This window comes from Amia ocellicauda, unplaced genomic scaffold (assembly GCF_036373705.1).
Source record: "Amia ocellicauda isolate fAmiCal2 unplaced genomic scaffold, fAmiCal2.hap1 HAP1_SCAFFOLD_129, whole genome shotgun sequence".
NCBI classification, from domain to species: Eukaryota; Metazoa; Chordata; class Actinopteri; order Amiiformes; family Amiidae; genus Amia; species Amia ocellicauda.
Window position 1 is genome coordinate 1 of NW_027102693.1, and position 122,500 is coordinate 122,500.

The window sequence follows — 122,500 nt, forward strand, 5'->3', positions numbered from 1 at the left end:
CCCCACCGTCAAACATGGAGGTGGAAACATTAGGCTTTGGTGGTGTTTTTCTGCTAAGGGGACAGGACAACAGCACCGCATCAAAGGGATGATGGACAGGGCCATGTACCATCAAATCTTAGGTGAGAACCTCCTTCCCTCAGCCAGGGCATTGAAAATGGGTCGTGGATGGGTATTCCAGCATGACAATAACCCAAAACACACAGCCAAGACAACAAAGGAGTGGCTCAAGAAGAAGCACATTAAGGTCCTGGAGTGGCCTAGCCAGTCTCCAGACCTTAATCCCATAGAAAATCTGTGGAGGGAGCTGAAGGTTCGAGTTGCCAAACAGCCTCGAAACCTTAATGACTTGGAGAGGATCTGCAAAGAGGAGTGGGACAAAATCCCTCCTGAGATGTGTGCAAACCTGGTGGCCAACTACAAGAAATGTCTGACCTCTGTGATTGCCAACAAGGGTTTTGCCACCAAGTACTAAGTCGAAGGGGTCAAATACTTATTTCCCTCATTAATATGCAAATCAATGTATAACTTTTTTGAAATGCGTTTTTCTGGATTTTTTTGTTGTTATTCTGTCTCTCACTGTTAAAATACACCTACCATTAAAATCATAGACTGATCATTTCTTTGTCAGTGGGCAAACGTACAAAATCAGCAGGGGATCAAATACTTTTTTCCCCCACTGTATATATTCTAGAAAAATATGGAATAATCTGAACAATCAATTATCTAGTAGCAGGTGGCCAACGTTATGCCTTTATCCTAGACACAGCAGCCTATATAACACGGAGATGATATGCAACAACATAATGAAACCAGTGTCAATCATTCATTACTAATCACATATCACACACGCATGACGCAATTGGATTGAATGAGCACCATATCGCCATCTATACAAGAGAAAGTGGACTATTATGACAATTAAAACGGCAGACATCGATGCCCGAAGGCGTGGAAGACGATGCCAGCCCTACACTTTCAGATCCATCGGAACTTTCTAGACCTTCCGATCACCTTTTAATAAGACATTATCGGTTTGATAGACACGGCATATCGTTATTGTGTCACCTGCTGAAGGATAAATTGAACAATAGATTTGCACGCAACCATCCTCTTACCGTGGAGACAATTATGTGCCGCGTTAGCCTATATGCTACAGGCTCCTTTCAAACTACAGTAGGGGACGTTGTGGGAGCGCCAAGCCACTATCAGCACCGCTATCACAGCTGGCACTGTGGAAAATCAATGATGTAGATTGACATATATACAACTGACATATACACAATTATATTACACTGTCATATTACAATGTGTACTATAAAGAGTATCTATGTATGGATCAGTGGCGTAGCCAGGAAAATGAGGGCGAGGCATAATGAGGGATTCACGGTGGGGGTCTGGGGGTCCTCCACCAGAAAATGTAGAAAATTAAACACCTGAAATGAGCGATTCTGAGTCATATCGGAGTCGAACAACTTATATCAATATCTCCATGAAATATATATTTGCTTCACAACCACATATCACAATGGGACACATCCAGTGAACAATCACACATCAACCGACATTATACCGGCAAACTAGGGGCCAGATTGAATCAAATCTTTGACCGCTGCTAATACAAAACTACAGAACTGGACTCAGTTGCGGCTTCATTCTTCAGTTGATCATTTATTCTAATAATTAATGTAACCACTATGATGTTCATTTAGTAGTTTTGTATTAGCCAGTGGGTCAGTTTTTATTGAATACACCGCGCTACACATATTATTCTTATTCTTATTCTTATTATTCTTATTATTATTATATGTGTTTATATGTTTATTGGCAATCTTACAAAACAGAGCAATACAAAGTGCACATGACACGTAAACGCTGATTTAAAGCGTCCCTGAATAAGAGACTTGCATTTTTCTGGTATTCATATATAACCGAAGATACCAGCATTGATCCACGGCTATAGATAACGCCTGGATAAGATTGTCTGCGAAGACATACAAAATTTAAAATACACAGCTGTCATCAAGAGCGGCTTTGTTTTTATTATTGTATTATTTTCTCCTACTCTTTTTTAGCCGCTACACAGTACAGGTTTGTAATTGTGTTTCAGCGGGTAGACTCATGCTTTCAATTTACAGCGTGGAGCTGTACCTTCAGGCGCTATCGTGGGGCTGGATAAAATTAAAACTTTGACCCACCCGCTAATAGCAAACTACACACCTGTACATCACAGCGGTTACATTTATGGTTAGAAGAAAGTGTCATCTTACTGAAAATGAAGCCGCAACTGAGTACAGTTGTGTAGTTTGCTATTAGCGGGCGGGTCACAGTTTTGATTTCTCTGCTTTATCGACGCATCGCTCTCCTCGCAGCACGTCCTGCTCTCGCGCCCTCGCTGTCACTCAGATTTCAGACACTGTGATTGGCTCGCGATTTCTCTCACGCGCCCGCCCACCCCAGAAACCCCGCCAGAAAATCCGGCTCCTCCCGCTCGCAGCTCCGCACATTTCAGATTTAATTCAGCGAGGAGCTGAGCTGCGAGATCCCCTCCTGTGACTCTTCTGGGACTTTTCGCGCTCGCAAACATTTTTGATTTAATCCTGCCCTTAGTCTTTTGCTGTTACAATGTACAAAGACAGAGTAGGTCCGTATTTTCGGGTGTAGCTCGCACAGTACACGTCTTATGTTTACCCTTTCAACTCTACTTTGTAGAGCCAGCGATTCTGCATTGTTCAGTATATAATATGTCACCATAATATACGATCTCACTGAGATAGAAGAGGACAAAATCGTGCCCCCGTGTTGCATCGTTAACATTAAACAGTAGTAATGCACTCGCGGTGGCACTCGATCTCAGATTGAAATGATTTTCAAATTAAAGCAATAACCCACCACTACAGATTCAGCAACGTCATTGCTGTTGTACCATTGTTCATATTCTTGTATTTATTTTAATAACTTGTATTTTCGTGTTTTGTGAATCACTTTTAATTCTATGTTTTAGTTTCACTTTCGGTTTGTCTAGCTTTTCTCAACGGCTTTCTTTCTGAAACGATCCCTCACTATAACAAATCTCAGTTTATACTATTTGTATTTGCTTGCAGAAGTGTCTGTGTGTTTAAACAGATACTTTCCATTGTAGTACTGTTGCAAGTGACTGATAGTTCTTAGTTTTTACGATGTGCATGCCAAAGATGGCGCCTGAATCTTGTTTTCTCAGTGAAAAATATGATATATGCTGCCACAAGTGGAGACAGTGCATCATTACAGTAAAAAAATTGACTTTTTGTCTAAAACATTTGTTCATTGCGCCCATATTTCTTCACGTAGGAACTTTTCTTATAGAATATTTGTAGAGAACAGTCCACAGATGCTGTATACCAAAGCACACATCAGCCAGTCAAATGGTCTATGAGGAGCTGAGGCTCAAGTGTTTTCAGCTTAATTGAAAATTGTGAGCACACCATGTGACTTATCATTTTTTTGATATATCCAAATCAAGTATTTACATAAGCACACTATGTAGAAAAAGTTTCATAACTCAACTCTTTACCATTCCTGATAAAACACTGTTTGAAAACGGTCCAATTTTTTGGACTACATTCAAGATGGCTGCCAAACCATGTGACGTTAGGCCACCATATTGTATTTAAGTGACCATACCATAGCCCCTACACTCATACCATAGTTTGGTGAGTTTTCACCAAGCAGTTCAAAAGTTATAGGCATTTGAAAATATTCTGGCGGAAGAAAAGAAAAATAAATAAATAAATAAATAATAATAATAATAATAATAATAATAATAATAATAATAAAAATCCTTACAACAACAATAGGCTTCCAGGCATCCTGGACCTGGAAGCGTAATAATAAATATATCTGCAAGCAGCAATGCAGGGGGCCAAATACACATCTACACAGTACTAACACAGTCTAATACATTCTAATGTACTTCAAACCTGCTATTTATGACACGTTATGCAATTTAAGCATTGCTTTAAGCATCTCGTTTCATGAATCGTATTGCCTTTAACAAATCTGATGGAGGATCTAGCCAAGGGCATGTGTACAGAATTCCACATCAATCGTACCTGCGGTTTCACAGAAGAAGACGTTTGAAAATTGTCCAAAATCTGTCACTTAAACCAATCTGGCAACCAGCCAGTGACAAATGACTTCCATATTACATATGGCAATGCTCTACACAGCTGTGTATCACTGTATGAAGTGTATTGTTTGTATAAGCTTTTGAAAATAACTGCAGAAACATTTTCATAATAATACTAATGAAATATATTCGTTGCAGACAACTATTGAGGCTTCCAGGTGATTCCAGTCAATAAATGTATGGTTTCACACCCCTAATAATATAAATCAGATGAAAGCAAATTTTGACAAAATTGGAAGAGTTTTCATGTTGAAGTTCCCCCTCTTGTGGTCAAATATGTTGAAGTACAAGCCAGTATTAATCTCAAAAAGTCAACTACCCTGATTTGATTTCAATATATCATTTTTAATTAAATTAGTTTAATAATATAAATAGCTCTGGTATCATAATAAATGAGTAAACACTTTATTCTACAAGTCTCATTTGTGTACTTGTATAGCATAGAACTGCTGCAGCTTTTCAATTCGCAGTAATCATCCGAACCTCATTTAGTAGCTTAATTTCTGTTTCATTTGGTTGTCACATTGATTACCGATGTGCACGTTATATATAATTATGGCTTGTAAATGCAATGTTTTATACACTGTAAAAAATTTATCATGGGTCTTGTAATTTTCACTAAATGTTTTTACGTAATAATTAAAAATAATGTGTACATTTTATTAATGAAATTGTGGTTTAGTGTTTGATACAAAATATTGAGAAGATTTCACTAATAGAACCAAGAGATACATTTTCCTCTTTTATTTAAGGACATTTCTGCAATTTTAAGGCTTAAGAGAATTAGTTCAATTTTAGTTGTCTCATGTCGATGCCTATTCTGACGAGCTGATGAGTTGAAACAGGTGTCTTAAATTAACAAAATCCAATATTCCACAAAAAGTGTGACAGGTAAAATGTCTTTCTCTCTAGAGATCAGTATGGATTGAAAGGTTTGTTTGATGTTGGCTTGAGAAAGAATAGCCAAAAGAGAGATAGATAGATAGATAGATAGATAGATAGATAGATAGATAGATAGATAGATAGATAGATAGAATTAGATAAGTGCTGATTGGCTCGCAAATAGAACCTTATAGTACGAAGTTTGAGTTCAACTTTGTAGACAGAACCTTTTTGTTTTCTAAATAAAAAGTCCAAAAATGTACACAACTTAAAAAAAAGTCACATAATGTAAATAAGTTGTCACAGAATAAGAATATGTGAATAACTCAATTTTGTCAAAAATGACAGATAGAACCTTATAATTCCAAGGGGATGAACCTGAACAATACTTTTTTACAATTAAATTGTCTAAAACTACTGTGAAAATATTTAACACAAATAAGACTTTTGTCAGCCACTATATTAAGAAAGGTAACACTTTATTTTGGTGGTCCACTTTAGAAATTCTACTGAGTATAAGTAACTTTGCAACTACGTGTTAACGTAATCTATTAACCCTAACCTAACAGTTTACTTGCAGTCTACTAATACTCTAATGAGAGTAGTTACTTACAGTTAGTAGAATGTCTAAAGTGGACCATCGAAATAGTGTAACCAAAAAAAAAAATGTAGGTTATATCTTTCAGTCCTCAAACCCAAAAGGCGTGATGTAAGGCAGAGTGTAATTTAATTTATATGTAACAGAGAGCAGCTAGTAAGAGCTGTGTGAGTAAACCTCACTCCACTTGGCCTCAAGAGGTGCCCCAGTGACTGATGCTAGAGGCTATGATCTTTAGCGTCCTTGTTAGTGCACCCACCTCCAATGCCGGTGAAGCTGGTTCGAATTCTGCTTGGAGCGGTGCAAGTAGGACCAGTTACATTTACAGATTGGGATCAACATCAGTGTTAAGGTGCAAAGCTTCAGTTGAAGCAACCCTTCGGATCCCAGTGAATCAGGCACCCCAGTGAGCGCTTCCAGTAACAGTTTAGACTCTCAGCAGGAGACAGGCCCGGGAAATAAAGTCACTGACACAATGTCAGTTTGTTTATCTTCGTTTATTGAAAGTTTCACACAGCCTTTTATACATCTACAAGCAATATTTCATAGGTGGTTCGGGGCAGTCCCGAACCTGAATTAAATTTTCTTTGCATATGTCCCAGGGCAGTTCCGAGACACAGGAAGAAATAATTGATAAGGTATTCTTTATAATTGGGAAAACAACTTTACCCCAACAATCAGAATAAGTAAACTGAAAATTAGAATTAATGTGGGGGCTGTTTTACATTCTGAATGCACTATATTCCTCATGTAAACATGGTTAATTTGCAGTTTTCCCCCCTACACTGGTGTCACCAAATGTATTTTTTTTCTTTACCCTGAATACACCCTCTGTCATTGGTGAAACTATATTTGAGCTTGTTATTTTGACAGTGTGTGCCGTCCACTGAAACATATTTTTTTGTTTTAGTGTTTACAAAGAAATTTAGAATTTTAAGCTGTTATAAGAAAAATGTTTCAAAATGTTTGTTTACAACCGTACACAAATAAACTTTATAATTATGGACAGATATATAATGATAGAGAGACAGACAAGATAAAAATACTTATTTAATGGTTGTTTTACAGTGCGACAATACAGATGTACAGCAAGATCTCCTGCCGCAAATAATGAAAATTGCCATCTGCAAGAGGGATGATCAGGAGGACGTCAGCATCATCTTGGAGGGGGTGCAAGTCATGGCTGGCTTGGAAAATCTGTCTAGAGCCTGTGCTGTTTTTCTTGGACTGACGTATGCACTAAACCTCACCTACTCGAAAGAACTGAGGCACACATTTGAGGCCTTTCAGAAGCTCTTCTTAGAACTGGATGTGTGCAAGTTTTCCCCCAAATTACTAACACTTAAAAACAAACTCATGTCTTAGATTGAGAGACAAAGCATTATTACCAAGTTCTGGTGGAAAAAAAACTGCACTGATTGAGCATTTGATACTGTTCTACATGATTGTTGTTCATACAATCTTTTAGCTAGTATAAATGGTTTTATACATTTTGCTACAAGTTGTTATTTGTATGCACATGTTTTTGTGTAACAAAATGATGTTTCTCAATGACATGGGAAATGTAAACTTTTTTTTTTCATGTCTTAAAACTGCTGCTTACATTTTATATATATTTGTTATTTATGGTTACAGTCCAAAAAGACAATAAAAGCATGTTTGTCAACAAAAACTGCATTTTGTATTCATTATTATCTTAACCTGAAAAAGGCAGTACATTTTATAATTAAGTCATTTTAATTAATACAAATGAGTAAATTTTACTTGATTAATTTGTGAGAAAACATACAATAAAAAAGATTAAATTAAATTCATTGTGTGCCATAGACTAAATAATTTAGGAAATTTTACTTAATTTATTCGGGTAGATTTCGCAAAAAAACTAAACCTTAAAAAATATGTGTAATAATGTTACCATAATTTTTTAAAGTAGATTGCATGTAACATTTTTTACAGTGTACAATTCCAGCTTGTAAAAGCAATGTTTTTCATAAAGCGGGAAATATGTCCAATTACTAATATCAAGCGCCTCAATGAGCAGGTCCGTTTATTCGATTGTAGCTCGCACAGTAAACGTCTTATGTTCGCCCTTTCAATTATATTGAATAGAGCCAGCGATTCTGCACAGTTCAGTATACAACATGTCACCATAAGTTACGATTTCACTGAGAGAGAAGAGCACAAAATCGCCCCCGTGTTGCATCGTTAACTATTTAACCAGGAACTGATGCATGGATCCAGCCAATCTCAGTTTGAAATGATGTTCAGTTGAAAGCAATAATCCACCACTACAGATTCAGCAACATCACCGCTCTTGTACCACTGTTGATTTTCATGTATTTATTTTACATAATGTGTATTTATGTTTCATGTGAATCACATTTAATCCAATTTTTTAGTTTCACATTTGTTTTCTCTTGCTTCTCTTCAAGGTTTCTCTACATCTGAAATAATCCCTAATTTAAACACATCTCAATTTACACTATTTGTATTTGCAGACAGAAGTGTCTGTGTGTTTAAAATAATAGTTTCCACTCTAATACTGTTGCAAGTGACTGATAGTGTTTTGTTGTTACGATGTACATGCCCAAGATGGCCGCTTCATTTTTTTTTTATCTCAGTGCTGTTTGTGGTATATGCTGCTACCAGTGGTGACAGTGTGTTATTGCAGGCTTAAAATTGAACAAAATGTACAGTAAGTCAAAATATTTTGTTCATTACTGCTATGTTTCTTCATGTAGGAATTGTCTTTTAGGATATGTGTAGAACACAGTCCAAAGATACTGTATACCAAAGCACACATCAGCCAGTATAAGGGTTTATGAGAAATCGAGGCATAATCCAAGATTGTTGCCACACTGTGTGACTTATCAATGTTTGGTAATACACATTTCAAGTACTAACATCAGAGTAGTAATGATGGTACTTTATGTCAAAGTGACAGGTGGCCCCGCCCCTACCCAGAAGCCCCATGGGCTGGGAAACCCGCCTTACCCAGAAGCCTCACGGGCCATGAAGCCCCTCCTTACCCAGAAGCCCAATGGGCCAGGAAGCTCCTCCTTACCCTGTACCCTTTGATCCTCTCCAGTCAGCCATCTTGTAAGAATACAGGTTTTACCCTTTGACCCTCTCCTGTCAGCCATCTTGTTTGGATGACCGTGATCTTGTTAGGATGGCAGCCATCTTGTTTGGATGACCTCCATCTTGTTAGGATGACAGGCATTTTGGAAAGGGCACAGGTCATCTTGACAAGTGTTCGCCGCCATCTCACCCTGATGGTGTATGTGTGTGTGTGTGTGTGTGTGTGTGTGTGTGTGTGTGTGTGTGTGTGTGTGTGTGTGTGTGTGTGTGTGTAATGTTTAAGAGTTTAAACTTATTATTATTTGTGTTAGGTTATGTTTTATGATTAGGTTTGGTACGATAAGTTGTTACCAAAATAAAATACATTAAAATAAGAAGAGAACAACAACATAAAGTTTTAATAAAAAAGTATTTTAAACTGTGTTTAGTGATGTGCATGTGATGATTTTAGGTTATATATTTTATGATTGTTTTTGGGGTGGTATAAAATAAAATAAATTAAATTAGAAAAAGAGAACAAAATAAAGTTTTGATCAAAAAAGTACTTACCCAGAGTGGAATTCCAACCCACACAGACATACATCTATTAGATCTTAAGTCCAATGCCTTAACCACTCAGCCACCTGGGTGTTACTATTTGGTATAAGTTGAAGGGTGTATTCATTAATCACGAGAAAATGAACCATGAAGAGAGATTAAAAGAGATCTATTATACGCCTAAAGAAGCCGGTCGTTTTGGAGGACTCGATACACTGCTGAGAAGTGCCCGAGCAAAGGGTGACCGTATAAAAAGAGAACATGTTTCACAATGGTTATCGGATCAATATACATACACAGTGCACAGACCAGCGCGGGTGAGGTTTAAGAGGAACTTGACACTGGTACAAGACATTGACTGGCAATGGCAGGCAGACCTGGTGGAAATGGGTCAGTTCTCAAAGTTCAACAACGGTATGAAATACATTCTAACCTGTATAGATGTGTTGTCCAAATACGCCTGGGCAGTACCATTAAAAAACAAAACGGGTCAGCAAGTGTGTGCCGCCTTTAAAAGAATATTCACCCAAGGGCGCGTTCCAAAGAAACTGCAGACAGATCAGGGGAAAGAATTCCTCAACCATGGTTTTCAAAGTCTTCTCAAGCAATACCAAATTGTACATTTTGTGACAAATAGTAAAGTGAAAGCCAGTGTGGTAGAGAGATTCAATAGGACTATAAAATCGAAAATGTGGAAGTACTTTAGAGCTGTTTCACAGTTACAATCACACATTCCATAGAACTGTCAAGGAACGACCAGTAGATGTCACCCATGACAATGCCCTGAGGGTGTGGAGGACTGTGTATGGGTCATTTGTAAAAAGCAAACCTTCAAAATTTAAGTTTAAAGAAGGTGATCATGTGAGGGTGTCGAGAATAAAAGGGAAATTTGAAAAGGGGTATGAGCAAACATTCACAGATGAAATATTCATAGTTAAAAAATGTGTGCCTGGATTAAGGCCTATTTACAAACTAAAAGATTATGCTGGTGACGACATAAAAGGTCAGTTTTACACCGAAGAGTTACAAAAGATAAACCCAAATGGTGACAGAGTCTATCGAATACAGAAAATTTTAGACTCCAGAGGCCGTGGCCGGGGTAAACAAGTTTTAGTCAAATGGCTGAGTTGGGGAGTTAAATTTAATAGTTGGATCAAAGCTTCAGAGGTGAAAGACATAGCCCCGGGAGTTGTGAGAGGATAAAAAATGAGTGAAAATGGATTTTACCTGACTTTTACCAGTAATGCCTCGGAGACACTATTTCCTAACAACAAGAGCTCCAACTTCACTGACCATCTAGCCAAATCCATCGATCTACCAGGTAAATGGGAGGTAGGGATGGTGGAGATGCACTACCCCATGACCATCAATACGTTTGACAGGAAACAGAGCTTTGAATTGCATTCTGAGACAACCGATACAAACTGGTATTATGAAATATCACAAGGCTACTATAAAAACATTGATGTATTGTTAACAGCCATGAATAATGCTGTCAAGGCCGTCCCCACATTGCCCAAGGTATACTTTCAATACAACTATATTAGAAGCGTGAGGCTTTTCAGGGATTCGACTTTATTGTTTTTTACCACGGGCCAGCTAGCACATGTCTTGGGGTTCATTCCCGAGAAGGGGGGGGGGGGGGGGGAATCGCCCCAGCCTGCAGATATTACAGCGGGTTTTAACCACATGTATGTTTATACCGATATAATTGAACACCAACTAGTGGGTGACATGTATGCCCCGCTTCTGCGCTGTATACCTAAATAAGGGGAAGAAGGCAAGTTTGTTACGCTGTTATATGATAAGCCCCACTATGTCCCCCTGAGCATGGATGAATTCGACACCATCAGCACTGAAATAAAGACTGACCAGAACGGACATGTGACATTCGCATACGGCAAGGTGATAGTGAAGTTGCATTTCCAACCTGTTAGATACAACCACTTTTAAATCATGGTGATTGTTAAAAACTATGGAGACCCGCACATGTATAGGAACTACTACAAGTATCAGGCGGGTAACGGCCTCCCCGGTTTCGCCGGGATGCCAGTACAATACGGTGCGGGGGTAGCTGGTAGCTATGCCTTTTCTGAGACGCGGATTAGAAATTGTCAAACCACACGTCAAATTGGCTGCCAGAAACATAGCTAAAGATGTGGTCGGGCAGGTTACAAGTGCGGTGGCCAGTAGAATTCATGCTCCGAAAGGTCAGGAGAGGCATTAAAAGGAAAAGAACGACACCACTGGGGCTCACAGGACCGCCGGCCCCTGTTAAAAGGACTATACAGAAGAAACACAATCATAAGAGAAACGGGGCTGGTAAGAAGAGGAGCTCCAGGCAACAACATCGCGGGGATATATTTTAAACATGGCTTTCGTTCACTGCAGTTCTGAGGAGTGCACCAAATCTGAACTGGACCTTTTTCAGCTGGTGCCCACACAGACCAGCATTGAGAAGAGTTTCTATGTGTAGGTGCCCCCCCTCACAGCGCTCTCTGACAATGCCCCACTGGAATTCTACATCACTGGAAACGGAGAAGACTATCTAGATCTGAACAACACGATCATCTACCTGACTTGTAAAATTACTAAGCATGATGGCACTGATCTGGCCCAGGATGATCGGGTGGGCCTGGTAAATTACCCCGTGGCCTCCCTTTTCAGCCAGGTCGACATCACAATCGGTGACAGACTTATTAGCCAGAGCAACAACTGTTATCCATACAGGGCTATAATAGAATCCATTCTCAACTACAGTGAAAGCACTTTGAACACACAGTACTCAGCAGGCCTTTTTGTCAAGGACACAGCCGGCCAGCATGAAGTAACCGCACTGAACGGGACAAACCTGGGGTTCAGAAATAGAGCGGCCTATACAGCAGGAAGCCGAAAACTAGAATTGTTGGGTTGTATTCATGCAGACATGTTTTTTCAAGACAAATTAGTGCTGAACGGCGTTGATATAAAAATTCAACTCACCCGTAACAGAGAAGCGTTCTGTCTCATGAGCAACGCTGAGGATTTCAAACTGTCGGTTCTCTCAGCAGCTGTGTTTGTGAAGAGGGTCCGGGTGGCCCCCGCTGTCAGGCTGGGTCATGCCGATGTGCTGCAGGTGGCTAATGCAAAATACCCTGTAGATCGGGTTCATATGAAAGTGTTCAGTCTGGCCAGAGGAAGCAGGGTCTGCAACCAGGAAAATGTGTTTCTGGGACAATTGGCTAAAATAATAGCAATTGGTTTTGTGGATAAACCCCTTCTACTTTAAACATTGTGATATTAATTTCCTGGCCCTGTAAGTAGATGGGGAGCAGATCCCTACTAAACCGCTACAACCGGATTTCGCAAATGATAACTTTAACCTGGTGGAAACAGCCGGAAAGCACCTCAAAGACAAGCCTCTGGTAGTGGACTGTAAGGAGTTTGCCAGAGGTTACACACTGTTTGCATTTAACCTCAGCCCGGATCAAGAGTGCACTGGGCACTATTCGCTCATAAAAACAGGGAACCTGAGAGCAGAAATTAGTTTTGCCCAGCCATTACCAACCACCGTGAACATGATAGTGTATGCTGTTTTTGACAACATTGTTGAAATTAACATTAATCATTATTAAGATAAGTCCTTTACGACTACAGTTGAAAAACGATTGCCTTGTGGCTTTCAATACTCTGGTCATGAATACGCAACAGATTGGGGCCATCATGACTAAGGACAGTTACACAACAGACTATTTTCTGGGTGTGTTTCCATCTGACAAGCTCCCCAAACGGTCAGGAGTCCACAGGCCGGCCTGTTTCGTCATCAACACACATCCGCATGACCGACCCGGGGAGCACTGGCTTGCTATCTATCTAGGAGGAGATGGGAAGGCCGAATTCTTTGATTCTTACGGATTCCCCCCCAATGCTCCTTTTTTCCCTAAATCAATCATGCGTTTTTTAAACACAAACTCAGTGTTAACAGTGTTAACTCCAGACAGTTGCAGGATGCTTTATCCACAACATGTGGAAACCACTGTGTGTATTTTTTACAACAGCGTTGTAAGGGGCTAGCTTAAAATCAGATATTGGATTTGTATTCTGAAGATTTAATTAGTAATGCAGTTTGTGAAAATTTATAACAGGAGAACGAGACCTATGTATCTGTTTAAGCTTCATGTAAATGAGAATTGTCAGATGTGTAACCGAATGCATGATTTTAGGATCTGTCATAATTGCTAAATCAGTCATGAACAGAAATAAACAATGTTAGAACAGTGTATGAATAACACTATAGACACTATAGAATGATAGAATAATGCTTGTGTGTATGTTTGTGTGTGTGCGTTTAAGCTTAATGACGTGGCATTCTCATATATGTAACGCCTGCTAACCTGATAATAAAATATTATATACACATGAATTATGTTTATATGTAGTTAATAAATCCATACATACAAACACCATAGTTTATCACGCGTTACATTTTTTATTCAGCACACACAAAAACCAAATAAACTAAAACAGTGAAACACCACTGATAATGTTCTTTGACATACAAACACAATAATAATAATAATAATAAAAATAATACATTTTTTATTATCAGAATCACACAAGGATTTAACATTTTACAGATAACATCAATGTATGTATTTCTATAGCCTATATATAAACAAACAACAACCAAAATAATAATACAAAAAATAAAACCATGAGGACCCGCTTTACAGAGACAGCCATGGTAATTTCCCAAACAGCCGATGCTTTTTAGCTGGCTGGTCTCTTTGTGGTGTTTCGGGTGGGGCAGCCGCCCCCTCCATCGAAATATCAAAGTCTGGTTCAGGAGAAATAGGATTTCTCTGTATAGACATAGAACTGTTTCTAGTAGGTGTTGTTTTCAGTTTCTCCAACACCTCCCTGTTTATTCTGTTAGACAGTACTGAACCGGGGATGTTAATCTCCGCCATCGCCATCATAAAACTGCCCCAGCCTTTGGGGGCTCTTCCTGTGGCCAGCGTGTGCGGCTATGTGACAGCCCTAACCAGATCAATCACATGAGACCCACGAACAGGGCCCCCCTTGTACACAAATTCCCCATTCTCATTCCAGCTAGCTATAGAATTGTTGGACACCATTTCGGCATTTTTATTTTGCCTTTGTGGGATAGCGTCTAAAATATAATCGAAAACAGGCTCTGTGTGCGGTTTTTCGGCCGGGGTATCGGTGTCAGGCATCTGCAAAGTCAAAGTGGCTTTTTCAGATTCTGCCTGCCACATCAGGGCCAAGTACCTCTGCAGCGCTTTGTCATATTCACCCAATTGAGAGCTTTGCAGAATATCTTTCATTTCACCATCCAATTTATATGTGGCTATTTTTCTGATGTCGTGTTCAACTGGAAAGTCCTCTTTAATTTGGCCCATCTGTTTCTGAGGTACTAGATACATTTTCTCAGTGAATTGCATTTTCATCTGGTCAGTAAGCCGGTAATGAGGGGAATGGCAATACTTAGCAAATTACTGATAAACCCCCCAGACTGATTCAATAGATTTCTCTTTCTCTTAACAGACACTGTCTTTTTACTAAGTGTTTTTATAATGTGGCCACTTTTCTTGAGTTTCTGAAATTGTTTAGCGCTCAAGCGGATGTTTCCTTTCAGTGTATTTAGAGCGATTTCTGACACGGCCTGTACCAGGTCGCTTCCAGCGGCGCACAGAATGGCCTTGTTGCGGCTTGGCTTTAACCAGCAGCTGCAGGAGAGCCAGTTTTCTCTTCATACGCAGTGACATACTGACAGCCAGAGTCACAGACAGCAAATGTGCTCAACGCTGGAAAACCAGCGGCTTTTACTTTCTTTGTTTTTTAAACACATAAACCACCGGGATGTCAGGGGGGAAAAGACCCGTCCTTAAACGGTATTCATCAGGGGTCTTTGACATGACATCGACAAATAAGTATCCGAAATACTTCTTGGTGGCATCTTCAAAAGCTTCCAAAAAATATTGAGATTTGCCTGGATACATCTGTCGAGCTAACGTTGTAATCTGTAATTTATCTCTCGGTCTTTTGCAGGGTTCTCATCTCAAAGTGCCAGTCACGTTTAACATGTACTATCCCCGGTTGCCGCAGTGCAATGTCTTTTATTTCACCATTTGCACCAGCCTACTTATCCGCATAGTCAAGTATCAAATCTTTTAGGCTATCGAAATTAATTTTCTCACTATTAGCCACGTTTAATGTGATACCCTTTACCTTGATACAGGCTTTCCCTCCTGAGAGCTTATATCCATAGGATTTAGGTGCTGTTGCAACAAACTCTGTAATGTGCTGATCCGGAGGCAGCTCACTTGTCAATTGACCCAGATAATCTCCTAACTTGGGGTCCCACTGTCCTGGCCTGCTTACATAAATGATTGAATCAGTGTCATAATACAAACAACGACCTTGTAATGAATCCAGAAGAGAGTACAGTTCTAACCTAGCATAGGCGGTGGTGAAACTGGCAATACAAATATTTACATTTGAAAGCTGTGTGTAGTGCTCTTTTCCCCGTTTCCAGGTGACACAGGCACATAAAATCATCGTCATCATCAATAAAATCACAAGACGGGACCTCGTGGTATGGGGCAAACACGTATTTAAATAATTCGTTGGGGTCTCTCACAATACTGGTGTTTTGTAAATCTGGTCGTTGTCCAAATTTTCCCCATAAAGAATTCAAAAACAGTTTTGAAATCTGTCTTTTGGCCGGATTCTTAGTAATGTTGTAATGGTCCAAGTGTACCCCCTCTCTGTCATGATACTCTCTGATGTAGTGTTCACGGTCTGTGTCATTTTTGCACCACTGGGGGTAGCCTGAAGCTTCTTGTTTGCCTTTTAAATGCGTTTTAATATATTCACTAAACAACGTGTTGGTCGAGTGCTTAAAGTGCCAGATCTCGTATATTTCTGCTATTCTGTAACCCTTATCTACAGCAGACAGCAGCTCTGGCATGCACCAGACACCGGTAAGCGCTCTCTGCTCGTCGCTGTGTGTGCAGGGGGGCCCTGCTGGGTGTCAGCGCACGTCCGACAGAGTGTAAAGAACAGTTTTTTACCAACTCTGGTCGGTAGCACAGGGAAAAACAACCTTCTAGGAGGGTAAACTTTGACTTTTGCGAGCCCAAAGTAATTTTGTAAATCTTCAAAGCCCTCGCATATTATATCCGGGTGACCAACGGGGTACAATTTGGTTTTATTTACAAACGGGTACAGACTGGTGAAATCATAGTAACGGAGTTCCTAGCCAGGTTTTGGTTGATAATACAGGGTCACTGCATTCGTCCACCCACCGAATAGAGACTCCCTGGGGTCTAAAGGCGCTGGTAACTGTGATTCGGAAATAAATGCCCTAACATCCTGGTCTTCATTCAGCATTGTCTTCCATTTGTGTTCCCACATCACTTTAACATCAAACCCTTGTAATTTTAAGAATTCGGTTTTATACATTGTCTTTTGATATAGCCAGCCGAATGTTGTTTTTGTCACACTGTTAACGTCATTTTCGCTATAACAGGTATCGCAACCATGAAAAAAACATCCATGGTACTCAAAAGCAGTGTACACACCGTTTATTACTGCAAAACCATCTAGATAGTACGGGCCAAATTTATGCTCACCACCCAGCTTTAGTGCGTGTTGTATACTGATGTTGTCTGTGTGTTCAGTATACATGAGCCACTGAATAGCGGGGGTCGAGAACCGCTTTTTCTGGTTGTGATAATTGTCATGGACTAATGCTATGGTCTGCGGTCTGAGAAACATGTACCGGTACATGGTCATACACACAGAGGCTAATGTGATGTACTGAAACGGGTCAAGACTGACTTTAATCAGGTCTGAATCAGGGTCAGACGGACACTTCAGACGTATCTGCTCTGTCATACTTAATATCTCGTTTCTAAATGTAGTACAAGCTTGTCTCAGTATGTCCACGTCCTGTCTACAATACCGCTTCAATTCATCGAGTTTGTGCTCATCGTACCATTCCTGAAACTGTGTTTTATCTGCACCCATCATGTAGTCTACCCCGTAAAATTGTTCAGCGGGTAAGGGTCCTACATAATTTTGGTTTGCGACCGTGTTAAAGAAGTGTGGGAAATGGCCTTTCTCACCCTCAAACCCCATTGCTTTTGGCATATTGCTCAGTTTCAGAGGCAAGAAATGTAATGAATCAATGAACCTGATGTTCAGAGCGGTCACTGTCATGCACATAATTTTACCTCCTTGTGTGATGAAGTGTGTAGCAACCTTTTCACGTATGAGCTCTCTAATGACCAAGTAGTTATCATAGCCTTTACCATTGTGTGAAATAAAAGTGTAGTTTTTAAAACACGTGTCAATGAAACATTTCACAAAGTCAGATAAGCAAGAATCCCCATAAAACTCCCATGTGCATTTGTTGTTTATGTGTGAGGCATAAACATAATTTGGGATGTGTGTCCTGTTTCTTGCATGCATTCAAAATCAAAGAAAATGTATTTTTCCGATTGTTTGGGGATGTTTATTACGCTCATGTAGCATACATGATTGTCAGGTGTCTGGATAACACTTTTACAGCACGGAAAGAGCTTTTCTTCGCAAGTGTGCATTATTGGGAGAAAAGTCCAGCACTCTGTACAGTAAAAGTGTTGAACACACTGAATCTCTTTGGTGGCAGCTTTAGCCTTGTGTCTCCTGAGACAGACACCACCTCTACAGAATATTTTACATACATCGCATCTGGTGATGGTCTCTTTAACCTCAAAACAGTGGGGGTCTAAACACGCTCTGCACAAATTCCGACACGTGTGACAATTTTTATGCCCATATACTGCGTGGCAATAATCACAGAAATAGTTAACACCTATAAATGTTCTGATGTTTAAAACCCCGTAGTAATGCTGTTTGTGAAGTAAAACAAACATCTGTGCATTCTTTCCCTTTCCACAGGCGGTACACACTGGCGGCAAAACATAAATTGTTACCTTGGTTTTTGAAATCAGTGAGGCATGCCCTTTTCTTGTCTATTATCTTGCAAAACAAAATACCTTTTATACGTCTCCGTACCCCACCTTGCATATTAGGATTTCGGTGTGACTTTGCAGTAAATTAGCTATGCTCTCTAGGAAATCTGTTTCATCCAGCTCCCCCAAATGTTGCCTCCTCTAACAGAAAGCATTATTTAATGACCCCGAGCTCAGTCTAAGCTGTACAAAATCATTAGGACCCACATTGTGTGATATTTCATTTAACAGCCCTTGCGCAGCACCAGTACGATTCTACCAGATCCAGATTCACAAACCTGAATTCTTCATAAAACTCCATTCCCCGGAACCTGTTAAGTTCCCGGTCATAGTGACGAATACGCTCCAAAAACACCCGAGGCGGGTCCCCGCCATCACCACCCTCAACCATTTGTTCAGCATTTTCATTATTCACCTCTAACATTGCTACATCACCACCCCCAATCTGATTATCATTATTATTCGCTTCTAATGCTTACCCATCAGACACGTGCAAATCTATATATTCCTGAATTTCCAAGTCTGGTTGGTTATTATTATCAGCTTCTAATGCTAATTCATCAGACACAATCAAATCAATATATTCCTGAATTTCCAAGTTTGCTGGGTGGTCATCAACCGCCACTGTGCTGTAATGGTGTCTGTGATCCTGCTAATTGTGACACATCCATTCTAGATTTAAGCCTACGCAGCATTCTTTTGGCTACATTAATATTCTTTATCAGTACTGCCGTGATACGTGCAGACCGAGTGTCTTTGTGTCTTACTTGTTTCATTATTTGTTAATTGCGGTTTTCACTCACAGTGTGACGATTCAGCAAACTCGATGTTATACCCTTTTTGTTTTAACACATTTGTCAAAACATGTATTTTTCTATGAGCTGTGTGTAAATCTTCTACCAGTTGCCAACAAATGTGACATATTTTACTAAACAACAGGGCCCTAGAATCATCAGAGGTCTGAATGCCTGTACAGGGTATTTGTTCACCTGACCTGTCTATCTCTTTATGCACACTCGGAGTGGGGTTAACTGTGCTATTTGTCTGCTTACCTCTTTTTACAGTAGCGGGCTGTCTTACTGCGTGCTTTTCTCTGAAACATGCACTCTACCTTCAAGATGGTTTAGTGACTTGTTAGAAAGTGTGGATGAGAAAGTAATGCAAATAGTTGAGAAGGTTATAAAAAACAAGGCTTATCAAGTGTTTTACAAACATAAATAAAATACTGTTTGTGTCTGCTCTGCTTTTCTGTGCAATAAGACATTATATTAATTCCTATATTTTTTCAGAGAAAGAAACCCCCGGGGCCCCTGGAATTACGTTTACGTATGTTTGAGGAATCTATGTTTGAAGATGTCATCCTCACTCTAATAGCTCACAAGTTTGGTGATTTGTATGATACTGGTAATTCTGATGTGAAATCGCTAGTTGCTGATGTTGAAAAAACAGTGGCGTCCCTCCCCAATGTGCTCAAGAGAATGCTGTATAAAGAGACACATCCTGGTGAATCTGCTTTTACATCTGTCCAAAAAGTTCTGCACAGTTCTTTTGGAAATACTATCCCTATCATGACCAAACCCAATTTCTACACTGTGCTAGACAGAATAGTGTCACTGCCCTGGCCAATAAACAAGTAGAGGGAGTAGCTAGTGCAGTACAGTTCAGTTGTTTCTTCCTGGCTGCTGTAGGTGTTGGGGAAGCGGGATCATTGGTCACCCGAGTCAGTATCTAATCTCACTGTCTACATCTGACTTGATGCCTTGTTGTCATTTTTAGAGCTGTCACAATAAAATATTGACATTGAAATATATTTTACTGAGTCTCATATTTTGAATGTCTATACCTTTTCTTTCTCTTTTATTTTTCCAAAACTGTACCACCCCAAAAATAATCATAAAATATATAACCTAAAATCATCACACGCACATCACTAAACACAGTTTAAAATACTTTTTTATTAAAACTTTATGTTGTTGTTCTCTTTTTATTTTAATGTATTTTATTTTGCTAACAACTTATCATAACAAACCTAATCATAAAACATAACCTAACACAAATAATAATAAGTTTAAACTCTTAAACATTACACACACACACACATACACCATCAGGGTGAGATGGCAGTAAACACTTGTCAAGATGACCTGTGCCCTTTCCAAAATGCCTGTCATCCTAACAAGATGGAGGTCATCCAAACAAGATGGCTGTCATCCTAACAAGATTACGGTCATCCAAACAAGATGGCTGACAGGAGAGGGTCAAAGGGTAAAACCTGTATCCTAACAAGTTGACTGACTGGAGAGGATCAAAGGGTACAGGGTAAGGAGGGGCTTCCTGGCCTGTGGGGCTTCTGGGTAAGGAGGGGCTTCCTGGCCCGTGGGGCTTCTGGGTAAGGCGGGGCTTCCCAGCCCATGGGGCTTCTGGGTAGGGGTGGGGCCACCTGACACTTTGACATAAAGTGCCATCATTACTACTCATAAGCGCAATATGTACAATATCTTTCCCGTTCCTGAGAAAACTATGTTTGAAAACTGTAATTTTTTGCCTGGACTACAATCAAGATGGCTACCAAACCATGTGACATTTTGCGATCTAGTGACCATGCCATAGACCCCTACATCCATTCAAAGTCTGGTGACTTTTTAGACTGCGGTTCAAAAGTTATAGGCATTTGAACATATTCTGGTGGAAGAGAAGAAAAAATAAGTATAATAATAATAATAATGACCAGTGACCACCACATTGCTTATGGGATCAATTCTGTCAAGTAACAATCAGTCCAATACATTCTAACATAGTTCCATACTGCACCATATGCATTTATTTGCAACTTGACCATCTCTGAAATTTGATTGGCTCATGGCGGCCATTTTGTTTTCTCAATCAACTTGCCTTGAACAAATCTGATAGAGGAGCTAGCCAAGGTCACGTGTACACAATTTCATATCAATCAGACCAACCATTTCGGAGATGAAGATCTTTGAAGATTCTTGGCCAATCCAATATGGCTGCCAAACCATATGACTTATTGACTTGTTTTGAACAAATCTGAATTTAGGCCATAACATAACATCACACACCAAGTTTCACATCTGTCCCGTCTGCGGTTTCGGAGAAGATTTTTGTATATTTTCCAAAATGTGTCACTTAAGCCACTATGGCCACCAGACAATGTGACATATGGCCTCCATATTGAATATGGCATAGTACTACATAGCCATCTATCACTGTATGAAGTTTCATGAGTTTTCATCAAGCGTTGGTTTTTATAGGCTTTTGAAAAGATACTGCGGAAAAATAATAATCCTAACAATAACAATAGGGTTCCAGCAACTTCGTTGCTTGGCCCCCAACTTTTGAGGCTTCCAGGTGCTTGGAGTCGAGAAATGTATGGCTTCAGACTCATAAAAATATGTATCAGATGAAGACACATGTTGACAACAATTGTTGCTTAAAGGTTTTGGTAAGTAGAGTATTCAAGGTCAAGTTCCCCCTCTTGTGGTCTAATATTTTAAGGAACAAGCCATTTCAATCTCAATAAACCAACTACACTTATTTGATTGAAATGTATCAATTTAATTACATTAGTAGTACCATCAATACTTCTAATATCATAATATAGTAGTAAACAGTTTATTCTCTAAGTTTCATTTTGTGTACTTTAAAACACAATCTAACCATTTAAGTAGCTTTAGATTGCTGCTGCTCTCCATTTTTCCATTTGCCTTCTCAAGCTTATTTAGTTGCATACCTGGTGTTTCATATAGTTATCACGTTGATTTCTGATGTATGCGTTATATATATTTACAGCTGGAAAAGCAAAGTATATCACTAAGGAGCAAATAGCTCCAATTAGTTTTTACTATTGCGCCTGACCGAGTATGTCCGTATGTCCGTATGTTGTCTTATGTTCAACTCTATAGAGCCAGCGATTAAATTATCCATTACAGAAATGATCCATTAGGACAAGGCACATCAGGAGGTCTGTGCAATAGGAACAGTCTGGACACCATTTTAAGTTCCGAACGGAATTAACGTCTTTACTATCTACATATTTATTTATTTATTTATACATTGTTGTTTTTTTTTTTTACATTTTGGCACAAATTATCCTCCATACTATCCATGACAAAATTAAAAATAAATACATGGAGAAAATAATAAATACATGAATTAATGTGGAAATAAATAGATGGATAAATAAACAGATTTTGAATTAAATACAATAATAAATAAATCTCCATGTATTTATTAGAACATGTATTTATTTATTTCAACATTTATTTATTATTTTCACTGCAAATTTGTTTTAAATTTTAATTACAGTGAAAATAATCAATACATTAATACATAAATACATGTTCAAATGGACATTTTTTTATGTCAACACTACTACATTTATTCATTTATTTATGTAATGTGAAGCGATTCAAGTAATGAATAAACAATGTATTTGCTAAAATAAATTTTGCTTAAACTTTAAGGGGAACTGCACCACAATTTTATCTTAATTCTGTTATTTGTATAAATTGTTTTAAATATAGCAATGTCACAAATGTCTGAAGTGAAGATATATTTATTAATATGATTTTCTTAAGGAATAGGTGGCCATTTTCTCTCCACCAGACCCTCGGTAACAGTCTGTACTAGTATGTGTAAGACCTGTAGGCAATACAAAGTAAAAGCATAATAATAATGATGATATTATTTATAACTAGAATGCTAAAGTTCCATGAGAAACATTGTGGAAGTACAGTAAGCAGTATGTTTCAGTGTACATGTAATATATTAAGTACTATAGTACATCACAAGGTACTACAGTAAACTATAGTATACAACAGGGTAGTTCAATATTTGTCTAAGTACCGTAGGAGGCACTATAGTACATTACAAGATATTATAGTATATCACGTAACAAGAGTATACTATAGTATAACAGTGTACTATCGTATGTCACACATTATTCAGTATACCATAGTATAAAAGTTTAGTGTGGTATACAACAGTGTCCTACAGTATTTGTTGTACTACTGTAGTAAGTACTATAGTATAATTGTATTGTTTTATTGTCTATCTTAATTGTAGTTTTAATATTTAATTAACTATATTTTCTTGTAAAGAGCTTTGTGATACACTATGAAATTTCTATGGAATCCGAATGTGTTCAATTTCGTTGGATTTCATGAAATCCGAATGCATGAAATTTCATGATTTAATCAGGTGAATACAGATTAAATCGTGATGCAATTGCATGCTATATAAAGGGTGTTTAGGAGCGAGACTACATGGTGAAGTTTTGAGTTTTGAAAGAGAAAAGCAAGATCAAGAGTGTAAATATGTATAGGAATATTTAGTTATGGCAGCTTCTGCCATGCTGTACATTGGCAAAAAGAAGATGGCTTCACTCACATCTATGCAAGTGTACACTCAGCATTTGTTGCAGAAATTAATGAAAGCAATACTAGTTTCAGTACTGTACTTCGCAAAAACATATTTGCATATTTGTTCAAAACTTGTACTTTAATATTTTTGCGATATCTAACACTGATAGTCCTACATTGTTTCATGTGTGCATGTATTTAAACAAAACAAAAACAAACAAAAAACATCATTGTTCTCTTTTCTTTGCTAAAACTATTTTTGTTACATTGAATCAGGGGTATGCATACATCTGGAAGGCACACTATATGTAATGGTAAGTTACAACAACATAAATGACACAGTATAATTATATATATATATATATATATATATATATATATATATATATATATAATCATCACAGTATAGTTCTTAAAAGATCATATATCAAGCAGATTTAAACAAATTAAAAATGTCTATTATAATGACTGGCTATTATACAGTACACACTAGAAGCACCGACATTTCAAACTACCTACAAGAGCCAAAACTATAGTATAATAATGATCAAATAAAAAACTTTATTTGCGTTTATGCAGCTAAAATGCTGTAGGCATATTTAATACATATATTTAGGAAAAGTCAGGAATTGGTATCCATAGTGTATTCAGGAACACATAGTAATTCAAATTAAATCAGTCAAACTGACCAGCCGTGCACTTCTAGAGTTAAATTATAAAGGCATATCATGCAAAAGATCACATCACGTGTACAGTATCAGCACACAAACTACAGGGTCACAAGCCGCTAATGGGAAACTAAACTTTGGATTCAAACTCGATTTGTAAGGAAATATTGAAGACAAGGAAAGGTTTTCTGTTTCATTTGCATGCAATGCTTTTCTTACAAGAGCAGTGTAGTTTACAGTATAATTTGTGAGCACCCATTTGCTGTAGCAATTATAATTTAGTTTGCTTATTATAATGATTTGGTGTTTTTTAAATATATATTCCTATATATATATATTTTACCATTAATGTTACAGTGTTGTTTTTATTTTAATAAGTGCCCGATTAATCAGCAATTGCCCATTGATTAACCGATCAAATATTTGAATGGACTGACAGCCTTAATATATATGTGTGTGTGTTATTGTAATGAAATGTATGGTTTGTATTATTATTAGCAACTGTACGCTATCCAAAACAGAGGTATGGAATATTTTGCTTTTGACAGCTTAAAAAGAAAAATATGTGAACAAAGACCAATCAAGGCTAACTTACCAGTATACAAAATAACATTTATAAATATAAATGTAAAACTTTTTGAAGAGCCGGTATTAATGTTTTGTATAAACTGTATAATGTTTTATATTAATGATTGAAAAACATGTCAACAGAGCCAATTGTATTAATTGTCAAGCAAGCAAATTTTAGCAAGGCTGTTCTGACACTCCCAGCATCTCCTTCAAGATTTCTGTGGCTAATCTGTGGCTGGAGAGGTCACCTCATCATTATTGATCAACAGTTGCTTTGAGAACTATGAGACCAGACCTCTGCCAGTAGATCAAAGGAAGCCATCTTGATATGTTTATTCATTTATTTACAGTAGTTTACAATTAAGATTAAACATAAATTAGTACATTTTGTGCACCCCCAATTCCTAATATGAGGGGCAAAGCTAACGAACTGAGCTTCCGTCCCTCAGTCCCAACAGCTTTCATATGATATTATTTTAATATAGTGATACAACATTTTGTGACATTCCTGTTTTGGATGCCCTATTTTTCAAGTTTGATTGTAATACATGAGTGTTATTAAAGTTTTAACTTAGAGTTACAGACTACATTTGCTGGGCACATCTAAAGACTAGCAAAAATTTATATTTGGATTTCGTTTTGTGAAAATTACTTCACGCTGGGGAATGATTTATTGCAGGATTTACATATGGTAAGAACAGTATAATTATTAATACTATGTATGTGTAACAACGGAGATAAAGTGCTCAGTTTAATTTATTTAAAAATGTGTTATGCTAATTTAGGTAAGGTAGCTGGGGTTTATTAGGGTGTGTGCAGGGGTTTTAGAGTTGGTGACCACGTGTGCGGAGCAACACCTGGAACTGTGTGAACTTCTTCTGGGCAAGAGGCGCTTAGTTTTTTCTTAGTTTTTTTAGTTTTTTTCTTCAATAAATCTAGCAGCAAGTAAGCAAACGATTTGTGGGCTACTTGTTTTCCCCCGCTGAAAATACTACATTGGCATCAGAAATGAGGATGGACACTTACGGCTCCTGGCCAGCAGACAGGGGAGGAGGGGGCGCAGGCCAGAGACTCCAGCTCTTCAGGCAGCCAAGCGTGAGCGGCAGAAAAACCGGCAGTGTGTACAGTGTCGGTCTGCTGTGTATCGCTGTTTCAATAATTAAATTATTATTATTATTTATCTCTTGGCAGACACCCTTATCCTTACAAAACAAAATAATAAATAATAATTCATAATAACCAATAAAATGCCCCCCCAATGCTACAGTATGTAAGTTACTATAAGTACATGTAAGTTATTGTTAACAGTAGTAAGCTACTAGTAGTAGTTTTTGAAAATAATCGAAACGTTAAACGATTTGAAAAAGGTGTTTAAGGAAAATAAGCTAAGGCTATTATATAAGGATAATATAGGGAATTAATTGGCTGGTATGTATACTATGTTTCTACCAAAGTTGTAACAGGAGTTGGAATTTTGGGGGTAGAAGAAAAGCTGTAAAAATCCTCAGATTAAACTTAATGGATAATTATTTACTGAATATTGGCATATATCATTTGTTTGTACATTTTCTTATCTTGAAAATTATCAAAAAGAAATATAACAAACATTAGAATTAGAGTTACCCTGTGTTAGACTTGTGTCCTTAATTAGAGATAATTAGAGTTGCCTTGTGATAGACTGGTGTTGCTGCAGGGTTGGGCTTCGGAACACTTTAATTTTGTTAAAAAGTAAACAAAATTGGAAACATATATATACACACACATTTAATTGCATGTAATTAACTTAATAAAAAAAAAGTAAATTAAAAACTAAAACAGTAAAATACGTGTATACAAAAAAACAAATCAGTCTGTTACTATTTTTATATTATACATACTTATTTAAAATAACACATCATCCAATAGGCTTCTGGTTTGGAGCCAAACAATAGCACTAAATGCTACTCCTCATTGCTAATTGCAATAGATTGATTGCATTTTTTTTTTACTTTGGATAGTTATGTCTGCTACTACAGGGAGAAGCTGTTCGATCTCCTCCACAGTCTTCAATCCCATCTGCCGTAGAAGGTCCTCCACTGGGGCAAGCAATTGCTCCCCTTTCTCTGTGAACAGTAGGAAACCTTCTTCGGTGTCACAGAACCTCAGGATGGTTTTCTGTTTCTTTTCTGTTTTTTATGTTGACTCCTGAATGAGAATTAATTAGATGCTTTTCTGGTTTTACCCAATTTATCCTGATTTCTAAAGGAATTAACGGAATGTAAAAAAGATTTGGAGAGGTTGAGCTTGAGGTGGTGTGAGTGCATCCAGGCAGAGATAGCAGACAAGCAGGAAGAGATGCAAGAGGGGATGAGAATGTCGGAGGAGGGAAAAGACAGGAAGATCTGGGCATCATCTGTGTAAAAATGGTAAGAGAAACCATGGGATGCAATGAGGGGGCCCAGGGAGTGAGTGTAGAGAGAGGACAAGAGGGGACCCAGAATGGACCCTTGGGTTACACCTGTGAGGAGAGGTTGGGGCGTGGATGAGGAACCTCGCCATGTCACTTGGTAGGTCCCGTCGCTGAGGTAGGAGTAGAACCAGGTGAGAGCAGTTCAGAGATTCCAAGGTCAGCGAGGCAGGAGAGGAGGATGGAGTGATCGACAGTGTCAAATTCTGCAGAGAGATTGAGGAGGATGAGGACTGAGGAGAAGAAGGCCACCCAAGCACAGCTGAGGGAGTCAGTGACTGTAATTACATAAAATCCATTACCAGTAAAAACATGGAATATGCATACCTTACAAAGGTTACAGATTTTTTTTTTATCATTCTTGCCTCACAGAATTACAGACCAGTTGCAGCAGTGAAGTTGAAACTCAAGAACTTTCTTGTTTGTTTAGATTTGCACTCTTCTCACAGAACTGGTAACTGAAGTGCCCATAGGAAACCCACACAGACAGAGGTAGATCATGTGAACTCCACACAGACAAGCCCCCAAGCCAGGACTCAAACCCCAGACCCCTGTACCGGTGAGGCAGCAGTGCTAACCACCATGCCACCATGCTGCCCTACTAGGTCCACATTATTTTATACAGCTCTGGAAAGAATTAAGAGACCACTGCACATTTTTCTTAAATCAGCATCTCGACATGTATGGCAGTCATTCCATGCCAGTGTCTGTTGAATTCCAACACAGACACACCTCATTCTACTCAATGAGGTACTAATTAGGTGATCACCTGAACCAAATCATATTTAAGGAAGAAAAGTATATCACTATCCTCTTGCATTAGGACCAGCTGGATGGCAAAAACAGTGCTAGTAGAACCTCAAAAGTAATTGGAATCAGAAAATAACTATTGACCATGCCAAAAGAGTTGAAAAGGAAAGTTTTGAGAAAATTAGGTTTCAATTCTGGCTTTACTGGCAGAGGGATACAGTGAGAATTGCTTCCATTCTTAAAATGTCAAAGATGGCGGTTCATAAGAACAAGGTCAAGCAGCAGACATTGGGGACAACAAAGCTACAAAGCTACCAGCAGAAGACAAAAACGACTCTCCACTGACCGGGATGACCGCCAACTTATTGGAATGTCACTCAACAACCGTAGGATGACATCAAGTGACCTACAAAAAGAATGGCAAACGACAGCTGGGGTGAAGTGCACTGCGAGGATGGTTCGAAACAGGCTCCTAGGGGCAGAGCTGAAGTCTTGCAAAGCTAGAAAAAAGCGAGAAGCAAAGAAGAGCCAGGCTGAGGTTTGCAAAAGACCATAAGGTTTGGACCGTAGAGGACTGGAGTAAGGTCATCTTCTCTGATGAGTCAAATTTTCATCTTTGCCCAACACCTGGTCATCTAATGGTTAGACGGAGACCTGGAGAGGCCTACAAGCCACAGTGTCTCGCACCCACTGTGGAATTTGGTGAAGGATCAGTGATAATCTGGGGGTGCTTTAGCAAGGCTGGAATCGGGCAGATTTGTCTTTGTGAAGGACGCATGAATCAAGCCATGTACAAGGTTGTCCTGAATGAAAACTTGCTTCCTTCTGCTCTGATCCTTCTGCTGTGTTCCCCAAATCTGAGGATTGTTTTTTCCAGCAGGACAATGCTCCATGCCACACTGCCAGGTCAATCAAGGTGTGGATGGAGGACCACCAGATCAAGACCCTGTTATGGCCAGCCCAATCTCCAGACCTGAACCCCATTGAAAACCTCTGGAATGTGATGGATGGAAGATGGATGGTCACAAGCCATCAATCAAAGCCGAGTTGCTTGAATTTGTGCGCCAGGAGTGGCATAAAGTCACCCAACAGCGATGTGAAAGATTGGTGGAGAGCATGCCAAGACGCATGAATGCTTTGATTGAAAATCACCAAATATTAATTTCTGAACTCTTTGTAAGTTAAAACATTAGTATTATGTTGTTTAAAAATTAATATGAACTTATTTTCTTTGCATTATTTGAGGTCTGACAACACTGCATCTTTTTTGTAATTTTGTCCAGTTGTAAATTTCTGCAAATAAATGCTCTAAATGACAATATTTTTATTTGGAATTTGGGAAAAATGTTTTCAGCAGTTTATAGAATAAAACAAAAATGTTCATTTTACCAAAACATATACCTATAAATAGTAAAACCAGAGAAACTGATAATTGTGCACTGGTCTCTTAATTTTTTCCAGAGCTGTATACACCTTTATATGTGCTGCCATATCAAACATTTAACACTAAAGCATGTTGTGAATAAATGTTATGCTTTGGAATTTTAATATTGACATGAATAGACAATCCATGCAAGTAAACTCAAACACACAATAACAAGTGGTATTGTCACTGTTGTATCCCACACATCCCGCAATTCACAAGCTCCCCTGCAGAGGTCAGCATCACCGGAATTCTAAACCCTCACATTCCCCAGCAATCAGCCACTTAACATTCCTCGGCACCATGTGCACTTGTTCTATCATCCTCGAACTCCCATTGGACCAGCACCCTCCTTCACCGTCCTCTGCTCCTCTCTGCTACACATATAAACCCCTCTGTGACTTTAATTCACTGCTAAGTCTTGTATCCTTTTGTTATTGATTGTTTACAACCTCCACGTGTTCCTCCACCAATTCCCGTATTCTCCCTACCAGCCTGTTTGCCTGATCATTGACCCCCTGCTTGTCTTATCGACCAGGACTTGTGGATTTCCCTGGACATTACGGTTTGCCGGCATTGACCACAGCCTGTTTCTGACCACCTCTCACTCCGCACCTGGGTTCCCCGCCATGGCAGTCCTTCGTTACAGGTATACAGTCCGGTCCATAAATATTTGGACAGACCCAATTGTCAATTTGGCTCTGTACACCATCACAATGGATTGGAAAGGAAACAATCAAGATGTGCTTTAAGTGTAGACTTTCATCTTTAATTGGAGGGTAGTTACATCCAAATCGGGTGAATGGTGTAGGAATTAAACCAATTTTTATGTGGTCCCCCCAATTTTAGGGGCTCAAAAGTATTTGGACAAACTAACATAATCATTAATTAAATTGTGAGTTTCAATACTTGGTTGTGATGCGGGACAGTGGCCTGTCCGAATGCCAAATATATTTGCACCATTGTTGCAGTAAGATTGTGTAACCCATGTATGAATTTAAGCTTTGTGTATTGCTCCGCAGAGGACAGGTGCAGTAGTTCTGTGTAGCTGATTTTTAGAAAAACATTTTCATCCAAGGCTATAGAGAAAACAGAAGACAAAGGAGAAGTCTGTGATCAAGTTTGGGGTACATCATTGACGTCATCCAGTTGCCCAGCAACCAAAGGGAGTCATCTTGTATATGATAGCATGTTCTTTAGAAAAACCTTAGATGTGTCTTGCTGACTGACCATCTCCAGAGCACTTAGTTGTAGCTGAATAAACTATTTTGGTATTATTTCAGTTAAATCGGGTCCTGAGTATTCCTTGTCCGCCTGTTTATTGAGGGAGTAAAATTTCTCCCTATCAGTTGCAAATCCTTTGCAGTCAATGACTGCCTGAAGTCTGGAACCCATAGACATCACCAGATGCTGGGTTTCTTCCCTGGTGATGCTATGCCAGGCCTGCACTACAGCTGTCTTTAGATCCTGCTTGTTCTTGGGGTGTTTTGCCTTAGATATCAAAACAAACCAATCAGAGAGCAAAAACATTAGGTGTGGCCAAATCCACTAATAAGAACGTACTGGTGAGCGCAGGAACACCAAAAGGCCAGGAACACCACAGAAAACAACTGTGGTGGATGACAGAATTTTTTCCCTGGTGAGGAAAACCCCTTCACAACAGTTGGCTAGATCAAGAATACCCTCCAGGAGGTAGGCGTATCTGTGTCAATGTCAACAATCAAGAGAACACTTCACCAGAGTACATCTTGTGGTAAACCCTCTGTATTTAAACAGGAAATGGGAAGACCATATTAGAGTTTGGCAAAAAACATCTAAAGAACCCTGTACAGTTCTGGAACAACATCTTATGTACAGATGAGACAAAGATCAACTTGTACCAGAATGATGGGAAGAGAAGAGTATGGAGAAGGGAAGGAACTGCTCATGATCTGAAGCATACCACCTCATCTGTGAAACATGGTGAAGGTAGTGTTATGGTAAGGGCATGTATGGCTGTCAAGAGAACTGGTTGACTTTTGACAAAAGCAGCAGGATGAATTCTGAAATGTTTAGGGCTATGTTATCTGCTCAGATTCAGCCAAATGATTCAAAACTCATTTAACAGCACTTCACAGTGCAGATCAACAATAATGCGAAAGCAGGTAGAGGAAAGCAACCCCAAGAAGACTACCGTCACCAGCCACGAAACCAGACGGCTTCATGCCCTAGGGCTCGTTCAGGAGTTGAACACAGGACCTCTCGCACACTAAGTGAGAATCATACTCCTAGACCAACGGGCCAACTGAACAAGTGGCTTCACAAAGTTCTCCTCCTCAACAACACACTACATGTCGTCCTCCTCCTCCTCCTCCTCCTCAACAACCACAACAAACTTGCATAATACACATTTGTTTTATAGAAAAACACACAGATGACAGTCTGATTTCCCTTCAGCTGCACAGGCAACAGCATCTGAGGTCAAAAGCCCTCTTGTGCAGAGGAGCCCAAAAGCTGGCTTTTGACAGAGAGCACACTGTTCAGTGACCACTTAAGTAGGACTAATCATTTCTTATTTTTTACAGAATAGGACACAGAAATAACTTATGATTACTTATTTGTTATCTACATTTTACTTTTCATAGTATTTCCAAACGTTTTTTATCGATGTATGAACAAACACAACCATTGAGACACACACTATTAGAGATTTTTCGTTTTATTTTCTTTATGAATGTAATGCAAAACAATATAGAGTAACAGTGACAAAAAGTGCCAGGGGTTTATGACAATACAGAAAGCACATTATAGAAAAGACCTGAAAAACACACAAGCACTACATCAGAGATACCACGCATTAAGTCCCTTCCCTGCGCTGTAGGCTCCATAGCGCTGCATCACTGCTACCTCTCGCTAATCTCAAGATGGAGCTGGGGGTAGGTGTTCCATGGCCAGGCTGTCGTTCCCTCTGCCAAGTGTGTACAGGCCAAGATACCTCCATTACTTCAATCACTACATCTTCCGCTGACTTCTATAGGGGGCTGCGTGAACTACTGAAGTAATGCTGTAGAGATAAGTGTCCTTAAACTGGGAAATGGAAATAAAGATTAAGTAAGCATCACTCATTGAAGAAATGCATCACAGTGTCTCTGTCAGCCTGTACAGCAGCGCATGTTTGCTGTAGCCAACATTTATTCAGTGCCGAATTTCCTTGCACAAAGCCATAGCAGATTCTCAAGCCCTCCCATGTTGTTGATTATCTTGTATCCATGTATTAAGAATAATGGTAATGCTTTATTTTAAGTGTCCATTATAAACAATCTATTAACATGTTATGTTATTATTATATGATTAATTTTACAAATTATAAATATATTAGACATTTTTAAACTTTTTTGCTATAATATGTTTTAAGGTATTTAATAACATATTTAATAAAGGGTATAATAACATGACATTTGCACATCGATATCAATCTATTATCATTAACTGCCATGCCAGTTAATTGCTGCTATTATCCATCCATTTTTGAAACCAGTTATCCTGGCGAAGGTCGCCGAGCACTGATCCCGGCAGGCAAAGGGCACAAGGCAGGAATACACCCAGGACGGGACCCCAGTCCATCGCTGGGCAACACACACACACACACACGCAGACACACCCACATACAGGGCAATTTAGAGAAGCCAATTAACCTAACCCACATGTCTTTGGACGGTGGGAGGAAACCCACGTGGACACGGGGAGAACATGCAAACTACATAGTATAGCAAAAATGTTTAAATAAAAATGTCTAATATATTTATAATTTGTAATAATCATATAACAATAACATAATCAATAATTTGTTAATAGATTGTTTATAATGGACACTTGTTACCATAATAACTAATGTATGTTATCTATCTGTATGTAATGCTGTTGTCCTATAAGTCCTTACATTTGTAAACAGGGATTTTTGAAATAACCATTACTTATTTTGTGAAAAAACAGGGAAACAGAAATAAGGAATGAGTAACTATTACTTATTTCTTCATACTACTAGAATCAGAATTCACAGAAAAAGTAATAAACAAGAAAGATAAAAATAAATAACCATTACTTATTTAAAAAAAAAAAAAAACAGGAACCAGAAATAAATAAGTAAACTTTACTTATTTTGCAGAAAAAAATAAAACAGTTTATTATTAATATATTGAGGAAACAATGAAAAAAATAACCATTACTTATTTTTTGAAAATAAGGAATCTACTTCATAGAGGTTCTGAAATCAGCATACTTCTCATGGCAGGAAAGGAAACTGGAAGCCTTTTGACACATTTCTTGACTTTGATTGAAGATTTTCCAGTATTTTAATCAGACCTCCTGCCAGAATATATTCTGCAGTGGGTTTCAGAATGGGCTGCCAAAACTGCGTAATCTCCTCCACCAACCTTTCCTGGTTTTCCTTTGTTTGGTAAAACTGCATTTATGGAAGATACCCTTACAAAAATAAAATATTTAAAAATATATATTATTCTGAAATATGAAATGTATTTTAATGTATTAATATGTTTTATAAATGTGCATACCATTTTATAATATATGGTGAAAATATTCTTTTAAATATCAATTGCACTGTCACTTGATACAGAAATATGGTCAAATACACTATATTATACAATACAAATATTGCTTAATATAACTTAAGTATATTCAGAATTATATGTAAACTTGTTTTTAATATATCTATAATTATATGCAAATATACTGTAACATCTACACATGTATTTTATACTAAATATATAAAAATGCATACATATATGTCCCCTTATAATATACATTTAGTATACTGCTAAATACACAACAATCTCATATTGCATGTATTGTATACTGTGAGTATATTAGACTGCAAAAATGTTGCATTCTAAATATACTGGTAGAATATATTTGGATAAACTTCCAAACACATGTATACATGAAGTGTAACTTAAAACATTGGGATACTTCAATACTTTAATAGATTTCACTTGGTGTTTGACCCCCTTTTGAATTCAGAACTGCCTTAATTCTACGTGGCATTGATTCAACAAGGTGCTGAAAGCATTCTTTAGAAATGTTGGCCCATATTGATAGGATAGCATCTTGCAATTGATGGAGATTTGTGGGATGCACATCCAGGGCACGAAGCTCCCGTTCCACCACATCCCAAAGATGCTCTATTGGGTTGAGATCTGGTGACTGTGGGGGCCAGTTTAGTACAGTGAACTCATTGTCATGTTCAAGAAACCAATTTGAAATGATTCGACCTTTGTGACATGGTGCATTATCCTGCTGGAAGTAGCCATCAGAGGATGGGTACATGGTGGTCATAAAGGGATGGACATGGTCAGAAACAATGCTCAGGTAGGCCGTGGCATTTAAACGATGCCCAATTGGCACTAAGGGGCATAAAGTGTGCCAAGAAAACATCCCCCACACCATTACACCACCACCACCAGCCTGCACAGTGGTAACAAGGCATGATGGATCCATGTTCTCATTCTGTTTAGGGCATGTATTACAGATTCATGCAAAAAGGTCTCACTTTAGATTTGAGGAAACACTATTTACTTGTATCAGCGGTCATTCATTTGTCATTAATAGTTCTTCCAATTTCCGACCTTTTAGTTCCAGAGACCAATGTTTTGGTACCAGCTAAAAAACAAAAAAAACAAATGTACATTAATTGGACAAATATGAAATATATAGTTACATGTAAAATATGGCCCAATATACAACGCTACAATTATTACAATTTACTTGCACTGTAATTACACGGTAACAAGAGTGAATTGACCAAGTAGTTTGTGTATAGTTAATTCAATTATTAAATACTAGTATGGATGATGTATGATTACAGAACGAGCTTACATACACTAAACAAGTAGTATGGCTTATTTACATGTAGTGTGTGTTTTTAACTTTACATATTCATGTAAAATGCTGCCAACCTTTGTGATGTTACCGATGACCTTAAACTCACCCCTTCTTAAAGTGTAACCACATGTGGTGATCAGGTGAGGGTCTGCCTCAAGCAGTTATGTGCTTGCCCAGGAGAACATGCAATATTGCCTATTATCTTGGCTCGTTGGTCTAGGGGTATGATTCTCGCTTAGGTTAGAGGTCCCGGGTTCAACTCCCGGACGAGCCCGCTTGGCCCCGCTTTGCATTCTCTGAAGCATTCGTTTGTTCTCTCTCGATGCTTGGCTTCTGGGCTCCTCTGCACCAGGGAGGTCTTTCAACCTCAGATACTGTTGGCTGTGTAGCTGATGGGAAATCAGACTGTCATCTGTGTGTTTTGTTTTCTTTAAAGAAAATGTGTATTTTACAAGTTCGTTGTTGTTGTTGAGGAGGAGGAGCACATGTAGTGTGTTGTTGAGGAGGAGGAGGACGAAATGTGATTTGCCGGCTTGTTATGGAGACCTTTGCTGAACGTGTACTCCTGAGCTGCACCAAAGGAGAGGCATTCTTTTCAGTTGTTTGCGGGCCTGCTGAACCATGCTCTCAGTGCTGTCTCACTGGGGATACGGTTACCGTTCTGGAAAGACACTTCAGCGCTACAGTCCATGCTATCAGTCAGTGAGCGTAGGTCTCCCGGTCTGCCCCAAAGCAGTTACGCGCTTGCCCAGCAGAAACTGCGACACCCTCCGTTAACTTGGCTCGTTGGTCTAGGGGTATGATTCTCGCTTAGGGTGCGAGAGGTCCCGGGTTCAACTCCCGGACGAGCCCGCTTGGCCCTGCTTTGCATTCTCTGAAGCATTTGTTTGTTCTCTCTCGATGCTTGGCTTCTGGGCTCCTCTGCACAAGGGAGGGCTATCGACCTCAGATACTGTTGCCCGTATAGCTGATGGGAAATCAGACTGTCATCTGTGTGTTTTGTTTTCTTTAAAGAAAATGTGTTTTTTACAAGTTCGTTGTTGTTGTTGTTGTTGTTGTTGAGGAGGAGGTGGAGGACATGTAGTGTGTTGTTGAGGAGGAGGAGGACGAAATGTGGTTTGCCGGCTTGTTATGGAGACCTTTGCTGAACGTGTACTCCTGAGCTGCACCAAAGGAGAGGCATTCTTTTCAGTTGTTTGCGGGCCTGCTGAACCATGCTCTCAGTGCTGTCTCACTGGGGATGGCGTTACCATTCTGGAAAGACACGTCAGCGCTACAGTCCATGCTATCAGTCAGTGAGCGTAGGTCTCCCGGTCTGCCCCAAAGCAGTTACGCGCTTGCCCAGCAGAAACTGCGACACCCTCCGTTAACTTGGCTCGTTGGTCTAGGGGTATGATTCTTGCTGAGGGTGTGAGAGGCCCTGGGTTCAACTCCAGGACGAGCCCACTTGGCCCCACTTTGCAGTCACCGAAGTGTTTGTTCGTTTGCTCTTGAAGGCTGGCTTCTGGGCTCCTCTGCACAAGGGAGGGCTATCGACCTCAGATACTGTTGCCTGTAAAGCTGATGGGAAATCAGACTGTCATCTGTGTGTTTTGTTTTCTTTAAAGAAAATGTGTTTTTTACAAGTTCGTTGTTGTTGTTGAGGAGGAGGAGGACATGTAGTGTGTTGTTGAGGAGGAGGACGAAATGTGGTTTGCCGGCTTGTTATGGAGACCTTTGCTGAACGTGTACTCCTGAGCTGCACCAAAGGAGAGGCATTCTTTTCAGTTGTTTGCGGGCCTGCTGAACAATGCTCTCAGTGCTGTCTCACTGGGGATGGCGTTACCATTCTGGAAAGACACGTCAGCGCTACAGTCCATGCTATCAGTCAGTGAGCGTAGGTCTCCCGGTCTGCCCCAAAGCAGTTACGCGCTTGCCCAGCAGAAACTGTGACACTGTCAGATAACTTGGCTCGTTGGTCTAGGGGTATGATTCTCGCTTTGGGTGCGAGAGGTCCCGGGTTCAACTCCCGGACGAGCCCGCTTGGCCCTGCTTTGCATTCTCTGAAGCATTCGTTTGTTCTCTCTCGATGCTTGGCTTCTGGGCTCCTCTGCACCAGGGAGGTCTTTCAACCTCACATACTGTTGGCTGTGTAGCTGATGGGAAATCAGACTGTCATCTGTGTGTTTTGTTTTCTTTAAAGAAAATGTGTATTTTACAAGTTCGTTGTTGTTGTTGAGGAGGAGGAGGACATGTAGTGTGTTGTTGAGGAGGAGGACGAAATGTGGTTTGCCGGCTTGTTATGGAGACCTTTGCTGAACGTGTACTCCTGAGCTGCACCAAAGGAGAGGCATTCTTTTCAGTTGTTTGCGGGCCTGCTGAACCATGCTCTCAGTGCTGTCTCACTGGGGATACGGTTACCGTTCTGGAAAGACACTTCAGCGCTACAGTCCATGCTATCAGTCAGTGAGCGTAGGTCTCCCGGTCTGCCCCAAAGCAGTTACGCGCTTGCCCAGCAGAAACTGCGACACCCTCCGTTAACTTGGCTCGTTGGTCTAGAGGTATGATTCTTGCTGAGGGTGTGAGAGGCCCTGGGTTCAACTCCAGGACGAGCCCACTTGGCCCCACTTTGCAGTCACCGAAGTGTTTGTTCGTTTGCTCTTGAAGGCTGGCTTCTGGGCTCCTCTGCACAAGGGAGGGCTATCGACCTCAGATACTGTTGCCCGTATAGCTGATGGGAAATCAGACTGTCATCTGTGTGTTTTGTTTTCTTTAAAGAAAATGTGTTTTTTACAAGTTCGTTGTTGTTGTTGTTGTTGTTGTTGAGGAGGAGGTGGAGGACATGTAGTGTGTTGTTGAGGAGGAGGAGGACGAAATGTGGTTTGCCGGCTTGTTATGGAGACCTTTGCTGAACGTGTACTCCTGAGCTGCACCAAAGGAGAGGCATTCTTTTCAGTTGTTTGCGGGCCTGCTGAACCATGCTCTCAGTGCTGTCTCACTGGGGATGGCGTTACCATTCTGGAAAGACACGTCAGCGCTACAGTCCATGCTATCAGTCAGTGAGCGTAGGTCTCCCGGTCTGCCCCAAAGCAGTTACGCGCTTGCCCAGCAGAAACTGCGACACCCTCCGTTAACTTGGCTCGTTGGTCTAGGGGTATGACTCTTGCTGAGGGTGTGAGAGGCCCTGGGTTCAACTCCAGGACGAGCCCACTTGGCCCCACTTTGCAGTCACCGAAGTGTTTGTTCGTTTGCTCTTGAAGGCTGGCTTCTGGGCTCCTCTGCACAAGGGAGGGCTATCGACCTCAGATACTGTTGCCTGTAAAGCTGATGGGAAATCAGACTGTCATCTGTGTGTTTTGTTTTCTTTAAAGAAAATGTGTTTTTTACAAGTTCGTTGTTGTTGTTGAGGAGGAGGAGGACATGTAGTGTGTTGTTGAGGAGGAGGACGAAATGTGGTTTGCCGGCTTGTTATGGAGACCTTTGCTGAACGTGTACTCCTGAGCTGCACCAAAGGAGAGGCATTCTTTTCAGTTGTTTGCGGGCCTGCTGAACAATGCTCTCAGTGCTGTCTCACTGGGGATGGCGTTACCATTCTGGAAAGACACGTCAGCGCTACAGTCCATGCTATCAGTCAGTGAGCGTAGGTCTCCCGGTCTGCCCCAAAGCAGTTACGCGCTTGCCCAGCAGAAACTGTGACACTGTCAGATAACTTGGCTCGTTGGTCTAGGGGTATGATTCTCGCTTTGGGTGCGAGAGGTCCCGGGTTCAACTCCCGGACGAGCCCGCTTGGCCCTGCTTTGCATTCTCTGAAGCATTCGTTTGTTCTCTCTCGATGCTTGGCTTCTGGGCTCCTCTGCACCAGGGAGGTCTTTCAACCTCACATACTGTTGGCTGTGTAGCTGATGGGAAATCAGACTGTCATCTGTGTGTTTTGTTTTCTTTAAAGAAAATGTGTATTTTACAAGTTCGTTGTTGTTGTTGAGGAGGAGGACATGTAGTGTGTTGTTGAGGAGGAGGACGAAATGTGGTTTGCCGGCTTGTTATGGAGACCTTTGCTGAACGTGTACTCCTGAGCTGCACCAAAGGAGAGGCATTCTTTTCAGTTGTTTGCGGGCCTGCTGAACCATGCTCTCAGTGCTGTCTCACTGGGGATACGGTTACCGTTCTGGAAAGACACTTCAGCGCTACAGTCCATGCTATCAGTCAGTGAGCGTAGGTCTCCCGGTCTGCCCCAAAGCAGTTACGCGCTTGCCCAGCAGAAACTGCGACACCCTCCGTTAACTTGGCTCGTTGGTCTAGAGGTATGATTCTTGCTGAGGGTGTGAGAGGCCCTGGGTTCAACTCCAGGACGAGCCCACTTGGCCCCACTTTGCAGTCACCGAAGTGTTTGTTCGTTTGCTCTTGAAGGCTGGCTTCTGGGTTCCTCTGCACAAGGGAGGGCTATCGACCTCAGATACTGTTGCCCGTATAGCTGATGGGAAATCAGACTGTCATCTGTGTGTTTTGTTTTCTTTAAAGAAAATGTGTTTTTTACAAGTTCGTTGTTGTTGTTGTTGTTGTTGTTGAGGAGGAGGTGGAGGACATGTAGTGTGTTGTTGAGGAGGAGGAGGACGAAATGTGGTTTGCCGGCTTGTTATGGAGACCTTTGCTGAACGTGTACTCCTGAGCTGCACCAAAGGAGAGGCATTCTTTTCAGTTGTTTGCGGGCCTGCTGAACCATGCTCTCAGTGCTGTCTCACTGGGGATGGCGTTACCATTCTGGAAAGACACGTCAGCGCTACAGTCCATGCTATCAGTCAGTGAGCGTAGGTCTCCCGGTCTGCCCCAAAGCAGTTACGCGCTTGCCCAGCAGAAACTGCGACACACTCCGTTAACTTGGCTCGTTGGTCTAGGGGTATGATTCTTGCTGAGGGTGTGAGAGGCCCTGGGTTCAACTCCAGGACGAGCCCACTTGGCCCCACTTTGCAGTCACCGAAGAGTTTGTTCTTTTGCTCTTGAAGGCTGGCTTCTGGGCTCCTCTGCACAAGGGAGGGCTATCGACCTCAGATACTGTTGCCTGTAAAGCTGATGGGAAATCAGACTGTCATCTGTGTGTTTTGTTTTCTTTAAAGAAAATGTGTTTTTTACAAGTTCGTTGTTGTTGTTGAGGAGGAGGAGGACATGTAGTGTGTTGTTGAGGAGGAGGAGGACGAAATGTGGTTTGCCGGCTTGTTATGGAGACCTTTGCTGAACGTGTACTCCTGAGCTGCACCAAAGGAGAGGCATTCTTTTCAGTTGTTTGCGGGCCTGCTGAACAATGCTCTCAGTGCTGTCTCACTGGGGATGGCGTTACCATTCTGGAAAGACACGTCAGCGCTACAGTCCATGCTATCAGTCAGTGAGCGTAGGTCTCCCGGTCTGCCCCAAAGCAGTTACGCGCTTGCCCAGCAGAAACTGTGACACTGTCAGATAACTTGGCTCGTTGGTCTAGGGGTATGATTCTCGCTTTGGGTGCGAGAGGTCCCGGGTTCAACTCCCGGACGAGCCCGCTTGGCCCTGCTTTGCATTCTCTGAAGCATTCGTTTGTTCTCTCTCGATGCTTGGCTTCTGGGCTCCTCTGCACCAGGGAGGTCTTTCAACCTCACATACTGTTGGCTGTGTAGCTGATGGGAAATCAGACTGTCATCTGTGTGTTTTGTTTTCTTTAAAGAAAATGTGTATTTTACAAGTTCGTTGTTGTTGTTGAGGAGGAGGAGGACATGTAGTGTGTTGTTGAGGAGGAGGACGAAATGTGGTTTGCCGGCTTGTTATGGAGACCTTTGCTGAACGTGTACTCCTGAGCTGCACCAAAGGAGAGGCATTCTTTTCAGTTGTTTGCGGGCCTGCTGAACCATGCTCTCAGTGCTGTCTCACTGGGGATACGGTTACCGTTCTGGAAAGACACTTCAGCGCTACAGTCCATGCTATCAGTCAGTGAGCGTAGGTCTCCCGGTCTGCCCCAAAGCAGTTACGCGCTTGCCCAGCAGAAACTGCGACACGCTCCGTTAACTTGGCTCGTTGGTCTAGGGGTATGATTCTTGCTGAGGGTGTGAGAGGCCCTGGGTTCAACTCCAGGACGAGCCCACTTGGCCCCACTTTGCAGTCACCGAAGTGTTTGTTCGTTTGCTCTTGAAGGCTGGCTTCTGGGCTCCTCTGCACAAGGGAGGGCTATCGACCTCAGATACTGTTGCCCGTATAGCTGATGGGAAATCAGACTGTCATCTGTGTGTTTTGTTTTCTTTAAAGAAAATGTGTTTTTTACAAGTTCGTTGTTGTTGTTGTTGTTGTTGTTGAGGAGGAGGTGGAGGACATGTAGTGTGTTGTTGAGGAGGAGGAGGACGAAATGTGGTTTGCCGGCTTGTTATGGAGACCTTTGCTGAACGTGTACTCCTGAGCTGCACCAAAGGAGAGGCATTCTTTTCAGTTGTTTGCGGGCCTGCTGAACAATGCTCTCAGTGCTGTCTCACTGGGGATGGCGTTACCATTCTGGAAAGACACGTCAGCGCTACAGTCCATGCTATCGGTCAGTGAGCGTAGGTCTCCCGGTCTGCCCCAAAGCAGTTACGCGCTTGCCCAGCAGAAACTGCGACCCCCTCCGTTAACTTGGCTCGTTGGTCTAGGGGTATGATTCTTGCTGAGGGTGTGAGAGGCCCTGGGTTCAACTCCAGGACGAGCCCACTTGGTCCCACTTTGCAGTCACCGAAGAGTTTGTTCGTTTGCTCTTGAAGGCTGGCTTCTGGGCTCCTCTGCACAAGGGAGGGCTATCGACCTCAGATACTGTTGCCTGTAAAGCTGATGGGAAATCAGACTGTCATCTGTGTGTTTTGTTTTCTTTAAAGAAAATGTGTTTTTTACAAGTTCGTTGTTGTTGTTGAGGAGGAGGAGGACATGTAGTGTGTTGTTGAGGAGGAGGAGGACGAAATGTGGTTTGCCGGCTTGTTATGGAGACCTTTGCTGAACGTGTACTCCTGAGCTGCACCAAAGGAGAGGCATTCTTTTCAGTTGTTTGCGGGCCTGCTGAACAATGCTCTCAGTGCTGTCTCACTGGGGATGGCGTTACCATTCTGGAAAGACACGTCAGCGCTACAGTCCATGCTATCAGTCAGTGAGCGTAGGTCTCCCGGTCTGCCCCAAAGCAGTTACGCGCTTGCCCAGCAGAAACTGTGACACTGTCAGATAACTTGGCTCGTTGGTCTAGGGGTATGATTCTCGCTTTGGGTGCGAGAGGTCCCGGGTTCAACTCCCGGACGAGCCCGCTTGGCCCTGCTTTGCATTCTCTTAAGCATTCGTTTGTTCTCTCTCGATGCTTGGCTTCTGGGCTCCTCTGCACCAGGGAGGTCTTTCAACCTCACATACTGTTGGCTGTGTAGCTGATGGGAAATCAGACTGTCATCTGTGTGTTTTGTTTTCTTTAAAGAAAATGTGTATTTTACAAGTTCGTTGTTGTTGTTGAGGAGGAGGAGGACATGTAGTGTGTTGTTGAGGAGGAGGACGAAATGTGGTTTGCCGGCTTGTTATGGAGACCTTTGCTGAACGTGTACTCCTGAGCTGCACCAAAGGAGAGGCATTCTTTTCAGTTGTTTGCGGGCCTGCTGAACCATGCTCTCAGTGCTGTCTCACTGGGGATACGGTTACCGTTCTGGAAAGACACTTCAGCGCTACAGTCCATGCTATCAGTCAGTGAGCGTAGGTCTCCCGGTCTGCCCCAAAGCAGTTACGCGCTTGCCCAGCAGAAACTGCGACACCCTCCGTTAACTTGGCTCGTTGGTCTAGGGGTATGATTCTTGCTGAGGGTGTGAGAGGCCCTGGGTTCAACTCCAGGACGAGCCCACTTGGCCCCACTTTGCAGTCACCGAAGTGTTTGTTCGTTTGCTCTTGAAGGCTGGCTTCTGGGCTCCTCTGCACAAGGGAGGGCTATCGACCTCAGATACTGTTGCCCGTATAGCTGATGGGAAATCAGACTGTCATCTGTGTGTTTTGTTTTCTTTAAAGAAAATGTGTTTTTTACAAGTTCGTTGTTGTTGTTGTTGTTGTTGTTGAGGAGGAGGTGGAGGACATGTAGTGTGTTGTTGAGGAGGAGGAGGACGAAATGTGGTTTGCCGGCTTGTTATGGAGACCTTTGCTGAACGTGTACTCCTGAGCTGCACCAAAGGAGAGGCATTCTTTTCAGTTGTTTGCGGGCCTGCTGAACCATGCTCTCAGTGCTGTCTCACTGGGGATGGCGTTACCATTCTGGAAAGACACGTCAGCGCTACAGTCCATGCTATCAGTCAGTGAGCGTAGGTCTCCCGGTCTGCCCCAAAGCAGTTACGCGCTTGCCCAGCAGAAACTGCGACACCCTCCGTTAACTTGGCTCGTTGGTCTAGGGGTATGACTCTTGCTGAGGGTGTGAGAGGCCCTGGGTTCAACTCCAGGACGAGCCCACTTGGCCCCACTTTGCAGTCACCGAAGTGTTTGTTCGTTTGCTCTTGAAGGCTGGCTTCTGGGCTCCTCTGCACAAGGGAGGGCTATCGACCTCAGATACTGTTGCCTGTAAAGCTGATGGGAAATCAGACTGTCATCTGTGTGTTTTGTTTTCTTTAAAGAAAATGTGTTTTTTACAAGTTCGTTGTTGTTGTTGAGGAGGAGGAGGACATGTAGTGTGTTGTTGAGGAGGAGGACGAAATGTGGTTTGCCGGCTTGTTATGGAGACCTTTGCTGAACGTGTACTCCTGAGCTGCACCAAAGGAGAGGCATTCTTTTCAGTTGTTTGCGGGCCTGCTGAACAATGCTCTCAGTGCTGTCTCACTGGGGATGGCGTTACCATTCTGGAAAGACACGTCAGCGCTACAGTCCATGCTATCAGTCAGTGAGCGTAGGTCTCCCGGTCTGCCCCAAAGCAGTTACGCGCTTGCCCAGCAGAAACTGTGACACTGTCAGATAACTTGGCTCGTTGGTCTAGGGGTATGATTCTCGCTTTGGGTGCGAGAGGTCCCGGGTTCAACTCCCGGACGAGCCCGCTTGGCCCTGCTTTGCATTCTCTGAAGCATTCGTTTGTTCTCTCTCGATGCTTGGCTTCTGGGCTCCTCTGCACCAGGGAGGTCTTTCAACCTCACATACTGTTGGCTGTGTAGCTGATGGGAAATCAGACTGTCATCTGTGTGTTTTGTTTTCTTTAAAGAAAATGTGTATTTTACAAGTTCGTTGTTGTTGTTGAGGAGGAGGAGGACATGTAGTGTGTTGTTGAGGAGGAGGACGAAATGTGGTTTGCCGGCTTGTTATGGAGACCTTTGCTGAACGTGTACTCCTGAGCTGCACCAAAGGAGAGGCATTCTTTTCAGTTGTTTGCGGGCCTGCTGAACAATGCTCTCAGTGCTGTCTCACTGGGGATGGCGTTACCATTCTGGAAAGACACGTCAGCGCTACAGTCCATGCTATCAGTCAGTGAGCGTAGGTCTCCCGGTCTGCCCCAAAGCAGTTACGCGCTTGCCCAGCAGAAACTGTGACACTGTCAGATAACTTGGCTCGTTGGTCTAGGGGTATGATTCTCGCTTTGGGTGCGAGAGGTCCCGGGTTCAACTCCCGGACGAGCCCGCTTGGCCCTGCTTTGCATTCTCTGAAGCATTCGTTTGTTCTCTCTCGATGCTTGGCTTCTGGGCTCCTCTGCACCAGGGAGGTCTTTCAACCTCACATACTGTTGGCTGTGTAGCTGATGGGAAATCAGACTGTCATCTGTGTGTTTTGTTTTCTTTAAAGAAAATGTGTATTTTACAAGTTCGTTGTTGTTGTTGAGGAGGAGGAGGACATGTAGTGTGTTGTTGAGGAGGAGGACGAAATGTGGTTTGCCGGCTTGTTATGGAGACCTTTGCTGAACGTGTACTCCTGAGCTGCACCAAAGGAGAGGCATTCTTTTCAGTTGTTTGCGGGCCTGCTGAACCATGCTCTCAGTGCTGTCTCACTGGGGATACGGTTACCGTTCTGGAAAGACACTTCAGCGCTACAGTCCATGCTATCAGTCAGTGAGCGTAGGTCTCCCGGTCTGCCCCAAAGCAGTTACGCGCTTGCCCAGCAGAAACTGCGACACCCTCCGTTAACTTGGCTCGTTGGTCTAGAGGTATGATTCTTGCTGAGGGTGTGAGAGGCCCTGGGTTCAACTCCAGGACGAGCCCACTTGGCCCCACTTTGCAGTCACCGAAGTGTTTGTTCGTTTGCTCTTGAAGGCTGGCTTCTGGGTTCCTCTGCACAAGGGAGGGCTATCGACCTCAGATACTGTTGCCCGTATAGCTGATGGGAAATCAGACTGTCATCTGTGTGTTTTGTTTTCTTTAAAGAAAATGTGTTTTTTACAAGTTCGTTGTTGTTGTTGTTGTTGTTGTTGAGGAGGAGGTGGAGGACATGTAGTGTGTTGTTGAGGAGGAGGAGGACGAAATGTGGTTTGCCGGCTTGTTATGGAGACCTTTGCTGAACGTGTACTCCTGAGCTGCACCAAAGGAGAGGCATTCTTTTCAGTTGTTTGCGGGCCTGCTGAACCATGCTCTCAGTGCTGTCTCACTGGGGATGGCGTTACCATTCTGGAAAGACACGTCAGCGCTACAGTCCATGCTATCAGTCAGTGAGCGTAGGTCTCCCGGTCTGCCCCAAAGCAGTTACGCGCTTGCCCAGCAGAAACTGCGACACACTCCGTTAACTTGGCTCGTTGGTCTAGGGGTATGATTCTTGCTGAGGGTGTGAGAGGCCCTGGGTTCAACTCCAGGACGAGCCCACTTGGCCCCACTTTGCAGTCACTGAAGAGTTTGTTCTTTTGCTCTTGAAGGCTGGCTTCTGGGCTCCTCTGCACAAGGGAGGGCTATCGACCTCAGATACTGTTGCCTGTAAAGCTGATGGGAAATCAGACTGTCATCTGTGTGTTTTGTTTTCTTTAAAGAAAATGTGTTTTTTACAAGTTCGTTGTTGTTGTTGAGGAGGAGGAGGACATGTAGTGTGTTGTTGAGGAGGAGGAGGACGAAATGTGGTTTGCCGGCTTGTTATGGAGACCTTTGCTGAACGTGTACTCCTGAGCTGCACCAAAGGAGAGGCATTCTTTTCAGTTGTTTGCGGGCCTGCTGAACAATGCTCTCAGTGCTGTCTCACTGGGGATGGCGTTACCATTCTGGAAAGACACGTCAGCGCTACAGTCCATGCTATCAGTCAGTGAGCGTAGGTCTCCCGGTCTGCCCCAAAGCAGTTACGCGCTTGCCCAGCAGAAACTGTGACACTGTCAGATAACTTGGCTCGTTGGTCTAGGGGTATGATTCTCGCTTTGGGTGCGAGAGGTCCCGGGTTCAACTCCCGGACGAGCCTGCTTGGCCCTGCTTTGCATTCTCTGAAGCATTCGTTTGTTCTCTCTCGATGCTTGGCTTCTGGGCTCCTCTGCACCAGGGAGGTCTTTCAACCTCACATACTGTTGGCTGTGTAGCTGATGGGAAATCAGACTGTCATCTGTGTGTTTTGTTTTCTTTAAAGAAAATGTGTATTTTACAAGTTCGTTGTTGTTGTTGAGGAGGAGGAGGACATGTAGTGTGTTGTTGAGGAGGAGGACGAAATGTGGTTTGCCGGCTTGTTATGGAGACCTTTGCTGAACGTGTACTCCTGAGCTGCACCAAAGGAGAGGCATTCTTTTCAGTTGTTTGCGGGCCTGCTGAACCATGCTCTCAGTGCTGTCTCACTGGGGATACGGTTACCGTTCTGGAAAGACACTTCAGCGCTACAGTCCATGCTATCAGTCAGTGAGCGTAGGTCTCCCGGTCTGCCCCAAAGCAGTTACACGCTTGCCCAGCAGAAACTGCGACACGCTCCGTTAACTTGGCTCGTTGGTCTAGGGGTATGATTCTTGCTGAGGGTGTGAGAGGCCCTGGGTTCAACTCCAGGACGAGCCCACTTGGCCCCACTTTGCAGTCACCGAAGTGTTTGTTCGTTTGCTCTTGAAGGCTGGCTTCTGGGCTCCTCTGCACAAGGGAGGGCTATCGACCTCAGATACTGTTGCCCGTATAGCTGATGGGAAATCAGACTGTCATCTGTGTGTTTTGTTTTCTTTAAAGAAAATGTGTTTTTTACAAGTTCGTTGTTGTTGTTGTTGTTGTTGTTGAGGAGGAGGTGGAGGACATGTAGTGTGTTGTTGAGGAGGAGGAGGACGAAATGTGGTTTGCCGGCTTGTTATGGAGACCTTTGCTGAACGTGTACTCCTGAGCTGCACCAAAGGAGAGGCATTCTTTTCAGTTGTTTGCGGGCCTGCTGAACAATGCTCTCAGTGCTGTCTCACTGGGGATGGCGTTACCATTCTGGAAAGACACGTCAGCGCTACAGTCCATGCTATCGGTCAGTGAGCGTAGGTCTCCCGGTCTGCCCCAAAGCAGTTACGCGCTTGCCCAGCAGAAACTGCGACCCCCTCCGTTAACTTGGCTCGTTGGTCTAGGGGTATGATTCTTGCTGAGGGTGTGAGAGGCCCTGGGTTCAACTCCAGGACGAGCCCACTTGGTCCCACTTTGCAGTCACCGAAGAGTTTGTTCGTTTGCTCTTGAAGGCTGGCTTCTGGGCTCCTCTGCACAAGGGAGGGCTATCGACCTCAGATACTGTTGCCTGTAAAGCTGATGGGAAATCAGACTGTCATCTGTGTGTTTTGTTTTCTTTAAAGAAAATGTGTTTTTTACAAGTTCGTTGTTGTTGTTGAGGAGGAGGAGGACATGTAGTGTGTTGTTGAGGAGGAGGAGGACGAAATGTGGTTTGCCGGCTTGTTATGGAGACCTTTGCTGAACGTGTACTCCTGAGCTGCACCAAAGGAGAGGCATTCTTTTCAGTTGTTTGCGGGCCTGCTGAACAATGCTCTCAGTGCTGTCTCACTGGGGATGGCGTTACCATTCTGGAAAGACACGTCAGCGCTACAGTCCATGCTATCAGTCAGTGAGCGTAGGTCTCCCGGTCTGCCCCAAAGCAGTTACGCGCTTGCCCAGCAGAAACTGTGACACTGTCAGATAACTTGGCTCGTTGGTCTAGGGGTATGATTCTCGCTTTGGGTGCGAGAGGTCCCGGGTTCAACTCCCGGACGAGCCCGCTTGGCCCTGCTTTGCATTCTCTGAAGCATTCGTTTGTTCTCTCTCGATGCTTGGCTTCTGGGCTCCTCTGCACCAGGGAGGTCTTTCAACCTCACATACTGTTGGCTGTGTAGCTGATGGGAAATCAGACTGTCATCTGTGTGTTTTGTTTTCTTTAAAGAAAATGTGTATTTTACAAGTTCGTTGTTGTTGTTGAGGAGGAGGAGGACATGTAGTGTGTTGTTGAGGAGGAGGACGAAATGTGGTTTGCCGGCTTGTTATGGAGACCTTTGCTGAACGTGTACTCCTGAGCTGCACCAAAGGAGAGGCATTCTTTTCAGTTGTTTGCGGGCCTGCTGAACCATGCTCTCAGTGCTGTCTCACTGGGGATACGGTTACCGTTCTGGAAAGACACTTCAGCGCTACAGTCCATGCTATCAGTCAGTGAGCGTAGGTCTCCCGGTCTGCCCCAAAGCAGTTACGCGCTTGCCCAGCAGAAACTGCGACACCCTCCGTTAACTTGGCTCGTTGGTCTAGGGGTATGATTCTTGCTGAGGGTGTGAGAGGCCCTGGGTTCAACTCCAGGACGAGCCCACTTGGCCCCACTTTGCAGTCACCGAAGTGTTTGTTCGTTTGCTCTTGAAGGCTGGCTTCTGGGCTCCTCTGCACAAGGGAGGGCTATCGACCTCAGATACTGTTGCCCGTATAGCTGATGGGAAATCAGACTGTCATCTGTGTGTTTTGTTTTCTTTAAAGAAAATGTGTTTTTTACAAGTTCGTTGTTGTTGTTGTTGTTGTTGTTGAGGAGGAGGTGGAGGACATGTAGTGTGTTGTTGAGGAGGAGGAGGACGAAATGTGGTTTGCCGGCTTGTTATGGAGACCTTTGCTGAACGTGTACTCCTGAGCTGCACCAAAGGAGAGGCATTCTTTTCAGTTGTTTGCGGGCCTGCTGAACAATGCTCTCAGTGCTGTCTCACTGGGGATGGCGTTACCATTCTGGAAAGACACGTCAGCGCTACAGTCCATGCTATCGGTCAGTGAGCGTAGGTCTCCCGGTCTGCCCCAAAGCAGTTACGCGCTTGCCCAGCAGAAACTGCGACACCCTCCGTTAACTTGGCTCGTTGGTCTAGGGGTATGATTCTTGCTGAGGGTGTGAGAGGCCCTGGGTTCAACTCCAGGACGAGCCCACTTGGTCCCACTTTGCAGTCACTGAAGAGTTTGTTCGTTTGCTCTTGAAGGCTGGCTTCTGGGCTCCTCTGCACAAGGGAGGGCTATCGACCTCAGATACTGTTGCCTGTAAAGCTGATGGGAAATCAAACTGTCATCTGTGTGTTTTGTTTTCTTTAAAGAAAATGTGTTTTTTACAAGTTCGTTGTTGTTGTTGTTGTTGAGGAGGAGGAGGAGGACATGTAGTGTGTTGTTGAGGAGGAGGAGGACGAAATGTGGTTTGCCGGCTTGTTATGGAGACCTTTGCTGAACGTGTACTCCTGAGCTGCACCAAAGGAGAGGCATTCTTTTCAGTTGTTTGCGGGCCTGCTGAACAATGCTCTCAGTGCTGTCTCACTGGGGATGGCGTTACCATTCTGGAAAGACACGTCAGCGCTACAGTCCATGCTATCAGTCAGTGAGCGTAGGTCTCCCGGTCTGCCCCAAAGCAGTTACGCGCTTGCCCAGCAGAAACTGTGAAACTGTCAGATAACTTGGCTCGTTGGTCTAGGGGTATGATTCTCGCTTTGGGTGCGAGAGGTCCCGGGTTCAACTCCCGGACGAGCCCGCTTGGCCCTGCTTTGCATTATCTGAAGTATTCGTTTGTTCTCTCTCGATGCTTGGCTTCTGGGCTCCTCTGCACCAGGGAGGTCTTTCAACCTCAGATACTGTTGGCTGTGTAGCTGATGGGAAATCAGACTGTCATCTGTGTGTTTTGTTTTCTTTAAAGAAAATGTGTATTTTACAAGTTCGTTGTTGTTGTTGAGGAGGAGGAGGACATGTAGTGTGTTGTTGAGGAGGAGGAGGACGAAATGTGGTTTGCCGGCTTGTTATGGAGACCTTTGCTGAACGTGTACTCCTGAGCTGCACCAAAGGAGAGGCATTCTTTTCAGTTGTTTGCGGGCCTGCTGAACCATGCTCTCAGTGCTGTCTCACTGGGGATGGCGTTACCATTCTGGAAAGACACGTCAGCGCTACAGTCCATGCTATCAGTCAGTGAGCGTAGGTCTCCCGGTCTGCCCCAAAGCAGTTACGCGCTTGCCCAGCAGAAACTGCGACACGCTCTGTTAACTTGGCTCGTTGGTCTAGGGGTATGATTCTCGCTTAGGGTGCGAGAGGTCCCGGGTTCAACTCCCGGACGAGCCCGCTTGGCACTGCTTTGCATTCTCTGAAGCATTCGTTTGTTCTCTCTCGATGCTTGGCTTCTGGGCTCCTCTGCACCAGGGAGGTCTTTCAACCTCAGATACTGTTGGCTGTGTAGCTGATGGGAAATCAGACTGTCATCTGTGTGTTTTGTTTTCTTTAAAGAAAATGTGTATTTTACAAGTTCGTTGTTGTTGTTGAGGAGGAGGAGGACATGTAGTGTGTTGTTGAGGAGGAGGAGGACGAAATGTGGTTTGCCGGCTTGTTATGGAGACCTTTGCTGAACGTGTACTCCTGAGCTGCACCAAAGGAGAGGCATTCTTTTCAGTTGTTTGCGGGCCTGCTGAACCATGCTCTCAGTGCTGTCTCACTGGGGATACGGTTACCGTTCTGGAAAGACACTTCAGCGCTACAGTCCATGCTATCAGTCAGTGAGCGTAGGTCTCCCGGTCTGCCCCAAAGCAGTTACGCGCTTGCCCAGCAGAAACTGCGACACCCTCCGTTAACTTGGCTCGTTGGTCTAGGGGTATGATTATTGCTGAGGGTGTTAGAGGCCCTGGGTTCAACTCCAGGACGAGCCCACTTGGCCCCACTTTGCAGTCACCGAAGTGTTTGTTCGTTTGCTCTTGAAGGCTGGCTTCTGGGCTCCTCTGCACAAGGGAGGGCTATCGACCTCAGATACTGTTGCCTGTATAGCTGATGGGAAATCAGACTGTCATCTGTGTGTTTTGTTTTCTTTAAAGAAAATGTGTTTTTTACAAGTTCGTTGTTGTTGTTGTTGTTGAGGAGGAGGAGGAGGTGGAGGACATGTAGTGTGTTGTTGAGGAGGAGGAGGACGAAATGTGGTTTGCCGGCTTGTTATGGAGACCTTTGCTGAACGTGTACTCCTGAGCTGCACCAAAGGAGAGGCATTCTTTTCAGTTGTTTGCGGGCCTGCTGAACCATGCTCTCAGTGCTGTCTCACTGGGGATGGCGTTACCATTCTGGAAAGATACGTCAGCGCTACAGTCCATGCTATCAGTCAGTGAGCGTAGGTCTCCCGGTCTGCCCCAAAGCAGTTACGCGCTTGCCCAGCAGAAACTGCGACACGCTCCGTTAACTTGGCTCGTTGGTCTAGGGGTATGATTCTCGCTTAGGGTGCGAGAGGTCCCGGGTTCAACTCCTGGACGAGCCCGCTTGGCACTGCTTTGCATTCTCTGAAGCATTCGTTTGTTCTCTCTCGATGCTTGGCTTCTGGGCTCCTCTGCACCAGGGAGGTCTTTCAACCTCAGATACTGTTGGCTGTGTAGCTGATGGGAAATCAGACTGTCATCTGTGTGTTTTGTTTTCTTTAAAGAAAATGTGTATTTTACAAGTTCGTTGTTGTTGTTGAGGAGGAGGAGGACATGTAGAGTGTTGTTGAGGAGGAGGAGGACGAAATGTGGTTTGCCGGCTTGTTATGGAGACCTTTGCTGAACGTGTACTCCTGAGCTGCACCAAAGGAGAGGCATTCTTTTCAGTTGTTTGCGGGCCTGCTGAACCATGCTCTCAGTGCTGTCTCACTGGGGATGGCGTTACCATTCTGGAAAGATACGTCAGCGCTACAGTCCATGCTATCAGTCAGTGAGCGTAGGTCTCCCGGTCTGCCCCAAAGCAGTTACGCGCTTGCCCAGCAGAAACTGCGACACGCTCTGTTAACTTGGCTCGTTGGTCTAGGGGTATGATTCTCGCTTAGGGTGCGAGAGGTCCCGGGTTCAACTCCCGGACGAGCCCGCTTGGCACTGCTTTGCATTCTCTGAAGCATTCGTTTGTTCTCTCTCGATGCTTGGCTTCTGGGCTCCTCTGCACCAGGGAGGTCTTTCAACCTCAGATACTGTTGGCTGTGTAGCTGATGGGAAATCAGACTGTCATCTGTGTGTTTTGTTTTCTTTAAAGAAAATGTGTATTTTACAAGTTCGTTGTTGTTGTTGAGGAGGAGGAGGACATGTAGTGTGTTGTTGAGGAGGAGGAGGACGAAATGTGGTTTGCCGGCTTGTTATGGAGACCTTTGCTGAACGTGTACTCCTGAGCTGCACCAAAGGAGAGGCATTCTTTTCAGTTGTTTGCGGGCCTGCTGAACCATGCTCTCAGTGCTGTCTCACTGGGGATACGGTTACCGTTCTGGAAAGACACTTCAGCGCTACAGTCCATGCTATCAGTCAGTGAGCGTAGGTCTCCCGGTCTGCCCCAAAGCAGTTACGCGCTTGCCCAGCAGAAACTGTGAAACTGTCAGATAACTTGGCTCGTTGGTCTAGGGGTATGATTCTCGCTTTGGGTGCGAGAGGTCCCGGGTTCAACTCCCGGACGAGCCCGCTTGGCCCTGCTTTGCATTATCTGAAGCATTCGTTTGTTCTCTCTCGATGCTTGGCTTCTGGGCTCCTCTGCACCAGGGAGGTCTTTCAACCTCAGATACTGTTGGCTGTGTAGCTGATGGGAAATCAGACTGTCATCTGTGTGTTTTGTTTTCTTTAAAGAAAATGTGTATTTTACAAGTTCGTTGTTGTTGTTGAGGAGGAGGAGGACATGTAGTGTGTTGTTGAGGAGGAGGACGAAATGTGGTTTGCCGGCTTGTTATGGAGACCTTTGCTGAACGTGTACTCCTGAACTGCACCAAAGGAGAGGCATTCTTTTCAGTTGTTTGCGGGCCTGCTGAACCATGCTCTCAGTGCTGTCTCACTGGGGATGGCGTTACCATTCTGGAAAGACACGTCAGCGCTACAGTCCATGCTATCAGTCAGTGAGCGTAGGTCTCCCGGTCTGCCCCAAAGCAGTTACGCGCTTGCCCAGCAGAAACTGTGACACTGTCAGATAACTTGGCTCGTTGGTCTAGGGGTATGATTCTCGCTTTGGGTGCGACAGGTCCCGGGTTCAACTCCCGGACGAGCCCGCTTGGCCCTGCTTTGCATTCTCTGAAGCATTTGTTTGTTCTCTCTCGATGCTTGGCTTCTGGGCTCCTCTGCACCAGGGAGGTCTTTCAACCTCAGATACTGTTGGCTGTGTAGCTGATGGGAAATCAGACTGTCATCTGTGTGTTTTGTTTTCTTTAAAGAAAATGTGTATTTTACAAGTTCGTTGTTGTTGTTGAGGAGGAGGAGGACATGTAGTGTGTTGTTGAGGAGGAGGAGGACGAAATGTGGTTTGCCGGCTTGTTATGGAGACCTTTGCTGAACGTGTACTCCTGAGCTGCACCAAAGGAGAGGCATTCTTTTCAGTTGTTTGCGGGCCTGCTGAACCATGCTCTCAGTGCTGTCTCACTGGGGATACGGTTACCGTTCTGGAAAGACACTTCAGCGCTACAGTCCATGCTATCAGTCAGTGAGCGTAGGTCTCCCGGTCTGCCCCAAAGCAGTTACGCGCTTGCCCAGTAGAAACTGCGACACCCTCCGTTAACTTGGCTCGTTGGTCTAGGGGTATGATTCTTGCTGAGGGTGTTAGAGGCCCTGGGTTCAACTCCAGGACGAGCCCACTTGGCCCCACTTTGCAGTCACCGAAGTGTTTGTTCGTTTGCTCTTGAAGGCTGGCTTCTGGGCTCCTCTGCACAAGGGAGGGCTATTGACCTCAGATACTGTTGCCTGTATAGCTGATGGGAAATCAGACTGTCATCTGTGTGTTTTGTTTTCTTTAAAGAAAATGTGTTTTTTACAAGTTCGTTGTTGTTGTTGTTGTTGAGGAGGAGGAGGAGGTGGAGGACATGTAGTGTGTTGTTGAGGAGGAGGAGGACGAAATGTGGTTTGCCGGCTTGTTATGGAGACCTTTGCTGAACGTGTACTCCTGAGCTGCACCAAAGGAGAGGCATTCTTTTCAGTTGTTTGCGGGCCTGCTGAACCATGCTCTCAGTGCTGTCTCACTGGGGATGGCGTTACCATTCTGGAAAGATACGTCAGCGCTACAGTCCATGCTATCAGTCAGTGAGCGTAGGTCTCCCGGTCTGCCCCAAAGCAGTTACGCGCTTGCCCAGCAGAAACTGCGACACGCTCCGTTAACTTGGCTCGTTGGTCTAGGGGTATGATTCTCGCTTAGGGTGCGAGAGGTCCCGGGTTCAACTCCTGGACGAGCCCGCTTGGCACTGCTTTGCATTCTCTGAAGCATTCGTTTGTTCTCTCTCGATGCTTGGCTTCTGGGCTCCTCTGCACCAGGGAGGTCTTTCAACCTCAGATACTGTTGGCTGTGTAGCTGATGGGAAATCAGACTGTCATCTGTGTGTTTTGTTTTCTTTAAAGAAAATGTGTATTTTACAAGTTCGTTGTTGTTGTTGAGGAGGAGGAGGACATGTAGTGTGTTGTTGAGGAGGAGGAGGACGAAATGTGGTTTGCCGGCTTGTTATGGAGACCTTTGCTGAACGTGTACTCCTGAGCTGCACCAAAGGAGAGGCATTCTTTTCAGTTGTTTGCGGGCCTGCTGAACAATGCTCTCAGTGCTGTCTCACTGGGGATGGCGTTACCATTCTGGAAAGACACGTCAGCGCTACAGTCCATGCTATCAGTCAGTGAGCGTAGGTCTCCCGGTCTGCCCCAAAGCAGTTACGCGCTTGCCCAGCAGAAACTGTGAAACTGTCAGATAACTTGGCTCGTTGGTCTAGGGGTATGATTCTCGCTTTGGGTGCGAGAGGTCCCGGGTTCAACTCCCGGACGAGCCCGCTTGGCCCTGCTTTGCATTATCTGAAGCATTCGTTTGTTCTCTCTCGATGCTTGGCTTCTGGGCTCCTCTGCACCAGGGAGGTCTTCCAACCTCAGATACTGTTGGCTGTGTAGCTGATGGGAAATCAGACTGTCATCTGTGTGTTTTGTTTTCTTTAAAGAAAATGTGTATTTTACAAGTTCGTTGTTGTTGTTGAGGAGGAGGAGGACATGTAGTGTGTTGTTGAGGAGGAGGACGAAATGTGGTTTGCCGGCTTGTTATGGAGACCTTTGCTGAACGTGTACTCCTGAGCTGCACCAAAGGAGAGGCATTCTTTTCAGTTGTTTGCGGGCCTGCTGAACCATGCTCTCAGTGCTGTCTCACTGGGGATGGCGTTACCATTCTGGAAAGACACGTCAGCGCTACAGTCCATGCTATCAGTCAGTGAGCGTAGGTCTCCCGGTCTGCCCCAAAGCAGTTACGCGCTTGCCCAGCAGAAACTGCGACACCCTCCGTTAACTTGGCTCGTTGGTCTAGGGGTATGATTCTTGCTGAGGGTGTGAGAGGCCCTGGGTTCAACTCCAGGACGAGCCCACTTGGCCCCACTTTGCAGTCACCGAAGTGTTTGTTCGTTTGCTCTTGAAGGCTGGCTTCTGGGCTCCTCTGCACAAGGGAGGGCTATCGACCTCAGATACTGTTGCCTGTAAAGCTGATGGGAAATCAGACTGTCATCTGTGTGTTTTGTTTTCTTTAAAGAAAATGTGTTTTTTACAAGTTCGTTGTTGTTGTTGTTGTTGAGGAGGAGGAGGAGGACATGTAGTGTGTTGTTGAGGAGGAGGAGGACGAAATGTGGTTTGCCGGCTTGTTATGGAGACCTTTGCTGAACGTGTACTCCTGAGCTGCACCAAAGGAGAGGCATTCTTTTCAGTTGTTTGCGGGCCTGCTGAACCATGCTCTCAGTGCTGTCTCACTGGGGATGGCGTTACCATTCTGGAAAGACACGTCAGCGCTACAGTCCATGCTATCAGTCAGTGAGCGTAGGTCTCCCGGTCTGCCCCAAAGCAGTTACGCGCTTGCCCAGCAGAAACTGTGACACTGTCAGATAACTTGGCTCGTTGGTCTAGGGGTATGATTCTCGCTTTGGGTGCGAGAGGTCCCGGGTTCAACTCCCGGACGAGCCCGCTTGGCCCTGCTTTGCATTCTCTGAAGCATTCGTTTGTTCTCTCTCGATGCGTGGCTTCTGGGCTCCTCTGCACCAGGGAGGTCTTTCAACCTCAGATACTGTTGGCTGTGTAGCTGATGGGAAATCAGACTGTCATCTATGTGTTTTGTTTTCTTTAAAGAAAATGTGTATTTTACAAGTTCGTTGTTGTTGTTGAGGAGGAGGAGGACATGTAGTGTGTTGTTGAGGAGGAGGAGGACGAAATGTGGTTTGCCGGCTTGTTATGGAGACCTTTGCTGAACGTGTACTCCTGAGCTGCACCAAAGGAGAGGCATTCTTTTCAGTTGTTTGCGGGCCTGCTGAACCATGCTCTCAGTGCTGTCTCACTGGGGATGGCGTTACCATTCTGGAAAGACACGTCAGCGCTACAGTCCATGCTATCAGTCAGTGAGCGTAGGTCTCCCGGTCTGCCCCAAAGCAGTTACGCGCTTGCCCAGCAGAAACTGCGACACCCTCCGTTAACTTGGCTCGTTGGTCTAGGGGTATGATTCTTGCTGAGGGTGTGAGAGGCCCTGGGTTCAACTCCAGGACGAGCCCACTTGGCCCCACTTTGCAGTCACCGAAGTGTTTGTTCGTTTGCTCTTGAAGGCTGGCTTCTGGGCTCCTCTGCACAAGGGAGGGCTATCGACCTCAGATACTGTTGCCTGTAAAGCTGATGGGAAATCAGACTGTCATCTGTGTGTTTTGTTTTCTTTAAAGAAAATGTGTTTTTTACAAGTTCGTTGTTGTTGTTGTTGTTGAGGAGGAGGAGGAGGACATGTAGTGTGTTGTTGAGGAGGAGGAGGACGAAATGTGGTTTGCCGGCTTGTTATGGAGACCTTTGCTGAACGTGTACTCCTGAGCTGCACCAAAGGAGAGGCATTCTTTTCAGTTGTTTGCGGGCCTGCTGAACCATGCTCTCAGTGCTGTCTCACTGGGGATGGCGTTACCATTCTGGAAAGACACGTCAGCGCTACAGTCCATGCTATCAGTCAGTGAGCGTAGGTCTCCCGGTCTGCCCCAAAGCAGTTACGCGCTTGCCCAGCAGAAACTGCGACACCCTCCGTTAACTTGGCTCGTTGGTCTAGGGGTATGATTCTTGCTGAGGGTGTGAGATGCCCTGGGTTCAACTCCAGGATAAGCCCACTTGGCCCCACTTTGCAGTCACCGAAGTGTTTGTTCGTTTGCTCTTGAAGGCTGGCTTCTGGGCTCCTCTGCACAAGGGAGGGCTATCGACCTCAGATACTGTTGCCTGTATAGCTGATGGGAAATCAGACTGTCATCTGTGTGTTTTGTTTTCTTTAAAGAAAATGTGTTTTTTACAAGTTCGTTGTTGTTGTTGTTGTTGAGGAGGAGGAGGAGGACATGTAGTGTGTTGTTGAGGAGGAGGAGGACGAAATGTGGTTTGCCGGCTTGTTATGGAGACCTTTGGGGTCAGTTGTTTGCGGGCCTGCTGAACCATGCTCTCAGTGCTGTCTCACTGGGGATGGCGTTACCATTCTGGAAAGACACGTCAGCGCTACAGTCCATGCTATCAGTCAGTGAGCGTAGGTCTCCCGGTCTGCCCCAAAGCAGTTACGCGCTTGCCCAGCAGAAACTGTGACACTGTCGGATAACTTGGCTCGTTGGTCTAGGGGTATGATTCTCGCTTTGGGTGCGACAGGTCCCGGGTTCAACTCCCGGACGAGCCCGCTTGGCCCTGCTTTGCATTCTCTGAAGCATTCGTTTGTTCTCTCTCGATGCTTGGCTTCTGGGCTCCTCTGCACCAGGGAGGTCTTTCAACCTCAGATACTGTTGGCTGTGTAGCTGATGGGAAATCAGACTGTCATCTGTGTGTTTTGTTTTCTTTAAAGAAAATGTGTATTTTACAAGTTCGTTGTTGTTGTTGAGGAGGAGGAGGACATGTAGTGTGTTGTTGAGGAGGAGGAGGACGAAATGTGGTTTGCCGGCTTGTTATGGAGACCTTTGCTGAACGTGTACTCCTGAGCTGCACCAAAGGAGAGGCATTCTTTTCAGTTGTTTGCGGGCCTGCTGAACCATGCTCTCAGTGCTGTCTCACTGGGGATGGCGTTACCATTCTGGAAAGACACGTCAGCGCTACAGTCCATGCTATCAGTCAGTGAGCGTAGGTCTCCCGGTCTGCCCCAAAGCAGTTACGCGCTTGCCCAGCAGAAACTGCGACACCCTCCGTTAACTTGGCTCGTTGGTCTAGGGGTATGATTCTTGCTGAGGGTGTGAGAGGCCCTGGGTTCAACTCCAGGACGAGCCCACTTGGCCCCACTTTGCAGTCACCGAAGTGTTTGTTCGTTTGCTCTTGAAGGCTGGCTTCTGGGCTCCTCTGCACCAGGGAGGTCTTTCAACCTCAGATACTGTTGGCTGTGTAGCTGATGGGAAATCAGACTGTCATCTGTGTGTTTTGTTTTCTTTAAAGAAAATGTGTATTTTACAAGTTCGTTGTTGTTGTTGAGGAGGAGGAGGACATGTAGTGTGTTGTTGAGGAGGAGGAGGACGAAATGTGGTTTGCCGGCTTGTTATGGAGACCTTTGCTGAACGTGTACTCCTGAGCTGCACCAAAGGAGAGGCATTCTTTTCAGTTGTTTGCGGGCCTGCTGAACCATGCTCTCAGTGCTGTCTCACTGGGGATGGCGTTACCATTCTGGAAAGACACGTCAGCGCTACAGTCCATGCTATCAGTCAGTGAGCGTAGGTCTCCCGGTCTGCCCCAAAGCAGTTACGCGCTTGCCCAGCAGAAACTGCGACACCCTCCGTTAACTTGGCTCGTTGGTCTAGGGGTATGATTCTTGCTGAGGGTGTGAGAGGCCCTGGGTTCAACTCCAGGACGAGCCCACTTGGCCCCACTTTGCAGTCACCGAAGTGTTTGTTCGTTTGCTCTTGAAGGCTGGCTTCTGGGCTCCTCTGCACAAGGGAGGGCTATCGACCTCAGATACTGTTGCCTGTAAAGCTGATGGGAAATCAGACTGTCATCTGTGTGTTTTGTTTTCTTTAAAGAAAATGTGTTTTTTACAAGTTCGTTGTTGTTGTTGTTGTTGAGGAGGAGGAGGAGGACATGTAGTGTGTTGTTGAGGAGGAGGAGGACGAAATGTGGTTTGCCGGCTTGTTATGGAGACCTTTGCTGAACGTGTACTCCTGAGCTGCACCAAAGGAGAGGCATTCTTTTCAGTTGTTTGCGGGCCTGCTGAACCATGCTCTCAGTGCTGTCTCACTGGGGATGGCGTTACCATTCTGGAAAGACACGTCAGCGCTACAGTCCATGCTATCAGTCAGTGAGCGTAGGTCTCCCGGTCTGCCCCAAAGCAGTTACGCGCTTGCCCAGCAGAAACTGTGACACTGTCAGATAACTTGGCTCGTTGGTCTAGGGGTATGATTCTCGCTTTGGGTGCGAGAGGTCCCGGGTTCAACTCCCGGACGAGCCCGCTTGGCCCTGCTTTGCATTCTCTGAAGCATTCGTTTGTTCTCTCTCGATGCGTGGCTTCTGGGCTCCTCTGCACCAGGGAGGTCTTTCAACCTCAGATACTGTTGGCTGTGTAGCTGATGGGAAATCAGACTGTCATCTATGTGTTTCGTTTTCTTTAAAGAAAATGTGTATTTTACAAGTTCGTTGTTGTTGTTGAGGAGGAGGAGGACATGTAGTGTGTTGTTGAGGAGGAGGAGGACGAAATGTGGTTTGCCGGCTTGTTATGGAGACCTTTGCTGAACGTGTACTCCTGAGCTGCACCAAAGGAGAGGCATTCTTTTCAGTTGTTTGCGGGCCTGCTGAACCATGCTCTCAGTGCTGTCTCACTGGGGATGGCGTTACCATTCTGGAAAGACACGTCAGCGCTACAGTCCATGCTATCAGTCAGTGAGCGTAGGTCTCCCGGTCTGCCCCAAAGCAGTTACGCGCTTGCCCAGCAGAAACTGCGACACCCTCCGTTAACTTGGCTCGTTGGTCTAGGGGTATGATTCTTGCTGAGGGTGTGAGAGGCCCTGGGTTCAACTCCAGGATAAGCCCACTTGGCCCCACTTTGCAGTCACCGAAGTGTTTGTTCGTTTGCTCTTGAAGGCTGGCTTCTGGGCTCCTCTGCACAAGGGAGGGCTATCGACCTCAGATACTGTTGCCTGTAAAGCTGATGGGAAATCAGACTGTCATCTGTGTGTTTTGTTTTCTTTAAAGAAAATGTGTTTTTTACAAGTTCGTTGTTGTTGTTGTTGTTGAGGAGGAGGAGGAGGACATGTAGTGTGTTGTTGAGGAGGAGGAGGACGAAATGTGGTTTGCCGGCTTGTTATGGAGACCTTTGCTGAACGTGTACTCCTGAGCTGCACCAAAGGAGAGGCATTCTTTTCAGTTGTTTGCGGGCCTGCTGAACCATGCTCTCAGTGCTGTCTCACTGGGGATGGCGTTACCATTCTGGAAAGACACGTCAGCGCTACAGTCCATGCTATCAGTCAGTGAGCGTAGGTCTCCCGGTCTGCCCCAAAGCAGTTACGCGCTTGCCCAGCAGAAACTGTGAAACTGTCAGATAACTTGGCTCGTTGGTCTAGGGGTATGATTCTCGCTTTGGGTGTGAGAGGTCCCGGGTTCAACTCCCGGACGAGCCCGCTTGGCCCTGCTTTGCATTATCTGAAGCATTCGTTTGTTCTCTCTCGATGCTTGGCTTCTGGGCTCCTCTGCACCAGGGAGGGCTATCGACCTCAGATACTGTTGCCTGTAAAGCTAATGGGAAATCAGACTGTCATCTGTGTGTTTTGTTTTCTTTAAAGAAAATGTGTTTTTTACAAGTTCGTTGTTGTTGTTGAGGAGGAGGAGGACATGTAGTGTGTTGTTGAGGAGGAGGAGGACGAAATGTGGTTTGCCGGCTTGTTATGGAGACCTTTGCTGAACGTGTACTCCTGAGCTGCACCAAAGGAGAGGCATTCTTTTCAGTTGTTTGCGGGCCTGCTGAACCATGCTCTCAGTGCTGTCTCACTGGGGATGGCGTTACCATTCTGGAAAGACACGTCAGCGCTACAGTCCATGCTATCAGTCAGTGAGCGTAGGTCTCCCGGTCTGCCCCAAAGCAGTTACGCGCTTGCCCAGCAGAAACTGTGAAACTGTCAGATAACTTGGCTCGTTGGTCTAGGGGTATGATTCTCGCTTAGGGTGCGAGAGGTCCCGGGTTCAACTCCCGGACGAGCCCGCTTGGCCCTGCTTTGCATTATCTGAAGCATTCGTTTGTTCTCTCTCGATGCTTGGCTCCTCTGCACCAGGGAGGTCTTCCAACCTCAGATACTGTTGGCTGTGTAGCTGATGGGAAATCAGACTGTCATCTGTGTGTTTTGTTTTCTTTAAAGAAAATGTGTTTTTTACAAGTTCGTTGTTGTTGTTGTTGTTGAGGAGGAGGAGGAGGACATGTAGTGTGTTGTTGAGGAGGAGGAGGACGAAATGTGGTTTGCCGGCTTGTTATGGAGACCTTTGCTGAACGTGTACTCCTGAGCTGCACCAAAGGAGAGGCATTCTTTTCAGTTGTTTGCGGGCCTGCTGAACCATGCTCTCAGTGCTGTCTCACTGGGGATGGCGTTACCATTCTGGAAAGACACGTCAGCGCTACAGTCCATGCTATCAGTCAGTGAGCGTAGGTCTCCCGGTCTGCCCCAAAGCAGTTACGCGCTTGCCCAGCAGAAACTGCGACACCCTCCGTTAACTTGGCTCGTTGGTCTAGGGGTATGATTCTTGCTGAGGGTGTGAGAGGCCCTGGGTTCAACTCCAGGATAAGCCCACTTGGCCCCACTTTGCAGTCACCGAAGTGTTTGTTCGTTTGCTCTTGAAGGCTGGCTTCTGGGCTCCTCTGCACAAGGGAGGGCTATCGACCTCAGATACTGTTGCCTGTATAGCTGATGGGAAATCAGACTGTCATCTGTGTGTTTTGTTTTCTTTAAAGAAAATGTGTTTTTTACAAGTTCGTTGTTGTTGTTGTTGTTGAGGAGGAGGAGGAGGACATGTAGTGTGTTGTTGAGGAGGAGGAGGACGAAATGTGGTTTGCCGGCTTGTTATGGAGACCTTTGGGGTCAGTTGTTTGCGGGCCTGCTGAACCATGCTCTCAGTGCTGTCTCACTGGGGATGGCGTTACCATTCTGGAAAGACACGTCAGCGCTACAGTCCATGCTATCAGTCAGTGAGCGTAGGTCTCCCGGTCTGCCCCAAAGCAGTTACGCGCTTGCCCAGCAGAAACTGTGACACTGTCAGATAACTTGGCTCGTTGGTCTAGGGGTATGATTCTCGCTTTGGGTGCGAGAGGTCCCGGGTTCAACTCCCGGACGAGCCCGCTTGGCCCTGCTTTGCATTCTCTGAAGCATTTGTTTGTTCTCTCTCGATGTGTGGCTTCTGGGCTCCTCTGCACCAGGGAGGTCTTTCAACCTCAGATACTGTTGGCTGTGTAGCTGATGGGAAATCAGACTGTCATCTATGTGTTTTGTTTTCTTTAAAGAAAATGTGTATTTTACAAGTTCGTTGTTGTTGTTGAGGAGGAGGAGGACATGTAGTGTGTTGTTGAGGAGGAGGAGGACGAAATGTGGTTTGCCGGCTTGTTATGGAGACCTTTGCTGAACGTGTACTCCTGAGCTGCACCAAAGGAGAGGCATTCTTTTCAGTTGTTTGCGGGCCTGCTGAACCATGCTCTCAGTGCTGTCTCACTGGGGATGGCGTTACCATTCTGGAAAGACACGTCAGCGCTACAGTCCATGCTATCAGTCAGTGAGCGTAGGTCTCCCGGTCTGCCCCAAAGCAGTTACGCGCTTGCCCAGCAGAAACTGCGACACCCTCCGTTAACTTGGCTCGTTGGTCTAGGGGTATGATTCTTGCTGAGGGTGTGAGAGGCCCTGGGTTCAACTCCAGGATAAGCCCACTTGGCCCCACTTTGCAGTCACCGAAGTGTTTGTTCGTTTGCTCTTGAAGGCTGGCTTCTGGGCTCCTCTGCACAAGGGAGGGCTATCGACCTCAGATACTGTTGCCTGTATAGCTGATGGGAAATCAGACTGTCATCTGTGTGTTTTGTTTTCTTTAAAGAAAATGTGTTTTTTACAAGTTCGTTGTTGTTGTTGTTGTTGAGGAGGAGGAGGAGGACATGTAGTGTGTTGTTGAGGAGGAGGAGGACGAAATGTGGTTTGCCGGCTTGTTATGGAGACCTTTGCTGAACGTGTACTCCTGAGCTGCACCAAAGGAGAGGCATTCTTTTCAGTTGTTTGCGGGCCTGCTGAACAATGCTCTCAGTGCTGTCTCACTGGGGATGGCGTTACCATTCTGGAAAGACACGTCAGCGCTACAGTCCATGCTATCAGTCAGTGAGCGTAGGTCTCCCGGTCTGCCCCAAAGCAGTTACGCGCTTGCCCAGCAGAAACTGTGAAACTGTCAGATAACTTGGCTCGTTGGTCTAGGGGTATGATTCTCGCTTTGGGTGCGAGAGGTCCCGGATTCAACTCCCGGACGAGCCCGCTTGGCCGTGCTTTGCATTATCTGAAGCATTCGTTTGTTCTCTCTCGATGCTTGGCTTCTGGGCTCCTCTGCACCAGGGAGGTCTTTCAACCTCAGATACTGTTGGCTGTGTAGCTGATGGGAAATCAGACTGTCATCTGTGTGTTTTGTTTTCTTTAAAGAAAATGTGTATTTTACAAAGTTCGTTGTTGTTGTTGAGGAGGAGGAGGACATGTAGTGTGTTGTTGAGGAGGAGGAGGACGAAATGTGGTTTGCCGGCTTGTTATGGAGACCTTTGCTGAACGTGTACTCCTGAGCTGCACCAAAGGAGAGGCATTCTTTTCAGTTGTTTGCGGGCCTGCTGAACCATGCTCTCAGTGCTGTCTCACTGGGGATGGCGTTACCATTCTGGAAAGACACGTCAGCGCTACAGTCCATGCTATCAGTCAGTGAGCGTAGGTCTCCCGGTCTGCCCCAAAGCAGTTACGCGCTTGCCCAGCAGAAACTGCGACACGCTCCGTTAACTTGGCTCGTTGGTCTAGGGGTATGATTCTCGCTTAGGGTGCGAGAGGTCCCGGGTTCAACTCCTGGACGAGCCCGCTTGGCACTGCTTTGCATTCTCTGAAGCATTCGTTTGTTCTCTCTCAATGCTTGGCTTCTGGGCTCCTCTGCACCAGGGAGGTCTTTCAACCTCAGATACTGTTGGCTGTGTAGCTGATGGGAAATCAGACTGTCATCTGTGTGTTTTGTTTTCTTTAAAGAAAATGTGTTTTTTACAAGTTCGTTGTTGTTGTTGAGGAGGAGGAGGACATGTAGTGTGTTGTTGAGGAGGAGGAGGACGAAATGTGGTTTGCCGGCTTGTTATGGAGACCTTTGCTGAACGTGTACTCCTGAGCTGCACCAAAGGAGAGGCATTCTTTTCAGTTGTTTGCGGGCCTGCTGAACAATGCTCTCAGTGCTGTCTCACTGGGGATGGCGTTACCATTCTGGAAAGACACGTCAGCGCTACAGTCCATGCTATCAGTCAGTGAGCGTAGGTCTCCCGGTCTGCCCCAAAGCAGTTACGCGCTTGCCCAGCAGAAACTGTGAAACTGTCAGATAACTTGGCTCGTTGGTCTAGGGGTATGATTCTCGCTTTGGGTGCGAGAGGTCCCGGGTTCAACTCCCGGACGAGCCCGCTTGGCCGTGCTTTGCATTATCTGAAGCATTCGTTTGTTCTCTCTCGATGCTTGGCTTCTGGGCTCCTCTGCACCAGGGAGGTCTTTCAACCTCAGATACTGTTGGCTGTGTAGCTGATGGGAAATCAGACTGTCATCTGTGTGTTTTGTTTTCTTTAAAGAAAATGTGTATTTTACAAGTTCGTTGTTGTTGTTGAGGAGGAGGAGGACATGTAGTGTGTTGTTGAGGAGGAGGAGGACGAAATGTGGTTTGCCGGCTTGTTATGGAGACCTTTGCTGAACGTGTACTCCTGAGCTGCACCAAAGGAGAGGCATTCTTTTCAGTTGTTTGCGGGCCTGCTGAACCATGCTCTCAGTGCTGTCTCACTGGGGATGGCGTTACCATTCTGGAAAGACACGTCAGCGCTACAGTCCATGCTATCAGTCAGTGAGCGTAGGTCTCCCGGTCTGCCCCAAAGCAGTTACGCGCTTGCCCAGCAGAAACTGCGACACCCTCCATTAACTTGGCTCGTTGGTCTAGGGGTATGATTCTTGCTGAGGGTGTGAGAGGCCCTGGGTTCAACTCCAGGACGAGCCCACTTGGCCCCACTTTGCAGTCACCGAAGTGTTTGTTCGTTTGCTCTTGAAGGCTGGCTTCTGGGCTCCTCTGCACAAGGGAGGGCTATCGACCTCAGATACTGTTGCCTGTAAAGCTGATGGGAAATCAGACTGTCATCTGTATGTTTTGTTTTCTTTAAAGAAAATGTGTTTTTTACAAGTTCGTTGTTGTTGTTGAGGAGGAGGAGGACATGTAGTGTGTTGTTGAGGAGGAGGAGGACGAAATGTGGTTTGCCGGCTTGTTATGGAGACCTTTGCTGAACGTGTACTCCTGAGCTGCACCAAAGGAGAGGCATTCTTTTCAGTTGTTTGCGGGCCTGCTGAACCATGCTCTCAGTGCTGTCTCACTGGGGATGGCGTTACCATTCTGGAAAGATACGTCAGCGCTACAGTCCATGCTATCAGTCAGTGAGCGTAGGTCTCCCGGTCTGCCCCAAAGCAGTTACGCGCTTGCCCAGCAGAAACTGCGACACGCTCCGTTAACTTGGCTCGTTGGTCTAGGGGTATGATTCTCGCTTAGGGTGCAAGAGGTCCCGGGTTCAACTCCTGGACGAGCCCGCTTGGCACTGCTTTGCATTCTCTGAAGCATTCGTTTGTTCTCTCTCGATGCTTGGCTTCTGGGCTCCTCTGCACCAGGGAGGTCTTTCAACCTCAGATACTGTTGGCTGTGTAGCTGATGGGAAATCAGACTGTCATCTGTGTGTTTTGTTTTCTTTAAAGAAAATGTGTTTTTTACAAGTTCGTTGTTGTTGTTGAGGAGGAGGAGGACATGTAGTGTGTTGTTGAGGAGGAGGAGGACGAAATGTGGTTTGCCGGCTTGTTATGGAGACCTTTGCTGAACGTGTACTCCTGAGCTGCACCAAAGGAGAGGCATTCTTTTCAGTTGTTTGTGGGCCTGCTGAACCATGCTCTCAGTGCTGTCTCACTGGGGATACGGTTACCGTTCTGGAAAGACACTTCAGCGCTACAGTCCATGCTATCAGTCAGTGAGCGTAGGTCTCCCGGTCTGCCCCAAAGCAGTTACGCGCTTGCCCAGCAGAAACTGCGACACCCTCCGTTAACTTGGCTCGTTGTTCTAGGGGTATGATTCTTGCTGAGGGTGTGAGAGGCCCTGGGTTCAACTCCAGGATGAGCCCACTTGGCCCCACTTTGCAGTCACCGAAGTGTTTGTTCGTTTGCTCTTGAAGGCTGGCTTCTGGGCTCCTCTGCACAAGGGAGGGCTATCGACCTCAGATACTGTTGCCCGTATAGCTGATGGGAAATCAGACTGTCATCTGTGTGTTTTGTTTTCTTTAAAGAAAATGTGTTTTTTACAAGTTCGTTGTTGTTGTTGTTGTTGTTGTTGTTGAGGAGGAGGTGGAGGACATGTAGTGTGTTGTTGAGGAGGAGGAGGACGAAATGTGGTTTGCCGGCTTGTTATGGAGACCTTTGCTGAACGTGTACTCCTGAGCTGCACCAAAGGAGAGGCATTCTTTTCAGTTGTTTGCGGGCCTGCTGAACCATGCTCTCAGTGCTGTCTCACTGGGGATGGCGTTACCATTCTGGAAAGACACGTCAGCGCTACAGTCCATGCTATCAGTCAGTGAGCGTAGGTCTCCCGGTCTGCCCCAAAGCAGTTACGCGCTTGCCCAGCAGAAACTGCGACACCCTCCGTTAACTTGGCTCGTTGGTCTAGGGATATGATTCTTGCTGAGGGTGTGAGAGGCCCTGGGTTCAACTCCAGGACGAGCCCACTTGGCCCCACTTTGCAGTCACCGAAGTGTTTGTTCGTTTGCTCTTGAAGGCTGGCTTCTGGGCTCCTCTGCACAAGGGAGGGCTATCGACCTCAGATACTGTTGCCTGTAAAGCTGATGGGAAATCAGACTGTCATCTGTGTGTTTTGTTTTCTTTAAAGAAAATGTGTTTTTTACAAGTTCGTTGTTGTTGTTGTTGTTGAGGAGGAGGAGGAGGACATGTAGTGTGTTGTTGAGGAGGAGGAGGACGAAATGTGGTTTGCCGGCTTGTTATGGAGACCTTTGCTGAACGTGTACTCCTGAGCTGCACCAAAGGAGAGGCATTCTTTTCAGTTGTTTGCGGGCCTGCTGAACCATGCTCTCAGTGCTGTCTCACTGGGGATACGGTTACCGTTCTGGAAAGACACGTCAGCGCTACAGTCCATGCTATCAGTCAGTGAGCGTAGGTCTCCCGGTCTGCCCCAAAGCAGTTACGCGCTTGCCCAGCAGAAACTGCGACACCCTCCGTTAACTTGGCTCGTTGGTCTAGGGGTATGATTCTTGCTGAGGGTGTGAGAGGCCCTGGGTTCAACTCCAGGACGAGCCCACTTGGCCCCACTTTGCAGTCACCGAAGTGTTTGTTCGTTTGCTCTTGAAGGCTGGCTTCTGGGCTCCTCTGCACAAGAGAGGGCTATCGACCTCAGATACTGTTGCCCGTATAGCTGATGGGAAATCAGACTGTCATCTGTGTGTTTTGTTTTCTTTAAAGAAAATGTGTTTTTTACAAGTTCGTTGTTGTTGTTGTTGTTGAGGAGGAGGAGGAGGACATGTAGTGTGTTGTTGAGGAGGAGGAGGACGAAATGTGGTTTGCCGGCTTGTTATGGAGACCTTTGCTGAACGTGTACTCCTGAGCTGCACCAAAGGAGAGGCATTCTTTTCAGTTGTTTGCGGGCCTGCTGAACCATGCTCTCAGTGCTGTCTCACTGGGGATACGGTTACCGTTCTGGAAAGACACGTCAGCGCTACAGTCCATGCTAACAGTCAGTGAGCGTAGGTCTCCCGGTCTGCCCCAAAGCAGTTACGCGCTTGCCCAGCAGAAACTGCGACACCCTCTGTTAACTTGGCTCGTTGGTCTAGGGGTATGATTCTTGCTGAGGGTGTGAGAGGCCCTGGGTTCAACTCCAGGACGAGCCCACTTGGCCCCACTTTGCAGTCACCGAAGTGTTTGTTCGTTTGCTCTTGAAGGCTGGCTTCTGGGCTCCTCTGCACAAGGGAGGGCTATCGACCTCAGATACTGTTGCCTGTAAAGCTGATGGGAAATCAGACTGTCATCTGTGTGTTTTGTTTTCTTTAAAGAAAATGTGTTTTTTACAAGTTCGTTGTTGTTGTTGTTGTTGAGGAGGAGGAGGAGGACATGTAGTGTGTTGTTGAGGAGGAGGAGGACGAAATGTGGTTTGCCGGCTTGTTATGGAGACCTTTGCTGAACGTGTACTCCTGAGCTGCACCAAAGGAGAGGCATTCTTTTCAGTTGTTTGCGGGCCTGCTGAACCATGCTCTCAGTGCTGTCTCACTGGGGATGGCGTTACCATTCTGGAAAGACACGTCAGCGCTACAGTCCATGCTATCAGTCAGTGAGCGTAGGTCTCCCGGTCTGCCCCAAAGCAGTTACGCGCTTGCCCAGCAGAAACTGTGACACTGTCAGATAAATTGGCTCGTTGGTCTAGGGGTATGATTCTCGCTTTGGGTGCGAGAGGTCACGGGTTCAACTCCCGGACGAGCCCGCTTGGCCCTGCTTTGCATTCTCTGAAACATTCGTTTGTTCTCTCTCGATGCTTGGCTTCTGGGATCCTCTGCACCAGGGAGGTCTTTCAACCTCACATACTATTGGCTGTGTAGCTGATGGGAAATCAGACTGTCATCTGTGTGTTTTGTTTTCTTTAAAGAAAATGTGTATTTTACAAGTTCGTTGTTGTTGTTGAGGAGGAGGAGGACATGTAGTGTGTTGTTGAGGAGGAGGAGGACGGAATGTGGTTTGCCGGCTTGTTATGGAGACCTTTGCTGAACGTGTACTCCTGAGCTGCACCAAAGGAGAGGCATTCTTTTCAGTTGTTTGCGGGCCTGCTGAACCATGCTCTCAGTGCTGTCTCACTGGGGATACGGTTACCGTTCTGGAAAGACACTTCAGCGCTACAGTCCATGCTATCAGTCAGTGAGCGTAGGTCTCCCGGTCTGCCCCAAAGCAGTTACGCGCTTGCCCAGCAGAAACTGCGACACGCTCCATTAACTTGGCTCGTTGGTCTGGGGGTATGATTCTCGCTTTGGGTGCGAGAGGTCCCGGGTTCAACTCCCGGACGAGCCCGCTTGGCCCTGCTTTGCATTCTCTGAAGCATTCGTTTGTTCTCTCTCGATGCTCGGCTTCTGGGCTCCTCTGCACCAGGGAGGTCTTTCAACCTCAGATACTGTTGGCTGTGTAGCTGATGGGAAATCAGACTGTCATCTGTGTGTTTTGTTTTCTTTAAAGAAAATGTGTATTTTACAAGTTCGTTGTTGTTGTTGAGGAGGAGGAGGACATGTAGTGTGTTGTTGAGGAGGAGGAGGACGAAATGTGGTTTGCCGGCTTGTTATGGAGACCTTTGCTGAACGTGTACTCCTGAGCTGCACCAAAGGAGAGGCATTCTTTTCAGTTGTTTGCGGGCCTGCTGAACCATGCTCTCAGTGCTGTCTCACTGGGGATACGGTTACCGTTCTGGAAAGACACTTCAGCGCTACAGTCCATGCTATCAGTCAGTGAGCGTAGGTCTCCCGGTCTGCCCCAAAGCAGTTACGCGCTTGCCCAGCAGAAACTGCGACACCCTCCGTTAACTTGGCTCGTTGGTCTAGGGGTATGATTCTTGCTGAGGGTGTTAGAGGCCCTGGGTTGAACTCCAGGACGAGCCCACTTGGCCCCACTTTGCAGTCACCGAAGTGTTTGTTCGTTTGCTCTTGAAGGCTGGCTTCTGGGCTCCTCTGCACAAGGGAGGGCTATCGACCTCAGATACTGTTGCCCGTATAGCTGATGGGAAATCAGACTGTCATCTGTGTGTTTTGTTTTCTTTAAAGAAAATGTGTTTTTTACAAGTTCGTTGTTGTTGTTGTTGTTGTTGTTGAGGAGGAGGTGGAGGACATGTAGTGTGTTGTTGAGGAGGAGGAGGACGAAATGTGGTTTGCCGGCTTGTTATGGAGACCTTTGCTGAACGTGTACTCCTGAGCTGCACCAAAGGAGAGGCATTCTTTTCAGTTGTTTGCGGGCCTGCTGAACCATGCTCTCAGTGCTGTCTCACTGGGGATGGCGTTACCATTCTGGAAAGACACGTCAGCGCTACAGTCCATGCTATCAGTCAGTGAGCGTAGGTCTCCCGGTCTGCCCCAAAGCAGTTACGCGCTTGCCCAGCAGAAACTGCGACACCCTCCGTTAACTTGGCTCGTTGGTCTAGGGGTATGATTCTTGCTGAGGGTGTGAGAGGCCCTGGGTTCAACTCCAGGACGAGCCCACTTGGCCCCACTTTGCAGTCACCGAAGTGTTTGTTCGTTTGCTCTTGAAGGCTGGCTTCTGGGCTCCTCTGCACAAGGGAGGGCTATCGACCTCAGATACTGTTGCCTGTAAAGCTGATGGGAAATCAGACTGTCATCTGTGTGTTTTGTTTTCTTTAAAGAAAATGTGTTTTTTACAAGTTCGTTGTTGTTGTTGAGGAGGAGGAGGACATGTAGTGTGTTGTTGAGGAGGAGGAGGACGAAATGTGGTTTGCCGGCTTGTTATGGAGACCTTTGCTGAACGTGTACTCCTGAGCTGCACCAAAGGAGAGGCATTCTTTTCAGTTGTTTGCGGGCCTGCTGAACCATGCTCTCAGTGCTGTCTCACTGGGGATACGGTTACCGTTCTGGAAAGACACTTCAGCGCTACAGTCCATGCTATCAGTCAGTGAGCGTAGGTCTCCCGGTCTGCCCCAAAGCAGTTACGCGCTTGCCCAGCAAAAACTGCGACACCCTCCGTTAACTTGGCTCGTTGGTCTAGGGGTATGATTCTTGCTGAGGGTGTGAGAGGCCCTGGGTTCAACTCCAGGACGAGCCCACTTGGCCCCACTTTGCAGTCACCGAAGTGTTTGTTCTTTTGCTCTTGAAGGCTGGCTTCTGGGCTCCTCTGCACAAGGGAGGGCTATCGACCTCAGATACTGTTGCCTGTAAAGCTGATGGGAAATCAGACTGTCATCTGTGTGTTTTGTTTTCTTTAAAGAAAATGTGTTTTTTACAAGTTCGTTGTTGTTGTTGTTGTTGAGGAGGAGGAGGAGGACATGTAGTGTGTTGTTGAGGAGGAGGAGGACGAAATGTGGTTTGCCGGCTTGTTATGGAGACCTTTGCTGAACGTGTACTCCTGAGCTGCACCAAAGGAGAGGCATTCTTTTCAGTTGTTTGCGGGCCTGCTGAACAATGCTCTCAGTGCTGTCTCACTGGGGATGGCGTTACCATTCTGGAAAGACACGTCAGCGCTACAGTCCATGCTATCAGTCAGTGAGCGTAGGTCTCCCGGTCTGCCCCAAAGCAGTTACGCGCTTGCCCAGCAGAAATTGTGACACTGTCAGATAACTTGGCTCGTTGGTCTAGGGGTATGATTCTCGCTTTGGGTGCGAGAGGTCCCGGGTTCAACTCCCGGACGAGCCCGCTTGGCCCTGCTTTGCATTCTCTGAAGCATTCGTTTGTTCTCTCTCGATGCTTGGCTTCTGGGCTCCTCTGCACCAGGGAGGTCTTTCAACCTCAGATACTGTTGGCTGTGTAGCTGATGGGAAATCAGACTGTCATCTGTGTGTTTTGTTTTCTTTAAAGAAAATGTGTATTTTACAAGTTCGTTGTTGTTGTTGAGGAGGAGGAGGACATGTAGTGTGTTGTTGAGGAGGAGGAGGACGAAATGTGGTTTGCCGGCTTGTTATGGAGACCTTTGCTGAACGTGTACTCCTGAGCTGCACCAAAGGAGAGGCATTCTTTTCAGTTGTTTGCGGGCCTGCTGAACCATGCTCTCAGTGCTGTCTCACTGGGGATACGGTTACCGTTCTGGAAAGACACTTCAGCGCTACAGTCAATGCTATCAGTCAGTGAGCGTAGGTCTCCCGGTCTGCCCCAAAGCAGTTACGCGCTTGCCCAGCAGAAACTGCGACACCCTCCGTTAACTTGGCTCGTTGGTCTAGGGGTATGATTCTTGCTGAGGGTGTTAGAGGCCCTGGGTTGAACTCCAGGACGAGCCCACTTGGCCCCACTTTGCAGTCACCGAAGTGTTTGTTCGTTTGCTCTTGAAGGCTGGCTTCTGGGCTCCTCTGCACAAGGGAGGGCTATCGACCTCAGATACTGTTGCCCGTATAGCTGATGGGAAATCAGACTGTCATCTGTGTGTTTTGTTTTCTTTAAAGAAAATGTGTTTTTTACAAGTTCGTTGTTGTTGATGTTGAGGAGGAGGTGGAGGACATGTAGTGTGTTGTTGAGGAGGAGGAGGACGAAATGTGGTTTGCCGGCTTGTTATGGAGACCTTTGCTGAACGTGTACTCCTGAGCTGCACCAAAGGAGAGGCATTCTTTTCAGTTGTTTGCGGGCCTGCTGAACCATGCTCTCAGTGCTGTCTCACTGGGGATGGCGTTACCATTCTGGAAAGACACGTCAGCGCTACAGTCCATGCTATCAGTCAGTGAGCGTAGGTCTCCCGGTCTGCCCCAAAGCAGTTACGCGCTTGCCCAGCAGAAACTGCGACACCCTCCGTTAACTTGGCTCGTTGGTCTAGGGGTATGATTCTTGCTGAGGGTGTGAGAGGCCCTGGGTTCAACTCCAGGACGAGCCCACTTGGCCCCACTTTGCAGTCACCGAAGTGTTTGTTCGTTTGCTCTTGAAGGCTGGCTTCTGGGCTCCTCTGCACAAGGGAGGGCTATCGACCTCAGATACTGTTGCCTGTAAAGCTGATGGGAAATCAGACTGTCATCTGTGTGTTTTGTTTTCTTTAAAGAAAATGTGTTTTTTACAAGTTCGTTGTTGTTGTTGAGGAGGAGGAGGACATGTAGTGTGTTGTTGAGGAGGAGGAGGACGAAATGTGGTTTGCCGGCTTGTTATGGAGACCTTTGCTGAACGTGTACTCCTGAGCTGCACCAAAGGAGAGGCATTCTTTTCAGTTGTTTGCGGGCCTGCTGAACCATGCTCTCAGTGCTGTCTCACTGGGGATACGGTTACCGTTCTGGAAAGACACTTCAGCGCTACAGTCCATGCTATCAGTCAGTGAGCGTAGGTCTCCCGGTCTGCCCCAAAGCAGTTACGTGCTTGCCCAGCAGAAACTGCGACACCCTCCGTTAACTTGGCTCGTTGGTCTAGGGGTATGATTCTTGCTGAGGGTGTGAGAGGCCCTGGGTTCAACTCCAGGACGAGCCCACTTGGCCCCACTTTGCAGTCACCGAAGTGTTTGTTCGTTTGCTCTTGAAGGCTGGCTTCTGGGCTCCTCTGCACAAGGGAGGGCTATCGACCTCAGATACTGTTGCCTGTAAAGCTGATGGGAAATCAGACTGTCATCTGTGTGTTTTGTTTTCTTTAAAGAAAATGTGTTTTTTACAAGTTCGTTGTTGTTGTTGAGGAGGAGGAGGACATGTAGTGTGTTGTTGAGGAGGAGGAGGACGAAATGTGGTTTGCCGGCTTGTTATGGAGACCTTTGCTGAACGTGTACTCCTGAGCTGCACCAAAGGAGAGGCATTCTTTTCAGTTGTTTGCGGGCCTGCTGAACCATGCTCTCAGTGCTGTCTCACTGGGGATACGGTTACCGTTCTGGAAAGACACTTCAGCGCTACAGTCCATGCTATCAGTCAGTGAGCGTAGGTCTCCCGGTCTGCCCCAAAGCAGTTACGCGCTTGCCCAGCAGAAACTGCGACACCCTCCGTTAACTTGGCTCGTTGGTCTAGGGGTATGATTCTTGCTGAGGGTGTGAGAGGCCCTGGGTTCAACTCCAGGACGAGCCCACTTGGCCCCACTTTGCAGTCACCGAAGTGTTTGTTCCTTTGCTCTTGAAGGCTGGCTTCTGGGCTCCTCTGCACAAGGGAGGGCTATCGACCTCAGATACTGTTGCCTGTAAAGCTGATGGGAAATCAGACTGTCATCTGTGTGTTTTGTTTTCTTTAAAGAAAATGTGTTTTTTACAAGTTCGTTGTTGTTGTTGTTGTTGAGGAGGAGGAGGAGGACATGTAGTGTGTTGTTGAGGAGGAGGAGGACGAAATGTGGTTTGCCGGCTTGTTATGGAGACCTTTGCTGAACGTGTACTCCTGAGCTGCACCAAAGGAGAGGCATTCTTTTCAGTTGTTTGCGGGCCTGCTGAACAATGCTCTCAGTGCTGTCTCACTGGGGATGGCGTTACCATTCTGGAAAGACACGTCAGCGCTACAGTCCATGCTATCAGTCAGTGAGCGTAGGTCTCCCGGTCTGCCCGAAAGCAGTTACGCGCTTGCCCAGCAGAAACTGTGACACTGTCAGATAACTTGGCTCGTTGGTCTAGGGGTATGATTCTCGCTTTGGGTGCGAGAGGTCCTGGGTTCAACTCCCGGACGAGCCCCCTTGGCCCTGCTTTGCATTCTCTGAAGCATTCGTTTGTTCTCTCTCGATGCTTGGATTCTGGGCTCCTCTGCACCAGGGAGGTCTTTCAACCTCAGATACTGTTGGCTGTGTATCTGATGGGAAATCAGACTGTCATCTGTGTGTTTTGTTTTCTTTAAAGAAAATGTGTATTTTACAAGTTCGTTGTTGTTGTTGAGGAGGAGGAGGACATGTAGTGTGTTGTTGAGGAGGAGGAGGACGAAATGTGGTTTGCCGGCTTGTTATGGAGACCTTTGCTGAACGTGTACTCCTGAGCTGCACCAAAGGAGAGGCATTCTTTTCAGTTGTTTGCGGGCCTGCTGAACCATGCTCTCAGTGCTGTCTCACTGGGGATACGGTTACCGTTCTGGAAAGACACTTCAGCGCTACAGTCCATGCTATCAGTCAGTGAGCGTAGGTCTCCCGGTCTGCCCCAAAGCAGTTACGCGCTTGCCCAGCAGAAACTGCGACACCCTCCGTTAACTTGGCTCGTTGGTCTAGGGGTATGATTCTTGCTGAGGGTGTTAGAGGCCCTGGGTTGAACTCCAGGACGAGCCCACTTGGCCCCACTTTGCAGTCACCGAAGTGTTTGTTCGTTTGCTCTTGAAGGCTGGCTTCTGGGCTCCTCTGCACAAGGGAGGGCTATCGACCTCAGATACTGTTGCCCGTATAGCTGATGGGAAATCAGACTGTCATCTGTGTGTTTTGTTTTCTTTAAAGAAAATGTGTTTTTTACAAGTTCGTTGTTGTTGTTGTTGTTGTTGTTGAGGAGGAGGTGGAGGACATGTAGTGTGTTGTTGAGGAGGAGGAGGACGAAATGTGGTTTGCCGGCTTGTTATGGAGACCTTTGCTGAACGTGTACTCCTGAGCTGCACCAAAGGAGAGGCATTCTTTTCAGTTGTTTGCGGGCCTGCTGAACCATGCTCTCAGTGCTGTCTCACTGGGGATGGCGTTACCATTCTGGAAAGACACGTCAGCGCTACAGTCCATGCTATCAGTCAGTGAGCGTAGGTCTCCCGGTCTGCCCCAAAGCAGTTACGCGCTTGCCCAGCAGAAACTGTGAAACTGTCAGATAACTTGGCTCGTTGGTCTAGGGGTATGATTCTCGCTTTGGGTGCGAGAGGTCCCGGGTTCAACTCCAGAACGAGCCCACTTGGCCCCACTTTGCAGTCACCGAAGTGTTTGTTTGTTTGCTCTTGAAGGCTGGCTTCTGGGCTCCTCTGCACAAGGGAGGGCTATCGACCTCAGATACTGTTGCCCGTATAGCTGATGGGAAATCAGACTGTCATCTGTGTGTTTTGTTTTCTTTAAAGAAAATGTGTTTTTTACAAGTTCGTTGTTGTTGTTGTTGTTGAGGAGGAGGAGGAGGACATGTAGTGTGTTGTTGAGGAGGAGGAGGACGAAATGTGGTTTGCCGGCTTGTTATGGAGACCTTTGCTGAACGTGTACTCCTGAGCTGCACCAAAGGAGAGGCATTCTTTTCAGTTGTTTGCGGGCCTGCTGAACCATGCTCTCAGTGCTGTCTCACTGGGGATACGGTTACCGTTCTGGAAAGACACGTCAGCGCTACAGTCCATGCTATCAGTCAGTGAGCGTAGGTCTCCCGGTCTGCCCCAAAGCAGTTACGCGCTTGCCCAGCAGAAACTGCGACACCCTCCGTTAACTTGGCTCGTTGGTCTAGGGGTATGATTCTTGCTGAGGGTGTGAGAGGCCCTGGGTTCAACTCCAGGACGAGCCCACTTGGCCCCACTTTGCAGTCACCGAAGTGTTTGTTCGTTTGCTCTTGAAGGCTGGCTTCTGGGCTCCTCTGCACAAGAGAGGGCTATCGACCTCAGATACTGTTGCCTGTAAAGCTGATGGGAAATCAGACTGTCATCTGTGTGTTTTGTTTTCTTTAAAGAAAATGTGTTTTTTACAAGTTCGTTGTTGTTGTTGTTGTTGAGGAGGAGGAGGAGGACATGTAGTGTGTTGTTGAGGAGGAGGAGGACGAAATGTGGTTTGCCGGCTTGTTATGGAGACCTTTGCTGAACGTGTACTCCTGAGCTGCACCAAAGGAGAGGCATTCTTTTCAGTTGTTTGCGGGCCTGCTGAACCATGCTCTCAGTGCTGTCTCACTGGGGATACGGTTACCGTTCTGGAAAGACACGTCAGCGCTACAGTCCATGCTATCAGTCAGTGAGCGTAGGTCTCCCGGTCTGCCCCAAAGCAGTTACGCGCTTGCCCAGCAGAAACTGCGACACCCTCCGTTAACTTGGCTCGTTGGTCTAGGGGTATGATTCTTGCTGAGGGTGTGAGAGGCCCTGGGTTCAACTCCAGGACGAGCCCACTTGGCCCCACTTTGCAGTCACCGAAGTGTTTGTTCGTTTGCTCTTGAAGGCTGGCTTCTGGGCTCCTCTGCACAAGAGAGGGCTATCGACCTCAGATACTGTTGCCCGTATAGCTGATGGGAAATCAGACTGTCATCTGTGTGTTTTGTTTTCTTTAAAGAAAATGTGTTTTTTACAAGTTCGTTGTTGTTGTTGTTGTTGAGGAGGAGGAGGACATGTAGTGTGTTGTTGAGGAGGAGGCGGACGAAATGTGGTTTGCCGGCTTGTTATGGAGACCTTTGCTGAACGTGTACTCCTGAGCTGCACCAAAGGAGAGGCATTCTTTTCAGTTGTTTGCGGGCCTGCTGAACCATGCTCTCAGTGCTGTCTCACTGGGGATACGGTTACCGTTCTGGAAAGACACGTCAGCGCTACAGTCCATGCTATCAGTCAGTGAGCGTAGGTCTCCCGGTCTGCCCCAAAGCAGTTACGCGCTTGCCCAGCAGAAACTGCGAAACCCTCCGTTAACTTGGCTCGTTGGTCTAGGGGTATGATTCTTGCTGAGGGTGTGAGAGGCCCTGGGTTCAACTCCAGGACGAGCCCACTTGGCCCCACTTTGCAGTCACCGAAGTGTTTGTTCGTTTGCTCTTGAAGGCTGGCTTCTGGGCTCCTCTGCACAAGGGAGGGCTATCGACCTCAGATACTGTTGCCTGTAAAGCTGATGGGAAATCAGACTGTCATCTGTGTGTTTTGTTTTCTTTAAAGAAAATGTGTTTTTTACAAGTTCGTTGTTGTTGTTGTTGTTGAGGAGGAGGAGGAGGACATGTAGTGTGTTGTTGAGGAGGAGGAGGACGAAATGTGGTTTGCCGGCTTGTTATGGAGACCTTTGCTGAACGTGTACTCCTGAGCTGCACCAAAGGAGAGGCATTCTTTTCAGTTGTTTGCGGGCCTGCTGAACAATGCTCTCAGTGCTGTCTCACTGGGGATGGCGTTACCATTCTGGAAAGACACGTCAGCGCTACAGTCCATGCTATCAGTCAGTGAGCGTAGGTCTCCCGGTCTGCCCCAAAGCAGTTACGCGCTTGCCCAGCAGAAACTGTGACACTGTCAGATAACTTGGCTCGTTGGTCTAGGGGTATGATTCTCGCTTTGGGTGCGAGAGGTCCCGGGTTCAACTCCCGGACAAGCCCGCTTGGCCCTGCTTTGCATTCTCTGAAGCATTCGTTTGTTCTCTCTCGATGCTTGGCTTCTGGGCTCCTCTGCACCAGGGAGGTCTTTCAACCTCAGATACTGTTGGCTGTGTAGCTGATGGGAAATCAGACTGTCATCTGTGTGTTTTGTTTTCTTTAAAGAAAATGTGTATTTTACAAGTTCGTTGTTGTTGTTGAGGAGGAGGAGGACATGTAGTGTGTTGTTGAGGAGGAGGAGGACGAAATGTGGTTTGCCGGCTTGTTATGGAGACCTTTGCTGAACGTGTACTCCTGAGCTGCACCAAAGGAGAGGCATTCTTTTCAGTTGTTTGCGGGCCTGCTGAACCATGCTCTCAGTGCTGTCTCACTGGGGATACGGTTACCGTTCTGGAAAGACACTTCAGCGCTACAGTCCATGCTATCAGTCAGTGAGCGTAGGTCTCCCGGTCTGCCCCAAAGCAGTTACGCGCTTGCCCAGCAGAAACTGCGACACCCTCCGTTAACTTGGCTCGTTGGTCTAGGGGTATGATTCTTGCTGAGGGTGTTAGAGGCCCTGGGTTGAACTCCAGGACGAGCCCACTTGGCCCCACTTTGCAGTCACCGAAGTGTTTGTTCGTTTGCTCTTGAAGGCTGGCTTCTGGGCTCCTCTGCACAAGGGAGGGCTATCGACCTCAGATACTGTTGCCCGTATAGCTGATGGGAAATCAGACTGTCATCTGTGTGTTTTGTTTTCTTTAAAGAAAATGTGTTTTTTACAAGTTCGTTGTTGTTGTTGTTGTTGTTGTTGAGGAGGAGGTGGAGGACATGTAGTGTGTTGTTGAGGAGGAGGAGGACGAAATGTGGTTTGCCGGCTTGTTATGGAGACCTTTGCTGAACGTGTACTCCTGAGCTGCACCAAAGGAGAGGCATTCTTTTCAGTTGTTTGCGGGCCTGCTGAACCATGCTCTCAGTGCTGTCTCACTGGGGATGGCGTTACCATTCTGGAAAGACACGTCAGCGCTACAGTCCATGCTATCAGTCAGTGAGCGTAGGTCTCCCGGTCTGCCCCAAAGCAGTTACGCGCTTGCCCAGCAGAAACTGCGACACCCTCTGTTAACTTGGCTCGTTGGTCTAGGGGTATGATTCTTGCTGAGGGTGTGAGAGGCCCTGGGTTCAACTACAGGACGAGCCCACTTGGCCCCACTTTGCAGTCACCGAAGTGTTTGTTTGATTGCTCTTGAAGGCTGGCTTCTTGGCTCCTCTGCACAAGGGAGGGCTATCGACCTCAGATACTGTTGCCTGTAAAGCTGATGGGAAATCAGACTGTCATCTGTGTGTTTTGTTTTCTTTAAAGAAAATGTGTTTTTTACAAGTTCGTTGTTGTTGTTGAGGAGGAGGAGGACATGTAGTGTGTTGTTGAGGAGGAGGAGGACGAAATGTGGTTTGCCGGCTTGTTATGGAGACCTTTGCTGAACGTGTACTCCTGAGCTGCACCAAAGGAGAGGCATTCTTTTCAGTTGTTTGCGGGCCTGCTGAACCATGCTCTCAGTGCTGTCTCACTGGGGATACGGTTACCGTTCTGGAAAGACACTTCAGCGCTACAGTCCATGCTATCAGTCAGTGAGCGTAGGTCTCCCGGTCTGCCCCAAAGCAGTTACGCGCTTGCCCAGCAGAAACTGCGACACCCTCCGTTAACTTGGCTCGTTGGTCTAGGGGTATGATTCTTGCTGAGGGTGTGAGAGGCCCTGGGTTCAACTCCAGGACGAGCCCACTTGGCCCCACTTTGCAGTCACCGAAGTGTTTGTTCGTTTGCTCTTGAAGGCTGGCTTCTGGGCTCCTCTGCACAAGGGAGGGCTATCGACCTCAGATACTGTTGCCCGTATGGCTGATGGGAAATCAGACTGTCATCTGTGTGTTTTGTTTTCTTTAAAGAAAATGTGTTTTTTACAAGTTCGTTGTTGTTGTTGTTTTTGTTGTTGAGGAGGAGGTGGAGGACATGTAGTGTGTTGTTGAGGAGGAGGAGGACGAAATGTGGTTTGCCGGCTTGTTATGGAGACCTTTGCTGAACGTGTACTCCTGAGCTGCACCAAAGGAGAGGCATTCTTTTCAGTTGTTTGCGGGCCTGCTGAACCATGCTCTCAGTGCTGTCTCACTGGGGATGGCGTTACCATTCTGGAAAGACACGTCAGCGCTACAGTCCATGCTATCAGTCAGTGAGCGTAGGTCTCCCGGTCTGCCCCAAAGCAGTTACGCGCTTGCCCAGCAGAAACTGCGACACCCTCCGTTAACTTGGCTCGTTGGTCTAGGGGTATGATTCTTGCTGAGGTTGTGAGAGGCCCTGGGTTCAACTCCAGGACGAGCCCACTTGGCCCCACTTTGCAGTCACCGAAGTGTTTGTTCGTTTGCTCTTGAAGGCTGGCTTCTGGGCTCCTCTGCACAAGGGAGGGCTATCGACCTCAGATACTGTTGCCTGTAAAGCTGATGGGAAATCAGACTGTCATCTGTGTGTTTTGTTTTCTTTAAAGAAAATGTGTTTTTTACAAGTTCGTTGTTGTTGTTGTTGTTGAGGAGGAGGAGGAGGACATGTAGTGTGTTGTTGAGGAGGAGGAGGACGAAATGTGGTTTGCCGGCTTGTTATGGAGACCTTTGCTGAACGTGTACTCCTGAGCTGCACCAAAGGAGAGGCATTCTTTTCAGTTGTTTGCGGGCCTGCTGAACAATGCTCTCAGTGCTGTCTCACTGGGGATGGCGTTACCATTCTGGAAAGACACGTCAGCGCTACAGTCCATGCTATCAGTCAGTGAGCGTAGGTCTCCCGGTCTGCCCCAAAGCAGTTACGCGCTTGCCCAGCAGAAACTGTGACACTGTCAGATAACTTGGCTCGTTGGTCTAGGGGTATGATTCTCGCTTTGGGTGCGAGAGGTCCCGGGTTCAACTCCCGGACGAGCCCGCTTGGCCCTGCTTTGCATTCTCTGAAGCATTCGTTTGTTCTCTCTCGATGCTTGGCTTCTGGGCTCCTCTGCACCAGGGAGGTCTTTCAACCTCAGATACTGTTGGCTGTGTAGCTGATGGGAAATCAGACTGTCATCTGTGTGTTTTGTTTTCTTTAAAGAAAATGTGTATTTTACAAGTTCGTTGTTGTTGTTGAGGAGGAGGTGGAGGACATGTAGTGTGTTGTTGAGGAGGAGGAGGACGAAATGTGGTTTGCCGGCTTGTTATGGAGACCTTTGCTGAACGTGTACTCCTGAGCTGCACCAAAGGAGAGGCATTCTTTTCAGTTGTTTGCGGGCCTGCTGAACCATGCTCTCAGTGCTGTCTCACTGGGGATGGCGTTACCATTCTGGAAAGACACGTCAGCGCTACAGTCCATGCTATCAGTCAGTGAGCGTAGGTCTCCCGGTCTGCCCCAAAGCAGTTACGCGCTTGCCCAGCAGAAACTGCGACACCCTCCGTTAACTTGGCTCGTTGGTCTAGGGGTATGATTCTTGCTGAGGGTGTGAGAGGCCCTGGGTTCAACTCGAGGACGAGCCCACTTGGCCCCACTTTGCAGTCACCGAAGTGTTTGTTTGATTGCTCTTGAAGGCTGGCTTCTTGGCTCCTCTGCACAAGGGAGGGCTATCGACCTCAGATACTGTTGCCTGTAAAGCTGATGGGAAATCAGACTGTCATCTGTGTGTTTTGTTTTCTTTAAAGAAAATGTGTTTTTTACAAGTTCGTTGTTGTTGTTGTTGTTGAGGAGGAGGAGGTGGAGGACATGTAGTGTGTTGTTGAGGAGGAGGAGGACGAAATGTGGTTTGCCGGCTTGTTATGGAGACCTTTGCTGAACGTGTACTCCTGAGCTGCACCAAAGGAGAGGCATTCTTTTCAGTTGTTTGCGGGCCTGCTGAACCATGCTCTCAGTGCTGTCTCACTGGGGATGGCGTTACCATTCTGGAAAGACACGTCAGCGCTACAGTCCATGCTATCAGTCAGTGAGCGTAGGTCTCCCGGTCTGCCCCAAAGCAGTTACGCGCTTGCCCAGCAGAAACTGCGACACCCTCCGTTAACTTGGCTCGTTGGTCTAGGGGTATGATTCTTGCTGAGGGTGTGAGAGGCCCTGGGTTCAACTCCAGGACGAGCCCACTTGGCCCCACTTTGCAGTCACCGAAGTGTTTGTTTGTTTGCTCTTGAAGGCTGGCTTCTTGGCTCCTCTGCACAAGGGAGGGCTATCGACCTCAGATACTGTTGCCTGTAAAGCTGATGGGAAATCAGACTGTCATCTGTGTGTTTTGTTTTCTTTAAAGAAAATGTGTTTTTTACAAGTTCGTTGTTGTTGTTGAGGAGGAGGAGGACATGTAGTGTGTTGTTGAGGAGGAGGAGGACGAAATGTGGTTTGCCGGCTTGTTATGGAGACCTTTGCTGAACGTGTACTCCTGAGCTGCACCAAAGGAGAGGCATTCTTTTCAGTTGTTTGCGGGCCTGCTGAACCATGCTCTCAGTGCTGTCTCACTGGGGATACGGTTACCGTTCTGGAAAGACACTTCAGCGCTACAGTCCATGCTATCAGTCAGTGAGCGTAGGTCTCCCGGTCTGCCCCAAAGCAGTTACGCGCTTGCCCAGCAGAAACTGCGACACCCTGCGTTAACTTGGCTCGTTGGTCTAGGGGTATGATTCTTGCTGAGGGTGTGAGAGGCCCTGGGTTCAACTCCAGGACGAGCCCACTTGGCCCCACTTTGCAGTCACCGAAGTGTTTGTTCGTTTGCTCTTGAAGGCTGGCTTCTGGGCTCCTCTGCACAAGGGAGGGCTATCGACCTCAGATGCTGTTGCCCGTATAGCTGATGGGAAATCAGACTGTCATCTGTGTGTTTTGTTTTCTTTAAAGAAAATGTGTTTTTTACAAGTTCGTTGTTGTTGTTGTTGTTGTTGTTGAGGAGGAGGTGGAGGACATGTAGTGTGTTGTTGAGGAGGAGGAGGACGAAATGTGGTTTGCCGGCTTGTTATGGAGACCTTTGCTGAACGTGTACTCCTGAGCTGCACCAAAGGAGAGGCATTCTTTTCAGTTGTTTGCGGGCCTGCTGAACCATGCTCTCAGTGCTGTCTCACTGGGGATGGCGTTACCATTCTGGAAAGACACGTCAGCGCTACAGTCCATGCTATCAGTCAGTGAGCGTAGGTCTCCCGGTCTGCCCCAAAGCAGTTACGCGCTTGCCCAGCAGAAACTGTGACACCCTCCGTTAACTTGGCTCGTTGGTCTAGGGGTATGATTCTTGCTGAGGTTGTGAGAGGCCCTGGGTTCAACTCCAGGACGAGCCCATTTGGCCCCACTTTGCAGTCACCGAAGTGTTTGTTCGTTTGCTCTTGAAGGCTGGCTTCTGGGCTCCTCTGCACAAGGGAGGGCTATCGACCTCAGATACTGTTGCCTGTAAAGCTGATGGGAAATCAGACTGTCATCTGTGTGTTTTGTTTTCTTTAAAGAAAATGTGTTTTTTACAAGTTCGTTGTTGTTGTTGTTGTTGAGGAGGAGGAGGTGGAGGACATGTAGTGTGTTGTTGAGGAGGAGGAGGACGAAATGTGGTTTGCCGGCTTGTTATGGAGACCTTTGCTGAACGTGTACTCCTGAGCTGCACCAAAGGAGAGGCATTCTTTTCAGTTGTTTGCGGGCCTGCTGAACCATGCTCTCAGTGCTGTCTCACTGGGGATACGGTTACCGTTCTGGAAAGACACGTCAGCGCTACAGTCCATGCTATCAGTCAGTGAGCGTAGGTCTCCCGGTCTGCCCCAAAGCAGTTACGCGCTTGCCCAGCAGAAACTGCGACATCCTCTGTTAACTTGGCTCGTTGGTCTAGGGGTATGATTCTTGCTGAGGGTGTGAGAGGCCCTGGGTTCAACTCCAGGACGAGCCCACTTGGCCACACTTTGCAGTCACCGAAGTGTTTGTTCGTTTGCTCTTGAAGGCTGGCTTCTGGGCTCCTCTGCACAAGAGAGGGCTATCGACCTCAGATACTGTTGACCGTAAAGCTGATGGGAAATCAGACTGTCATCTGTGTGTTTTGTTTTCTTTAAAGAAAATGTGTTTTTTACAAGTTCGTTGTTGTTGTTGTTGTTGTTGTTGAGGAGGAGGTGGAGGACATGTAGTGTGTTGTTGAGGAGGAGGAGGACGAAATGTGGTTTGCCGGCTTGTTATGGAGACCTTTGCTGAACGTGTACTCCTGAGCTGCACCAAAGGAGAGGCATTCTTTTCAGTTGTTTGCGGGCCTGCTGAACCATGCTCTCAGTGCTGTCTCACTGGGGATGGCGTTACCATTCTGGAAAGACACGTCAGCGCTACAGTCCATGCTATCAGTCAGTGAGCGTAGGTCTCCCGGTCTGCCCCAAAGCAGTTACGCGCTTGCCCAGCAGAAACTGCGACACCCTCCGTTAACTTGGCTCGTTGGTCTAGGGGTATGATTCTTGCTGAGGTTGTGAGAGGCCCTGGGTTCAACTCCAGGACGAGCCCACTTGGCCCCACTTTGCAGTCACCGAAGTGTTTGTTCGTTTGCTCTTGAAGGCTGGCTTCTGGGCTCCTCTGCACAAGGGAGGGCTATCGACCTCAGATACTGTTGCCTGTAAAGCTGATGGGAAATCAGACTGTCATCTGTGTGTTTTGTTTTCTTTAAAGAAAATGTGTTTTTTACAAGTTCGTTGTTGTTGTTGTTGTTGAGGAGGAGGAGGAGGACATGTAGTGTGTTGTTGAGGAGGAGGAGGACGAAATGTGGTTTGCCGGCTTGTTATGGAGACCTTTGCTGAACGTGTACTCCTGAGCTGCACCAAAGGAGAGGCATTCTTTTCAGTTGTTTGCGGGCCTGCTGAACAATGCTCTCAGTGCTGTCTCACTGGGGATGGCGTTACCATTCTGGAAAGACACGTCAGTGCTACAGTCCATGCTATCAGTCAGTGAGCGTAGGTCTCCCGGTCTGCCCCAAAGCAGTTACGCGCTTGCCCAGCAGAAACTGTGACACTGTCAGATAACTTGGCTCGTTGGTCTAGGGGTATGATTCTCGCTTTGGGTGCGAAAGGTCCCGGGTTCAACTCCCGGACGAGCCCGCTTGGCCCTGCTTTGCATTCTCTGAAGCATTCGTTTGTTCTCTCTCGATGCTTGGCTTCTGGGCTCTTCTGCACCAGGGAGGTCTTTCAACCTCAGATACTGTTGGCTGTGTAGCTGATGGGAAATCAGACTGTCATCTGTGTGTTTTGTTTTCTTTAAAGAAAATGTGTATTTTACAAGTTCGTTGTTGTTGTTGAGGAGGAGGAGGACATGTAGTGTGTTGTTGAGGAGGAGGAGGACGAAATGTGGTTTGCCGGCTTGTTATGGAGACCTTTGCTGAACGTGTACTCCTGAGCTGCACCAAAGGAGAGGCATGCTTTTCAGTTGTTTGCGGGCCTGCTGAACCATGCTCTCAGTGCTGTCTCACTGGGGATACGGTTACCGTTCTGGAAAGACACTTCAGCGCTACAGTCCATGCTATCAGTCAGTGAGCGTAGGTCTCCCGGTCTGCCCCAAAGCAGTTACGCGCTTGCCCAGCAGAAACTGCGACACCCTCCGTTAACTTGGCTCGTTGGTCTAGGGGTATGATTCTTGCTGAGGGTGTGAGAGGCCCTTGTTTCAACTCCAGGACGAGCCCACTTGGCCCCACTTTGCAGTCACCGAAGTGTTTGTTCGTTTGCTCTTGAAGGCTGGCTTCTTGGCTCCTCTGCACAAGGGAGGGCTATCGACCTCAGATACTGTTGCCTGTAAAGCTGATGGGAAATCAGACTGTCATCTGTGTGTTTTGTTTTCTTTAAAGAAAATGTGTTTTTTACAAGTTCGTTGTTGTTGTTGAGGAGGAGGAGGACATGTAGTGTGTTGTTGAGGAGGAGGAGGACGAAATGTGGTTTGCCGGCTTGTTATGGAGACCTTTGCTGAACGTGTACTCCTGAGCTGCACCAAAGGAGAGGCATTCTTTTCAGTTGTTTGCGGGCCTGCTGAACCATGCTCTCAGTGCTGTCTCACTGGGGATACGGTTACCGTTCTGGAAAGACACGTCAGCGCTACAGTCCATGCTATCAGTCAGTGAGCGTAGGTCTCCCGGTCTGCCCCAAAGCAGTTACGCGCTTGCCCAGCAGAAACTGCAACACCCTCCGTTAACTTGGCTCGTTGGTCTAGGGGTATGATTCTTGCTGAGGGTGTGAGAGGCCCTGGGTTCAACTCCAGGACGAGCCCACTTGGCCCCACTTTGCAGTCACCGAAGTGTTTGTTTGATTGCTCTTGAAGGCTGGCTTCTTGGCTCCTCTGCACAAGGGAGGGCTATCGACCTCAGATACTGTTGCCTGTAAAGCTGATGGGAAATCAGACTGTCATCTGTGTGTTTTGTTTTCTTTAAAGAAAATGTGTTTTTTACAAGTTCGTTGTTGTTGTTGTTGTTGAGGAGGAGGAGGTGGAGGACATGTAGTGTGTTGTTGAGGAGGAGGAGGACGAAATGTGGTTTGCCGGCTTGTTATGGAGACCTTTGCTGAACGTGTACTCCTGAGCTGCACCAAAGGAGAGGCATTCTTTTCAGTTGTTTGCGGGCCTGCTGAACCATGCTCTCAGTGCTGTCTCACTGGGGATACGGTTACCGTTCTGGAAAGACACTTCAGCGCTACAGTCCATGCTATCAGTCAGTGAGCGTAGGTCTCCCGGTCTGCCCCAAAGCAGTTACGCGCTTGCCCAGCAGAAACTGCGACACCCTCCGTTAACTTGGCTCGTTGGTCTAGGGGTATGATTCTTGCTGAGGGTGTTAGAGGCCCTGGGTTCAACTCTAGGACGAGCCCACTTGGCCCCACTTTGCAGTCACCGAAGTGTTTGTTCGTTTGCTCTTGAAGGCTGGCTTCTGGGCTCCTCTGTACAAGGGAGGGCTATCGACCTCAGATACTGTTGTCCGTATAGCTGATGGGAAATCAGACTGTCATCTGTGTGTTTTGTTTTCTTTAAAGAAAATGTGTTTTTTACAAGTTCGTTGTTGTTGTTGTTGTTGTTGTTGAGGAGGAGGTGGAGGACATGTAGTGTGTTGTTGAGGAGGAGGAGGACGAAATGTGGTTTGCCGGCTTGTTATGGAGACCTTTGCTGAACGTGTACTCCTGAGCTGCACCAAAGGAGAGGCATTCTTTTCAGTTGTTTGCGGGCCTGCTGAACCATGCTCTCAGTGCTGTCTCACTGGGGATGGCGTTACCATTCTGGAAAGACACGTCAGCGCTACAGTCCATGCTATCAGTCAGTGAGCGTAGGTCTCCCGGTCTGCCCCAAAGCAGTTACGCGCTTGCCCAGCAGAAACTGCGACACCCTCCGTTAACTTGGCTCGTTGGTCTAGGGGTATGATTCTTGCTGAGGGTGTGAGAGGCCCTGGGTTCAACTCCAGGACGAGCCCACTTGGCCCCACTTTGCAGTCACCGAAGTGTTTGTTTGTTTGCTCTTGAAGGCTGGCTTCTTGGCTCCTCTGCACAAGGGAGGGCTATCGACCTCAGATACTGTTGCCTGTAAAGCTGATGGGAAATCAGACTGTCATCTGTGTGTTTTGTTTTCTTTAAAGAAAATGTGTTTTTTACAAGTTCGTTGTTGTTGTTGAGGAGGAGGAGGACATGTAGTGTGTTGTTGAGGAGGAGGAGGACGAAATGTGGTTTGCCGGCTTGTTATGGAGACCTTTGCTGAACGTGTACTCCTGAGCTGCACCAAAGGAGAGGCATTCTTTTCAGTTGTTTGCGGGCCTGCTGAACCATGCTCTCAGTGCTGTCTCACTGGGGATACGGTTACCGTTCTGGAAAGACACTTCAGCGCTACAGTCCATGCTATCAGTCAGTGAGCGTAGGTCTCCCGGTCTGCCCCAAAGCAGTTACGCGCTTGCCCAGCAGAAACTGCGACACCCTGCGTTAACTTGGCTCGTTGGTCTAGGGGTATGATTCTTGCTGAGGGTGTGAGAGGCCCTGGGTTCAACTCCAGGACGAGCCCACTTGGCCCCACTTTGCAGTCACCGAAGTGTTTGTTCGTTTGCTCTTGAAGGCTGGCTTCTGGGCTCCTCTGCACAAGGGAGGGCTATCGACCTCAGATACTGTTGCCCGTATAGCTGATGGGAAATCAGACTGTCATCTGTGTGTTTTGTTTTCTTTAAAGAAAATGTGTTTTTTACAAGTTCGTTGTTGTTGTTGAGGAGGAGGAGGACATGTAGTGTGTTGTTGAGGAGGAGGAGGACGAAATGTGGTTTGCCGGCTTGTTATGGAGACCTTTGCTGAACGTGTACTCCTGAGCTGCACCAAAGGAGAGGCATTCTTTTCAGTTGTTTGCGGGCCTGCTGAACCATGCTCTCAGTGCTGTCTCACTGGGGATACGGTTACCGTTCTGGAAAGACACTTCAGCGCTACAGTCCATGCTATCAGTCAGTGAGCGTAGGTCTCCCGGTGTGCCCCAAAGCAGTTACGCGCTTGCCCAGCAGAAACTGCGACACCCTGCGTTAACTTGGCTCGTTGGTCTAGGGGTATGATTCTTGCTGAGGGTGTGAGAGGCCCTGGGTTCAACTCCAGGACGAGCCCACTTGGCCCCACTTTGCAGTCACCGAAGTGTTTGTTCGTTTGCTCTTGAAGGCTGGCTTCTGGGCTCCTCTGCACAAGGGAGGGCTATCGACCTCAGATACTGTTGCCCGTATAGCTGATGGGAAATCAGACTGTCATCTGTGTGTTTTGTTTTCTTTAAAGAAAATGTGTTTTTTACAAGTTCGTTGTTGTTGTTGTTGTTGTTGTTGAGGAGGAGGTGGAGGACATGTAGTGTGTTGTTGAGGAGGAGGAGGACGAAATGTGGTTTGCCGGCTTGTTATGGAGACCTTTGCTGAACGTGTACTCCTGAGCTGCACCAAAGGAGAGGCATTCTTTTCAGTTGTTTGCGGGCCTGCTGAACCATGCTCTCAGTGCTGTCTCACTGGGGATATGGTCACCGTTCTGGAAAGACACGTCAGCGCTACAGTCCATGCTATCAGTCAGTGAGCGTAGGTCTCCCGGTCTGCCCCAAAGCAGTTACGCGCTTGCCCAGCAGAAACTGCGACACCCTCCGTTAACTTGGCTCGTTGGTCTAGGGGTATGATTCTTGCTGAGGGTGTGAGAGGCCCTGGGTTCAACTCCAGGACGAGCCCACTTGGCCACACTTTGCAGTCACCAAAGTGTTTGTTCGTTTGCTCTTGAAGGCTGGCTTCTGGGCTCCTCTGCACAAGAGAGGGCTATCGACCTCAGATACTGTTGCCCGTATAGCTGATGGGAAATCAGACTGTCATCTGTGTGTTTTGTTTTCTTTAAAGAAAATGTGTTTTTTACAAGTTCGTTGTTGTTGTTGTTGTTGAGGAGGAGGAGGAGGACATGTAGTGTGTTGTTGAGGAGGAGGAGGACGAAATGTGGTTTGCCGGCTTGTTATGGAGACCTTTGCTGAACGTGTACTCCTGAGCTGCACCAAAGGAGAGGCATTCTTTTCAGTTGTTTGCGGGCCTGCTGAACAATGCTCTCAGTGCTGTCTCACTGGGGATGGCGTTACCATTCTGGAAAGACACGTCAGCGCTACAGTCCATGCTATCAGTCAGTGAGCGTAGGTCTCCCGGTCTGCCCCAAAGCAGTTACGCACTTGCCCAGCAGAAACTGTGACACTGTCAGATAACTTGGCTCGTTGGTCTAGGGGTATGATTCTCGCTTTGGGTGCGAGAGGTCCCGGGTTCAACTCCCGGACGAGCCCGCTTGGCCCTGCTTTGCATTCTCTGAAGCATTCGTTTGTTCTCTCTCGATGCTTGGCTTCTGGGCTCCTCTGCACCAGGGAGGTCTTTCAACCTCAGATACTGTTGGCTGTGTAGCTGATGGGAAATCAGACTGTCATCTGTGTGTTTTGTTTTCTTTAAAGAAAATGTGTATTTTACAAGTTCGTTGTTGTTGTTGAGGAGGAGGAGGACATGTAGTGTGTTGTTGAGGAGGAGGAGGACGAAATGTGGTTTGCCGGCTTGTTATGGAGACCTTTGCTGAACGTGTACTCCTGAGCTGCACCAAAGGAGAGGCATTCTTTTCAGTTGTTTGCGGGCCTGCTGAACCATGCTCTCAGTGCTGTCTCACTGGGGATACGGTTACCGTTCTGGAAAGACACTTCAGCGCTACAGTCCATGCTATCAGTCAGTGAGCGTAGGTCTCCCGGTCTGCCCCAAAGCAGTTATGCGCTTGCCTAGCAGAAACTGCGACACACTCCGTTAACTTGGCTCGTTGGTCTAGGGGTATGATTCTTGCTGAGGGTGTGAGAGGCCCTGGGTTCAACTCCAGGACGAGCCCACTTGGCCCCACTTTGCAGTCACCGAAGTGTTTGTTCGTTTGCTCTTGAAGGCTGGCTTCTTGGCTCCTCTGCACAAGGGAGGGCTATCGACCTCAGATACTGTTGCCTGTAAAGCTGATGGGATATCAGACTGTCATCTGTGTGTTTTGTTTTCTTTAAAGAAAATGTGTTTTTTACAAGTTCGTTGTTGTTGTTGAGGAGGAGGAGGACATGTAGTGTGTTGTTGAGGAGGAGGAGGACGAAATGTGGTTTGCCGGCTTGTTATGGAGACCTTTGCTGAACGTGTACTCCTGAGCTGCACCAAAGGAGAGGCATTCTTTTCAGTTGTTTGCGGGCCTGCTGAACCATGCTCTCAGTGCTGTCTCACTGGGGATACGGTTACCGTTCTGGAAAGACACTTCAGCGCTACAGTCCATGCTATCAGTCAGTGAGCGTAGGTCTCCCGGTCTGCCCCAAAGCAGTTACGCGCTTGCCCAGCAGAAACTGCGACACCCTGCGTTAACTTGGCTCGTTGGTCTAGGGGTATGATTCTTGCTGAGGGTGTGAGAGGCCCTGGGTTCAACTCCAGGACGAGCCCACTTGGCCCCACTTTGCAGTCACCGAAGTGTTTGTTCGTTTGCTCTTGAAGGCTGGCTTCTGGGCTCCTCTGCACAAGGGAGGGCTATCGACCTCAGATACTGTTGCCTGTAAAGCTGATGGGAAATCAGACTGTCATCTGTGTGTTTTGTTTTCTTTAAAGAAAATGTGTTTTTTACAAGTTCGTTGTTGTTGTTGTTGTTGAGGAGGAGGAGGAGGACATGTAGTGTGTTGTTGAGGAGGAGGAGGACGAAATGTGGTTTGCCGGCTTGTTATGGAGACCTTTGCTGAACGTGTACTCCTGAGCTGCACCAAAGGAGAGGCATTCTTTTCAGTTGTTTGCGGGCCTGCTGAACAATGCTCTCAGTGCTGTCTCACTGGGGATGGCGTTACCATTCTGGAAAGACACGTCAGCGCTACAGTCCATGCTATCAGTCAGTGAGCGTAGGTCTCCCGGTCTGCCCCAAAGCAGTTACGCGCTTGCCCAGCAGAAACTGTGACACTGTCAGATAACTTGGCTCGTTGGTCTAGGGGTATGATTTTCGCTTTGGGTGCGAGAGGTCCCGGGTTCAACTCCCGGACGAGCCCGCTTGGCCCTGCTTTGCATTCTCTGAAGCATTCGTTTGTTCTCTCTCGATGCTTGGCTTCTGGGCTCCTCTGCACCAGGGAGGTCTTTCAACCTCAGATACTGTTGGCTGTGTAGCTGATGGGAAATCAGACTGTCATCTGTGTGTTTTGTTTTCTTTAAAGAAAATGTGTATTTTACAAGTTCGTTGTTGTTGTTGAGGAGGAGGAGGACATGTAGTGTGTTGTTGAGGAGGAGGAGGAGGACGAAATGTGGTTTGCCGGCTTGTTATGGAGACCTTTGCTGAACGTGTACTCCTGAGCTGCACCAAAGGAGAGGCATTCTTTTCAGTTGTTTGCGGGCCTGCTGAACCATGCTCTCAGTGCTGTCTCACTGGGGATGGCGTTACCATTCTGGAAAGACACGTCAGCGCTACAGTCCATGCTATCAGTCAGTGAGCGTAGGTCTCCCGGTCTGCCCCAAAGCAGTTACGCGCTTGCCCAGCAGAAACTGCGACAACCTATGTTAACTTGGCTCGTTGGTCTAGGGGTATGATTCTCGCTTAGGGTGCGAGAGGTCCCAGGTTCAACTCCCGGACGAGCCCACTTGGCCCTGCTTTGCATTCTCTGAAGCATTCGTTTGTTCTCTCTCGATGCTTGGCTTCTGTGCTCCTCTGCACCAGGGAGGTCTTTCAACCTCAGATTCTGTTGGCTGTGTAGCTGATGGGAAATCAGACTGTCATCTGTGTGTTTTGTTTTCTTTAAAGAAAATGTGTATTTTACAAGTTCGTTGTTGTTGTTGAGGAGGAGGAGGACATGTAGTGTGTTGTTGAGGAGGAGGAGGACGAAATGTGGTTTGCCGGCTTGTTATGGAGACCTTTGCTGAACGTGTACTCCTGAGCTGCACCAAAGGAGAGGCATTCTTTTCAGTTGTTTGCGGGCCTGCTGAACCATGCTCTCAGTGCTGTCTCACTGGGGATGGCGTTACCATTCTGGAAAGACACGTCAGCGCTACAGTCCATGCTATCAGTCAGTGAGCGTAGGTCTCCCGGTCTGCCCCTAAAGCAGTTACGCGCTTGCCCAGCAGAAACTGCGACACCCTCCGTTAACTTGGCTCGTTGGTCTAGGGGTATGATTCTTGCTGAGGGTGTGAGAGGCCCTGGGTTGAACTCCAGGACGAGCCCACTTGGTCCCACTTTGCAGTCACCGAAGTGTTCGTTCGTTTGCTCTTGAAGGCTGGCTTCTGGGCTCCTCTGCACAAGGGAGGGCTATCGACCTCAGATACTGTTGCCTGTATAGCTGATGGGAAATCAGACTGTCATTTGTGTGTTTTGTTTTCTTTAAAGAAAATGTGTATTTTACAAGTTCGTTGTTGTTGTTGAGGAGGAGGAGGACATGTAGTGTGTTGTTGAGGAGGAGGAGGACGAAATGTGGTTTGCCGGCTTGTTATGGAGACCTTTGCTGAACGTGTACTCCTGAGCTGCACCAAAGGAGAGGTATGATTCTTGCTGAGGGTGTGAGAGGCCCTGGGTTCAACTCCAGGACGAGCCCACTTGGCCCCACTTTGCAGTCACCGAAGTGTTCGTTCGTTTGCTCTTGAAGGCTGGCTTCTGGGCTCCTCTGCACAAGGGAGGGCTATCGACCTCAGATACTGTTGCCTGTATAGCTGATGGGAAATCAGACTGTCATCTGTGTGTTTTGTTTTCTTTAAAGAAAATGTGTTTTTTACAAGTTTTTTACCCCTAATAATATAAATCAGATGAAAGCAAATTTTGACAAAATCGGAAGAGTTTTCATGTTGAAGTTCCCCCTCTTGTGGTCAAATATGTTGAAGTACAAGCCAGTATTAATCTCAAAAAGTCAACTACCCTGATTTGATTTCAATATATCATTTTTAATTAAATTAGTTTAATAATATAAATAGCTCTGGTATCATAATAAATGAGTAAACACTTTATTCTACAAGTCTCATTTGTGTACTTGTATAGCATAGAACTGCTGCAGCTTTTCAATTCGCAGTAATCATCCGAACCTCATTTAGTAGCTTAATTTCTGTTTCATTTGGTTGTCACATTGATTACCGATGTGCACGTTATATATAATTATGGCGTGTAAATGCAATGTTTTATACACTGTAAAAAATTTATCATGGGTCTAATTGTTTTTACGTAATAATTAAAAATAATGTGTACATTTTATTAATGAAATTGTGGTTTAGTGTTTGATACAAAATATTGAGAAGATTTCACTAATAGAACCAAGAGATACATTTTCCTCTTTTATTTAAGGACATTTCTGCAATTTTAAGGCTTAAGAGAATTAGTTCAATTTTAGTTGTCTCATGTCGATGCCTATTCTGACGAGCTGATGAGTTGAAACAGGTGTCTTAAATTAACAAAATCCAATATTCCACAAAAAGTGTGACAGGTAAAATGTCTTTCTCTCTAGAGATCAGTATGGATTGAAAGGTTTGTTTGATGTTGGCTTGAGAAAGAATAGCCAAAAGAGAGAGAGATAGATAGATAGATAGATAGATAGATAGAATTAGATAAGTGCTGATTGGCTCGCAAATAGAACCTTATAGTACGAAGTTTGAGTTCAACTTTGTAGACAGAACCTTTTTGTTTTCTAAATAAAAAGTCCAAAAATGTACACAACTTAAAAAAAAGTCACATAATGTAAATAAGTTGTCACAGAATAAGAATATGTGAATAACTCAATTTTGTCAAAAATGTCAGATAGAACCTTATAATTCCAAGGGGATGAACCTGAACAATACTTTTTTACAATTAAATTGTCTAAAACTACTGTGAAAATATTTAACACAAATAAGACTTTTGTCAGCCACTATATTAAGAAAGGTAACACTTTATTTTGGTGGTCCACTTTAGAAATTCTACTGAGTATAAGTAACTTTGCAACTACGTGTTAACGTAATCTATTAACCCTAACCTAACAGTTTACTTGCAGTCTACTAATACTCTAATGAGAGTAGTTACTTACAGTTAGTAGAATGTCTAAAGTGGACCATCGAAATAGTGTAACCAAAAAAAAAAATGTAGGTTATATCTTTCAGTCCTCAAACCCAAAAGGCGTGATGTAAGGCAGAGTGTAATTTAATTTATATGTAACAGAGAGCAGCTAGTAAGAGCTGTGTGAGTAAACCTCACTCCACTTGGCCTCAAGAGGTGCCCCAGTGACTGATGCTAGAGGCTATGATCTTTAGCGTCCTTGTTAGTGCACCCACCTCCAATGCCGGTGAAGCTGGTTCGAATTCTGCTTGGAGCGGTGCAAGTAGGACCAGTTACATTTACAGATTGGGATCAACATCAGTGTTAAGGTGCAAAGCTTCAGTTGAAGCAACCCTTCGGATCCCAGTGAATCAGGCACCCCAGTGAGCGCTTCCAGTAACAGTTTAGACTCTCAGCAGGAGACAGGCCCGGGAAATAAAGTCACTGACACAATGTCAGTTTGTTTATCTTCGTTTATTGAAAGTTTCACACAGCCTTTTATACATCTACAAGCAATATTTCATAGGTGGTTCGGGGCAGTCCCGAACCTGAATTAAATTTTCTTTGCATATGTCCCAGGGCAGTTCCGAGACACAGGAAGAAATAATTGATAAGGTATTCTTTATAATTGGGAAAACAACTTTACCCCAACAATCAGAATAAGTAAACTGAAAATTAGAATTAATGTGGGGGCTGTTTTACATTCTGAATGCACTATATTCCTCATGTAAACATGGTTAATTTGCAGTTTTCCCCCCTACACTGGTGTCACCAAATGTATTTTTTTTCTTTACCCTGAATACACCCTCTGTCATTGGTGAAACTATATTTGAGCTTGTTATTTTGACAGTGTGTGCCGTCCACTGAAACATATTTTTTTGTTTTAGTGTTTACAAAGAAATTTAGAATTTTAAGCTGTTATAAGAAAAATGTTTCAAAATGTTTGTTTACAACCGTACACAAATAAACTTTATAATTATGGACAGATATATAATGATAGAGAGACAGACAAGATAAAAATACTTATTTAATGGTTGTTTTACAGTGCAACAATACAGATGTACAGCAAGATCTCCTGCCGCAAATAATGAAAATTGCCATCTGCAAGAGGGATGATCAGGAGGACGTCAGCATCATCTTGGAGGGGGTGCAAGTCATGGCTGGCTTGGAAAATCTGTCTAGAGCCTGTGCTGTTTTTCTTGGACTGACGTATGCACTAAACCTCACCTACTCGAAAGAACTGAGGCACACATTTGAGGCCTTTCAGAAGCTCTTCTTAGAACTGGATGTGTGCAAGTTTTCCCCCAAATTACTAACACTTAAAAACAAACTCATGTCTTAGATTGAGAGACAAAGCATTATTATCAAGTTCTGGTGGAAAAAAAACTGCACTGATTGAGCGTTTGATACTGTTCTACATGATTGTTGTTCATACAATCTTTTAGCTAGTATAAATGGTTTTATACATTTTGCTACAAGTTGTTATTTGTATGCACATGTTTTTGTGTAACAAAATGATGTTTCTCAATGACATGGGAAATGTAAACTTTTTTTTTTCATGTCTTAAAACTGCTGCTTACATTTTATATATATTTGTTATTTATGGTTACAGTCCAAAAAGACAATAAAAGCATGTTTGTCAACAAAAACTGCATTTTGTATTCATTATTATCTTAACCTGAAAAAGGCAGTACATTTTATAATTAAGTCATTTTAATTAATACAAATGAGTAAATTTTACTTGATTAATTTGTGAGAAAACATACAATAAAAAATATTAAATTAAATTCATTGTGTGCCATAGACTAAATAATTTAGGAAATTTTACTTAATTTATTCGGGTAGATTTCGCAAAAAAACGAAACCTTAAAAAATATGTGTAATAATGTTACCATAATTTTTTAAAGTAGATTGCATGTAACATTTTTTACAGTGTACAATTCCAGCTTGTAAAAGCAATGTTTTTCATAAAGCGGGAAATATGTCCAATTACTAATATCAAGCGCCTCAATGAGCAGGTCCGTTTATTCGATTGTAGCTCGCACAGTAAACGTCTTATGTTCGCCCTTTCAATTATATTGAATAGAGCCAGCGATTCTGCACAGTTCAGTATACAACATGTCACCATAAGTTACGATTTCACTGAGAGAGAAGAGCACAAAATCGCCCCCGTGTTGCATCGTTAACTATTTAACCAGGAACTGATGCATGGATCCAGCCAATCTCAGTTTGAAATGATGTTCAGTTGAAAGCAATAATCCACCACTACAGATTCAGCAACATCACCGCTCTTGTACCACTGTTGATTTTCATGTATTTATTTTACATAATGTGTATTTATGTTTCATGTGAATCACATTTAATCCAATTTTTTAGTTTCACATTTGTTTTCTCTTGCTTCTCTTCAAGGTTTCTCTACATCTGAAATAATCCCTAATTTAAACACATCTCAATTTACACTATTTGTATTTGCAGACAGAAGTGTCTGTGTGTTTAAAATAATAGTTTCCACTCTAATACTGTTGCAAGTGACTGATAGTGTTTTGTTGTTACGATGTACATGCCCAAGATGGCCGCTTCATTTTTTTTTATCTCAGTGCTGTTTGTGGTATATGCTGCTACCAGTGGTGACAGTGTGTTATTGCAGGCTTAAAATTGAACAAAATGTACAGTAAGTCAAAATATTTTGTTCATTACTGCTATGTTTCTTCATGTAGGAATTGTCTTTTAGGATATGTGTAGAACACAGTCCAAAGATACTGTATACCAAAGCACACATCAGCCAGTATAAGGGTTTATGAGAAATCGAGGCATAATCCAAGATTGTTGCCACACTGTGTGACTTATCAATGCTTGGTAATACACATTTCAAGTACTAACATCAGAGTAGTAATGATGGTACTTTATGTCAAAGTGACAGGTGGCCCCGCCCCTACCCAGAAGCCCCATCGGCTGGGAAACCCGCCTTACCCAGAAGCCTCACGGGCCATGAAGCCCCTCCTTACCCAGAAGCCCAATGGGCCAGGAAGCTCCTCCTTACCCTGTACCCTTTGATCCTCTCCAGTCAGCCATCTTGTAAGAATACAGGTTTTACCCTTTGACCCTCTCCTGTCAGCCATCTTGTTTGGATGACCGTGATCTTGTTAGGATGGCAGCCATCTTGTTTGGATGACCTCCATCTTGTTAGGATGACAGGCATTTTGGAAAGGGCACAGGTCATCTTGACAAGTGTTCGCCGCCATCTCACCCTGATGGTGTATGTGTGTGTGTGTGTGTGTGTGTGTGTGTGTGTGTAATGTTTAAGAGTTTAAACTTATTATTATTTGTGTTAGGTTATGTTTTATGATTAGGTTTGGTACGATAAGTTGTTACCAAAATAAAATACATTAAAATAAGAAGAGAACAACAACATAAAGTTTTAATAAAAAAGTATTTTAAACTGTGTTTAGTGATGTGCATGTGATGATTTTAGGTTATATATTTTATGATTGTTTTTGGGGTGGTATAAAATAAAATAAATTAAATTAGAAAAAGAGAACAAAATAAAGTTTTGATCAAAAAAGTACTTACCCAGAGTGGAATTCCAACCCACACAGACATACATCTATTAGATCTTAAGTCCAATGCCTTAACCACTCAGCCACCTGGGTGTTACTATTTGGTATAAGTTACTAAGTTGAAGGGTGTATTCATTAATCACGAGAAAATGAACCATGAAGAGAGATTAAAAGAGATCTATTATACGCCTAAAGAAGCCGGTCGTTTTGGAGGACTCGATACACTGCTGAGAAGTGCCAGAGCAAAGGGTGACCGTATAAAAAGAGAACATGTTTCACAATGGTTATCGGATCAATATACATACACAGTGCACAGACCAGCGCGGGTGAGGTTTAAGAGGAACTTGACACTGGTACAAGACATTGACTGGCAATGGCAGGCAGACCTGGTGGAAATGGGTCAGTTCTCAAAGTTCAACAACGGTATGAAATACATTCTAACCTGTATAGATGTGTTGTCCAAATACGCCTGGGCAGTACCATTAAAAAACAAAACGGGTCAGCAAGTGTGTGCCGCCTTTAAAAGAATATTCACCCAAGGGCGCGTTCCAAAGAAACTGCAGACAGATCAGGGGAAAGAATTCCTCAACCATGGTTTTCAAAGTCTTCTCAAGCAATACCAAATTGTACATTTTGTGACAAATAGTAAAGTGAAAGCCAGTGTGGTAGAGAGATTCAATAGGACTATAAAATCGAAAATGTGGAAGTACTTTAGAGCTGTTTCACAGTTACAATCACACATTCCATAGAACTGTCAAGGAACGACCAGTAGATGTCACCCATGACAATGCCCTGAGGGTGTGGAGGACTGTGTATGGGTCATTTGTAAAAAGCAAACCTTCAAAATTTAAGTTTAAAGAAGGTGATCATGTGAGGGTGTCGAGAATAAAAGGGAAATTTGAAAAGGGGTATGAGCAAACATTCACAGATGAAATATTCAAAGTTAAAAAATGTGTGCCTGGATTAAGGCCTATTTACAAACTAAAAGATTATGCTGGTGACGACATAAAAGGTCAGTTTTACACCGAAGAGTTACAAAAGATAAACCCAAATGGTGACAGAGTCTATCGAATACAGAAAATTTTAGACTCCAGAGGCCGTGGCCGGGGTAAACAAGTTTTAGTCAAATGGCTGAGTTGGGGAGTTAAATTTAATAGTTGGATCAAAGCTTCAGAGGTGAAAGACATAGCCCCGGGGGTTGTGAGAGGATAAAAAATGAGTGAAAATGGATTTTACCTGACTTTTACCAGTAATGACTCGGAGACACTATTTCCTAACAACAAGAGCTCCAACTTCACTGACCATCTAGCCAAATCCATCGATCTACCAGGTAAATGGGAGGTAGGGATGGTGGAGATGCACTACCCCATGACCATCAATACGTTTGACAGGAAACAGAGCTTTGAATTGCATTCTGAGACAACCGATACAAACTGGTATTATGAAATATCACAAGGCTACTATAAAAACATTGATGTATTGTTAACAGCCATGAATAATGCTGTCAAGGCCGTCCCCACATTGCCCAAGGTATACTTTCAATACAACTATATTAGAAGCGTGAGGCTTTTCAGGGATTCGACTTTATTGTTTTTTACCACGGGCCAGCTAGCACATGTCTTGGGGTTCATTCCCGAGAAGGGGGGGGGGGGGGAATCGCCCCAGCCTGCGGATATTACAGCGGGTTTTAACCACATGTATGTTTATACCGATATAATTGAACACCAACTAGTGGGTGACATGTATGCCCCGCTTCTGCGCTGTATACCTAAAAAAGGGGAAGAAGGCAAGTTTGTTACGCTGTTATATGATAAGCCCCACTATGTCCCCCTGAGCATGGATGAATTCGACACCATCAGCACTGAAATAAAGACTGACCAGAACGGACATGTGACATTCGCATACGGCAAGGTGATAGTGAAGTTGCATTTCCAACCTGTTAGATACAACCACTTTTAAATCATGGTGATTGTTAAAAACTATGGAGACCCGCACATGTATAGGAACTACTACAAGTATCAGGCGGGTAACGGCCTCCCCGGTTTCGCCGGGATGCCAGTACAATACGGTGCGGGGGTAGCTGGTAGCTATGCCTTTTCTGAGACGCGGATTAGAAATTGTCAAACCACACGTCAAATTGGCTGCCAGAAACATAGCTAAAGATGTGGTCGGGCAGGTTACAAGTGCGGTGGCCAGTAGAATTCATGCTCCGAAAGGTCAGGAGAGGCATTAAAAGGAAAAGAACGACACCACTGGGGCTCACAGGACCGCCGGCCCCTGTTAAAAGGACTATACAGAAGAAACACAATCATAAGAGAAACGGGGCTGGTAAGAAGAGGAGCTCCAGGCAACAACATCGCGGGGATATATTTTAAACATGGCTTTCGTTCACTGCAGTTCTGAGGAGTGCACCAAATCTGAACTGGACCTTTTTCAGCTGGTGCCCACACAGACCAGCATTGAGAAGAGTGTTTCTATGTGTAGGTGCCCCCCCTCACAGCGCTCTCTGACAATGCCCCACTGGAATTCTACATCACTGGAAACGGAGAGGACTATCTAGATCTGAACAACACGATCATCTACCTGACTTGTAAAATTACTAAGCATGATGGCACTGATCTGGCCCAGGATGATCGGGTGGGCCTGGTAAATTACCCCGTGGCCTCCCTTTTCAGCCAGGTCGACATCACAATCGGTGACAGACTTATTAGCCAGAGCAACAACTGTTATCCATACAGGGCTATAATAGAATCCATTCTCAACTACAGTGAAAGCACTTTGAACACACAGTACTCAGCAGGCCTTTTTGTCAAGGACACAGCCGGCCAGCATGAAGTAACCGCACTGAACGGGACAAACCTGGGGTTCAGAAATAGAGCGGCCTATACAGCAGGAAGCCGAAAACTAGAATTGTTGGGTTGTATTCATGCAGACATGTTTTTTCAAGACAAATTAGTGCTGAACGGCGTTGATATAAAAATTCAACTCACCCGTAACAGAGAAGCGTTCTGTCTCATGAGCAACGCTGAGGATTTCAAACTGTCGGTTCTCTCAGCAGCTGTGTTTGTGAAGAGGGTCCGGGTGGCCCCCGCTGTCAGGCTGGGTCATGCCGATGTGCTGCAGGTGGCTAATGCAAAATACCCTGTAGATCGGGTTCATATGAAAGTGTTCAGTCTGGCCAGAGGAAGCAGGGTCTGCAACCAGGAAAATGTGTTTCTGGGACAATTGGCTAAAATAATAGCAATTGGTTTTGTGGATAAACCCCTTCTACTTTAAACATTGTGATATTAATTTCCTGGCCCTGTAAGTAGATGGGGAGCAGATCCCTACTAAACCGCTACAACCGGATTTCGCAAATGATAACTTTAACCTGGTGGAAACAGCCGGAAAGCACCTCAAAGACAAGCCTCTGGTAGTGGACTGTAAGGAGTTTGCCAGAGGTTACACACTGTTTGCATTTAACCTCAGCCCGGATCAAGAGTGCACTGGGCACTATTCGCTCATAAAAACAGGGAACCTGAGAGCAGAAATTAGTTTTGCCCAGCCATTACCAACCACCGTGAACATGATAGTGTATGCTGTTTTTGACAACATTGTTGAAATTAACATTAATCATTATTAAGATAAGTCCTTTACGACTACAGTTGAAAAACGATTGCCTTGTGGCTTTCAATACTCTGGTCATGAATACGCAACAGATTGGGGCCATCATGACTAAGGACAGTTACACAACAGACTATTTTCTGGGTGTGTTTCCATCTGACAAGCTCCCCAAACGGTCAGGAGTCCACAGGCCGGCCTGTTTCGTCATCAACACACATCCGCATGACCGACCCGGGGAGCACTGGCTTGCTATCTATCTAGGAGGAGATGGGAAGGCCGAATTCTTTGATTCTTACGGATTCCCCCCCAATGCTCCTTTTTTCCCTAAATCAATCATGTGTTTTTTAAACACAAACTCAGTGTTAACAGTGTTAACTCCAGACAGTTGCAGGATGCTTTATCCACAACATGTGGAAACCACTGTGTGTATTTTTTACAACAGCGTTGTAAGGGGCTAGCTTAAAATCAGATATTGGATTTGTATTCTGAAGATTTAATTAGTAATGCAGTTTGTGAAAATTTATAACAGGAGAATGAGACCTATGTATCTGTTTAAGCTTCATGTAAATGAGAATTGTCAGATGTGTAACCGAATGCATGATTTTAGGATCTGTCATAATTGCTAAATCAGTCATGAACAGAAATAAACAATGTTAGAACAGTGTATGAATAACACTATAGACACTATAGAATGATAGAATAATGCTTGTGTGTATGTTTGTGTGTGTGCGTTTAAGCTTAATGACGTGGCATTCTCATATATGTAACGCCTGCTAACCTGATAATAAAATATTATATACACATGAATTATGTTTATATGTAGTTAATAAATCCATACATACAAACACCATAGTTTATCACGCGTTACATTTTTTATTCAGCACACACAAAAACCAAATAAACTAAAACAGTGAAACACCACTGATAATGTTCTTTGACATACAAACACAATAATAATAATAATAATAATAATAATAATAATAATAATACATTTTTTATTATCAGAATCACACAAGGATTTAACATTTTACAGATAACATCAATGTATGTATTTCTATAGCCTATATATAAACAAACAACAACCAAAATAATAATACAAAAAATAAAACCATGAGGACCCGCTTTACAGAGACAGCCATGGTAATTTCCCAAACAGCCGATGCTTTTTAGCTGGCTGGTCTCTTTGTGGTGTTTCGGGTGGGGCAGCCGCCCCCTCCATCGAAATATCAAAGTCTGGTTCAGGAGAAATAGGATTTCTCTGTATAGACATAGAACTGTTTCTAGTAGGTGTTGTTTTCAGTTTCTCCAACACCTCCCTGTTTATTCTGTTAGACAGTACCGAACCGGGGATGTTAATCTCCGCCATCGCCATCATAAAACTGCCCCAGCCTTTGGGGGCTCTTCCTGTGGCCAGCGTGTGCGGCTGTGTGACAGCCCTAACCAGATCAATCACATGAGACCCACGAACAGGGCCCCCCTTGTACACAAATTCCCCATTCTCATTCCAGCTAGCTATAGAATTGTTGGACACCATTTCGGCATTTTTATTTTGCCTTTGTGGGATAGCGTCTAAAATATAATCGAAAACAGGCTCTGTGTGCGGTTTTTCGGCCGGGGTATCGGTGTCAGGCATCTGCAAAGTCAAAGTGGCTTTTTCAGATTCTGCCTGCCACGTCAGGGCCAAGTACCTCTGCAGCGCTTTGTCATATTCACCCAATTGAGAGCTTTGCAGAATATCTTTCATTTCAACATCCAATTTATATGTGGCTATTTTTCTGATGTCGTGTTCAACTGGAAAGTCCTCTTTAATTTGGCCCATCTGTTTCTGAGGTACTAGATACATTTTCTCAGTGAATTGCATTTTCATCTGGTCAGTAAGCCGGTAATGAGGGGAATGGCAATACTTAGCAAATTACTGATAAACCCCCCAGACTGATTCAATAGATTTCTCTTTCTCTTAACAGACACTGTCTTTTTACTAAGTGTTTTTATAATGTGGCCACTTTTCTTGAGTTTCTGAAATTGTTTAGCGCTCAAGCGGATGTTTCCTTTCAGTGTATTTAGAGCGATTTCTGACACGGCCTGTACCAGGTCGCTTCCAGCGGCGCACAGAATGGCCTTGTTGCGGCTTGGCTTTAACCAGCAGCTGCAGGAGAGCCAGTTTTCTCTTCATACGCAGTGACATACTGACAGCCAGAGTCACAGACAGCAAATGTGCTCAACGCTGGAAAACCAGCGGCTTTTACTTTCTTTGTTTTTTAAACACATAAACCACCGGGATGTCAGGGGGGAAAAGACCCGTCCTTAAACGGTATTCATCAGGGGTCTTTGACATGACATCGACAAATAAGTATCCGAAATACTTCTTGGTGGCATCTTCAAAAGCTTCCAAAAAATATTGAGATTTGCCTGGATACATCTGTCGAGCTAACGTTGTAATCTGTCATTTATCTCTCGGTCTTTTGCAGTGTTCTCATCTCAAAGTGCCAGTCACGTTTAACACGTACTATCCCCGGTTGCCGCAGTGCAATGTCTTTTATTTCACCATTTGCACCAGCCTACTTATCCGCATAGTCAAGTATCAAATCTTTTAGGCTATCGAAATTAATTTTCTCACTATTAGCCACGTTTAATGTGATACCCTTTACCTTGATACAGGCTTTCCCTCCTGAGAGCTTATATCCATAGGATTTAGGTGCTGTTGCAACAAACTCTGTAATGTGCTGATCCGGAGGCAGCTCACTTGTCAATTGACCCAGATAATCTCCTAACTTGGGGTCCCACTGTCCTGGCCTGCTTACATAAATGATTGAATCAGTGTCATAATACAAACAACGACCTTGTAATGAATCCAGAAGAGAGTACAGTTCTAACCTAGCATAGGCGGTGGTGAAACTGGCAATACAAATATTTACATTTGAAAGCTGTGTGTAGTGCTCTTTTCCCCGTTTCCAGGTGACACAGGCACATAAAATCATCGTCATCATCAATAAAATCACAAGACGGGACCTCGTGGTATGGGGCAAACACGTATTTAAATAATTCGTTGGGGTCTCTCACAATACTGGTGTTTTGTAAATCTGGTCGTTGTCCAAATTTTCCCCATAAAGAATTCAAAAACAGTTTTGAAATCTGTCTTTTGGCCGGATTCTTAGTAATGTTGTAATGGTCCAAGTGTACCCCCTCTCTGTCATGATACTCTCTGATGTAGTGTTCACGGTCTGTGTCATTTTTGCACCACTGGGGGTAGCCTGAAGCTTCTTGTTTGCCTTTTAAATGCGTTTTAATATATTCACTAAACAACGTGTTGGTCGAGTGCTTAAAGTGCCAGATCTCGTATAATTCTGCTATTCTGTAACCCTTATCTACAGCAGACAGCAGCTCTGGCATGCACCAGACACCGGTAAGCGCTCTCTGCTCGTCGCTGTGTGTGCAGGGGGAGCCCTGCTGGGTGTCAGTGCACGTCCGACAGAGTGTAAAGAACAGTTTTTTACCAACTCTGGTCGGTAGCACAGGGAAAAACAACCTTCTAGGAGGGTAAACTTTGACTTTTGCGAGCCCAAAGTAATTTTGTAAATCTTCAAAGCCCTCGCATATTATATCCGGGTGACCAACGGGGTACAATTTGGTTTTATTTACAAACGGGTACAGACTGGTGAAATCATAGTAACGGAGTTCCTAGCCAGGTTTTGGTTGATAATACAGGGTCACTGCATTCGTCCACCCACCGAATAGAGACTCCCTGGGGTCTAAAGGCGCTGGTAACTGTGATTCGGAAATAAATGCCCTAACATCCTGGTCTTCATTCAGCATTGTCTTCCATTTGTGTTCCCACATCACTTTAACATCAAACCCTTGTAATTTTAAGAATTCGGTTTTATACATTGTCTTTTGATATAGCCAGCCGAATGTTGTTTTTGTCACACTGTTAACGTCATTTTCGCTATAACAGGTATCGCAACCATGAAAAAAACATCCATGGTACTCAAAAGCAGTGTACACACCGTTTATTACTGCAAAACCATCTAGATAGTACGGGCCAAATTTATGCTCACCACCCAGCTTTAGTGCGTGTTGTATACTGATGTTGTCTGTGTGTTCAGTATACATGAGCCACTGAATAGCGGGGGTCGAGAACCGCTTTTTCTGGTTGTGATAATTGTCATGGACTAATGCTATGGTCTGCGGTCTGAGAAACATGTACCGGTACATGGTCATACACACAGAGGCTAATGTGATGTACTGAAACGGGTCAAGACTGACTTTAATCAGGTCTGAATCAGGGTCAGACGGACACTTCAGACGTATCTGCTCTGTCATACTTAATATCTCGTTTCTAAATGTAGTACAAGCTTGTCTCAGTATGTCCACGTCCTGTCTACAATACCGCTTCAATTCATCGAGTTTGTGCTCATCGTACCATTCCTGAAACTGTGTTTTATCTGCACCCATCATGTAGTCTACCCCGTAAAATTGTTCAGCGGGTAAGGGTCCTACATAATTTTGGTTTGCGACCGTGTTAAAGAAGTGTGGGAAATGGCCTTTCTCACCCTCAAACCCCATTGCTTTTGGCATATTGCTCAGTTTCAGAGGCAAGAAATGTAATGAATCAATGAACCTGATGTTCAGAGCGGTCACTGTCATGCACATAATTTTACCTCCTTGTGTGATGAAGTGTGTAGCAACCTTTTCACGTATGAGCTCTCTAATGACCAAGTAGTTATCATAGCCTTTACCATTGTGTGAAATAAAAGTGTAGTTTTTAAAACACGTGTCAATGAAACATTTCACAAAGTCAGATAAGCAAGAATCCCCATAAAACTCCCATGTGCATTTGTTGTTTATGTGTGAGGCATAAACATAATTTGGGATGTGTGTCCTGTTTCTTGCATGCATTCAAAATCAAAGAAAATGTATTTTTCCGATTGTTTGGGGATGTTTATTACGCTCATGTAGCATACATGATTGTCAGGTGTCTGGATAACACTTTTACAGCACGGAAAGAGCTTTTCTTCGCAAGTGTGCATTATTGGGAGAAAAGTCCAGCACTCTGTACAGTAAAAGTGTTGAACACACTGAATCTCTTTGGTGGCAGCTTTAGCCTTGTGTCTCCTGAGACAGACACCACCTCTACAGAATATTTTACATACATCGCATCTGGTGATGGTCTCTTTAACCTCAAAACAGTGGGGGTCTAAACACGCTCTGCACAAATTCCGACACGTGTGACAATTTTTATGCCCATATACTGCGTGGCAATAATCACAGAAATAGTTAACACCTATAAATGTTCTGATGTTTAAAACCCCGTAGTAATGCTGTTTGTGAAGTAAAACAAACATCTGTGCATTCTTTCCCTTTCCACAGGCGGTACACACTGGCGGCAAAACATAAATTGTTACCTTGGTTTTTGAAATCAGTGAGGCATGCCCTTTTCTTGTCTATTATCTTGCAAAACAAAATACCTTTTATACGTCTCCGTACCCCACCTTGCATATTAGGATTTCGGTGTAACTTTGCAGTAAATTAGCTATGCTCTCTAGGAAATCTGTTTCATCCAGCTCCCCCAAATGTTGCCTCCTCTAACAGAAAGCATTATTTAATGACCCCGAGCTCAGTCTAAGCTGTACAAAATCATTAGGACCCACATTGTGTGATATTTCATTTAACAGCCCTTGCGCAGCACCAGTACGATTCTACCAGATCCAGATTCACAAACCTGAATTCTTCATAAAACTCCATTCCCCGGAACCTGTTAAGTTCCCGGTCATAGTGACGAATACGCTCCAAAAACACCCGAGGCGGGTCCCCGCCATCACCACCCTCAACCATTTGTTCAGCATTTTCATTATTCACCTCTAACATTGCTACATCACCACCCCCAATCTGATTATCATTATTATTCGCTTCTAATGCTTACCCATCAGACACGTGCAAATCTATATATTCCTGAATTTCCAAGTCTGGTTGGTTATTATTATCAGCTTCTAATGCTAATTCATCAGACACAATGAAATCAATATATTCCTGAATTTCCAAGTTTGCTGGGTGGTCATCAACCGCCACTGTGCTGTAATGGTGTCTGTGATCCTGCTAATTGTGACACATCCATTCTAGATTTAAGCCTACGCAGCATTCTTTTGGCTACATTAATATTCTTTATCAGTACTGCCGTGATACGTGCAGACCGAGTGTCTTTGTGTCTTACTTGTTTCATTATTTGTTAATTGCGGTTTTCACTCACAGTGTGACGATTCAGCAAACTCGATGTTATACCCTTTTTGTTTTACCACATTTGTCAAAACATGTATTTTTCTATGAGCTGTGTGTAAATCTTCTACCAGTTGCCAACAAATGTGACATATTTTACTAAACAACAGGGCCCTAGAATCATCAGAGGTCTGAATGCCTGTACAGGGTATTTGTTCACCTGACCTGTCTATCTCTTTATGCACACTCGGAGTGGGGTTAACTGTGCTATTTGTCTGCTTACCTCTTTTTACAGTAGCGGGCTGTCTTACTGCGTGCTTTTCTCTGAAACATGCACTCTACCTTCAAGATGGTTTAGTGACTTGTTAGAAAGTGTGGATGAGAAAGTAATGCAAATAGTTGAGAAGGTTATAAAAAACAAGGCTTATCAAGTGTTTTACAAACATAAATAAAATACTGTTTGTGTCTGCTCTGCTTTTCTGTGCAATAAGACATTATATTAATTCATATATTTTTTCAGAGAAAGAAACCCCCGGGGCCCCTGGAATTACGTTTACGTATGTTTGAGGAATCTATGTTTGAAGATGTCATCCTCACTCTAATAGCTCACAATTTTGGTGATTTGTATGATACTGGTAATTCTGATGTGAAATCGCTAGTTGCTGATGTTGAAAAAACAGTGGCGTCCCTCCCCAATGTGCTCAAGAGAATGCTGTATAAAGAGACACATCCTGGTGAATCTGCTTTTACATCTGTCCAAAAAGTTCTGCACAGTTCTTTTGGAAATACTATCCCTATCATGACCAAACCCAATTTCTACACTGTGCTAGACAGAATAGTGTCACTGCCCTGGCCAATAAACAAGTAGAGGGAGTAGCTAGTGCAGTACAGTTCAGTTGTTTCTTCCTGGCTGCTGTAGGTGTTGGGGAAGCGGGATCATTGGTCACCCGAGTCAGTATCTAATCTCACTGTCTACATCTGACTTGATGCCTTGTTGTCATTTTTAGAGCTGTCACAATAAAATATTGACATTGAAATATATTTTACTGAGTCTCATATCATAACAAACCTAATCATAAAACATAACCTAACACAAATAATAATAAGTTTAAACTCTTAAACATTACACACACACACACATACACCATCAGGGTGAGATGGCAGTAAACACTTGTCAAGATGACCTGTGCCCTTTCCAAAATGCCTGTCATCCTAACAAGATGGAGGTCATCCAAACAAGATGGCTGTCATCCTAACAAGATTACGGTCATCCAAACAAGATGGCTGACAGGAGAGGGTCAAAGGGTAAAACCTGTATCCTAACAAGTTGGCTGACTGGAGAGGATCAAAGGGTACAGGGTAAGGAGGGGCTTCCTGGCCCGTGGGGCTTCTGGGTAAGGAGGGGCTTCCTGGCCCGTGGGGCTTCTGGGTAAGGCGGGGCTTCCCAGCCCATGGGGCTTCTGGGTAGGGGTGGGGCCACCTGACACTTTGACATAAAGTGCCATCATTACTACTCATAAGCGCAATATGTACAATATCTTTCCCGTTCCTGAGAAAACTATGTTTGAAAACTGTAATTTTTTGCCTGGACTACAATCAAGATGGCTACCAAACCATGTGACATTATGCCGCCATTTTGCGATCTAGTGACCATGCCATAGACCCCTACATCCATTCAAAGTCTGGTGACTTTTTAGACTGCGGTTCAAAAGTTATAGGCATTTGAACATATTCTGGTGGAAGAGAAGAAAAAATAAGTATAATAATAATAATAATGACCAGTGACCACCACATTGCTTATGGGATCAATTCTGTCAAGTAACAATCAGTCCAATACATTCTAACATAGTTCCATACTGCACCATATGCATTTATTTGCAACTTGACCATCTCTGAAATTTGATTGGCTCATGGCGGCCATTTTGTTTTCTCAATCAACTTGCCTTGAACAAATCTGATAGAGGAGCTAGCCAAGGTCACGTGTACAAAATTTCATATCAATCAGACCAACCATTTCGGAGATGAAGATCTTTGAAGATTCTTGGCCAATCCAATATGGCTGCCAAACAATATGACTTATTGACTTGTTTTGAACAAATCTGAATTTAGGCCATAACATAACATCACACACCAAGTTTCACATCTGTCCCGTCTGCGGTTTCGGAGAAGAAGATTTTTGTATATTTTCCAAAATGTGTCACTTAAGCCACTATGGCCACCAGACCATGTGACATATGGCCTCCATATTGAATATGGCATAGTACTACATAGCCATCTATCACTGTATGAAGTTTCATGAGTTTTCATCAAGCGTTGGTTTTTATAGGCTTTTGAAAAGATACTGCGGAAAAATAATAATCCTAACAATAACAATAGGGTTCCAGCAACTTCGTTGCTTGGCCCCCAACTTTTGAGGCTTCCAGGTGCTTGGAGTCGAGAAATGTATGGCTTCAGACTCATAAAAATATGAATCAGATGAAGACACATGTTGACAACAATTGTTGCTTAAAGGTTTTGGTAAGTAGAGTATTCAAGGTCAAGTTCCCCCTCTTGTGGTCTAATATTTTAAGGAACAAGCCATTTCAATCTCAATAAACCAACTACACTTATTTGATTGAAATGTATCAATTTAATTACATTAGTAGTACCATCAATACTTCTAATATCATAATATAGTAGTAAACAGTTTATTCTCTAAGTTTCATTTTGTGTACTTTAAAACACAATCTAACCATTTAAGTAGCTTTAGATTGCTGCTGCTCTCCATTTTTCCATTTACCTTCTCAAGCTTATTTAGTTGCATACCTGGTGTTTCATATAGTTATCACGTTGATTTCTGATGTATGCGTTATATATATTTACAGCTGGAAAAGCAAAGTATATCACTAAGGAGCAAATAGCTCCAATTAGTTTTTACTATTGCGCCTGACCGAGTATGTCCGTATGTCCGTATGTTGTCTTATGTTCAACTCTATAGAGCCAGCGATTAAATTATCCATTACAGAAATTATCCATTAGGACAAGGCACATCAGGAGGTCTGTGCAATAGGAACAGTCTGGACACCATTTTAAGTTCCGAACGGAATTAACGTCTTTACTATCTACATATTTATTTATTTATTTATACATTGTTGGTTTTTTTTTTTACATTTTGGCACAAATTATCCTCCATACTATCCATGACAAAATTAAAAATAAATACATGGAGAAAATAATAAATACATGAATTAATGTGGAAATAAATAGATGGATAAATCAACAGATTTTGAATTAAATACAATAATAAATAAATCTCCATGTATTTATTAGAACATGTATTTATTTATTTCAACATTTATTTATTATTTTCACTGCGAATTTGTTTTAAATTTTAATTACAGTGAAAATAATCAATACATTAATACATAAATACATGTTCAAATGGACATTTTTTTATGTCAACACTACTACATTTATTCATTTATTTATGTAATGTGAAGCGATTCAAGTAATGAATAAACAATGTATTTGCTAAAATAAATTTTGCTTAAACTTTAAGGGGAACTGCACCACAATTTTATCTTAATTCTGTTATTTGTATAAATTGTTTTAAATATAGCAATGTCACAAATGTCTGAAGTGAAGATATATTTATTAATATGATTTTCTTAAGGAATAGGTGGCCATTTTCTCTCCACCAGACCCTCGGTAACAGTCTGTACTAGTATGTGTAAGACCTGTAGGCAATACAAAGTAAAAGCATAATAATAATGATGATATTATTTATAACTAGAATGCTAAAGTTCCATGAGAAACATTGTGGAAGTACAGTAAGCAGTATGTTTCAGTGTACATGTAATATATTAAGTACTATAGTACATCACAAGGTACTACAGTAAACTATAGTATACAACAGGGTAGTTCAATATTTGTCTAAGTACCGTAGGAGGCACTATAGTACATTACAAGATACTATAGTATATCACGTAACAAGAGTATACTATAGTATAACAGTGTACTATCGTATGTCACACATTATTCAGTATACCATAGTATAAAAGTTTAGTGTGGTATACAACAGTGTCCTACAGTATTTGTTGTACTACTGTAGTAAGTACTATAGTATAATTGTATTGTTTTATTGTCTATCTTAATTGTAGTTTTAATATTTAATTAACTATATTTTCTTGTAAAGAGCTTTGTGATACACTATGAAATTTCTATGGAATCCGAATGTGTTCAATTTCGTTGGATTTCATGAAATCCGAATGCATGAAATTGCATGATTTAATCAGGTGAATACAGATTAAATCGTGATGCAATTGCATGCTATATAAAGGGTGTTTAGGAGCGAGACTACATGGTGAAGTTTTGAGTTTTGAAAGAGAAAAGCAAGATCAAGAGTGTAAATATGTATAGGAATATTTAGTTATGGCAGCTTCTGCCATGCTGTACATTGGCAAAAAGAAGATGGCTTCACTCACATCTATGCAAGTGTACACTCAGCATTTGTTGCAGAAATTAATGAAAGCAATACTAGTTTCAGTACTGTACTTCGCAAAAACATATTTGCATATTTGTTCAAAACTTGTACTTTAATATTTTTGCGATATCTAACACTGATAGTCCTACATTGTTTCATGTGTGCATGTATTTAAACAAAACAAAAACAAACAAAAAACATCATTGTTCTCTTTTCTTTGCTAAAACTATTTTTGTTACATTGAATCAGGGGTATGCATACATCTGGAAGGCACACTATATGTAATGGTAAGTTACAACAACATAAATGACACAGTATATATATATATATATATATATATATATATATATATAATCATCACAGTATAGTTCTTAAAAGATCATATATCAAGCAGATTTAAACAAATTAAAAATGTCTATTATAATGACTGGCTATTATACAGTACACACTAGAAGCACCGACATTTCAAACTACCTACAAGAGCCAAAACTATAGTATAATAATGATCAAATAAAAAACTTTATTTGCGTTTATGCAGCTAAAATGCTGTAGGCATATTTAATACATATATTTAGGAAAAGTCAGGAATTGGTATCCATAGTGTATTCAGGAACACATAGTAATTCAAATTAAATCAGTCAAACTGACCAGCCGTGCACTTCTAGAGTTAAATTATAAAGGCATATCATGCAAAAGATCACATCACGTGTACAGTATCAGCACACAAACTACAGGGTCACAAGCCGCTAATGGGAAACTAAACTTTGGATTCAAACTCGATTTGTAAGGAAATATTGAAGACAAGGAAAGGTTTTCTGTTTCATTTGCATGCAATGCTTTTCTTACAAGAGCAGTGTAGTTTACAGTATAATTTGTGAGCACCCATTTGCTGTAGCAATTATAATTTAGTTTGCTTATTATAATGATTTGGTGTTTTTTAAATATATATTCCTATATATATATATTTTACCATTAATGTTACAGCGTTGTTTTTATTTTAATAAGTGCCCGATTAATCAGCAATTGCCCATTGATTAACCGATCAAATATTTGAATGGACTGACAGCCTTAATATATATGTGTGTGTGTTATTGTAATGAAATGTATGGTTTGTATTATTATTAGCAACTGTACGCTATCCAAAACAGAGGTATGGAATATTTTGCTTTTGACAGCTTAAAAAGAAAAATATGTGAACAAAGACCAATCAAGGCTAACTTACCAGTATACAAAATAACATTTATAAATATAAATGTAAAACTTTTTGAAGAGCCGGTATTAATGTTTTGTATAAACTGTATAATGTTTTATATTAATGATTGAAAAACATGTCAACAGAGCCAATTGTATTAATTGTCAAGCAAGCAAATTTTAGCAAGGCTGTTCTGACACTCCCAGCATCTCCTTCAAGATTTCTGTGGCTAATCTGTGGCTGGAGAGGTCACCTCATCATTATTGATCAACAGTTGCTTTGAGAACTATGAGACCAGACCTCTGCCAGTAGATCAAAGGAAGCCATCTTGATATGTTTATTCATTTATTTACAGTAGTTTACAATTAAGATTAAACATAAATTAGTACATTTTGTGCACCCCCAATTCCTAATATGAGGGGCAAAGCTAACGAACTGAGCTTCCGTCCCTCAGTCCCAACAGCTTTCATATGATATTATTTTAATATAGTGATACAACATTTTGTGACATTCCTGTTTTGGATGCCCTATTTTTCAAGTTTGATTGTAATACATGAGTGTTATTAAAGTTTTAACTTAGAGTTACAGACTACATTTGCTGGGCACATCTAAAGACTAGCAAAAATTTATATTTGGATTTCGTTTTGTGAAAATTACTTCACGCTGGGGAATGATTTATTGCAGGATTTACATATGGTAAGAACAGTATAATTATTAATACTATGTATGTGTAACAACGGAGATAAAGTGCTCAGTTTAATTTATTTAAAAATGTGTTATGCTAATTTAGGTAAGGTAGCTGGGGTTTATTAGGGTGTGTGCAGGGGTTTTAGAGTTGGTGACCACGTGTGCGGAGCAACACCTGGAACTGTGTGAACTTCTTCTGGGCAAGAGGCGCTTAGTTTTTTCTTCGTTTTTTTAGTTTTTTTCTTCAATAAATCTAGCAGCAAGTAAGCAAACGATTTGTGGGCTACTTGTTTTCCCCCGCTGAAAATACTACATTGGCATCAGAAATGAGGATGGACACTTACGGCTCCTGGCCAGCAGACAGGGGAGGAGGGGGCGCAGGCCAGAGACTCCAGCTCTTCAGGCAGCCAAGCGTGAGCGGCAGAAAAACCGGCAGTGTGTACAGTGTCGGTCTGCTGTGTATCGCTGTTTCAATAATTAAATTATTATTATTATTTATCTCTTGGCAGACACCCTTATCCTTACAAAACAAAATAATAAATAATAATTCATAATAACCAATAAAATGCCCCCCCAATGCTACAGTATGTAAGTTACTATAAGTACATGTAAGTTATTGTTAACAGTAGTAAGCTACTAGTAGTAGTTTTTGAAAATAATCGAAACGTTAAACGATTTGAAAAAGGTGTTTAAGGAAAATAAGCTAAGGCTATTAGATAAGGATAATATAGGGAATTAATTGGCTGGTATGTATACTATGTTTCTACCAAAGTTGTAACAGGAGTTGGAATTTTGGGGGTAGAAGAAAAGCTGTAAAAATCCTCAGATTAAACTTAATGGATAATTATTTACTGAATATTGGCATATATCATTTGTTTGTACATTTTCTTATCTTGAAAATTATCAAAAAGAAATATAACAAACATTAGAATTAGAGTTACCCTGTGTTAGACTTGTGTCCTTAATTAGAGATAATTAGAGTTGCCTTGTGATAGACTGGTGTTGCTGCAGGGTTGGGCTTCGGAACACTTTAATTTTGTTAAAAAGTAAACAAAATTGGAAACATATATATATACACACACATTTAATTGCATGTAATTAACTTAATTAAAAAAAAGTAAATTAAAAACTAAAACAGTAAAATACGTGTATACAAAAAAACAAATCAGTCTGTTACTATTTTTATATTATACATACTTATTTAAAATAACACATCATCCAATAGGCTTCTGGTTTGGAGCCAAACAATAGCACTAAATGCTACTCCTCATTGCTAATTGCAATAGATTGATTGCATTTTTTTTTTACTTTGGATAGTTATGTCTGCTACTACAGGGAGAAGCTGTTCGATCTCCTCCACAGTCTTCAATCCCATCTGCCGTAGAAGGTCCTCCACTGGGGCAAGCAATTGCTCCCCTTTCTCTGTGAACAGTAGGAAACCTTCTTCGGTGTCACAGAACCTCAGGATGGTTTTCTGTTTCTTTTCTGTTTTTTATGTTGACTCCTGAATGAGAATTAATTAGATGCTTTTCTGGTTTTACCCAATTTATCCTGATTTCTAAAGGAATTAACGGAATGTAAAAAAGATTTGGAGAGGTTGAGCTTGAGGTGGTGTGAGTGCATCCAGGCAGAGATAGCAGACAAGCAGGAAGAGATGCAAGAGGGGATGAGAATGTCGGAGGAGGGAAAAGACAGGAAGATCTGGGCATCATCTGTGTAAAAATGGTAAGAGAAACCATGGGATGCAATGAGGGGGCCCAGGGAGTGAGTGTAGAGAGAGGACAAGAGGGGACCCAGAATGGAGCCTTGGGTTACACCTGTGAGGAGAGGTTGGGGCGTGGATGAGGAACCTCGCCATGTCACTTGGTAGGTCCCGTCGCTGAGGTAGGAGTAGAACCAGGTGAGAGCAGTTCAGAGATTCCAAGGTCAGCGAGGCAGGAGAGGAGGATGGAGTGATCGACAGTGTCAAATTCTGCAGAGAGATTGAGGAGGATGAGGACTGAGGAGAAGAAGGCCACCCAAGCACAGCTGAGGGAGTCAGTGACTGTAATTACATAAAATCCATTACCAGTAAAAACATGGAATATGCATACCTTACAAAGGTTACAGATTTTTTTTTTATCATTCTTGCCTCACAGAATTACAGACCAGTTGCAGCAGTGAAGTTGAAACTCAAGAACCTTCTTGTTTGTTTAGATTTGCACTCTTCTCACAGAACTGGTAACTGAAGTGCCCATAGGAAACCCACACAGACAGAGGTAGATCATGTGAACTCCACACAGACAAGCCCCCAAGCCAGGACTCAAACCCCAGACCCCTGTACCGGTGAGGCAGCAGTGCTAACCACCATGCCACCACACTGCCAGGTCAATCAAGGTGTGGATGGAGGACCACCAGATCAAGACCCTGTTATGGCCAGCCCAATCTCCAGACCTGAACCCCATTGAAAACCTCTGGAATGTGATGGATGGAAGATGGATGGTCACAAGCCATCAATCAAAGCCGAGTTGCTTGAATTTGTGCGCCAGGAGTGGCATAAAGTCACCCAACAGCGATGTGAAAGACTGGTGGAGAGCATGCCAAGACGCATGAATGCTTTGATTGAAAATCACCAAATATTAATTTCTGAACACTTTGTAAGTTAAAACATTAGTATTATGTTGTTTAAAAATTAATATGAACTTATTTTCTTTGCATTATTTGAGGTCTGACAACACTGCTTCTTTTTTGTAATTTTGTCCAGTTGTAAATTTCTGCAAATAAATGCTCTAAATGACAATATTTTTATTTGGAATTTGGGAAAAATGTTTTCAGCAGTTTATAGAATAAAACAAAAATGTTCATTTTACCAAAACATATACCTATAAATAGTAAAACCAGAGAAACTGATAATTGTGCACTGGTCTCTTAATTTTTTCCAGAGCTGTATACACCTTTATATGTGCTGCCATATCAAACATTTAACACTAAAGCATGTTGTGAATAAATGTTATGCTTTGGAATTTTAATATTGACATGAATAGACAATCCATGCAAGTAAACTCAAACACACAATAACAAGTGGTATTGTCACTGTTGTATCCCACACATCCCGCAATTCACAAGCTCCCCTGCAGAGGTCAGCATCACCGGAATTCTAAACCCTCACATTCCCCAGCAATCAGCCACTTAACATTCCTCGGCACCATGTGCACTTGTTCTATCATCCTCGAACTCCCATTGGACCAGCACCCTCCTTCACTGTCCTCTGCTCCTCTCTGCTACACATATAAACCCCTCTGTGACTTTAATTCACTGCTAAGTCTTGTATCCTTTTGTTATTGATTGTTTACAACCTCCACGTGTTCCTCCACCAATTCCCGTATTCTCCCTACCAGCCTGTTTGCCTGATCATTGACCCCCTGCTTGTCTTATCGACCAGGACTTGTGGATTTCCCTGGACATTACGGTTTGCCGGCATTGACCACAGCCTGTTTCTGACCACCTCTCACTCCGCACCTGGGTTCCCCGCCATGGCAGTCCTTCGTTACAGGTATACAGTCCGGTCCATAAATATTTGGACAGACCCAATTGTCAATTTGGCTCTGTACACCATCACAATGGATTGGAAAGGAAACAATCAAGATGTGCTTTAAGTGTAGACTTTCATCTTTAATTGGAGGGTAGTTACATCCAAATCGGGTGAATGGTGTAGGAATTAAACCAATTTTTATGTGGTCCCCCCAATTTTAGGGGCTCAAAAGTATTTGGACAAACTAACATAATCATTAATTAAATTGTGAGTTTCAATACTTGGTTGTGATGCGGGACAGTGGCCTGTCCGAATGCCAAATATATTTGCACCATTGTTGCAGTAAGATTGTGTAGCCCATGTATGAATTTAAGCTTTGTGTATTGCTCCGCAGAGGACAGGTGCAGTAGTTCTGTGTAGCTGATTTTTAGAAAAACATTTTCATCCAAGGCTATAGAGAAAACAGAAGACAAAGGAGAAGTCTGTGATCAAGTTTGGGGTACATCATTGACGTCATCCAGTTTCCCAGCAACCAAAGGGAGTCATCTTGTATATGATAGCATGTTCTTTAGAAAAACCTTAGATGTGTCTTGCTGACTGACCATCTCCAGAGCACTTAGTTGTAGCTGAATAAACTATTTTGGTATTATTTCAGTTAAATCGGGTCCTGAGTATTCCTTGTCCGCCTGTTTATTGAGGGAGTAAAATTTCTCCCTATCAGTTGCAAATCCTTTGCAGTCAATGACTGCCTGAAGTCTGGAACCCATAGACATCACCAGATGCTGGGTTTCTTCCCTGGTGATGCTATGCCAGGCCTGCACTACAGCTGTCTTTAGATCCTGCTTGTTCTTGGGGTGTTTTGCCTTAGATATCAAAACAAACCAATCAGAGAGCAAAAACATTAGGTGTGGCCAAATCCACTAATAAGAACGTACTGGTGAGCGCAGGAACACCAAAAGGCCAGGAACACCACGGAAAACAACTGTGGTGGATGACAGAATTTTTTCCCTGGTGAGGAAAACCCCTTCACAACAGTTGGCCAGATCAAGAATACCCTCCAGGAGGTAGGCGTATCTGTGTCAATGTCAACAATCAAGAGAACACTTCACCAGAGTACATCTTGTGGTAAACCCTCTGTATTTAAACAGGAAATGGGAAGACCATATTAGAGTTTGGCAAAAAACATCTAAAGAACCCTGTACAGTTCTGGAACAACATCTTATGTACAGATGAGACAAAGATCAACTTGTACCAGAATGATGGGAAGAGAAGAGTATGGAGAAGGGAAGGAACTGCTCATGATCTGAAGCATACCACCTCATCTGTGAAACATGGTGAAGGTAGTGTTATGGTAAGGGCATGTATGGCTGTCAAGAGAACTGGTTGACTTTTGACAAAAGCAGCAGGATGAATTCTGAAATGTTTAGGGCTATGTTATCTGCTCAGATTCAGCCAAATGATTCAAAACTCATTTAACAGCACTTCACAGTGCAGATCAACAATAATGCGAAAGCAGGTAGAGGAAAGCAACCCCAAGAAGACTACCGTCACCAGCCACGAAACCAGACGGCTTCATGCCCTAGGGCTCGTTCAGGAGTTGAACACAGGACCTCTCGCACACTAAGTGAGAATCATACTCCTAGACCAACGGGCCAACTGAACAAGTGGCTTCACAAAGTTCTCCTCCTCAACAACACACTACATGTCGTCCTCCTCCTCCTCCTCCTCCTCAACAACCACAACAAACTTGCATAATACACATTTGTTTTATAGAAAAACACACAGATGACAGTCTGATTTCCCTTCAGCTGCACAGGCAACAGCATCTGAGGTCAAAAGCCCTCTTGTGCAGAGGAGCCCAAAAGCTGGCTTTTGACAGAGAGCACACTGTTCAGTGACCACTTAAGTAGGACTAATCATTTCTTATTTTTTACAGAATAGGACACAGAAATAACTTATGATTACTTATTTGTTATCTACATTTTACTTTTCATAGTATTTCCAAACGTTTTTTATCGATGTATGAACAAACACAACCATTGAGACACACACTATTAGAGATTTTTCGTTTTATTTTCTTTATGAATGTAATGCAAAACAATATAGAGTAACAGTGACAAAAAGTGCCAGGGGTTTATGACAATACAGAAAGCACATTATAGAAAAGACCTGAAAAACACACAAGCACTACATCAGAGATACCACGCATTAAGTCCCTTCCCTGCGCTGTAGGCTCCATAGCGCTGCATCACTGCTGCCTCTCGCTAATCTCAAGATGGAGCTGGGGGTAGGTGTTCCATGGCCAGGCTGTCGTTCCCTCTGCCAAGTGTGTACAGGCCAAGATACCTCCATTACTTCAATCACTACATCTTCCGCTGACTTCTATAGGGGGCTGCGTGAACTACTGAAGTAATGCTGTAGAGATAAGTGTCCTTAAACTGGGAAATGGAAATAAAGATTAAGTAAGCATCACTCATTGAAGAAATGCATCACAGTGTCTCTGTCAGCCTGTACAGCAGCGCATGTTTGCTGTAGCCAACATTTATTCAGTGCCAAATTTCCTTGCACAAAGCCATAGCAGATTCTCAAGCCCTCCCATGTTGTTGATTATCTTGTATCCATGTATTAAGAATAATGGTAATGCTTTATTTTAAGTGTCCATTATAAACAATCTATTAACATGTTATGTTATTATTATATGATTAATTTTACAAATTATAAATATATTAGACATTTTTAAACTTTTTTGCTATAATATGTTTTAAGGTATTTAATAACATATTTAATAAAGGGTATAATAACATGACATTTGCACATCGATATCAATCTATTATCATTAACTGCCATGCCAGTTAATTGCTGCTATTATCCATCCATTTTTGAAACCAGTTATCCTGGCGAAGGTCGCCGAGCACTGATCCCGGCAGGCAAAGGGCACAAGGCAGGAATACACCCAGGACGGGACCCCAGTCCATCGCTGGGCAACACACACACACACACACACACACACGCAGACACACCCACATACAGGGCAATTTAGAGAAGCCAATTAACCTAACCCACATGTCTTTGGACGGTGGGAGGAAACCCACGTGGACACGGGGAGAACATGCAAACTACATAGTATAGCAAAAATGTTTAAATAAAAATGTCTAATATATTTATAATTTGTAATAATCATATAACAATAACATAATCAATAATTTGTTAATAGATTGTTTATAATGGACACTTGTTAGCATAATAACTAATGTATGTTATCTATCTGTATGTAATGCTGTTGTCCTATAAGTCCTTACATTTGTAAACAGGGATTTTTGAAATAACCATTACTTATTTTGTGAAAAAACAGGGAAACAGAAATAAGGAATGAGTAACTATTACTTATTTCTTCATACTACTAGAATCAGAATTCACAGAAAAAGTAATAAACAAGAAAGATAAAAATAAATAACCATTACTTATTTAAAAAAAAAAAAAACAGGAACCAGAAATAAATAAGTAAACTTTACTTATTTTGCAGAAAAAAATAAAACAGTTTATTATTAATATATTGAGGAAACAATGAAAAAAATAACCATTACTTATTTTTTGAAAAATAAGGAATCTACTTCATAGAGGTTCTGAAATCAGCATACTTCTCATGGCAGGAAAGGAAACTGGAAGCCTTTTGACACATTTCTTGACTTTGATTGAAGATTTTCCAGTATTTTAATCAGACCTCCTGCCAGAATATATTCTGCAGTGGGTTTCAGAATGGGCTGCCAAAACTGCGTAATCTCCTCCACCAACCTTTCCTGGTTTTCCTTTGTTTGGTAAAACTGCATTTATGGAAGATACCCTTACAAAAATAAAATATTTAAAAATATATATTATTCTGAAATATGAAATGTATTTTAATGTATTAATATGTTTTATAAATGTGCATACCATTTTATAATATATGGTGAAAATATTCTTTTAAATATCAATTGCACTGTCACTTGATACAGAAATATGGTCAAATACACTATATTATACAATACAAATATTGCTTAATATAACTTAAGTATATTCAGAATTATATGTAAACTTGTTTTTAATATATCTATAATTATATGCAAATATACTGTAACATCTACACATGTATTTTATACTAAATATATAAAAA

General features: G+C 44.3%; 32 non-coding genes across 32 annotated transcripts; all 32 read left to right on the top strand.

Moving 5' to 3' along the window:
• The first annotated feature begins 36,184 nt into the window (after positions 1-36,184).
• Positions 36,185-36,256, top strand: trnap-agg (transfer RNA proline (anticodon AGG)). The gene has a single exon. It is a non-coding gene; the product is annotated as a tRNA-Pro (tRNA).
• Positions 36,257-37,352: 1,096 nt separating this feature from the next.
• Positions 37,353-37,424, top strand: trnap-ugg (transfer RNA proline (anticodon UGG)). Its single transcript has one exon. It is a non-coding gene; the product is annotated as a tRNA-Pro (tRNA).
• Positions 37,425-39,095: 1,671 nt separating this feature from the next.
• Positions 39,096-39,167, top strand: trnap-ugg (transfer RNA proline (anticodon UGG)). Its single transcript has one exon. It is a non-coding gene; the product is annotated as a tRNA-Pro (tRNA).
• A 1,671-nt stretch (positions 39,168-40,838) lies between these two features.
• trnap-ugg (transfer RNA proline (anticodon UGG)) lies at positions 40,839-40,910 on the top strand. The gene has a single exon. It is a non-coding gene; the product is annotated as a tRNA-Pro (tRNA).
• Positions 40,911-42,584: 1,674 nt separating this feature from the next.
• Positions 42,585-42,656, top strand: trnap-ugg (transfer RNA proline (anticodon UGG)). The gene has a single exon. It is a non-coding gene; the product is annotated as a tRNA-Pro (tRNA).
• A 1,671-nt stretch (positions 42,657-44,327) lies between these two features.
• Positions 44,328-44,399, top strand: trnap-ugg (transfer RNA proline (anticodon UGG)). Its single transcript has one exon. It is a non-coding gene; the product is annotated as a tRNA-Pro (tRNA).
• A 503-nt stretch (positions 44,400-44,902) lies between these two features.
• On the top strand, positions 44,903-44,974 carry trnap-ugg (transfer RNA proline (anticodon UGG)). Its single transcript has one exon. It is a non-coding gene; the product is annotated as a tRNA-Pro (tRNA).
• Positions 44,975-46,648: 1,674 nt separating this feature from the next.
• Positions 46,649-46,720, top strand: trnap-ugg (transfer RNA proline (anticodon UGG)). Its single transcript has one exon. It is a non-coding gene; the product is annotated as a tRNA-Pro (tRNA).
• A 1,674-nt stretch (positions 46,721-48,394) lies between these two features.
• On the top strand, positions 48,395-48,466 carry trnap-ugg (transfer RNA proline (anticodon UGG)). The gene has a single exon. It is a non-coding gene; the product is annotated as a tRNA-Pro (tRNA).
• A 1,683-nt stretch (positions 48,467-50,149) lies between these two features.
• On the top strand, positions 50,150-50,221 carry trnap-ugg (transfer RNA proline (anticodon UGG)). The gene has a single exon. It is a non-coding gene; the product is annotated as a tRNA-Pro (tRNA).
• A 506-nt stretch (positions 50,222-50,727) lies between these two features.
• trnap-agg (transfer RNA proline (anticodon AGG)) lies at positions 50,728-50,799 on the top strand. The gene has a single exon. It is a non-coding gene; the product is annotated as a tRNA-Pro (tRNA).
• A 1,677-nt stretch (positions 50,800-52,476) lies between these two features.
• trnap-agg (transfer RNA proline (anticodon AGG)) lies at positions 52,477-52,548 on the top strand. The gene has a single exon. It is a non-coding gene; the product is annotated as a tRNA-Pro (tRNA).
• Positions 52,549-53,054: 506 nt separating this feature from the next.
• trnap-ugg (transfer RNA proline (anticodon UGG)) lies at positions 53,055-53,126 on the top strand. The gene has a single exon. It is a non-coding gene; the product is annotated as a tRNA-Pro (tRNA).
• A 503-nt stretch (positions 53,127-53,629) lies between these two features.
• Positions 53,630-53,701, top strand: trnap-ugg (transfer RNA proline (anticodon UGG)). Its single transcript has one exon. It is a non-coding gene; the product is annotated as a tRNA-Pro (tRNA).
• Positions 53,702-55,378: 1,677 nt separating this feature from the next.
• trnap-ugg (transfer RNA proline (anticodon UGG)) lies at positions 55,379-55,450 on the top strand. The gene has a single exon. It is a non-coding gene; the product is annotated as a tRNA-Pro (tRNA).
• Positions 55,451-56,540: 1,090 nt separating this feature from the next.
• trnap-ugg (transfer RNA proline (anticodon UGG)) lies at positions 56,541-56,612 on the top strand. Its single transcript has one exon. It is a non-coding gene; the product is annotated as a tRNA-Pro (tRNA).
• A 1,639-nt stretch (positions 56,613-58,251) lies between these two features.
• On the top strand, positions 58,252-58,323 carry trnap-ugg (transfer RNA proline (anticodon UGG)). Its single transcript has one exon. It is a non-coding gene; the product is annotated as a tRNA-Pro (tRNA).
• A 1,671-nt stretch (positions 58,324-59,994) lies between these two features.
• Positions 59,995-60,066, top strand: trnap-ugg (transfer RNA proline (anticodon UGG)). The gene has a single exon. It is a non-coding gene; the product is annotated as a tRNA-Pro (tRNA).
• Positions 60,067-61,159: 1,093 nt separating this feature from the next.
• Positions 61,160-61,231, top strand: trnap-ugg (transfer RNA proline (anticodon UGG)). The gene has a single exon. It is a non-coding gene; the product is annotated as a tRNA-Pro (tRNA).
• Positions 61,232-61,737: 506 nt separating this feature from the next.
• On the top strand, positions 61,738-61,809 carry trnap-agg (transfer RNA proline (anticodon AGG)). The gene has a single exon. It is a non-coding gene; the product is annotated as a tRNA-Pro (tRNA).
• A 1,053-nt stretch (positions 61,810-62,862) lies between these two features.
• Positions 62,863-62,934, top strand: trnap-ugg (transfer RNA proline (anticodon UGG)). Its single transcript has one exon. It is a non-coding gene; the product is annotated as a tRNA-Pro (tRNA).
• A 1,093-nt stretch (positions 62,935-64,027) lies between these two features.
• On the top strand, positions 64,028-64,099 carry trnap-ugg (transfer RNA proline (anticodon UGG)). Its single transcript has one exon. It is a non-coding gene; the product is annotated as a tRNA-Pro (tRNA).
• Positions 64,100-65,184: 1,085 nt separating this feature from the next.
• On the top strand, positions 65,185-65,256 carry trnap-ugg (transfer RNA proline (anticodon UGG)). Its single transcript has one exon. It is a non-coding gene; the product is annotated as a tRNA-Pro (tRNA).
• A 4,019-nt stretch (positions 65,257-69,275) lies between these two features.
• On the top strand, positions 69,276-69,347 carry trnap-ugg (transfer RNA proline (anticodon UGG)). The gene has a single exon. It is a non-coding gene; the product is annotated as a tRNA-Pro (tRNA).
• Positions 69,348-69,853: 506 nt separating this feature from the next.
• trnap-ugg (transfer RNA proline (anticodon UGG)) lies at positions 69,854-69,925 on the top strand. The gene has a single exon. It is a non-coding gene; the product is annotated as a tRNA-Pro (tRNA).
• Positions 69,926-72,189: 2,264 nt separating this feature from the next.
• trnap-ugg (transfer RNA proline (anticodon UGG)) lies at positions 72,190-72,261 on the top strand. The gene has a single exon. It is a non-coding gene; the product is annotated as a tRNA-Pro (tRNA).
• A 2,833-nt stretch (positions 72,262-75,094) lies between these two features.
• On the top strand, positions 75,095-75,166 carry trnap-ugg (transfer RNA proline (anticodon UGG)). Its single transcript has one exon. It is a non-coding gene; the product is annotated as a tRNA-Pro (tRNA).
• A 3,444-nt stretch (positions 75,167-78,610) lies between these two features.
• trnap-ugg (transfer RNA proline (anticodon UGG)) lies at positions 78,611-78,682 on the top strand. The gene has a single exon. It is a non-coding gene; the product is annotated as a tRNA-Pro (tRNA).
• A 2,857-nt stretch (positions 78,683-81,539) lies between these two features.
• Positions 81,540-81,611, top strand: trnap-ugg (transfer RNA proline (anticodon UGG)). Its single transcript has one exon. It is a non-coding gene; the product is annotated as a tRNA-Pro (tRNA).
• Positions 81,612-85,651: 4,040 nt separating this feature from the next.
• On the top strand, positions 85,652-85,723 carry trnap-ugg (transfer RNA proline (anticodon UGG)). Its single transcript has one exon. It is a non-coding gene; the product is annotated as a tRNA-Pro (tRNA).
• A 4,603-nt stretch (positions 85,724-90,326) lies between these two features.
• trnap-ugg (transfer RNA proline (anticodon UGG)) lies at positions 90,327-90,398 on the top strand. The gene has a single exon. It is a non-coding gene; the product is annotated as a tRNA-Pro (tRNA).
• Positions 90,399-92,069: 1,671 nt separating this feature from the next.
• trnap-ugg (transfer RNA proline (anticodon UGG)) lies at positions 92,070-92,141 on the top strand. The gene has a single exon. It is a non-coding gene; the product is annotated as a tRNA-Pro (tRNA).
• Positions 92,142-122,500: the final 30,359 nt, after the last annotated feature.